This window comes from Impatiens glandulifera, chromosome 5, assembly GCF_907164915.1.
Source record: "Impatiens glandulifera chromosome 5, dImpGla2.1, whole genome shotgun sequence".
Classification (NCBI taxonomy): domain Eukaryota; kingdom Viridiplantae; phylum Streptophyta; class Magnoliopsida; order Ericales; family Balsaminaceae; genus Impatiens; species Impatiens glandulifera.
Genome location: NC_061866.1, coordinates 52,909,006 through 53,033,258, shown reverse-complemented (window position 1 = coordinate 53,033,258; position 124,253 = coordinate 52,909,006). Strand labels below are relative to the sequence as shown.

Below are 124,253 nucleotides of genomic sequence, written 5' to 3'. Positions count from 1 at the left end.
AATTACACATGTCAATCATGCACATACATACCACACCGTTGTCCAATTCCAAAAGTTTAAATAAACAAATAAAAACAAGATTTCATTTAACTTGTAGTTTCGTTCAACAGTTTTTCCAAATTTGAAAACATGTGATTAGTCAAATCCATAATCTAAGGCTGGTTCAATGAATTTGATCAATTGAGAGTTTTCAAATAAATTAATTAAAAGCATGCAGCTTAATTAATTAATTAATTTGGTTGCAACATTAATTATTTCTCTTTCCAAAATGGATACTATTTTGCCTTCAGATATTTAGACTCCACTATATTTAGTAGACTGACACCTGTAATAAATAATATAAATGGTTTTTTCTCAATATATATATATATTTATTTATATATGCATACCTCCATATCTTTCCCATCTCCTTCCTTCCCTGCATGATCAACTGGCCCTACCATGCATTATTCGATCTTTTCATTCATTTGGTCCCAACTCATCCGCCCTACTAATTAGCACTGATTCAAAATTTTGGTTTTGATAACTTATTTTTATATTGATTGATTTTGTTTGACCAGAATCTTATTAAGTATGAATTTAGAAATTAGAATTAGGTGGACTTAAAACAATTTTGAATGAATTTAAAGAAAAAAGAATTGTCTTCTGTTTGCAGAATACACATCCATCTAGATATGCCTTAGAAGTAAGTCAATTTTGATCAACAAAAACAGATGGATGTTTAGGCGTAATAGATCCCTGGTCTACTTTAGACCTAAGTCAAATTTTCTCTGCTAGCAATTCATTAACAACGGAGCCAATGGTAGAAATAGGGGAGCGATGCAGAATTATTTCACGTAATCTCTCAAAGTCATTTCAAATGGCCATCAAGAATTGCAATAAGCGTTGCTTTTCTCGACGAACTATGTAGTGTTCAAATTTTCACAATTTTGCAGATTAATTGAGGGCCAATTGATCCTATAGATCGGCTCTTATCAATCTGCTGAAATGAACTAATGTTTGTCACTAGCTGATACTGCTTAGCAAAATTCGACTAGGCATATAGTTTTATAATGTAAATAAAGAGAGAAATTATGGTTTCTTATTAAGAATCATAAAATTGAAATGAATATTATGAAAGAGTCTATAATCTATATAGTTAATGATTATAATAAACTACAAATAGTCTTAATTAATTTAATTCTTAATAAAGATATTAAATCAAGGGTATTTGAGATTTTTTTCTTATATGCATCGGCTGCTGAAATAATGCTGCAAGATACAATAATGCATGGGCAACAAAAAAACGTTTTCATAAATTCTAAAAAATCCTGGCAATTAACTTTTAGTGACAGAAATTTAGCTTCTTCTTCAGATAATGCAATGGCTTGGCCAGCCGCCACCGGTCATTTATATTTAATTAATTAGCTTTATATATACTTACATTTATTATTGTCAGCAACACATGCATGATGCACTATTTGATGACATTGAACCCCATTCTTTCCCACAATCCAATAATCCATTGAGAATTGCATCATTTATTCTATTGAAATCAAGAGATGAACAAATCCAACCAATATACACCCACATTTCAATATCAATCATTAACATGCATGGCCAGGACGATGTTCTCCAATAAAGTCGAGATAATCACCCCTAGGGACAGATCTATGTAGGGCTTCACACCAGAAATAAACTCGGTTTAAAAAAAACGATACTCATATTTCACCAAAACAATAGCAATATTGTCTTGAGATCTGAAATTGCTTGTAACATCTCGAAACATTGAGGCTTCCTTCGTACCCAAGCCAACGCATGAGATCAAGTTGAGTGCATACTTGTCCAGCCAAAGGATTTAGTCCAGGTGGGAAATCTGTATATTTTATTATAAATAAAAATGTATAATTTTCTAATAAGATTTAATTAGATTAATTAATATTTATTTTGCTTAAAGTTCAATTAATTGGGTACACTAAATCAAGAAGGAACACGTAATGAAATTAGTTTATTTAATTACTAATTAATTCCACTAATAAACCATGTGGACAGGTTTAGAATGTTAATTATTTGTTTTAGTCATAAGATCTGACTACAGATTTTGTGAAAAAGTAGATATGATCTCCTTTCTCTATTCAATAAATATATGATATATATTTATCACTTGTCTGCTGATTATAAGAGAGTCATCCATGACATGAACACTTAGTTATTAATTAATCCTTAATTAAATGCTCAACAAAAATTAACTAATTATTAGAATCATAATATATATATATATATACATATATATATATATATACATATATATATAATCGATGAAGGATATTGTTGATAAAAAGAACTGCTAAAATAATAATACAGACAGGGGCGATCGGAGGAATCTATGTAGGGGCTCGGGTGTGATGAAGCCCACCACGATAAATAAATAAATAAATAATTTTTTTTTATTTTTACGGTAGAAATATAACAATACCCTTAATTTTTTTTTAAAATTTAATATAATTCATTGTTTTATTTATCTAATTATTAAAAAAAATGGTAAAATTTTACTTTTATATACTTGTTTTTTTCAAAAAAAATTCGTTATTATTTTAAGTTCATCCTAAATTTTTTTCAAACTCACCCCAGTTCAAAATCCTGGGTCCATCCCTAAATACAGAAATGATTGTTTCTATTTAAGTCTTACGAATCTATCAGTATTCAATCAACCAATAAGTAATAAAATATGGGATAATCCTCTGCTCCAACATTTTCCATATACCTTATCTCTCTCATATTAAGGGGTAGAAGAGTCCTTTAAAAACTAACAAGGAAAAAGTTAAGAGGAAACAATTCCAGGAAAATATAAAAGAAACACTGACTTTAGCATAAAAAGAAGAGTAAAAATCACGAAATTTTTAAATCACTTAAACTAATATAATTTTACATAATGTTCTTACCCATTGAAGTTTACAAATGGTCACTTAAACTAATATATTACATAAATCTTTGAAAACAACACCATAATTAAATATGATACAAGAATATAGGTGAAAATACATAAACATGTGTATTTAGGGAGAGAGAAAATAGTCGTTACCAAATCGAAGATGTTAGTTTCTTCTTAACGACTTTTTGCTGCATATTATATTATATAATATGTAATATATTAATAGTTCTAATCTAATAGACTTGACACGTACAAGAGATATGGTATTTGAATATGCGTGAATTAAAAATATGATAACTAATTATATTTAACATGAAAGTATATATGCATATTAAATTATCATGTCAGAAGTCATTACAATCAAATGTTGCCTCCAAAAATGAAACTTAAATTAAAAATAATAAATATAGTTATCAGGTGCCAATAATAATAATAATCAAGTAGTGCTTTATTTAACCTAATAATTAATAATCTGTTTCAACATTCTATGACAAATTAAAGCCCATGAAGAATTGGGCAACGGGACACGTGTACTAAATCAAGATGATGATCAAAAAAACAATTCCACCAACTTAACTTATAGGCCATAACGCGGGATACTAAAAAAACAACCTAACCAAACAAAACAACAATGGACCAATCAATCAAATGTAATAATCACTCCTTTTTCTTTCTCTCTAAACCAAACGAAACTTAACACGTGGATCTTCTCTCCCACCCCTATATATACCTCACTCATTCTTCATTCTTCTCCAAATTCAACACAATCACTTTGCTCACTTCTTAACACATTCCTTCACATTCAAACAAAACAAATCAACAGTTTTCAATCAAAAGCTTGAATTTCAATCCATCCATGGCCTTTTCTGCAACTTCTGCTTCATGGGTTCAACCCAAATTCTCTAAAGCTTCTCCCTTTTTATTAAAAGAATTGCCTTCTTCATCTTCTTCTTCTTCTTCTTCTCTGTTTCTCCATCCACAAAGAGTAAACTGCTCACTTCAATCACATCCCCTTGTTCAATACCCTAACCAGTCATCTTCTCCGGTAACAAATCACAACACCACCTCCGGCAGCCAAATCCAATGGAATTTCTTACAGAAAGCTGCGGCCTTTGTGCTTGATAGTGTAGAGGGTGCCTTGGTTTCTCGTGAAAGTGAGAACCCTTTGCCGAAAACAGCCGACCCAAGTGTACAGATTTCAGGAAATTTCTCTCCGGTACCGGAGCAACCCATCCGGCAGAATCTCCCCGTAGTGGGTAAAATACCTGATTGCATTCAAGGGGTCTATGTCAGAAATGGAGCAAACCCTTTGTTCGAACCGGTCGCAGGACATCACTTTTTCGACGGCGACGGCATGGTTCATGCTGTGAAATTTGAAAATGGTAACGCTAGCTACGCCTGTCGGTTCACTGAAACAGAGAGACTTGTTCAGGAGAGAACTCTTGGCCGACCAATTTTCCCAAAAGCCATTGGAGAACTCCACGGTCATTTTGGAATTGCCCGGTTGATGTTGTTTTACGCCAGGGGTCTAGTTGGTCTTGTCGATCATAGCGCTGGAATTGGAGTGGCGAACGCCGGTTTGGTCTACTTTAACAATCGGCTTCTGGCAATGTCAGAGGATGATTTACCTTACCATGTTAAAGTAACCGAAACAGGCGATTTGGAAACTGTCGGAAGGTATAATTTTGGTAATCAGCTTAAAACCACCATGATCGCACATCCGAAGATCGACCCAATTTCTGGCGAGATGTTTGCATTGAGTTACGACGTTATCAAGAAGCCTTACTTAAGATACTTCCGATTCTCTCCATCTGGGGAGAAATCACCGGACGTCGAAATCCCATTATCGGAGCCAACAATGATGCATGATTTCGCAATAACCGAGAATTTTGTTGTAATCCCAGACCAACAGGTGGTTTTCAAGTTGCCGGAGATGATACGTGGTGGATCTCCTGTAATTTACGATAAGAACAAGATGTCAAGATTCGGAATCATCAACAAATACTCAAAGGATTCGTCTGAGATCAAATGGGTAGATGTGCCGGATTGTTTCTGCTTTCATTTATGGAACGCATGGGAAGAACCGGAGAAAGACGAGATCGTGGTGATTGGATCATGCATGACACCACCGGACTCCATTTTCAATGAATGTGATGAAAGCTTAAAGAGTGTATTATCTGAAATTCGTCTCAATTTAAAAACAGGGGAATCAACCCGGAGGCCAATCATGAAGGAATCCGATCAGGTGAATCTAGAAGCAGGGATGGTGAATAAAAACAGGCTTGGGAGAAAAACCCAATTCGCATATTTGGCGATCGCTGAGCCATGGCCGAGAGTTTCTGGATTTGCTAAAGTTGATCTTTCTTCAGGGGAAGTGAAGAAGTACATTTATGGAGATGGGAAGTATGGTGGAGAGCCAATGTTTCTTCCTAGGGATCCAAATTCGGAGAAAGAAGACGATGGGTATATATTGACCTTTGTTCATAATGAGAATACATGGAAATCGGAGCTGCAAATTGTGAATGCTATGAATCTAGAACTGGAAGCGACTGTAAAGCTTCCTTCAAGAGTACCTTATGGATTCCATGGAACATTTATAAACGCCATGGATCTAGCAAAACAGGATTAGCATAATATGTCATTTCTCTATGGAGATTTACCAGAGGGACGGCCGAGAATACGTCCCCGGAGGTCTCTGTTTTGAATCAAAGAGTAAATAGATAGTTACTACTCTGTTTTGAGTCAAGAAACCAGCTTGAAGCTTTTGTTGTTTATGAAGCTCAGCTGGTTTTTAAATTTTCTCTTTGTGTATATATTTGTGCATGGAAATGGAATAATATGCTTAATGTTCTTGAATCTCTTTTGTTTTTTTATATGTTAATTGAGTTAACTTAAATGAAAATTAATAATTTGAAAAAGATTCGTGTATATTAAAAATAAAAAAAAATTGTTTAATCAAACGATATAACATGACATGAAAATAATAAATAAAAAATAAGAAAAAAGAGTATTTAATAAGAACTGATATCGGAAAGGTAATGACATTTGTCGATATGCCACAGCCGGTTCCAAGTTGTTTAAGAATAGTGGCGTTGAGTTTAAATCTTCAAGAAGAACGATTAACTTCCTAACATATTTCGGAACGAATCTTAGAAAGTATCCTAATAATAGTATTATGAATGATACGTATCGGACGACTACGATCATTGAAAGTTCGACGATTTCTCTCCAACCGGATAGTCCACCAAAGATTATTTGGGATGGTAACTCAACTATATAGGTCTATCATATTAGTCGTATCAATCCAAACTTTCCAGCAATCACTAAAAGACTTGGGCATCACCCAATGAATCCTAGTAATACTTCACAAAAGACTTAAAATATTAGTCACTCTTCGACAATTCAAAAGTAATTGACTCGACAATGCAAAAGTAAGTGAGTTACCGATTCAACATATTCTTGACACATACGACTAGTCATATTACAACTTTTTTTCATGCAGATATCATATGTTAAAATTCCACCATGAATAACGCTCAATCCAAAGAACGAGATTTTGGATAGTATCTTTAATTTCCAAAGTTTTCCAATAATAGAAAATCCTCCCCTTAATAGTGATAGAGATGATTTATCTAAAACCAATGTTATTAGTTTATGATTCATAATTTAAAAAGATTCATTAGTTAAATTGAACTATTTATTGAATTGAGATTTTGAGACTATTTATTGTTAAATTTATATAAAAACAATGTTATGTCTTAACTACTCAAAGCGAAGTGAACTTATTATTTACGTGATAATTATAAATAAATAAATAAATCTCATTAATTTAGCTACTAAATTTTAGCGAATTAAAAATTTTGACTATCAATTATTTGAATTTCGATAATTAAAACCTTCTATACACTTACATTCGGTAGTTAAATTAGATAATAAGTTAAAAGCCTTTAAATCTTTTAAAACAAAATCTTTCCAAATTCTATAATTCAATTAATGTAAGTCATTGTATCTAACGTGGGTGGTTTAACTAAATTAAAGTAAGTCATTAATGTCCACTTTAGGCGCCAACTGTCGGAAGCAAAAATTGGGCCGAATGAGCATTTCCTTATCTTCATCCATGAATGTCGTCTTCAAAAATAACATGAGAGATGTTATGAACTGAAAGGATGTGTAGAATATTGCCACTAATTTATTAATAAAAAAGAAATACTAAAATGTTACCCAAATAACCTAACTTTGTATAAAAATAAATAAATAAATAAAAGATTACAAAAACTCCAGAAGTGGACGATTCATTGAATGCCAAGGCCCCACCCAAAATGTCATTTTTTTTTAATTTGTAGTGATTTATTTATGTGTAAACCCTTATATAGTTGATGAACTCATGAACCTAAACTATACTGTACATTAGTTGGTGCCGCATATGTACCCGGAATAAGCAATTTGTGACCCATTTGTTGGTACAATGTTAATTCATTACTAAGTTGTAAGTCTTACCTTAGAAAATATTTATTTGTCGTATAGATGTTTACATTGGTATCTCATATCGTTTATTCAATTGGTGAGTTATTTAAAAAAAATTATTTGATAACATAAAGAAAATTCAAATTTCGGAACAATTTTACACTCTATTGTTTATACTAGCATTTCTTAACTTGAAGTCTTTAAAATAGTATTTGTTAATGAATTGTTAGGTTATCTTGTTTCTTAATTTCCTTTTCCCTATATTTGCTTTCATCATTTGTTTTTTTAAGTAATCTAAAGTTTAATTTGTATAACATGTCATTGATAGATTATATACTCTCTTTATAGCTTTGGAAAGACAACTAACTAGTATGAATGCATTTCAAATTAATAACCAAAAAAAAGGAAGAAAAAAAAGTAGCATAATAAGATCTTTTTGGATCTAATTAGTGGATCCGGATATCGTATTAGAAAGCAAAATTGGAAATTATATATATTAAATAATCTTAAAAGATATAATTAAAATAATAGTATAGGAAAAGTTCATATCATATGAAGATTATGCTCCTACGAAAAGTGAATTAAAAATGTTTTGAAATAGTGAAATTAACGGCTGAGAACAATGAGATGTCAATTTCGTTAGTGGCATGGTGATTGGTGCATAATTTTCAAGATAAAGTTAATGTGGCAAAATGTGATTGGTCACATGCCTAATCATTTAAAAGTTTCCAAATAAATCAATCCACATGTAACATTCCTTTTAGACTTATATTATTATACTCATTTTCTTTCTTTCCAATATCCCAATTTTGTAAGAAAGCACAAATTTAATTGCCATTTTTTAGTAGAGTTTTTTTTCATAAGAAAATAAAATTTTAAAAATATAATTCAATCACACTTTTAATATTAAATAAAAAAATAACATTATAATAATAATTATATATACTTAACACTAAATAATGAAATCCAAACATATATAGATGGTATAATAAGTAAATATAATACTACAAAATTGAAAACACTTCAGATTTGGGAAACATATAAATATATATTTTATTTATGTAATAAATAATGAAAACCAAGCATATAAAAGTTATAATAACCCAGCATAATACGACAAAATTGAAAACACATGATTAAGAGAATACATATATGAATCACTTTTTCATTCATGAATAATGAAATCCAAGCATATATAATCGTGTTAAATAACTAAACATAATACGACAAAATCAATAAAAAATTTCATCACGAGTAGAACATGTTTTCACTTATATTGTTAAATCTATGTCAAACCAATATTAATCAATGACTACTTAAATCTAATAAAAACGGGATAGAGACAAATTTAAATAGTTATAAACCTGTCAAATAATTAGACATGATAAGACAAAATAATTAAAAACTTTAAGAAGTCGAGAACATGTAATTTCAATGACTAAATTTAGGCAAAATCAAAATTAATTACTAGCTAAATAAATCTAACCAGATTGAGATAAATTGTTGTTATAAACGTATCAAATAACCGAACATAATATAGCAAAATAAAATAAAAAAGTCACATAAGCACAAGGATAACATGTTTTCACTTCAATTTACTAAATCTATAAAATTAATTACTAACTATTAAAATCTATAAAAGCGAGAAATAGACAAATCCAAGTAGTTATAAACATATCAACTAACCTGACATAATACGACAAAATTTACTCATACTAAATCGTTTATATCAAATAATCTGACATAAGGAGAAAACAATATGAGGAAAGGCTAATATCACTACTAATACAAATTATTTTGTTAGTACCTAATATTAGGAAAGACTCACGTGTTCAATTTCATCAGGAAAAGGTTTGAATTAAAGAGTAGAAAAAAATTAGGAAGGGCTTATTATTATGTTCTTTGAGAAAATGAATTTAAGAGGAATAAGAAATTAGAAATCATTCATAGAATGAGGGGGGTAAATATATCATTTATAAGAGGGAATAAGAAAGTAGAAACCAGGTTAATGATCAAGATTATTAAGATAGCAAGAGCCAGGGAGTCCAACAATTCAAAAAACATTGAAAATTTAAGGTTGAATATCAAAAAATAAAAACATGTTTTCATAGATTGTACAATAATAGTAAATAGTCAAACAAGAGTAAAACTTCATTTTCCTCTCCAGCCATCAAAATAACAAGTCTCTTCTTCTGTCTCATCTTGATACTTTGTAGCCCTGTACATAACAAATAAGTAATATGTTCAACACAATGATCTTTTAATTCTATATATGAAGATTAAACAGAGGCGGTTTGAAACACCATAATACCTTGACTCTTTTCAATAGCTCCTTTGCTTGGGGATCATTCTTGAAGTGATTTCGGACGGGCTAACAAAACGAAAAGAAATGAAATCTCAATCAACAAAACCAAAACCAAAACCAAAACCAAAACCAAAACCAAAACCAAAACCAAAACCAAAACCAAAACCAAAACCAAAACTAAAACCAAAAAAAACCAAAACCAAAACTTGTTAGCAGGACAATTAATTTACCTGCAGTATTGTATTAATTGCTTTTGATAATGCAGGTTTCAAATCAGCTGGATGCAAACTCCCACTTTCATACTCTGCTACTAATTCTTCAAAGCTCTTGTAGATCCTGCAAAAAAAATAATTTTCAAACTTATAAACACTCATGAAACCTGCATATACTACTCAAAAGAGAAATGACTCACTTTTCACCACCGTTATTGGCACTACGTTCAACCTTGAACTCATGAAACCAGGGGAAAACTATGTACTTGAGGTATTCCAAACATGGATTTCCTACAACTTCATTTGGAGGACAATATGCCTTCTTAATCTTTAAGTTTACTTCAGCCTGCAACAAATTATTCAAAAGTCCTACTTCATATTCCATCATCCATTTTAATATTACAACTTCAACAAAGACAAAGATATAACCTAATGTTGCAATACCTCCTCATCTTCCATGAAGATTGAAGATGATGGATCACTTTTTGACATCTTTTCCTGCCCTTGCTGCAAACCCGGAAGCATATCTGCAGAATCCATACACAATTGAACGTCACAAATCAAAAACATACAAAATACAAGTAGAGAGATATCAAATTAGGAACAGACGATGGGAGAGTATAATGGGCTTGTTCTTCCTCTTGATGTCATCACAGTACTCTCTTGCAAGAACGTTCACTTTCCGCTGATCCATACCCAACTGACAGATATCAGCCTGTTGAGATTCAGGATAATGTGTCAATGCAACTTTTAAATAAAATTTTGTGGTTGTTAGTTAAAACTACTATTTTCAAGGCCCTTCGAATGTATAGCAAGCAATATCTGATAGGAAAATCAACATGCTAGAATAAGCCAGATCAAGAATCTAAATTAGTTAAATTGCCAGAGTCAGTAACTCCTTTGTTGACTGATCAACAGATAAGACTTCCAGAAATTCTACCAAAGTGTAATATAATTGAGTGAGAAGAAGAAAATGAGAATCATGTCTAATGAGGAAACAATGGCAGGCACCTTAAGGAAAAATATATCAGCGCACTGCATGCAAGGATAAAATATCTGAGCTGCTGTCAACTCATCCTGCTCGCTGCGACCCATAATTTGAACACACCTGGGAATAGATGCCCGTTTTAGTTTTAGTTTTTCAAGTTTTGGAATATAAATTACTAAAAGGAGCAATTCCAATTTTACACTTGATACCTCAATATCCTAGGAAGCTTGTTTCTCCTGGCAATATCCATCACGAGAGGCCAGTATTCATGTGCCCTCCCATTGATTTCATCTGAAGACCACAAAAACTCCACTTTATCTCCTTGCATATCTAAACCTACAGCTTTCCATATTTCGATCATGTACTCCCCAATTGTCCTGATTTTCTTCAAATCACCTCCCATTTTGTTGTTCAACTGTGCAAACCAATCTGCAATCCATATCTTCACTTTGCAGCCAGCAGAGGTCAACTTGTTCACACTGATTATCTTCATTACCCCCTATATTCATCATTCAAACAAGAAAAATGGAATCTTCAAGCAAACGAGAGAATAATTGAACAAATCAAAAAAAGGACCTGGGCAATGTGCATCCGACCCGAAGGCTCAAACCCATCATAGCAAATGGGTTCCGGCTTCTTGGAAAGAAGATTCATCAGCTCATCCTCTTGAATACACTCCTCCCCAACACTCCTCACAATCCTGAATTTCTCCTCTACACTCATCCTATCACATAAAAATCCAGATTCTTTAGCTCCAAACTCAATCAATATCATATCATATCAAGTTGAAAAACGATATCAGCAAAAATGAATAATTTATTGGCAGGGAGTGGAGCAAATGAGTTAGAACATACCCGGAGGAAGAATCGGATGGATTGGAAGATGTGGATTCGCTTATTGACAGTGATGCCATTTTTTCAGTAGAAGTCGTCGTCTGATCAGCCGAAATATCCCTGCTATCCTCCATGGCTTGACCTATCTCTTTTTTTCGGCTCAACGGAGATAGGTTTTAGCTTGATTAGGGTTTAGTTCGATTCAGCTTATAATAAACTTATTCCATTCAGCTTGTTCAACTTATTTTAAAGTATATTTTATATATTCAACTTATTTTGATTATGTTTAAACACTCAAATTATTTAGGAGATTTGATTAAATGGCATTAAAGATTAGGCTATTTGACATTTTGACCCATCATACAAAAAAAAAAGAATACAAAAAAAAAATGGTGACATTTTATATTTTTTTACGAAATTGTCCCTGTCGCAAAATGTCCTCAATTGCGAGACGCAACAGGCATTCACGAGACGGTTTTTTTTTTCAATTTTTTTTTTCGTTTCGCGATTGTCGGGTGCGTCTCGCGAATGCCGGTTGCGTCTCGCGAATGTCGGGTGCGTCTCGCGAATGTCGGTTGCGTCTCGCAAATGTCGGTTGCGTCTCGCGAATACCGGTTACGTCCCGCGAATGCCAGTTACGTCTCGCAACGGGAGCATTTTCGTCAAAAAAAAAAAAATTAAAAGTACCACAAGCGCTTTATTTTTTAAGGTAGCTTCAGTGTCATCTCATCAAATTTCTTAATTATTTAATATAAATATATATATATATATATTAAATTTGTAATAATATTTTATATATTTAGATATATTATTTATTTTTAAATATTCACCATTTAAATTTTTTAATATTTTTTTTATAAATTATTAATAAATAATTATATTTGAAACTGTAATTGTTTTTATTCAAAACAATTTAAATTTTTTATTAATTTAATTTTAAATATTAACAAATTTCTTAAATTAAAATTTATTTTATTTTAAAGTTAATTTATTAAATATATTAATGTTTATAATTTTTTATTAATATATAATTTTAAATTTTAACTAAAAAAAACATCATTTATTATTAGTAAAAATATCTTATATATAAACTTATATCGTACATATGTGTATATTAAAATCTAAATTTATATTGTTATATAATTAATTAATAATTAAATCAATTATATGAAAAAAAGAAAATAGAGAAAAATAAAAAATATATATATAAAGAAAGAAGGAAAATTAATAATAACTTGTTTTTTAAAAAAAGTTTGAAGTTTAAACTAAGGAGAGAGAAAAATGGGTGTTAAATTTAAATATGTTTAATTATAAAAATAATACTGTTAATATTATTATAAAATTTATAATTAAGATTTTGTATTTTTTTTATGTAAGAATATGTGAATGGGAAGAACAACGGTGGTAGTTTCTCAAAATTATGACCAATAAAAATCTTACACGTCTAAAATTCCAACACATCACAAGCTGAACGGGCGGCTAATGCTAGATCTCCTCTTCCGGTCGATATTTACATCACTTTCATTTTTCATATATACATATATATTATTAATAAATTGTTCTCTCCTAATTATTTTTAACAAAATAAAATAATCTTAAATATTTTATTTTTTTTCAATTTGAAATATATATTTTTTTTAAATACTTCCAATAACAACAAATAAATACATGAATAAATTATCAAAAATAATTTAAAATATTATATAAGTCATGTATTCCAATCAATAAAACACAAACTAAAACATTACAAATCCCTAATTAATTCCTTAAAAAGTCATAATAAATTCCAACTAGATCTAATGTATGCCCTCAAAAGAAACTCAATCAAACTCAAAATAATTACAATATGAAATAACAAAAATGACAATATTAAAAGTTTTATAATGTTTTGCGATTTCATCCACATAATTCTTGGAATGTAAAAAATTATTAATTAATATATAAGATGGAAGTTATACACATTAACTTTTTTTTCAAATTTAGAGGGATGCTCTATACAATTCTTATTTTTTAGAGGTCTCTTAGAATATTTAATTAATTTATTTTTCATCCAAGTTATTGAGAATAACAGGAAAACCCACAATAATAATACTCTACCTAAATTTATAAGATTATCTTTTGGAGATAGTTCTACATCTGAATCCTAATTATAGTGTAATTTATTGTTTAATTTAATATAAAAGTGATTATCCAAATTATTTTTTAAAACATTGTATATTTAACCAATTTAGATATTTCTTAACATTAAACAATGCATGAGATTTTTTTTTAAATCCAAAATTCAAAATCAACAATAACACTTCTATTAATTATCCACTTCTTAACCTTTTCATTCTTCTTTGAGAAAATGACAAATGTAAAATCAAACCCAACAAAGAAGTAAAAAGAAAAATACTTGAACAACTTGTATAAATGAAATCTATAAAAGTTCGAAACTCAAATGAATTTCACAGTACTAAACAAGAGCATATCAATTGAAGTTTGACAATCTAAAGCAAATAGATACCAAATGAGAATTCTTTGTTTAGTCAATTGACACCTTTTAATAGAAGAAGTTGATGCAATAAAAGGGCATGTAACATATCATATTCATACCAATGGTTAATAGAGAAGTTAAAAGGAGTTAACCTATAAAAGTTACAAGATCTACTCAAGTGAGCAAGATCCGTTGTCGTGAGGGCGATGCCACTAATGAGAAGAAGTCCGATCTACAACTTTCCAAATGGACCATTAATGTTTGCAACTAAGCTGAAAATGGGCAGTACTTTCCCATAAGAGTAACACACTTAATGAAATTGATGGGCTATGTCTCTTAAGATGGTCCCAACCCTAAATAGTATATAGGAAGATACAGTTTGTTCTAAACCAAAAACAAAGGCTCTAGCCCTGCATGACCACCACATATTCATTTGGTATGGGCAAATTGGATTTTTAAATTTTAATAATTTTATATGGGTCAATGTATTAAATCTCTTTACTATACATATTTTTAACTTTGAATTGTGATCTCAATCATAACACCAACAACACTTCTATAATAAATAGTTATATATTTATTTCTCAAATAAATTAGCAGCTTTTTGGTATGACTATGATCTACAAAAAGATACACTAAAAAGGTGAACTTGTGAAAATGACTAGTATTGTGCAATGGCTTTCAAGTTTTCAACTCTTTTTTTTATAGACATATATTCAACTCTTTTTCTCTTTTCTAAATAAAAAAGTGATCGCAATTAACCCATACAATGCATAATGAGATTTGACAATTTGATAAATTGTTCTTAGTTTATGGGCTTTGAAACAATTTTCTAATGAACTCAATTACAAACTTAGCAAGTTGAACAGCTAAGATGGGTGGTGGATTGGACCAATTTCTAGGTTGGGATGTCCCTAAATGGGACAAGGCTAGGCAATGAAAGCAACTCCTCCTAGGACTAGTGAACTTCAATACTGAGGAGTTGAAACTATCTAAAGCATCCCTTCGGATTGAAGGGTCGGCATCAGGAAATGGGTTGTCCTAATACAGTCGAAAATACTCATTTTTTCCCTTAAAATAACAAGATTACAGCAACTTAAGAATTGAATTTTTCATTTCACCTTAAAATAAGAATTATAACAATAGACCTAATGTTAAGTCATAGTAAGAACATTTATGACACTTTAGACCCTCGTATTTTTGTAATATTTTTATCGTTATATACTTAAACGACTCTTATTTATATCATGTTACATTGACTTTAAAAAAATCATAATAAGAATAAAGTAAAACAAATATATAGTAAAAATTATAGAAATGAGAATTGAGTTCATTAGGATTAATCTAACCAGTCGGGTCTTGTTATCGAACAATCTTCAATTTATTTCATTTTAAATAGCACATCAAACAATAATTGAAATGAGTTATAACTAGCTCTTTATGAAATTTGTGTCTTTCTCTCAAAAAAAAAAAAAAAAAAAAAAAAAAAAATCAAAAATCAAAAACAAAATACATTCCAAATAAGAAGGGCAATGCATCAAGAGAAAAGGGAATTGTTATCAATTGTAGCACCTACTAATGTTAAAAATTAAAATATCCCAACAAACAAAGGTACAACTTTTTATTTTTATTTTTCTTTAACTTAGGCCCAACCTCTCAAGTCCAAACCATTTCCTTTGTTAAAAATGTCATTAATTTTGATGAATGGAAGTTACATAGATTCAAGTAAGTAAGACATAGCTAGGAAAGAAGAAAGAAAATCTCAATGCATGTATAGAGATTTTCATAATAAAAGTTGAAACATGTGTAATTAAAATGAACCCCTTTTCCCATTTAGGGTTTTCTTATAATATAGTTCTTATTAATAATAACGGATATATAGAAACTGATCATAAGGCTGCTGCAGCAATATTATTATTATTCTCAAAAAGACATAGCCTGTCATCTCCAAGTGTTAAGGTATATGCAGATTTTTTGTACTCAAACCATGTAAACTCCTTGTACAAACTGATCATGTCTTCTCCTTTAATCAAACAAGGCAATGGAGCTATCTTCTCACTCAATGGAGGACCTCCAAAGTATATCATCGATACCCTTGATTCCATTTTGTCTTCAATCACCACCCTATGCTTCACACTTTTGAATCTCCCGTTTGTCATCACCTAATTTCATTTCAAGTTACAATTTTTATCATCACCAATCAAGCATTTTATACATAGTTTCATCAAAGTGATCAATCACCTGCAGGGAATCGCCGACGTTGACAAAAAATGAACTCTGATCAGGGGGAATGGAAACCCAATGCCCATCTCTAAGAGAAATCTCAAGGCCTGAAGTATTGTTTGATCTCAAAACAGATATAATCTGTGGATCTGTGTGTTCCCCGAATCCAATCAAGCTTCCTCCGTTTCCATCCTGTCGTGGAGGATAATGGTTTAGCCGGAAAATTGAATCACTCTGTTCATCCATTAGAAGTTTACTGAATACATCCTTCTCTTGAATCAATAACCCATCAGCCATTACTTCAAGAATCAAACACGCCATTCCCTTAACTGCTTCTACATAATCTCTCAATGCAAACCGGAATGTTTCGATGTTTTCTTGAAAAGTAGTGAACTGGTCGGGGTTGGTGGTCAGCAGGACGTATTCTAGCCAACCGACGTCCCCGTTTGGACCGATGGTTTTGTAACCGTATCCAAATGGGTTTGGGGGTCCGGATTTCATTTTTTCAGACAAGGGAAGTGAGAAGAATTGAGTGGCGTGTGATTCAAGTGTGGTGATGAATTGAATTGGGATTCCATGGTTGATTACTTTAAAGAAACCGTATTCTTCACAGGCGTTAATGAGAAGGGTTTTGGCATCTGGTTTGGAGAAATCGATTAAGGGAATCCCGGATGAGAAAAATGGAGTCTTGTAAGTGGACATTGGTGGATGGAGATTTTGAGTTTTATTGAAATTTGAATGTGAATGATCAATTAAAGATGGGACCTTTAACTTTAAAGAATGAGAATTATTTATAAAGTTTGGACTTGCAGAAATGGAAGAGATCTATGAGAAATATGGGTTTGGTTTTGGAGGTCTTTAGGAAAGACATTGTTATGGTATTTATAGATGGAAAGAGAAGATTATTCTTTTTTTTTTCTTACCAAAAATTAAATTATATACTTTTTTATGAAGAAATTGGGGCTGGCGGTGGGCCTAGAGTCTATACACTCTAGATTCTATATATTTGGGCGTTTTTTCTAAGCCAAATTCTAACGAAATTTAAATTAAAAAAAGATGACATATACTCGTGACTATCAAATATCATATATTATATTTCATTTCATATGCTACAACTCAAATTGAAATAATAATAATAATTTATTATTAACAGTAGAAAACCACATAAAAATAAACTTTTTTAAACCATTATAATATTTATACATTTTCACGGATTATATGCACAATGAATATTATATTATATGTTTTTAGATGGATGGATTCCTCGGATCATATCACACAATGAATATTATATTATATATTTTTTAGAATGATGAATTTCACGACTCCCTAAGAGTGCCATTATTTATGGGTTAACCCATAACCCGTAAATAGAGCAAATCTATGTTAGGGTTCACGTGAGCTTCAGTCCAACCTGAAAAAAAATGTTTTTTTATTATAGAAATGTGATATTATCCATATTTATTTATTTTTAATTAATTTAATTCACTATTTGTTTCTCTAATTCTAAAAAAATCTAAAACTTGTGTTCATCACTCGTTTTATTAATAATTTCCGTTTTATTTTTTAAAGTCCATCACAATTTTAATTTTGAAATTAACACCAACTCTAATTTTTGAATTCATCCATGCCCGTAAACACACTAAAATAAATTAATTAGACATGTCACCTAACATGCTCAAACTTAAGATATCAAGAAGGCTGAAAATATCTACATCTTCTTTTGTTAGACTATAGGAGGGATAAATATTATTTTTTAGAATTTTGGGTTTCGTTTCTCCTTACAAGTACGACTAATCTTTGTGGGTTAATTATGTATGTAGCCCATAAACACACTTAACAGTTTAACCAGACGCAGAACTTGACGTCTAACAGGCTCGAACCCCTCAGGAAAGAAATGATAAGATGATAAATATTATATTAGTTAATTTGTAATAAATAGTAATTTTACCTCACTATATGCATGCATAAAATAGTAAAAATTTAAAATATAGGATCCACTCAAACAAATATAAATTCTTAATAATTAACATTTTTTATTTTTAATAAAAAAATATTAAAATGAAACAAAATAACAAAGTAGAAAAGAATAAAGATTAGTTATATAAATATTAGAATTGGGGTCCATTCCCACGTACCTTGCTTACATCCATTAAATGAGTTAGGAGGGGCACCTTATTGCAATATCATCTTACATAGCATGCTGTTCTGACTCTTAAAACAAATTGATTTGCCATTGACTATAAGGGCGTTATATTATCTTATCTAGCTAGCTGTCCTTTAATCAAGTGAAATGTGTAGAAAAGTAAATGGCCCGTCTACACTTTCAATTGCGTGTCGACATGTGTAACTAATCGAGAAAGATGTCGCGAGATAGTGCGCGTTTACTAGCCTTTTAATTACTTTATAATTTGAAAAATTAAAACAAGCCCCAAGTTTAATGTCTTTTATGATTATTTGAAGGGATTACTTACTCTTGTTGATTGAACAAAATAAATTAAACAACTTTTGATTCAAGATATTTTGTTCAAATTAAGTTAATATCAAAATACATATTATTCTTTATTTCATGTAATATATGGTTGTGACTATAAGGGAACAATTAATTATTATTAGGTCGCATATTATATGTCCCATTAATATTAAATTGAGGTGCATATTTCTTCCACTTTTAGCTTAAGTGGGCATGCAATAACGATTTGTGGGTCTAACTTAATAAAAATAGTCAAACTTGGAGAGCTGTCGTTAAGCATATATATTAAGTCAATAATATTTATGTCTATAATAGATGATAAAGTGTCACATGCATTATATATTAATTTAATCATACTTAACATGTAACATGATCGTTTTAAATATTAATTGGCGGGGTACACATGCATATAAATGAGTTATGAAGAAAAGTGAAGGAATTTATTGAAGCAGCATATATATAAGCAGAGTGAAATTAGGTTTAAATATGTTTGGTTAATTGAGTCCATTTTTTTTATTGGAAAATTGGTTTCAGATGTTCCCATTAACTTTTATAAATCTTAATAAACTGCTGTCCATTGATTTTGTTGATTAAAATATTAGTTTTGAACGATAGGGAGGGAAATATTTTATATATATATATATATATATATTTAATACAACCACGTTACCCAATAAATTAGAAAACTCGTATGTATTCAAAAAATACGATTAACTCGAACCGACTAAACAGACTTTCCAAAACAAATATAAAAATTTATTTATAACATTATAAATGATAAGCATACATCCAACAATTACTTGTCAAGGTGAAATATTATATGTAATACAAGCTAAAAAAAACTATTAAACATAATTTTTGAGAATGACTTTCTTTTTTTATTACATTTGATAGTATTTTATTTTTATCCTGTTCAATTATCATCAAATTATATATATATATGAGGAGTGATAGAGAGAGGAAATTTGGTGAGGGAATTACTTGTCATCACCTTCATTGGTTAGAAAATGTAAAAGTGAGAGGAAAGAGAGAAAATAGAGAAATTATTTGATTTTTTCAGGGAATAAAATTATGCAAAGTCATTTCCTCACTAAATTCTCTAACCTAATCATTTATTTATATATATATATATATATAAGTCCTAAATAAATATACTCAATATCAAGAGTAAAAAAACCATTTCCACTGGAGACAATATAATTTTTTTCTATTTTTTCATTTTAGTGATGATAAATTATTATTTTAAAGAATATTGATGATACTTTTTTATTTGTTCTCCCTAACATTATTAATTAATATTTTAAACCTTAATGTGATGAGAGAAGTTAAATAAAATTATGTTAGAGTATCACATTTCAATGATGTAATACAAATATTATATATTTGGTTTATATTAATTAAACTATGATTTTTTTGATTTAAAAATTTTACTCGAAAATCACTAAATTTATTTGTTCGGTATGTTTTTTTTAATCACTCGTTATTATAAAACTCAAAACAATTTGCCTTTAGAGTCACTTTAAAGAAATTACATGATTGTGGGATGATTTCCATTATAATTTTAATAATTTACAAATTTGTATTATTTAGGGTTATTTTTTATTATTTACAAATTATTGTTTTATTTGCAGAAATAATTCTTATTAAAAAATTGGTTTTAAAATAAAAACAATTACAGGCTTTTGAATTGGGCTTTTCTGGCACATAAATTCTATTCCAAAAGCCCTGTAAACAAAATGGGCTGATGCTGGTCTGGACCTATTTTTTATACAAACATATCTATTTACTTTTTATTTTTCAACATCAAATATGTAAAAAGGTGATGTGGGTATTGAGTTTTTTTCAAACAAATTAAAATTTAGAAGGTTAACCTAATTTTTCATAGTCATGCCCCAACTTTAACTAATATTTGATATTTTAGACAATGTTTTTCTAACAATCATTTAAATGGGAAATATATAATTTATGAATAGATATGGTGTATTTAGGTAGGGTAGAGGGAAAAATTGTGGTAATATTTGAAATGGCTTTCTGCAATAGAGAATAGTCACATTGATATTGAATCCATATGATTTTTTATTTTATTTTTGTAAGATTGGTTACATTATTTGGTTGTACCTTCTTCTTCTTCTCATCATTTCTTTTCCTTTCATTTACTTCATAGTACAAAATATTTATTGGTTTCTTCTATTGTCCTTCTCACAAGCTTGTTTTTGGAATTTTTTTCTCACCGTCCAACTGCTTTCTTCATTTCCCTAAATGTTTTCCATCTCTCTCTTTTATATTTTATTTCCTTTTTTGTTTTATTAAATTAATATCAAGTACCAACCCAACTAGAATAGTATTTCTATTTTTTATGTGTACAATTATTTTTTTATATATGTTAATGTTACTCATAGATTGCTTGTGAGCTTATACAAGCAACTTAGAGAAAAAAAAAATGCATATTATGGGTTGTTATTAAAGCCTAATATCAAAACAATCTAATGTTAATGAATTGAGGTCTTTTGAAGATATGATCATCTAATTTAATTTGTTTCAACTAGAGGTTAATGTATTGGTTCATTATGTGGCATTTTCGTTAAACATCCTTGAAAAAGCTAAGATCGATCCTACTAAGGGACAGTGAGTTTACTATAACCTTCTTTATGCATGAAGAATTTTTTTTTCTTTTAAAAGTTAAACTTTTTATTTGGATCGTGACATGTCGTTTTCATAAATTGAATCCAAATGAGCTACATTATATAAAACATTTGTAAAGCTACAAAAACATTTGAAATATATGTAAATGAATATCTTTATCCTATTCAAAATAAGTGATGTTGGAGTTTTCTTTAAATTGAATGTTGTATTATATATTTTTAAATGAATATTGTATAATTGTATGGTCATGTTAGATTTAATTAGATTACTCTTAAAAAAATATTATTTATCACGAAATTAACCCACTTTTTCTCTCTCTTTTTTTTTTTTTTTTTTTTTTTTTTTTTTTTTTTTTTACGTTTTAAATTCATGGATAACGATATTGTTTTCTATCATTTCAATTAATGTTTCCTCGTAAATTAAGGGAATAGTATCATCAATTAAATTGAAAGAAGTATTGCCTTTAGATATATATTTGCATAAAGTGTATAAGGATATGTTAAGCAATAAGAAAACCCCTAGCTAGATTGATCAAATTAAGGCATTTGCCCAAAGATTAATTAATTATGTGCTGCAATTACATATACGAGCATTTAGTCTATGCATTTGCACAAGTAATAATATAAAAACCGTGGAAAAAAATTACGGATAACATTTTTTATTTTATTTTTAACCGTTTTAAGTTTATGGGTGGGTCAACCCACAATCCGACCCAAGTATCAATTTACTCAACATCATCATTATATATTAGTTAGTTAAAAAGTTGAACTTATATTAATATTAAAACGTTCTGCATTTATCAAATTTGGTGTTAAATTTAAAATATAAAGTCTTTGTAGTCTAGTTGGTTAAAGAGCTGTACTTGTTTTTGTTAGGTTGCAAGTTCGAAACATACCTCTAGCTTTTTTAATTTTATTTTTAACCGTTTTAAATTTAAAAACGGGTCAACCCACAATCCGACCCAAGTATCTAAATTAACCACAGCTCTCGACCCGGCAATCCGGACACTTTAAAAATTAAGCATCATTATATATATAAATTAGTTAGTTAAAAAGTTGAACTTATATTAATATTAAAACGTCCCGCATTTATCAAATTTGGTGTTGAATTTAAAATATAAAGTCTTTATAGCCTGGTTGTTTAAAGAGTTGTATTTGTTTTTGTTAGGTTGCAAGTTCGAAACATAACTCTAGCATTTTTAATTTTATTTTTAACCGTTTTAAATTTAAAAACGGGTCAACCCACAATCCGACCCAAATATCCAAATTAACCACAGCTCTCGACCCGGCAATCCGGACACTTTAAAAATTAAGCATCATTATATATATATATATATATATATATATATATATATATATTAGTTAGTTAAAAAGTTGAACTTATATTAATATTAAAACGTCCCGCGTTTATCAAATTTGGTGTTGAATTTAAAACATAAAGTCTTTGTAGCCTAGTTGGTTAAAGAGTTCTACTTGTTCTGTTAGGTTGCAAGTTTGAAACATACCTCTAGCATTTTTAATTTCATTTTTGACCGTTTTAAATTTAAAAACGGGTCAACCCACAATCCGACCCAAATATCCAAATTAACCACAGCTCTCGACCCGGCAATCCGGACACTTTAAAAATTAAGCATAATTATATATATATATATATATATATATATATATATATATATATATATATATATATATATATATATATATATATATATATATATATATATATATATATATATATATATATATATATATATATATATATATATCAGTCGCTCGAGTTTAATAATATATTGATATATCCATGATATTGATACATCATGTGATATTATATTTTATAGAAAATTAAATCAAAGAAATAATTAATTAATGTTCATTACAACCTAAACCCATATAAAGTACTTTCAAGAATTACTATTTTTGGTAATGTGTTGATGTACATAAATGAACATGCATTATGATATGTATTATATAAAGACCAACTTGCTTGCTTTGATATTTACATGGAGCCCATCTGTCCATGTTAAGATTCAAAAGCAAGATCAGCTAGTTCACTATTTTTTTAATTACTAATAATTAATCATGACAATATTATAAATAAATAAATAAATAATTGCATCTCTTAAAGTGCATGAAAAGGTACTGCCCATGTCTTCAAACTACATCCTTTCACATATATGGAAAGTTAGGATCAATGTGAATAAATCTATGATAAATGAAATATTTCTATAATTTGTTAGGTGATTAATTCAATGGATTCACACTAAAACTCAAACTAATATTCATGCTAATTAAAGAGTCAATCAATGAATCAATCATCTCTTATATAATTATCAGACCTAATTATAGTTAGAGTTACTTTTGTTTAATGTTTCAGTAACGACAAAAAATGATATGAGAAAAAAATATATAGAAAAGAAAAAAGAAGAAAAATATAATAGAACTACGTTACCCAATATATTATCGATTTCGTTGATATTCAAGAGGAATAATTAACTCCCTAGTTGATTCCGTTGATATTCAAGAGGAATAATTAACTCCCTAGTTGATTCCATCGACTTTCTATAATGAATCTTATAAAACGTCATAATAATTACATTGTTAATTATACGCATCGGATGACTACGATAATTGAAGATTCGACAGTTTCTCTCAAACTATATAGTTTATCAGAAAATAATTATGATATAACCCAAATATATAGGTTTGTCATATTAACCGCATCCATACAAACTTCCTAAGACTCGAGCATCACCCAATAAAACCTCTAAATACTAAACATCACTCCACAATGAAAAATTAAGTAAGTTTCGATTAACATTCTTGTAATGTAATAGTTACCATGCGTGTATTATCCATAATATAGTTAACATTAATTACAAATATTTTAAAATCTAACTAATTAGTAACAAAATAAATTACCTTTTTTTAAAGCAAGTACTTGTAATTGTGATATATATATATATTATGTTAAATTAATAAGTTCAAACAATATTTTGTTCAATACTTGATATATATTACATAATATTATTATAGTAGTAATATTTCATTTTAAATGTCTTTTTATTAAGATAGTTAATTTATAACCAAATAACCAATGTTATAAAAAACACAACCTACATATACCTATAACCTACTAAGTTACCAATTTCATTCATTAAAAAAATAACCAAAAACAGATTGAAGGGATAAATAAGCATTATAATAATATAAATTTGGACAGTCAAATGACATTTTTCTTTTGTTCTTGATCCATTCCACAAAGGTTGACCAAACGACACCTTAATTAGGGCAGAATATTCTTCCAAGACTGCTTCATATATATCACATGCAAATTGTACGGTTTCATTGAAGCCAACAATATATATATATATATAGAGTTATTTATACTCAAACTTATTTAAAACTTTGCTTCATTCAAATTTCTAAATATATACCAATTTATATTTAATACCCATCACATGTACTAATTAATTAAATTATTTCTAAAACATACTATTATTTTTAATAAAAAATAAATAAATAAATTGTGGAAATGGGTAATATATATTATAATTTAAATTTCAAGAAACCATGGTTGCACAGTGTCTGTTCCAATCACGTTGTTCAAATTCTTGGTCAACGGTCAAAACAGTAAAAAAGGTGTATTCACTATCGATTCCCAAAAATGAAAATAAAAATAAAAAATAAAAATAATTAATTTATCCCCTTATGTTGTGACACTTCTAAGCATCATCACATCTGTACACGTGTCATCACATTCAAAAGTACCATACTGGGTCCTACTTTATTAAAACATTAATTAGGGCTTGTTTGTTTTTACTTTTTATGTATTGTTTGAAGTTATTTCTAGATAATTTTATTTTGTTTTAAATTTATTTTTATCAAAGTGATAATTATAAAATAAATACTCATTTTACAAAGTCTTATAAAAAAAACTTTTTCTTTAACATAATCTATAAATTTAATATTTTTCATTTACTTTTTCCCTAAACAGATTTCATCAATTTAAAATATACTTTTTTTAATATTAAATTCAAACTACTGTAAATCTCTTTCATCTTTTCAAGGTAATAAAATATTATTTTGAAAAAAAGTGAAATTAAAGTCAATTATTTATTTAAAAAATATTAAAGTTATATATAAAAAATTAATAAAAAACATTTTAGTATTTAATATAATTTAAACGTAGGTTTTGATGATGTAACATTAACCTAATAGAAGCCAAGCGTTTAATTTTTTATCTGTTTTTTGACTCTTTTTTTTTTCATATAAATAAATTATTTAATATTATAAGAATAGAGAGATGACGATTTAACAATCTCCAAGATTACACATTTACTTTGTTTGATATGTGATTATTTGAACATGTAATAAATAATCTTATTAAACTTAAGAAATAGATTATTAAAGGGATAAAATGACTTTAACATTATAAAATAAAACAAATATAGTTTAATTAATATTTAAATGATGTATAATAAAATTAAATAATAAATTATTAAAAAACATTCCTAAATACCCAAAATCATCAATCAATCAATATTAATAGCTTCATTTGTAAGTTACAACTTTTCTCAAAACAATGTAAAGAATAAAAAAAAATATTTTTTTATTCTCAAAAGTTTTAAGTAAAACAGAAACATGGTTTTGATATTTATGAACTGATTATGTTGTTTTATTTTAGAATTAATTAATTAATATAATATAATGATTGATTAAACAATAATTTTGACGAATTAGAACAATGATGATCTTCCCATAGATGGATCTGATTATTCAATCATGTTTAAATAAAACATTTCAACTAGGAAATGAAATAAAAAAAAAATAAAAAAAAGACAGTAGGCCCACCGACTGTTTGTGGCTGTTAACCAATGAGGTAGTGCCATTTGGCGAAAATGAAACGGGGATATATACGAGTGAGTCGCATTTGGACAGAAGTTTTGACGAATCCAAAACGGTAGAGAGCGAGCGAGACTAGTGTGAAGAGAGAGAGAAAGAGGCAAATGTAGTATAGAGTGTGAAGGGATATTGGGGTCTGGGTTCGTTCTTATAGTTCTTACAATCGCCAGGAATCAAAGAATCTGTTGGGCATATAGGGTTTTTTTTGGAAGGAGGAGACGAAATCGTTCAGACTTTCTTTCCCCCCGTTTCGTTTGGTGGAGAAAAGAAGGTAGGATTGATAAGCTGTATATTTGTTTAGGAAATCAATGATTTTTCCATTTTAATGCCCTTGTTTTCATATATCTGTTCTTCAATAGGAATCTCATGCCTTTTCAATTGCAGAATGTTTAAATAACCTTCGATGCGATGTATCTTCCCTATTCAATTGTGGGTTATTCGCTGTTTTTGAGGTGGAATCTCTGCAATGGAGAACTTTTTCTCATTAGGGTCTCTCATGAACTGACGTTTCCTGATGGATTCATTATTTATCTGGCTTCTGTTTTCTCTCCATTTTTATTACTCTTGCTTGTTGGATTGATGTGAGAATTTATAACATTCCGAAATGGTATGTTTGTTTTGATGATGATGCCTCAGGGCTCAGATAGAAAGAAACTTATTCTTCTATCTGAATTATTCCATATAAGAATGGGGGAAGGGAAGGTAACATTTAGAAATGTTTGTGGAAGCTGTTATTATTTTAACCCTAGAAGTGCTGGTTAAGGGGCACTAGATGAAAATCCAGTTGTTAATGCTGTTTTGGAATCAACATGATCTGTTGTGCAGTTATTATCCCCTAGGGTTGTAAAACTGTATCGAAACGACAAAACAGCATTAACATGATCTGTTGTGTAGTTATTATCCCCTAGGGTTGTAAAAAGTTTTGATGCTTGCTGATGGTTACTACCGACAAATTCTGTCTGCGAATATTCCAGATTTAGTTAATGCTGTTTTGTCGTTTCGATACAGTTGTTGTCGATAGCGTGTTCTTTGCTTTCTTTTTATTATCTTTTACATGTAAAGTTCCTTTTAAGCATTGGATTGCCTTTCATAAATGCTACTTTAAGACCTAACTGCTAGAATAGGAAAACATCAATTATTTGTGATGATCATTGTTATAAATTGATGTTTTTTCCTTGTTGATATGCAGGGAAATGATTTAACCTATTTTTGAGGAGTTCTGGTCATGAGTATGTTGGTGGGAACATGCTTGAGCCAAGGGAATCTGATATACCTGTTCTGTTACTGGTTTTAGTTGTGTTTCCTCTAATTGCATACATCTTACTTGGGAAATGGAACGAGACTTCAAAGAAAAAGGACAGGATAAATCAGCTAGCCTTTTTGGCTGCGGAAGAAGCCTTTAAACAAGAAGCAATGACTGCTGTTTCTACCAGCGTCATTTCTGATACGCCATCTCCAATAAATATTGGTCATGTTTGTGCTAGGTGCACTGCTCCAGCTACAACCCGCTGTTCACAGTGCAAATCTGTCCGCTACTGGTATTGCCATTTAAAAAAAATTGCTACTGTATCTGTAGAAAATAGATTGAGTTATCTTTGACTTGATTCAAAATTGGTTTGATTTGTAGCTCTGGGAAGTGCCAGATAATCCATTGGCGACAAGTACACAAGCACGAGTGTCTGCAAATAGGCAGGAAAGTTTTGAGCCCATCACCTGTGCTGACCTCTAGTGAATTCCTCCAAAATGGAAATGGAAATCAACAGTTATTTCTAGATGCGAATATGAACCAAATGAATGTAACTCCTTTTTCTGATGATAGAGTACATCAATCTAGTGGTTCAGTTACATCAACTGAGGCAGGGTATTCTGATACCTCGGAAATCCCTACGATGGAAAGAAGGTCAAAAGATAAACGGGGTTCTCGAAGATCAAAGTTGAGAGATGACGGAGCCACATTAGACTCTTCTGAAGAAACAACCAGCAACAGGGCCTTTACTTCTTACAACTTTTCTGGTGTTATGGCATCAGATGAGGTAAAAAATAATATCTCAGCGTTAATTTATAAAATATTAGACTTTTAATTAATTGTTGCCTTTTTACGTTATAGTTGAATAATGCTGATTGTATGCACCAACAAGAAGGAAGTCTTGGGGAGCCGGGTGTTGATATATATGGCACTTCTGATCATGGACCTAGCGCTTTTAGAACCACTCACCAAGAAATACATCTTGAAAGTAATTCGAGCACTAATGTAAACATCAACGGAGACTTTTCACCAGAAGGAGGATGCTTGTTCAGGAATGGATTTGATTCCAATCGAGAATCTGCAGGATATAACTGTTCTGAAACAACCTTAACAAAGAGGAGCAACAAAGGAAAAAGTTCAGGAACAAAGTCACATGTATCTGTTAAAGAACAATTGCACCCGGAAACCCATGTAAAAAGACATGATGCAAATGAGACAAGTATGAAAGTCTTACTTGTTTATTAGGAAAAGTTTTGATTGGTTATATCCTTATTATACAAGTCTCTTGTATTTGCAGAAGCCAGACAGAAGGACAATGTTATTGGGCAGGGGAACAATAAGGCTTCAAGCATGGGAATCATGAAGATGATTGGTATGAGGAAATCATCCAAGCTAGGCAGACAAGAAACACATGATGTTTCATTTGAGAAGGACAAGAAACTAATGGTGAGTTATTTAAATAGGTCTGATACCCTTGTCTGTTCATAAGAATACCTAGTTTCCTGATGTATTTTATTCTGCAATTGTATTTCCAGATGCTATTCCCTTATGAAGAGTTTATGAAGTTTTTTCAGTATGAGATCATTGACTTATCTCCTAGAGGGCTCATAAATTGTGGGAACAGGTATCATTAACAATTCACTCTCATTACTTTTATACAGAATGCGGAGATCTAATCATAATGCATTTATCATTGAATTTAAGATCCCAGTTTAAATGCTTTTAAAAATGTTAACATCATAACCCCAACTTCTTATATGGAATGTGACATACGTATTAATGGAGGAATAAATAGAATTTTCTACTGAAATTGAATTGGAATTTACAACAGATACAAATAGAAATAGAATTTTGTCACTTAAACAAACTTAGTATGTTAGGGGATTCTATTTCGTATAGAATATCAACACAAAAATCATTGAATAAATCCTGAATCCGATTGATTATTCCTTTTTCCAGTATATAACTCTGAGATTTCACTAAGTCGATTTGAATCAGATTATTGTTCTTATTTCGACAAAGGAAACACTGGATTATTCTATGGAAGAACATTTTTTTCTTGTCTCTATCCCAGTTTAATACTAAACAAGTCCAAACTAATTAAACCTTGCGAAGGAACCCTTAGGTTTTTGGGGCATTGGATTCTCACCAATGTTGTTAGACATTTTAGATTGAACCATTTCTTTTAACTGTTTTTCAAATTCGATAAATGATCTTTCCATGTCTTGTCGTAAGATTTCCATTTTGGATACACATGTTCTGCCCTTAACCATCCCAATGTCAACTAATTGTAATGTTGTTTTAGTTGTTATGCCAATGCTGTATTGCAATGTCTGACGAGCACGAAGCCTCTGACTGTCTATTTACTTCAGAGACAACATTCCAGATTTTGTAAGACCATAAATACAATATATTTTTCTCACAATCCTTGATATAAATAAATAAAAGCAAGCTTATGCAGTATGTTCTCACTTCAATCACAGGCTGTGTGAGAAAATGGTGCCTTATGTGTGAACTTGAAGAGCATGTAACAAAGTCAAGAGAAAGTAGGGGCCCTTTATCTCCCAGCAGAATTCTTTCCAAAATGCAAAGTAGTAATTGTCATATTGGCAATGGAAGTCAAGAAGATGCTCATGAATTTTTAAGGTACATTTAAACGTTTTCTAGGTCAGACCACTACTACCACAAAATGAGTATTTATCTATTAATTTTTGAATATCCAGGCTTCTTGTTACCTCCATGCAATCCATCTGTTTGGAGGGTTTGGGAGGCGAGGATGCGGTTGAGCCTAGGCTGCAAGAGACAACCTTCATACAATATGCTTTTGGGGGTCGTCTTAAATCAAAGGTTAAATGCTTGAGATGTTTTCACGAGTCAGAACGATACGAGAATATCATGGATCTCACATTGGAAATTTATGGTTGGGTCGAGTCATTAGAGGATGCCCTGACCCAGTTCACGACTCCCGAGGAACTGGATGGAGATAACATGTATAGATGTGGAAAGTATGTTTACATTACAAACTATATAGTACTATTATTCTCCACTTATTGTTAACGTATTTATGTGTTATATTTTTTTTGCTGAAAGGTGTTCTGCGTATGTTCGGGCAAGGAAGCAGTTGAAGATACATGAAGCCCCCAACATTCTGACAATTGTGCTAAAGAGATTTCAGGTAGTTGCTTGAGTATCATTCCCATTTGGAAACAGTTTCTTGATCCGGATCTAGATTAAAAACAGTCAATAACTTTTCAGAAACACATTTTTTTTTGTCTATGTGGTTAGACACAGTTTCAGAAATTTATTGTCATGGATTAGATCCTGACTTGAACCCAGTTCGAGGAAGTGTTGTTTTCTTGACTTATTTTCAAATCGGGCAGTCATTTTTATTGTTTTTTTCTTTGACAGGAGGGAAGCTATGGAAAAATAAGCAAGTGCATAACCTTTCCAGATATGTTGGACATGATCCCATATATGACTGGTGAAGACACTCCTCCTCTCTACATGCTTTACGGAGTAATAGTCCACGTGGACACACTGAATGCATCGTTTTCTGGGCATTACGTCTCTTATGTGAAGGATCTCCTTGGCAATTGGTACAGAGTCGACGATACTGAGGTTTACAATTATACCCTTCAATTCCTTTTGTGTAGTAACAATTGTACTTGATCTAATTTTGTATTTGTTTCTCGTGATTGAACGAAACAGGTCCAATCAGTACAATCGAGTCAAGTGATGTCGGAAGGAGCGTATATCTTATTCTACAAAAGGTAAAACATTAATTACGCAAAATGTTGATCTTCTCTAGTAAATATAAAAGTTGCCCAATTCTTTAATATATATATTTATTTTCCATTCCAGGTCCTGTCCTCGGCCAGCAAGGAAACTCAACCGTCACTCAACATCAAAAAGCGAAAAGCAGTCGCGAAGCAAAGCCAACGTTGAGCAGTTTGTGAACAACTATGAAGATCTTCTTCAGTCAGAAACGAAATTCAGTCACCACACCTCGTCCTCCATTGAAGCTGCTAGTGCAGAGCCATTAAGCATGGAGTTTTCAGAGGCGACATTATCTAGCGATTGGTCCATGTTCACAAGCTCAGACGAATCATCATTCACTACGGAGAGCACCAGAGATTCTTTCAGCAACGATTCATTCTCTTCAATATTTGACAACTTGTACGGGCAGACTGAATATAATAATAATCCGGCGTCCCAAAGAACAGTTAAATGTAGCATGTCTTCTGGTAGCAAGCCCCTGACGAGATTTGACCCAGACAGAAACGGTTTTGTTGCGAGCTCATATTTACTATAGAATCGACCCATCTGACGTATTCGAAGGAGGAGAAAACGCGATGAAGGCAGTTGACTTTTTACCTTCATCCTATCACTTCCCTTATGACAGTAAGTAACTATCGTCGTCGTCCCAACTGTATATTATCATTATTATTATTATATATCGAAACTAAATAGGCGCTGCTTATTCGTCGTAAAAACGAACCATCTAGTAGATATTTTCAGAACAAAAAATTATTTACCCAGTTAGGAAGAGCATTTTGCTTAACTTCCTGTTTTGGTTTTCATATACAATTGAATTGGGGGGTGTAAGGTGGTGCTTTAATTGCTCATTTTGTAACCTGAGGAAATTTAAATTGCGGATTTACAATATCTTTATTACTCTCTCCCTTTCTCTTTATTTTACAATTATTGTCACCATTTTAAATGTTATATATTATGTGTTTTTATAACAAGATGGGAGAAATGTATTATTCTTATATTAGTGCATGTGTTGTAAATTTGAGATGCTAATGCTAAGAAATCAACTTTTTTTCAATTTTAATTTCTCCCTTTTATTTTTTTCTAGGTGATATTTTGATCAAGGTTTAAGTTTTTTTTTTATTACAAATATATATATATATATATATATATATATATATATATATATATATATATATTTATTTTTTTCACAATTGAATTTTAAAAAAGCTTGCCCATTATTTAATACTGTAGGCCCGCACTATTAAAGCGGACGCTTACAGTTGCATAAAAGTCTTGGTATAGTTGACCAATTTGACTTATTTCTACAGAAATCTTAAATGGGTAAAATATTTATTTTTTTAACATTAAATTTAGTTTAACTTCTATAATAATACTTAAACGTGTAGAAAACATTTGGGTTACAAGAAATTAAAGTTTTGTTTTTTTTTTCTTTCTAAAAGTAGTGAACTTATGACAATTATAGTTGGATCTTTAGAAAAATAATTTTCATACAAAGAAAAATCTTTCCACGGGGTCTGTCATCAATGTATTTAAAAACTGTATATGGGTAGTGATAATTTCCACGCAATTCTTGATATTTTTGCTTAGAAGTTGTATATATTTTTGAATAATCTTAAACTGGTTGGTAAAAGTAAGAAGTATTAAAAAAAATGAAAAATATACGTTTTAGTATATAATCTTAGTATAAAGAAGATAAGAATAAATAAAATAGATATTTTTGTTAGGGTAATATAATTAGAAAAATATTATGACAATTTGGACATTTTGAAGAGTCTTGGACAATATATTATTATTAAGGGGGTTTATTTAAATGTGAGATGTGATCTCCTCTTTTAGTTTAGTGACAATAAGAGCAGAATATACTGAGGTTCTAAGTTCGAGCTCTTTAGGCGACAAGTTATGCGCATGGTTAAGTGTTTGCGGGATATGTGCTTAACCCGGGGTTAGTCATATTTCAAAATATAAGTGAAACTCACCGTTCTCAAAAAATAAATAAAATGTGACAATTTAGAAAATGAAGTTTTTGATCGTTTTTTTGTCCAATTATGTATCTGTTAATGTTTCGAGGATTGAATGTTAAATAAATTTGTGTCATAACATTTGTTATGATGTAATCTTTGGTCTGATCTACTCAATAATATTTTATCTTTTGAGTGGATTTAACCAAATTTTATCCTTATAAATCACGTTAAATTCTTGCATTTTCTTATTATTTTTGCCATCTTTCACCATTCATTTTCGTTTAACAAACAGTATCAAAGTTTTAGGTATTTTGATTATTTGTTTTTAATATGCGGGACTCTATCGAAACAATATGACTTATGAGGTGGTTGAAGGCCTAGAGTTACAGTGAAATATGTTGTTTGCGTGAACTTTGGTCAAATATTAAGACTTAATAGTATTGAAATAGATAAAAAAAAAAAAAAAAATCCTCCACTGTTGCTCCTTTAATTGGTCAAACCGCTCGGACAAACAAATGGTGAGCAATCAGTTTGGTTGGGAAGATGGAGTCTACAATACGTTCAAGAAAATATTTTTTATATCAAAAATCAAAAGTTTTTTTTACCTATCCGTTCGCTTATCGTCTCCATCTCGCCTATCGTTCAGAAACCTAAACCGTAACATTCTTCCGGACACCATCAATGGTGATTTATTTTTAATTTGTTAAGGTAATTAGGTAAATGAGACTTAAGAATCCTATAAGGAAAATGTTTTCTTAAAAAACAAAAAAGTTGACTTGAAAGTCAAAATTACATGGCAGCTTCACATGCCAACTTGCTAAGCGGGCCTTCCATATTTATACATATTGACTAGTTCCATTAAATTTATATTATATATCACTAGATAGATTGGCCAAGAAGATCGGATATATATTTGTATTTGTTCTTGTTTAAATTAATCAAAGTTTACAAGCATGTGGCTGCCTACTCCTGCTATTATCATTCTCGCCGTCTTTGCTTTCCTAATGCTTGTAGGTATCATCAGCTCCCTATGTTGTGGTGGCAGTGTCGATGTCGTGTCGGTGATGGTGGCGGCGGTGATGGTGGTGGCGGTTGTGGCGGTTAAGGGTCTGGATCTGTGTGGTGGATATTTTTTGAGAAGTTAAAGATATTCATTATTACTCTTAGTTGTCAATTCTAAGTATGTCACTATATTTTATGGGTCATTTTAAATGTTATTGTCCATTTCTTTCCCTCTATTATGTAGATGTCACTAGATATTTGTAATATTAGAGAATGACAATATTAAAACTCATAATTTTGCATCTTACTCAAGTATTAAGAAGGAATAAGTCAACTCGAGATTTCTTCTAACTTATATTCTAAATATTATAAAAATAAAGTATTCTAAATTAAAAAAATACTCAAGTAAAATGAAGGCTAGAGGTTGAAAAAAAATTATTTTTTTTAGAGAAATAAGACATTCTTTAATTAAATTGTTAATAGCAATACTACTAAATTTTGTCTCAATTCAGTTTTGACTATCAATCCATGTTTAGTAGTACAAGAATTGGCTTGTATATATAAGTGATATATTATTATTATTATTATTCAATATATATAATATACCAAATCTCAGTAGAATTTGTATTTTTATTAATTACTAGCATTTAGCCCGTGCATTTGCACGATTAATAATATAAAAAACCGTGAAAAAAAATTATGGATAATATTTTTAATTTTATTTTTAACCGTTTTAAGTTTATGGGTGGGTCAACCCACAATCCGACTCAAGTATATCCATTTACTCAACATCATTATATATATAGATTAGTTAGTTAAAAAGTTGAACTTATATTAATATTAAAACGTCCCGCGTTTATCAAATTTGGTGTTAAATTTAAAATATAAAGTCTTTGTAGCCTAGTTGGTTAAAGAATTGTACTTGTTTTGTTAGGTTGCAAGTTCGAAACATACCTCTAGCATTTTTAATTTTATTTTTAACCGTTTTAAATTTAAAGGCGAGTCAACCCACAATCCGACTCAAGTATCCAAATTAACCACAGCTCTCGACCCGGCAATCCGGACATTTTAAAAATTAAGCATCATTATATATATATATATATATATATATATAGATTAGTTAGTTAAAAAGTTGAACTTATATTAATATTAAAACGTCCCGCGTTTATCAAATTTGGTGTTAAATTTAAAATATAAAGTCTTTGTAGCCTAGTTGGTTAAAAGGTTGTACTTGTTTTGTTAGGTTGCAAATTCGAAACATACCTCTAACATTTTTAATTTTATTTTAACCGTTTTAAATTTAAAGGCGGGTCAACCGACAATCCGACTCAAGTATCCAAATTAACCACAGCTCTCGACCCGGCAATCCGAACACTTTAAAAATTAAGCATCATTATATATATATAGATTAACAAGTTAAAAAGTTGAACTTATATTAATATTAAAACGTCCCGCGTTTATCAAATTTGGTGTTTAATTTAAAATATAAAGTCTTTGTAGCCTAGTTGATTAAAGAGTTGTACTTGTTTTGTTAGGTTGCAAGTTCGAAATATACCTCTAGCATTTTTAATTTTATTTTTAACCGTTTTAAATTTAAAGGCGGGTCAACCCACAATCCGACTCAAGTATCCAAATTAACCACAGCTCTCGACCCGGCAATCAGGACACTTTACAAATTAAGCATCATTATATATATATAGATTAGTTAGTTAAAAAGTTGAACTTATATTAATATTAAAACGTCCCGCGTTTATCAAATTTGGTGTTAAATTTAAAATATAAAGTCTTTGTAGCCTAGTTGGTTAAAAAGTTATATTTGTTTTGTTAGGTTGCAAGTTCGAAACATACCTCTAGCATTTTTAATTTTATTTTCAACCGTTTTAAATTTAAAGGCGGGTCAACCCACAATCCGACCCAAGTATCTAAATTAACGACCCAAGTATCCAAATTAACCACAGCTCTCGACCCGGCAATCCGGACACTTTAAAAATTAAACATCATTATATATATATAGATTAACAAGTTAAAAAGTTGAACTTATATTAATATTAAAACGTCCCGCGTTTATCAAATTTGGTGTTTAATTTAAAATATAAAGTCTTTGTAGCCTAGTTGGTTAAAGAGTTGTACTTGTTTTGTTAGGTTGCAAGTTCGAAACATACCTCTAGCATTTTTAATTTTATTTTTAACCGTTTTAAATTTAAAGGCGAGTCAATCCATAATCCGACTCAAGTATCCAAATTAACCACAGCTCTTGACCCGGCAATCCGGACACTTTAAAAATTAAGCATCATTATATATATATATAGATTAGTTAGTTAAAAAGTTAAACTTATATTAATATTAAAACGTCCCGCGTTTATCAACTTTAGTGTTGAATTTAAAATATAAAGTCTTCGTAGCCTAGTTGGTTAAAGAGTTGTATTTGTTTTGTTAGGTTACAAGTTCGAAACATACCTCTAGGATTTTTAATTTTATTTTTAACCGTTTTAAATTTAAAGGCGGGTCAACCCACAATCCGACTCAAGTATCCAAATTAACCACAACTCTCGACCCGGCAATCCGGACATTTTAAAAATTAAGCATCATTATATATATATATATAGAGAACTTATATTAATATTAAAACGTCCCGCGTTTATCAAATTTGGTGTTTAATTTAAAATATAAAGTCTTTGTAGCCTAGTTGGTTAAAAAGTTGTACTTGTTTTGTTAGGTTGCAAGTTCGAAACATACCTCTAGCATTTTTAATTTTATTTTTAACCGTTTTAAATTTAAAAGCGGGTCAACCCACAATCCGACTCAAGTATCCAAATTAACCACAGCTCTCGACCCGGCAATCCGGACACTTTAAAAATTAAGCATCATTATATATATATATATATATATATATATAGATTAGTTAGTTAAAAAGTTGAACTTATATTAATATTAAAACGTCCCACGTTTATCAAATTTAGTGTTGAATATAAAATATGAAGTCTTTGTAGCCTAGTTGGTTAAAGAGTTGTACTTGTTTTGTTAGGTTACAAGTTCGAAACATACCTCTAGCATTTTTAATTTTATTTTAACCGTTTTAAATTTAAAAGCGGGTCAACCCACAATCCGACTCAAGTATCAAATTAACCACAGTTCTCGACCCGACAATCCGAACAATTTAAAAATTAAGCATCATTATATATATATAGATTAACAAGTTAAAAAGTTGAACTTATATTAATATTAAAACGTCCCGCGTTTATCAAATTTGGTGTTTAATTTAAAATATAAAGTCTTTGTAGCCTAGTTGGTTAAAGAGTTGTACTTGTTTTGTTAGGTTGCAAGTTCGAAACATACCTCTAGCATTTTTAATTTTATTTTTAACCGTTTTAAATTTAAAGGGGGGTCAACCCACAATCTGACTCAAGTATCCAAATTAACCACAGCTCTCGACCCGGCAATCCGGACGCTTTACAAATTAAGCATCATTATATATATATAGATTAGTTAGTTAAAAAGTTGAACTTATATTAATATTAAAACGTCCCGCGTTTATCAAATTTGGTATTGAATTTAAAATATAAAGTCTTTGTAGCCTAGTTGGTTAAAGAGTTGTACTTGTTTTGTTAGGTTGCAATTTCAAAACATAGCTCTAGCATTTTTAATTTTATTTTCAACCGTTTTAAATTTAAAGGCGGGTCAACCCACAATCCGACCCAAATATCCAAATTAACGACCCAAGTATTCAAATTAACCACAACTCTCGACCCGGCAATCCGGACACTTAAAAAATTAAGCATCATTATATATATATAGATTAACAAGTTAAAAAGTTGAACTTATATTATTAAAACGTCCCGCGTTTATCAAATTTGGTGTTGAATTTAAAATATAAAGTCTTTGTAGCCTTGTTGGTTAAAGAGTTATACTTGTTTTGTTAGGTTGCAAGTTCGAAACATACCTCTAGCATTTTTAATTTTATTTTTAACCGTTTTAAATTTAAAGACGGGTCAACCCACAATCCGACTCAAGTATCCAAATTAACCACAACTCTCGACCCGGCAATCCGAACACTTTAAAAATTAAGCATCATTATATATATATATATAGATTAGTTAGTTAAAAAGTTGAACTTATATTAATATTAAAACGTCCCGCGTTTATCAAATTTGGTGTTAAATTTAAAATATAAAGTCTTTGTAGCCTAGTTGGATCAAAAGTTATATTTGTTTTGTTAGGTTGCAAGTTCGAAACATACCTCTAGCATTTTTAATTTTATTTTCAACCGTTTTAAATTTAAAGGCGGGTCAACCCACAATCCGACCCAAGTATCTAAATTAACGACCCAAGTATCCAAATTAACCACAGCTCTCGACCCGGCAATCCGGACACTTTAAAAATTAAACATCATTATATATATATAGATTAACAAGTTAAAAAGTTGAACTTATATTAATATTAAAACGTTCCGCGTTTATCAAATTTGGTGTTTAATTTAAAATATAAAGTCTTTGTAGCCTAGTTGGTTAAAGAGTCGTACTTGTTTTGTTAGGTTGCAAGTTCGAAACATACCTCTAGCATTTTTAATTTTATTTTTAACCGTTTTAAATTTAAAAGGGGTCAACCCACAATCCGACTCAAGTATCCAAATTAACCACAGTTCTCGACCCGGCAATCCGAACAATTTACAAATTAAGCATCATTATATATATATATATATATAGATTAACAAGTTAAAAAGTTGAACTTATATTAATATTAAAACGTCCCGCGTTTATCAAATTTGGTGTTTAATTTAAAATATAAAGTCTTTGTAGCCTAGTTGGTTAAAGATTTGTACTTGTTTTGTTAGGTTGCAAGTTCGAAACATACCTCTAGCATTTTTAATTTTATTTTTAACCGTTTTAAATTTAAAGGCGGGTCAATCCATAATCCGACTCAAGTATCCAAATTAACCACAGCTCTTGACCCGGCAATCCGGACACTTTAAAAATTAAGCATCATTATATATATATATATAGATTAGTTAGTTAAAAAGTTGAACTTATATTAATATTAAAACGTCCCGCGTTTATCAACTTTAGTGTTGAATTTAAAATATAAAGTCTTTGTAGCCTAGTTGGTTAAAGAGTTGTATTTGTTTTGTTAGGTTACAAGTTCGAAACATACCTCTAGCATTTTTAATTTTATTTTTAACCGTTTTAAATTTAAAGGCGGGTCAACCCACAATCCGACTCAAGTATCCAAATTAACCACAACTCTCGACCCGGCAATCCGGACATTTTAAAAATTAAGCATCATTATATATATATAGATTAGAATATAGTCAGATGAAAATAATTTTGTTCATTTAATTATGTTGATTAAACTTATTTGAACTATAAGAAAATACTGTTAAAACATAATTGAATAATTACCTTTTTTTTCAAATATATTAATTTATAAATATTTTACCAATCAAAATAATATGTTAAATTAGAATCATGTAAAGAATATATAGTTTTCACATTCTTTTTCCATATGATGTCTCAGCTATAGCCTACCAAATAAGTAATTCTGAAAATGGCCAAATAAAACTTTTAATTTGCTTAAACTCTTAAGAACGAAGAAAACCCATTAGAGGAAAGTTAGTGTTACATTTATTTATTTTTAATTTTGTATGCATGCATGATCAATAGTATTTAATATTTATGATATCTTTTGACATGCACATGGTAGTGCAATTTTATTGTATTATAAAACTAAGTAAAAAGCTGATCTAATCAAAACCCCACTTAAAAGAAAATCTTACCTTTACACGTCTATCTCTCTATCTTATTTTCAAACAATTCAATAATATACTACAAGGAAATTTGACAAATGAATTAGGCCTGGATAAAGTTTGATTTTTTTTGGAACGAAAATACCACTTCTCATCGTGACGCGAGGAGATGACCTGATAATATTAGTAAAAAATAAATTTTCGGCATGAACAAAGTCCAAAATATCATATCCTTTCGCGTCGTGACGCGAGGAGATGACCTGATAATATTAGTAAAAAATAAATTTTCGACATGAAGAAAGTCCAAAATATCCTTTCGCGTCATGACGCGAAGAGATGACCTGATAATGTTTGCAAAAAATGACATTTTCGACATGTACAAAGTCCAAAATACCCCTTTGCGTCACGCAAAACACCTTTCGTGTCACGCAAAACACCTCTCGCGTAACACGAGATCAGTTTTGCAAACATTATTAGGTCATTTCTTCGCGTCACGAACATCATGCGTCGCGTCACGCGAAAGAGTATTTTCGGTTTAGACAGGCCAAAAAAATCTTTTTTTCAAACTTTATCCGACTTTTGTCGTTTCCTTCAAAAAGTCGTTACTAGGGTCATTTTGTCAAATTTCCGCCAAAATACTTTGAATAAAAAATTTACAATTTTATCATATAAGATTGAAAATATTTTATCAATTATTTAAAAAATATTCATAGTTGTAATCATTTCTAGGGTCATATTTGTATTTAATATAAAAAGAAAATAAAACTTTTGAATGCTTTTCATTTCTTCCGCCAATTACAGTTTTCTTCTTCCTTCTTCTCCAAGTCGATCTGAGAAAATAACCACCCGCCATGAAAAGCAAAAGTGAAAAAGCTCCACCGCCTCCCCTCTTTCTCTTTCCATCTCACCACAAAAAGCGTCTTCATAAAGCAGAAAAGGAAAAAAGAATGCAAGTTTCGTTAACATTTCAAACAATGGAGTTCTATATGATCCGTAAATCCCCCAATATATACTCCCGACTCATCGCACGTCGTTACTTTTCGAGCTCACTACAATGGCTTCCGGTGAAATTGTTCTTGCGGAGCCTAGTGGTGAAGGTACAAGTAGAAGATCATACATTAATACAAACCAGAAACCCTACACTAGAGCAATCACTTACGGAGAAGAACGTGATCAGGTTCCGGAGCCATTCGATAGTGAGAAGTTGCCTGTCACTTTGGCTCCGGAAATACAAAAGTTTCTTCGAGTTGCTAATTTGATTCATGTTGAAGAGCCTCGTGTTGCATATATATGTAAGTTCTTACGAATTTATTGTCATCTATGAAGAATTTCCACTCAAACTTGGATTTACCGTATATTTCCAGGCCGATTTCATGCTTTTGAAGTGGCTCATAACTTGGATCCGAGTTCAAGTGGTAGAGGAGTACGTCAGTTCAAAACTTCTCTTCTTCAGCGACTTGAACAGGTACTTCCTTCCTCTAGATTTTCAGTATTTTATTGTATAAATTTGGTTCCAAATTCCAAATTCCAAATTCATTCATGTTTGATTTCTGCATATAACAGGATGAAGTATTTACTATTGGAAGAAGGAAGGAAAGGACTGATATACGTGAACTTAAGCGCGTTTATTGTGAGTACAAGGAGTTCATCAACACTCATGGAAGAGAATATAACCTCGTAAATAGGTAGGTATATATATATATATCTATGGATTCTGAGTTTTGCTTTGAGGAAGATAAAACCTGAAATTATCTTCACAGAGAGAATTTAAACAAAGCACATGCGGTTGTCTCCGTTTTATTCCAAGTATTGGCTACTGTAAGCAAAGCAGCTGGTTCAAAGGTTCGATTCACCTTTAATTCCTTCATTTCTTTTCATTCTGAGAATATATGTAATCATACAATAGTTTTGACTTCTGTTTACTGATGACAGGCCATTGCTGATAGGGACGACATCAATTCAAAATCACCTTTTAATGTGCCTTATAACATACTTCCACTTGAACAAGGGAGTATTCAGCAAGCGATTATGCAATTTCCTGAGGTGTGAATACGAGATGAGATAGATTTTCAATAGAATAAATGGTTGTTGACAAACTCATGAAACAACTGTACTACTACAGATTAAAGCTTCGGTTGCTGCTGTTCGAAATGTTCGTGGTTTACCTTTCCTTGAAGATTTTCAGAAACGTTTGCCAAACTTGGATTTGTTTGATTGGCTTCAATTATGCTTTGGTTTCCAGGTTATTTTAGGCTTGTTTTGATATATTATGCAAATTTTTCTGGTATTGATGATTTGTTGTTGGCACAACTCCTTTCAGAGAGGAAATGTGACCAATCAAAAGGAACATCTAGTATTACTCCTCGCGAATGCCCACATCCGACGATGTCCCAAGACAGCTAATTTGTACAAGGTACAAATTTCTGTTACATTTATCCACCTTTTACTTTGGTTCCTCTATTCATTGTTATTAAATTCACAATTTTGTCTTGGTATTAGTTAGAAGATGCAGCTCTAGATGAATTGATGAAGAAATTTTTTAAGAACTATACATATTGGTGCAAGTTTTTGGGAAGAAGCCGCAACATCAGGTAAGATTCATAATCTAGATTATATTTGTTACTCTTTTTTTTTTATAAATTTTATTAGCTCAAGAATACAAAGTTCTTTTGCAGATTGCCATTTATAAAAGAGGACGCTCAACAATATAAAATTCTATATATAGGTCTTTATCTTCTCATATGGGGAGAGGCTGCTAATTTGCGTTTTATGCCAGAGTGTCTATGCTATATTTTTCACCATGTAAGTAATGAAAGAAATTTAATTAAATGTATCTCTTTCTGTCAGTTATCATCCAATTAAGAACATTGTAACTATTTTCCGTCCCTGTTGTCTGTTTTTATTGTTCAGATGGTATATGAATTGCACAGTATGTTAATTGGTGCTGTAGACATGACCACGGGGCAAAAGGCTGTGCCATCTTGTGGAGGAGAGCCAGAGGCTTTTCTTAACAATGTTGTATCTCCAATATACAAGGTCATTCGTAAGGTAACACGAAGCTCGCAATTTTTCTTTTCTTCCATCATTATATAATATCCTTTCCCTCATCACTGAAGGAGGCAAAGAAAAACAATAATGGAACAGCTGATCATTCAACATGGAGGAATTATGATGACCTGAATGAGTATTTCTGGTTGAGTTCACTTTCTAATCATTATTTTCATTTCATTAAATAAGTTTTATTTTTTTGGTTGCTAAGGCCTTCATAAATCTTTTATCCTTATGTCCATAGGTCTCCTGATTGTTTCGGAATAGGTTGGCCCATGCAGTTGAACCACAACTTCTTCTGTGTTCCATATTCGTCGACTGATGGGAAAAAACCCAATTCTCAGGGTGCCAGCAATACAGTCAGGGCGGAGAATAGAGAAGGAAGCAATGATGAAGAAATTGGGGTAGAATATTATTTGTTTCCTTTTTAAACGTCTTTTCCCAGCAATTTCAGATATACTTGTGAACCAATCCGTATATACTTGGCTGTTTTGTTACCGGAATTTGTCAATATTCGTCGATTGATAGGAAAACCAATTCTCAGGGTGCCAGCAATACGGTCAAGCAGGAGAATAGAGAAGGAAGCAATGATGAAGAAATTCAGGTAGAATATTTCTTCATTTCCTTGTTAAAGTCTGTTCCCAGCAATTTCAGATATGCCTGTTTTGTTATGGGAGTTTGTCAATGTGATATAAAAAAAAATCTACATTTAGGCTTTAAATTGTAATCACTAAAACAATTTGGACCACATTCTAAAACATTGGGACAAATTTTTAGACCCACTCTTCCTAATGTTCCTAAGTCCAAAAAAAAGCAAGGAAAATGTGATTTGTCTTAATTAAGCTCTTGTCATTACTCCAAAACCCCAAATCCTCTTATTAGTCTTAAGTAAGGGTAAAATGGCAAGAATGCAAATACGAAAAGTAGATAAAAAAGATGACAAAAAAATTATACTTAGTAAAGTTTCATCGAATTAAACTCGTACCAAATGCAAAAAAATCACTTTACACTTTTACTTTCACAATTTTTTAATTTCATCGTGACAAAATACGAGTTTCCAAATAGTGTACATTCCATAGTTAACTACTTTATGTCAACTGCTTAAAAATACAGAGATCAGAGTTTCGAATCTAGCTTTCTCTGTGAATGTTTTCTTCTTCTGTAAAGAACTTTTCACAATATCTCTTCCGCCCCTTTTGTGTATTCAGGTTACTACTACTGGTGAGAAGCTGGAGCCTACATGGTTGGGGAAGACAAATTTTGTAGAGCATCGGTCGTTCTGGCAGATTTTCAGGAATTTTGACAGAATGTGGTGTTTCTTTATCTTAGCACTCCAGGTATTTTTGGAAGTTGCCAAGTGGTTCTGAATATTGATAGTATATCTTTCTCTTTCTTATAATTTAAGACTAATTATTTTCCAGGCTATGATTATTTTGGCGTGTCATGAAGTAGAATCTCCATTGCAAATATTTGACTCAGAAATACTAGAGGATGTTATGAGCATCTTCATCACTTCTGCTGTCCTCAAGCTTATACAAGGTAATAAACACTTCTCCCCTTCCAATGTCAATAAGGTAACTTAATGCCTTTAGATTGTATTTGAAGATTACTGTCAAAATATTCAAACTAGGTTTATATTTATTTTATTTTATTCTCTAATTTATTTTTAAATATATTGGAATAAATTAATTGAGATCATTTAAGAATTCTAATTTACCCTAATTAAGAAAAATCATCCCTAAACTTGTATAAATAGGTATAACATATTATGAGAATAATGATCAAAATATATCTTCTCTCCAATTTGAAAATCCAGTCACATTTTTCGGTGCCATTGGTGGAAGCCTTCTAGTTCTATTATCTTAATATGTTCAGATTTTTTAATCCCTATTTATTCCTCCAAACAAAGCTAATCCACAATCAAGCTTTGTAGCATCTTATTTTAATTCTGTTTGTACCCCCTCCACCCCCATCATGCTTTGGTTAAATGTCTATTGATTCAAATTACATTGAACTTTTTCCAAAAAAGAACTAGTCAAACTAGAATTACAAATTATCTGAAAGGCAACAACAGTTTGTGCTAAAATGCACTAGGCTATATTATTTTCCTTTTGTGACTGTCTCAGCAATTCTGGATATAGCATTTACATGGAGAGCAAGAACAAGTATGGACTCGTCTCAGAAGCTAAAGCATGTCATGAAGGTGGTTATTGCCATTTTATGGAATATCATTCTTCCGGTGTACTATTCTAGATCGAGAGGGAAATATACTTGTTACTCAAAATCAGGGAGCTGGTTTGAAGAATGGTGTTATTCTTCCTACATGGTGGCCGTTTTATTTTACTTGATGACCAATGGAGTGGAAATGGTTCTGTTTTTTGTACCTGCAATTGGCAGATATGTTGAAACTTCAAATTGCCGAATGTTCACTATACTGTCTTGGTGGACACAAGTAAGACTGGTATTTATTGCGTATTGCTTCTTCTTCCGCAATTCTTTAGTACTCGGATTGTACTCATTTATTTTTCCCTCGCGGTTTAAGAATTACTTCCTTTTCATGCAGCCTAAGTTGTACATTGGACGTGGAATGCAAGAAAGTCATGTCTCTCTTGTGAAGTACTTTCCTTATTTTCCATAATTTATTATACCTTTTGTATTGGTGTATAATTGTTTACACCATAGATATGATACCCTTTTCTCCTGTAGGTATACATTTTTTTGGGTGCTGCTATTATTGAGCAAACTTTCATTCAGCTATAATTTTGAGGTAAGTAGGTTGTGGTACATTTCTTTTCAATGATTCCTCGTATAATTGTAAATTATTTGAAGCATTTTTTCATGTATTTGAAGATGAGAATTGTGGATTTTTTTGTGGACAAAAGGCTGGCTTAGATTGGTTAATAATTTAAGGTTTGCATGACATGCAGATAAAACCACTCATCAAGCCAACACGGCAAATTATGACAATTGGGGTCAAGAATTATGATTGGCACGAGCTCTTCCCAAGAGGTGATATCAGTATCTTAGATTGCTAATAGTTTCACTTCATATGTCTAACATGAATCTTTTACTGATTCAGTCAAGAGTAATGCTGGGGCAATTGTCGCTATTTGGGCTCCCGTAATTATAGTAAGTTTAAAAAAAATAATAATGACCATTTTTATTTATGTTATCATATTTAATAATTCTTGAATCTGAAATGGACTATTCAACAACTTCTGAGTGTGTGGTTCAAAATTTTCATTGTTTTTGTGTCCATTTCTTTCAGGTTTATTTTATGGACACACAAATTTGGTATTCAGTTTTTTGTTCCATATATGGTGGAGTATATGGAATCTTACATCATCTTGGTGAAGTAAGTTTTAATTTTTCTCTTGTTAATAATTGATAACACGATTTCAATAATACTTTATCACTATATCATTCCGCGGCAACAACTTATCAATAAATCTAAATAATTAATTTCTTATCTGAATTAAGTGTATTAGATAATTGTTATCTAAAATCACTTTAAGTAATTTCTGATATTAGTTACACATTTTATCAAATCAACCTACATATCAAATACTTTTTTATTTTTTTATAAGTGAGACGTTTTTTGTATCAAATACTTAATATTCAAATATTTTCATTTGGTTTATTCACTCCTAATTTTTGAGACAGATTCGGACACTGGGAATGTTAAGAAGCAGATTTCAGTCCTTGCCTCATGCCTTCAACAAGCATCTTATCCCATCTTCCACTAGTGGTGAAAAAGGTAAACTGAGAAAACACTTCTTTCAGAAACAGCTTGGAAAGGTATGACTAACATCATTAACATGCTAGGTTATGACTTTGTCTATGTGCTTGCACTATTGATTGACGTCATTGCATGACAGGAAGAGGAAGTCGAAAGAAATAATATTCAAGGTATTGTTAAATTCGTACTTGTTTGGAATCAAATAATTGGTAGCTTTCGAGAGGAAGACTTCATAAGCAACAGGTATTCATCATCGTTTTAATACTCGGCTACATTTTTCATCCAAGCTATGTCTCCACATTAAAAGAAAAATGTCAAATGGAACAGGGAGATGGATTTGATGAGAATGCCCATGTCGTCAGAGCTATTCTCTGGCCAGATCAGATGGCCTGTTTTCCTTCTAGCAAATAAGGTATGTTTTCTTACATTTATTTCCTTGTTATTGTGTTCAACTTTGGCTGGATCAAGCTTCATCTTTGATTTTCTCCTCGTTTCAGTTCTCAATTGCTATAAACATTGCAAGAGACTTTGTGGGGAAGGATACGGTACTCTATAAAAAAATTGCAAAAGATAGGAACATGTTTAGTGCGGTGAAGGAGTCCTATGATTCTCTTAAATATGTCCTTGAAAAACTTTTGGTGGGTGAACTAGAAATAAGGTAGTCATAACAAGAATATTCTTCAGTTGTTAATATGGTGACTGTTATATATGCCTTTTTAATTTTGAAATTGCTTCATGTATTGCTTTTCAGTATTATTTTTGGCATTTTTTTTGAACTTGAAGAGAGCATTAAGACATCGACACTTCTCGAAAATTTCAACATGAGAGAGCTTCCAACTTTACAAGCTAAATGCATTCATTTAGTTAAACTCCTGGTTAGTTTTCTACCTCTTATGTGATAGTTGCATGGTGAAGTGTTTTTTGCTGATGTTAGTCTCATTTAAGCTTGAGGGAAATAAAGATCATCATGGCAAAGTTGTCAGAGTGCTTCAGGATATGTTTGAGGTTGTGGCAAAAGATATGATGTTAAAGGGTTCCAGGTCAGCTGTGATTCAACATCTATTCTTTCCAAAACAACTCCATTATTCTTTCACTTCATGCAAAATTGTGTTTCCATATTCAGAACCCTTAATGCAGTTAGCTCCAATCAAATACCAGAGGAAGCTGAATTCTTCAGTATCGACATTGAACCACTATTATTTGCATCGAGGGATTCAATTCATTTTCCATTAGCAAACGAGGACTCTTTGACTGAGCAGGTATTTATTTATAATCAGCATGACTTCTCTTTCTTACTTGAGAATAGTAGTAACACAATAATTTATTAGAAACTAGAAAACATATCAACAATACTTTTAATAAAGATGGATGGTGGAGGTATTATAATTTTTTTGAATCTTAAAATTTCAGTTAAAGCGGTTCCTTTTATTGCTCACTATCAAAGATGAAGCAATGGACGTACCCTCAAACATAGATGCTCGAAGACGCATGTCATTCTTTGCTACCTCTCTTTTTATGGATATTCCCCGTGCTCCTAAAGTGCGTAGCATGTTATCGTTCAGGTGATGTGAATATTACTCCCCTTATTTTAGGCCTTATTCGATCTTGGATTATTTGAATATTGATCTAAGATATACCTACTTAATACAGTATTCTGACACCACATTACATGGAAGAAGTTAAATTTTCAAACAAGGAACTCCATTCAAGCCAAGGAGAAGATGTTTCCATCTGCTTCTACATGAAGAAGATATATCCAGGTTGTTGTGGGTTCACATTTCTCAGTTGTGTAGTTTGTAATCAAATAAACTCTTATTCTTCAAATTATTTCATTAGATGAGTGGAAGAACTTCTTGGAACGGTTTGGAATAAACAATTTGGATTATTCAAATGAGGAAGATGAAGATCTTAGAAATTGGGCTTCTTTCAGGGGCCAGACCCTTAGCAGAACAGGTAGTAGACATATATATATTTCCTTACTTCAAACCGTGCTATCAGGCATTGTATATATCATGCTATGTAAACCAGTTACCAGTATACCATTTATTCATCTCCATTGATATGTAGAACAGTTCGAGGAATGATGTACTACAGGGAAGCCTTAAAGTTACAAGCTTTCCTGGACATGGCTTCAGATGAAGGTGTGTAATGCATGTGTTTTTCAATGACTGATTACTTTAAAATATGAGATTTAAGAAGAAAAGAAAAAATGAAATCTTGAGATAGCCTAGTTATTTTTCTTCAGATTTTTGCCGAGGTTATGATGGCCTTGAAAAGGGAAATGATGCTCTATTGGCTCAACTAGATGCTATAGCAGACATGAAATTCTCTCACATAGTTTCTTGCCAAATTTATGGAAAACAGAAGGCTTGTGGAGATCCCCAAGCCCAGGACATTCTTGATTTAATGATAAGGTAAACCTTCTTTCACTACTGTTCTTCATTTTCTTTTGGTATTATTATGTTTAGCTATTAATTGACCATAGTTTTAAATTGCCTGTATAAAGGTACCCGTCTTTGCGTATTGCTTATGTTGAGGAGAAGGAGGAATTTATTGCATATAATAAAAGACCACGAAAGGTCTACTCATCTGTTTTAGTTAAAGCTGTGAATGGTCTCGACCAGGTAATCTCCTATTTATATGATAGCTACCATTAGGTGATAAGAATAATAATATCCTAATCGATTCAAATCACATAGGATTATCGTATCAGTATTATATAATGAGATACTGAACTATGATGTGGATTGCTTATTTGTCATTGTTACAACTTTACAGGAAATTTATCGAATAAAACTTCCTGGTTCACCAAACATTGGAGAGGGGAAACCTGAAAATCAGAATCATTCCATTATCTTCACACGTGGTGAAGCTCTCCAAGCAATTGACATGAACCAGGTATTTCTTTATTAATAGATAACATGAACCAGCAATTATCTCATATCGCCACCATTGTTACAACAGGATAACTATATGGAAGAGGCTTTCAAGATTCGAAATCTTTTACAAGAGTTCTTAAAGCCACGTGCTCCAACCATCATTGGTCTAAGAGAGCACATTTTCACTGGAAGGTATCAAATCCTTTTCATACGAGATTTAGAAAGAAAAGAAGAAGATAATAAAGTGTTTGGTTTTCTGTTGCAGTGTGTCATCTTTAGCATGGTTTATGTCATATCAGGAAGCCAGCTTCGCCACAATTGGCCAGAGACTTCTGGCTAATCCTCTTCGGTAATTAAGTCTGACTATTTTGAACCGAAACCCATGTTTACATATGAAATAGAAAATCTGAGAATCAAACATTTTATGTTAACAAACAGGGTCCGTTTTCATTATGGACATCCAGATTTATTCGACCGAATCTTCCACTTGACAAGAGGTGGTATAAGCAAAGCCTCAAAGACAATTAACTTGAGTGAGGATGTTTATGCAGGTGCACATTGGCTCTCTCCTCTTAATTATAGCTTCTTATTGCATTAAAGAATAATAATTAATCATATCTTTTTTCAGGATTTAATTCTACTTTGAGAAGGGGATGTATTACATTCCAGGAGTATATGCAAGTGGGCAAAGGTCGAGACGTGGGCTTAAATCAGATCTCGAAGTTCGAAGCCAAGGTGGCAAACGGTAACAGTGAACAAACTCTAAGTCGCGACATTTACAGGTTGGGACGTCGGTTTGATTTTTTCAGGATGCTTTCATGTTACTTCACAACCATCGGGTTTTACTTCAATAGCCTGGTAATTTTATTTTTTATTTATAACTTTTTTTCCTCAATCGATTGCAATTATAACTTTATATGATCCTCTGCAGTTATCCGTAATTGGAATATACGTATTTCTTTACGGTCAGCTATACCTTGTCCTGAGTGGATTAGAGAAAGCCTTCCTTCTGGAGGCTAGAGTGAAGAACATAAGATCCCTAGAAACAGCATTAGCTTCTCAGTCATTTATCCAGCTGGGACTCTTGACAGGTTTACCAATGGTGGTGGAAATTGGACTCGAAAGAGGATTTCTGACAGCCATTAAGGATTTCGTTCTTATGCAATTCCAACTGGCTGCTGTTTTCTTCACATTCTCACTCGGTACAAAAGCTCACTATTACGGACGAACAATTCTCCATGGAGGAGCTAAGTACAGGCCAACCGGACGTAAGGTTGTGGTATTTCACGCCAGCTTCACTGAGAACTACAGGTTATATTCAAGAAGCCACTTTGTGAAAGGATTCGAACTGCTTCTCCTATTAATAGTTTACGACCTGTTTAGGAGATCTTACCAGAACACAATGGCATATGTTTTAGTTACTTATGCGATTTGGTTCACTTCGTTGACGTGGCTGTTTGCTCCTTTTCTTTTTAACCCGTCTGGTTTTGACTGGAGCAAGATAGTTGATGACTGGAAGGATTGGAATAAATGGATTAAACAGCAGGGAGGAATCGGTATTCAAGAGGATAAGAGCTGGCAGTCTTGGTGGAATGTCGAGCAATCTCATCTTCGTTACTGTGGAATTGGTTCTCGGTTGATTGAACTACTTCTGTCTTTACGCTTTTTCATTTATCAGTATGGTTTGGTCTATCATCTCGATATTTCTGGGAAGAGCAAGAATTTTGTAGTGTACGTCCTCTCCTGGATAGTCATCATCGCGATTTTCCTATTGGTAAAGGTAAGATTTTTTTATACCCCCTTCATTTCTTTTTGGAATTCCTTTCCTTTAACGTGTTTGGAAACACGAAACCAGGTGGTCAATATAGGGAGAAATAGGCTGAGCGCTAATCATCAGCTCGCATTCAGGCTCTTCAAAGCGTTCATATTTATAGGCGTATTGACAACAATAATCACACTCTCGTTCATCTGCAAACTGTCAATGAAAGACCTGGTTGTCTGCTGTTTGGCATTTTTGCCAACTGCTTGGGGCATGATATTGGTAAAAAGCTAATTAAAAAGACTTTAGCTTCAATTAGTTGGGTTGTTCTTTTCTAACTCATTCTTTTTTTAATAATTTTTCAGGTAGCACAAGTTTTGAGACCATGGATAGAAGACACTGGATTATGGAAATTTACCAGTGTTTTTGCAAGGGCTTATGACTACGGAATGGGGGTTGTTCTTTTTGCACCAGTGGCTTGCTTGGCATGGCTTCCCACCGTTTCTGCCTTCCAGACTCGTTTTCTTTTCAACGAAGCTTTCAGCCGTAGGTTGCAGATTCAGCCCATTCTCGCCGGTAAAAAGAAGAAATAAACTGCCTAGGGTAGGATTGGGATATGTAAAGAAATAGGGAAATCTATTTGTATATTTATTAGGTACAAAGAAATACTCAAAATCTCCATCTATATATATTTGACAAATCATTTTGCATTTCCACATTTTCCAAAATCTAAGCAATACAAAGACACCAATTCAGCAGCATTTACAGAAATCATACTAGAAGACATAAAAGAAAGGAAAACACACAAGAGCAGGAAAAGTAGCGACGAGAATCATACCTTCAGTTGTTTGAATGAATCTGGAAACCTCAGAGATCGTCTTTGAATGTTTGTTGGCCCTTCCCAGAAAAGTCTTCAACTTGTCTCGGTAATTTCTTTAGATTTAAAAGAACTATTAGCAGGAGTAGGAGTAGGATTAGACACAACATGAAGAATCACCCCTTCATCTATTGGCATTAGAGTTTCTTCGACTGAAGAGTCTGAATCACCACCATCAACAGAGACCTCCCCCACTGCCTCACCATTGAGTTTCGAGCCTTTACGGGAAAGCACGTGTTTCAAACTGCGAGCAGCAGATTTTCCCGCATGTTTGATGATACCCTTCATGTTCTTCTCACGTTCCCCCTCTGGACTTGCTTTATCATCGGAGGAAGACACGGAAGGAGGAAGATCACTCTTGTCCACCACCAGCTTTAAATTAACATTCTTCCTGTTGACTGGTTTCAGATTCACATGTGGGGATGGAGGCACTACTTCATCGATGACACTAGAAGAATAATCTTTCTTAGTGTTACTCCTGTTAAATACTCCGCCTATTTTCTGAAGACCTCTCATAATTTTGTTCTTTGATTGTTCTTTGTTTCCTTCCATACTTTCATCTGTGCTGCTACCCTCACGTGGGGAACCCGACTGGAAACTTCCCATTTCATTACCTTCCACATTGGTTTGTGGGTCCAGATGACCACTCCTCCTTCCTTTCCGAGGCTCCCAAATTTGTGGAATTTCACTTCCTGGCTGATGCACCCATATGCCTGTCTCATCTTGTCCATCAATGTCAATCGGCTCAAATTTATCAGCCACTCTTGGTGACTTCTCAAATTTGTCAGCCACTCTTGGTGACTTCTCCGATGCTTTAGATGAGAATGAACTTTGTCGAGTTGTCTGATTTGGATCATTCGAGGAATTACCTTCATAATCCTCATTTAAGGTTTCATCCTCAAACAACTCCTCTTTCATCTGCACCAATATTGGATATTAACATGCTGTTACAGTGGTTAATCTTAATTTCAAACAATCTGTTATAGAAGATTAATTTCTTTTTGGAGAGAGGGGAAGAAAGGTGCATCATCTTGGTGGATCTAAGCAATGCATTACAGAATTTTACCTTGTTCTGGCTTTCGATAACAGTAATAGCAAGATGCAATCTCCCCATTTTGATGTTCTGAAGAGGTAACCACATGTCATTTCTCTGCCCACCCCTAAATTCCGTAATGTTCACAGAGCAGTCACTGTGAGGAAGAATTGATGTTAGGAAAAAAACAGCAGAAGAATGGCATTCCAAGAATGAGACATGTACTTGTGAATCTGCAAGGAAATTGTCTTTCTTTCTTTCTTTCTTTGCAAAGAGGGTCAACATTGTTTTAAAAAGTTTGTGAATCTGCAGGGCAATTGTCTCATTAAACTTGGAGTTGTATTAAATGGGAGAGATATATTTCCAAATAAAAAATAAAAGCACTAAGTCCTAGGTGGGATGGAATGTTTCATTTTCTTTGAGAGAAATCTTCAATATGTGGTTCTCACTTGCCACCACAAATATGAAAGAAAAATTAGAGACATTTTGTGGCATTTTGGCTTTAAATAAATGATATATCAATTTGAAGGAGGGAAAAAGAGATATGCTGTCTAGAAACTTTAGTATTGAAGCATTTTTTTTATAGTTTTACTCCTACATTAAGCATGTTGGTTTGGAACTATGAAGTGATTCTCATTCCCCCTTTCCATTTTATGTTTTAATTTTGTTTCTTTTTCTAGCTTGTATTATTGAAATTGCAATTCACTAATTTTTATTTAAAATAAGCATTATTTAAAAAATAAAAAATAAAAGGCAGAGATCATATGGGTTATGAATCGTTACCCAAGGATATCATCAACAAAATGGTCTTTATCACGGACTTCAATGGATAAGGTATTTGGAGACTCCCATGTAAATATGGGGATCTTAAATTCCTCATGCCACTTTGGAGACAGTGTTTTCTTGTGTGTCTTAGTCCTGAATCTGTATGGACCAAGTTGCCCTTTCACATAAGGATCAGCCAATCCTGAAAGGCGGATCCATTTGGTACTCAGCTATTTAGAATGTTTAGCTGTGGTAGGTAACTATGAAATAATGAAGTGCAGTCTTACCATTTAAATCTGAAGGCTTCATATCTGCTGCTTCAATAACTTCTACCAAGGCATAAGCCAGAGGCTCCTTCTCATTCACAGAGAACCAAGGTTCTGTGAAAATCAAATAAGAAAATCACATTTTTTCGTTATTAGGAACCTTTCGGGTTTAGAAGTTTTTTATACAAACATCAAAACATCAGAACCACAGAAAAAGTGCAAACAGTCCATTCAGTACATCACACACATCCACTTTGAAGTAAATCAATGACATGAGAGTCAGTTTCATTTAGAGAAAGAAATACAATCAATTGCATTATGAGAGGACTGATGTTCAATAGACACATAGCTTGAAGCCAAAAAGAAACAAGTAGCTGATAGTATGACACCCTCTGTTTCTCAAACTAATGTACATCATTAACCAAAAGGGAAGATGCAACATAAAATAATCATCACATTATACATGTCTAACTACCTTCTCCCCCAGTAGAGTGTAAAGTCAATTATCTTATTTCTTTTGTTGAACTTAAGTCTTAGGTACTATGTGGACTATGTCTACTAGAAGCACAACCAAAGAGAAAGCAATGTAAACATATAAAGAAACATAAACTCAAGGTTAATAGATCCCCTAATTGAACAAGGTTCTGTAAGAAGAATGTTTTTAGGAAAAATTTCATAATAAGCAGAGATTGTAGTTGTATACGGGCAGAGGTTTTTTCCTCTATAAATAATTACCTTCTTGTGGGGAAACGAATTTCTCCATGTCAACTACCAGCATATTAGGCTGCAAAATTATAACTACTAATAATCAGAAAATAATGATATATGAGTACTTCTTTGAGTGGATAAAGTACAATAGAAGTGTCTGTAGGCAAAAAGGTCACCTCCACTAGTGTCTGTTCGAATGCAAGGGCCAGAAGATTGTCCTAATCAATGAAAGGAAAACAGTTAATATATTTTCTGTCAGAATGAGATGTTAGTAAATATTGCCCCTGCAGTATAAGACAAACTACCAGCCATCCAGCAATGCCTGGAACTTCAGTAACATCAAGTCCGTGAGAGAAAAGTGGCTTCACCGTCATTTGAAAATATGGAGGTTCAACGAAGCACAGCCGCAAACGGCCCAGAAATGGCCAATGGCGGAGGAACTTAACCCCTAACATTACCTGGAGAATATTCACAACTAGAGTATTTCAATATTAATGTTTTGGGATGTACAGTGAACTGGCAGTTCAGTATATCATGAAAGAGATTAGGAAGGGATAATATAGTCACCAAAATGGTAACAATGCAATGTCCCACACAGTAAAAAGGATACAATTTTCAAATCATAGTTTCTTCTCAACGATAGCATCTGATTCCATATAAGATGCTTCAACCTTTGTCTATAAACAATGATTGCTTCAGTTGTTATTGGAATTCCCGATAAGACAGATATGGTTGCGTTACAATATGTTACATGAGAGTGTAATATAAGAAGGGAAGGAAGACAGATATGGTTGTGTTGTGTTCTTTTTAATAAAAAGTTGTCCCTTTTAAAAGAAAAATAAGGGAAAGAACAGGTTAATTTTTTCCTGATTTTTGGCATTTTTTCTTGTGAAAGTAGAGTAAAAGAAGTGTATTGTCTTTATATAGCATATAATCCTGAGCAGTTTTTAGCATAATGGTGTGTTGAACCAACTATAGCAAGATGTAAAAGTTCTCTTAAAATTGAATGTAAAAAGCATAATAAACAACTGTCGTACATAATGTTACCTACTTTGCCTTCAATATGCATCCCTGTCAGATGCAACTTTGCCACCATTCCGAAGCCCAGTCTTTTCCTCAATTTCACAGCGAGGATTCCACTCATATCATCAGCAGTCAAAAAATTCATCCCCAACTCCAAGACCTACAAATGTTCAATGACCCATATAGCATAAAGGAATTTGGATTGTTTCTATAACAATGCATGGCGGTTCCATGATATTATATCCATACCAAGTGGTCATCACCAGTTGATTGACGAAGAACCCTCATTTCAGTGAATACTGGTGGTGATCTTCCCATATAGAGAGATTGGACTGCAGCTTCCTTCTGCATGTTTGTAGAAACAACATAACACAGTATCTGTCATTAGTTTTATTCAACACTTTATGTATATGAGAGGCAAAGGTTGCCTTCAACAATTATCAGATCCATAAGTCGCATAAGTGTACAATGAAAAACATATACAAAATAATGCCCCAGTATCCAATACTGTTTCCTTAGTTAAATTAAAATTGGAAGGCAAATATTGAGCAATGAGATCACATAGGGAACTGTAGAAAGCCGTTTGCTGTGTGAAAAGATAAAAAGGTGGATCCCTACCGCAGTCCATGGTTTATATTTCTGCAGGAACCAAGGTACTATGGGTAAAAGAATTTTCTGTGAAACAATCTGCTCCATACAAACTGTCCACATCTTTTCAACTGCATAATTCAACCACCGCACAGTTTCAGAATCACAAAGTACCTACAAAAGAATCACTCAGTCCAACTTCTGCATTTTCCCATTCTATCAATAATTATGAAACACCAAGAGAAACTAATGGATCAAGCATCCATAGTCATCAATAACAAAACCAATTCAATAATTCAGTTTTTGCATACAATAGAAAAAAGAAACTCAGAAAGATTACAACACCAGCTTAAATTATCCATTCAATATATACAGTAGACTACAATTGTAGAGAATAAATCAGGGCTCATTAATGGCCCACTGATTGCTTTTTAGTCTCTATCTTTCTGTACCTTTTTGGTTTTCCTTTGAATCTTTGCCATTTTGAGTTAGGGGTATGTCCTATCCTTTTTGTAGTGAAAAGTATATGTCTAGGGAGTCAGCTCTGATGCATGTTTTCGTTTATTTTGGGTGACATAAGTATTGGCTTATTCACTATGTGAAATCAAAATCGGGGCTATTCAGGACTCATTTGATTGAATCTACTTGTTCAAAAACAATAGAGGATAATGTAACACAAATAAATAGCAGTATTTCATCTTCGATGAAGAGTTAAAATGTCGGTTTACACAACACCTCAAACTCTCCAAAATGCAGACCATGGTAGCAGTAATTATATCTGGAGAACCTCTTATATCTTGAAGGCAAAATAAAACTAACAAATAATATGATAAATTAACTAAAACAAAGAAACCATCACAGTTTACCCGTCTTTGATTATTTTGTCTCCGTTCATCGAACTGCAGCTTCTTCTTCAATCTCATTAAGTACCTATCATGAACCTTAAGAACAAAAAGGAAAAGCGTCAGCAAACGTAAGTTAAACTGTAAGGATCCCGATAATAAGATCTCAGTTCCGAAACTCTCACCAGATAGAGATAGATGAAGGATAGAAGATAAGCAATTGAGTTGCAGCGGTCGAACAGAGTTAGCCACCAGAGTAGAAGAAGTACAAGCGCAACATGATGCAAAATCGTAACCTCAGTAATATCCATACTCATTATCCGTTAACTTTTTTCTAATCTCTTTTCCTCTATTGAACGACGACCTAGGTATCATTCAACTAACATGAATACGTGCAGAACCTCGTAATCACTACCGATCCAAACGAACAAACAGCAGAAAATGAATTTAATATACAGAAGATCAAATCTACCTTCCACAGTTCCACCTGGTTGATTTAGAAGCTTACGAGTACACAAGTAGATGATAATACCTAATTCACCAGTGCAAATTGTATCCAAGAATCATCATACTACAGTTTCCTGATGAGCAATACAATCGAGAAATCTGATATATACATATACATTCACTTGATTCCTTCTCTTTTTCTCTATCTACGATTGAAAATTGAAAAAGTTCTTGAGAATTGAAGCGGTTATTTGCAGAAATGAAATTATCAAAACGCGGGCAAACCGTATGTCTTACCGGCGAAATCAAAAGGGAGGAGAGAGAAAGAAGAAGGCTGACTTGTAGCTGAGAATTATTATTATTCAAAACTTGAAAGTGGTTCAGTTGGGAATATTAAGTCTTGTTTGATTTAAATAAATTTTATTTTGATTTCGTAAACTAAATAACTGATCTTAAGTTGGAAAAAAACAAAAAAAAAAAATATTATCGCTACTTTCTTCAATAATTGGATTTGGTAAATTTCCTACTATATAACCAATCCATGATCTAGACGTTATAATAATTGATTTAAAATCATTTATAATTTTAAGTGAAGATTATTTAAGATATATTCGATTATTTCTAAAAATGTTATAACTTAAACTAATGTAAATAATAAATTTAGATAAAAAAAAAAAAAAAGTTAGATGAGTGTGATAAAGTGAAATAGAAGCATTAAATTCGAACTATCAACCAAACATTAAAATTAAATTTCTTTAAGTTTAAATTAAATACATATCGGTCATTATTTCTATCTTTTCTTATACACGTGTACTCAATCTTGGGCTATCTCCTTATAATAAAAAATTAGATTTGTCATTCCCGCAAAATCTTTATTAATGTATTATTTGTCAATTTAATTTTAAAATTTTATATAGAATGAGTTATATAATTTAATTTAATAAGACACTAAGTCGTTAAGAATTTGTTTTTTTTTTTTTAATTTGGAGAGAAAAAAATAATAATGATGGATGATAAAATAAAGAGGTCAAGATTATTTTGATAAATTTTTTTATAAAGTATCATTATATAATAAAAAAATAATATTATAATTAATAAATTGAGTGTTGAGATAAACTAGAGAAAGTTAAAAGATGTTGAATGATATATCATTTTAAAGATTTTTAAAATTATATTTTTACTAGTTTTAAGAAAGGATGATAGATGATTTATTATATAAGATTTAATTAAAAAAATATAAAAAATAATAAAAAAATAATAACAATTTGGGATTTTGCTGTTAAAATAAATAGATTGGTTAAAGATAAATAATATTTCACTTTTTATCTCTCGATAAACCCTAGCTTTATTGTAATTTAATAAGTAGATAATAAGAAAATGACTTTAATTATGATTTTGTTATCAAAAGGCATGGGAAAAAGATAATACAATAAAAAAGCATTAATGATTAGTTATCATTCTGACCGACAGTTGGTGTGGCTGTGGGCCTATGGATATCATCCTTATCTGTAGTCAGCTTGTTTGATATTGGGCTTTAAGATATTCATGGATTTTTTTTAAATAAATTATTAAAATATTTTTTATATTTTAAATTTAAATTTAACAAAGTATTAATATTTAATGAATTATGTAATTTGAAGGTTATATGATAAAAAATTATTTTTAGAAAAAATTTAAAATAATTTAGAAAACACAAAATCAACCAATTCTTTGAGACTGTGTGATGTAGGATTATTTGAAAATAATTTGTTTGTGTTATTATATATATATATATATATATATATATAATAAAAAAAGGATTACATTTGATTATTTATGTTAAACTATTAATATATTTATTTTATTTTATATTTTAAAATACTACAAATAATATAATAAAAATAAAGCTCTTATGCAACTTTGTTAAAATATATAGACATAATTTGCACAGTAATTTATTTTAAATGGTAAAAAAAATTAAATCCAAAAAAATCCGGATCAAACAAGCTCAGGTGTCTTGTGTTTGAAGTTATAAACGTTTCTTTTGATTTTTTTAATGTTTTGATTTATGATGAAATAAGTTTGATTTAAACTGGTGACAATCATTTTTACAATTTGGTTCAAATTAGTTTTTTTTTGGACCAAATGTGGTTAGGAATAATAAAAACTTAACATAAAAAAACTAACAAAATGAATCAATAAATACAAGAGAAAATGTAGTTAATTAATCAGCATTTTTTATTTTTTATATTTTGTGTGGTTGAGGTTGTTATTTGTCAAATATGATATATATTAAAGATAATAAAATTAAAATAATAGTTCATAGTTGATAAAAGATATTAACAAAATGTATCAAAATTCTTAAAAAAAAAACAAACCTAAAAAGAATAGATCGGGTAAGTGAGAAATAAAATAATTTAATAAGAATTCTCAAATATTTTAGTTGTATAAATGTCGTGTCTCAATTTTTTTTTATTTCTCTTACATTCTATCCCTCGAGTTATCTTAATTCAGTTCGATTGTCGAAAAAAAAAAATGTGGTTAGTGAGAGAAGTAGACTTTAAATTTGTTGAAAGTTAAACTTATTCAAAGTTATCGGTGAATCAATTTCTTTCCATTTCATTGTAATCCAATGTGACGTGTACAGAGGAAATCAGAGCATTGCCGATGAGAAGTATTTCTCTCGTCTTTCAATAATTTCCCAAATATTTTTGATAAAATCACAATCGAGAATAGCGAGAATAGCGTGTTTAGTTGTTTAATGTGATTTTTTACATTGATTGCACATAATGTGAGTGGTAACATTTTGTTTGAAATATTCATTTTTATGTCACTACTTCATTTAAGGATTCTCCACCTAACATTTTTTATTTTTGGTGAACACTTAAGGTTCCAAATATCAAAATCATTTTACAAATTATTCTCATGGTTGATCTGAGTTTGAGTTAGATAATTAAAATTAACATTATATTTTCCATCATTAGACCAAGACTAAACTTAAATGTCATCGTCCTCTACACCCGCTAAAGGGATCGACAAAATTTCAGACATTTGAGGAAAATTACATGAAAGGTTTAATTTGATACATGATGGATCCATTTATGTTTCAAAATTTTAATTATCTTACCCGATAAAATTTGTCATCTCATATTATCATCAAGGAGGTGTCCAAGATAATACTTTTTCAAGTCCATGATAAATTATCCTTCTCTTTAAAATTTCAAAATAATGAGTTTGAAAAGTATATAGCCATATAGGTTTTTGTCACAAAAAAAAGTCTTGTACTAATCTCCAAATTTAGTATGAGTTTGAAAAGTATATAGCTGTAAGGTTTTTGTCCAAAAAGTCTTAATTGTGTACTAATCTCCAAGTTTATTATAAGTTTGAAAAGTATATAACTTTATAGGTTTTTGTCCAAAAAGAGTCTTAATTATGTGCTAATCTTCAAGTTTATTATGAGTTTGAAAAGTATATAGCTTTAGAAGGCTTTTGTCCAAAAAAAGTCTTAATTGTGTGTTAATCTTCAAGTTTATTATGAGTTTGAAAAGTATATAGCCTTACAGGTTTTTTTTTTAAAAAAAAGTCTTAATTGTGTACTAATCTTCAAGCTAATTTGATAAAAAAAAATAACTCGAAATATTGTATTGAATAGTTATTTATGGTTATATAGATTATGTCTATTATATATATATTATAATTGACATATAAAGAAGCTAAATAATATCATATTGATATTATCATAATTTATAATATTATGATAATATTTTACAAATATATTATATTATATACTTTAACATCCTCACTCAAACTCATGATGCAACAACATAAACATAGAGAGTTTGATAGTCAGAAAACGAAAGTGCGAATAATAAGAAGTTACATGTCATTCTTAATCTTCCTCTCTTCCTTCTCTTCTCTCTTCTGTCAATCCATTGATCATTCACCAAAAAAAAAGCTCTTCTTCAATTCAGACCGGCCAAAATTAACAACCAAACCAAAATCAATCAAACCAAATTTCACAAACTCCTCCAAAAACCAAACTAAAATCAACAACCCACAACAACCAAACTAAACAAAAACTAATCATATCAAAGTTTACAAACTTAGGGAAAACCCAAACCAAATTCAACTCCCTATTCTCAACAACAACCAAAACCAATCAAATCAAGTTTCACAAATATAGGGAAACACCAAACCAAATTCAACTCCCTATACTCAACAAAACAAATAAAACCAATCAAACCAAGCTTCAAAAACTCACTTCCGATTTCCTCTCCTCCAAAACTAATAATAAAATCAACAATCTTCTAAACCAGCTAATTCAATCAAATCAACTTTCGATCCGTCCAAGTTACCCTCCTCACTTAAGAACAAAACAACTAAACTCATTTCTACAAAGCTACCAAAATCCCCAATCCAACTAGACGAAAACAAATCCACTCAAATTAAATCCAAAACCCCAGATAAGCTTCTTAGGACCACCGACAAAAAATAATATTAAGAATAAATGATTAGAGCGTTTCATCAATAGCTTGGTAACCATTGATGGAGGCAACGGAAGACTATCATTTGATTGACTCAAGACCGATAACAAAGCTCTGATACCATATTAGAATAAAGTGAGAAATATTGTATTGAATTGTTATTTATGGTTACATAGATTATATCTATTATATAGACATTATAATTGACATATAAAGAAACTAAATAATATAATATTGATATTATCACAATTTATAATATTGTGATAATATCTTACAAATATATTATATTATTCATGATTTTAAAATTCGTATTTTTTTTTTATTTTCATAATCTAAAATTTATGGTGTAAATAAAAGGTCATTATGAAATATTGATTTCACTTAGCTTGTGAAAGCTTTAATAGATTTCTTCAAAGTTAATCATTATCTCAAATTATTCAATTAAAGAAATTAATGGTGTTGTGTCCTTCCACTTAATTAACCAATAGTTCGGATGATTAGTGCATAATCATGTTTTATTTTTAAAAAATTTGAAACTTTTAAAAATGGAATAATTTACTTTTTACTTGTAATTATTTTATTTAGTTTTTTAAATATCAATCAATTAACTAATTTCTGAAAAAGCTAGTAAAAGAACACATTCTCATTTTAGACCGATCTTTTCATTCAACTATTTAAAGAGTGCATGAACTTTTAAATTTTTATTATCTATTTTGCAGACATATTCAACTTTAAGTCCTTTAACACTATATAGAGTATTTATGTATAGAGATCAAATATCTTAAATTCGAATTTATTAAAAACGTTTTAAATATGTAATTTGCACTAACTTTCTAAATTACAAAATAAAAAACGTTTTAGAACTATTTAATTTTTAAAGTTGGAAATTGGGAGAAGTTTTCTCATTGATATAAATAAAACTGTACAATTGGAATGTTTAAAAAGTTGAAGGGCAAACATATTAATTTTATTATAATTTGGCTTATATTAGGATGGTCCCCATCATACATTTGATAGAGTTAACATGGTGCTTAGTGTAAAACCAAGTAATTAAATGTAGGGAATCTCTAAAATTAAGAAAACTATTTTATATAATTGCATTTAGGTGTAAGATGATAAGGTAGACTTTCTTATTAAAATGATAGTGGAAGTTTTTAATGATGTAATAATAGAAAGACAAACTAAGACACCTAGCCTTGGTTCTAGTAACTTGGAGATTGGAATCAAATTCAACCTGTCATAATATTTTATTTTTCTTTAACATTTTACTTGTGAAAAAACAAAAACCTAGAAAATTGATATAGATCATTACAAATTAAGTTATAACATCCATTGTTATAAGTTTATTGAAATAAACACACACAAAAATTAAAGCATTTATAATTTATGTAATGGTTCATTGTTTTTAATTAGAATCAAAGTGAATGTGATATCCCTAACTCTCAATGATTTTGGTTGGAGTTTGTTATCGTTCACCTATTTAAATTAGTTGAGTGTTTGCCGAGTATATGTTTAACCCGCGGAGATTAGTCGAATTTCGAAAAAATATCAAAACTAACATTGTAAAAAAAAAAAAAATATTCTTTATAGCCATTGAGCCAAACAATTTTTTTGTAAAAATAGTTTTATTAATATTGAAACTTTTAGAAAAAGAAGAAAAATGGGCATTACTTCCCGATGATTTGATGAAGAGTCAAAGTGACAAAATTTCTTATTTTTAATTCACATTAAGAACTTAATAAATTGATACAAACTTCATAGTGGGGTTGTACTATCCTCCTAAATTAAAGAAAAAAACATGATTTTGGGCATATACATAATTTATCTTTTTTTGTTGGAGGGCATTTTGCACCAAATTTTTTACTTCAAGGACTTGTTTATATTTTAAATAAATGCCTCCAAATTTCGGACCAAAAAAATGTACATGGATTATAAATTAATCTTTCTCTCAAACCACAGATAGATCTAGATTAAAGAAAAACATCAATAATTCTCAATATAAAACAAAATATATACAAATATTAACAGGCTTAACAAAATGTCAAATTAGAGAGTCCCCAATCATACGTGTGAATCAACCTTATTGCAAAGATTATTTTTATTATTATTATATATATAGACTGATTGAAAGTAATATGATCATAACTTAATTTTTACAATTATTAATTTGACTTTTGATGTATGAATAAACTTTTGTTTCAAACAAAATAATCAGTAACTTTTTTTTTTCATTTTTGTGTAATTGATATTTTTTTATATAACCAAATAACTCTAAATAATTATATTTTCTAAAAGGAATAACTACAAAATTATATATAAAATGGCTTTTCCTGCTCAACTTAAACAGAGATCCTATAACAATTTGAAATTGTCCTACGAAAATCGAATCGAACTGAATTGGTTTGTCTGAGACGGTTTTTCCCCAAAACTGAACGGGGATAGGACTGGGATGAGATTTGTGTCCCCCGCCCCGACCCGTCCCGATATCATCCTATTTCTGTCCCGAACACTATAAACGAAATAAAATATACAAAATCACTAATATATTTATTTATTTATTTATTATATTTTATAAGTATGGTAAGTTTATAGCTTTATAATAATATAAAATTTTAATATATTACAATATATATTATATTAAAAATTCTTTTATATATATATATATATATATATATATATATATATATATTTAAATATTTTTTAACGGTGTCACGCGGGGATTCCCCGAAACCGAATTAAACCGAACGGGACGGGGATGGTAAATGCATTCTCCGCTCTGAACTGTCCCATTGTCATCCCTAGTCCCACTATATATATGAATCTATGTAGGGGTTCGGATAAACCGAAGCCCACCCCAAAAAAAAATTATTATTATTATTTTACGGTTCAAATTTCACGACACCTGTAATTTCTTAAAAAATTTCAATAAAACTCACTTTTGTTTATATAATTATTAAAAAAATAGTAAAACTTAATTTTATCTACTTGTTTTATTTAAAATTTTCTTGTTACTTTTTAAGTCTATCAAAAAAAAATTTCAAGCCCACCCAACTTTAATTTTTAGATCCGTCCAATTGTTTTTCTTTTATTATTATATAAAATATTGGCAATTATTATGTTACAAGTTGTTTATAATAAATTAAACATCAATTATGTCATTTCTAAACAAGATACATGTTTAGTTAAAAACTAGCTTGTAATAACATTACAAAAAGAATCAATCAACCAAAATATTTAAATAGCTATAAGCTTATTATATATCTTCTAAGTAATCTAGTGGTCCATTAGGCAAAACCAAAACCACTAATTAAAATATAACTAATAGCATAATGTGATGCCTATAATTAATTTTATATATCTTGTTGAGCATTATTATTATTATGTCAAATAAATTAAAACCAAATTAATTAAGCTATAAATTGAGCTTTCTGATCTGCATTTCAAGCCATCAACACATCTTAATTTGTCTCAAGAAATGGAAATCTTGACATTGGAAGCAACATCTTTGGTCCTTTTGTTAGCAGTTGTTATAACATTGATATGGAAAGTGATTAATTGGGTTTGGATCAGACCGAAGAGACTAGAAAAACTGCTAAGACAACAAGGTCTTAAAGGAAACCCTTATAGAATATTCCATGGAGACCTCAAGGAGCTCAAAGCTATGGTGGAGGCTACTAATTCTCGTCCCATAGACTTGTCCAATGACATCACCTCTCGGGTTCTTCCATTTCATCGTCATATTATTGATAACTACGGTTTGTTTCTCATTTGTTTTTTTTAAGTGGGGTTATGTTAATCTTCGTTAATAATAAGTTCAATTGTGCGAAAACTGTTTTTTACCGTCGTTAATAGCAACAACAATGGTAATTAACATCCTTTAGCTACAATTTTGAATTTGGAATGTGAAAAATTAAGTGAATTGCAGGAAAAAACTCGTATATGTGGGTAGGACCAATTGTAAGAGTGAACGTTATGGAACCGAAACTTATAAAAGAAATCTTGACGAACAACAAATCTTTCAAAAAGCCACCACCAATTCATCCTCTGGCCAATCTTCTAGTTGCAGGCCTTGCAAGTTACAACGATCACAAATGGGCCAAGCACAGAAGAATTATCAATCCAGCTTTCCACATGCAAAAGCTAAAGGTAATAGCGACGAATTTTCATTACCGTCGCTAATAATCGTGGTTAAAAACAGTTTTTTACTGGTTTATTACAATTACATGCATGCATGCAGAATATGTTCCCATTGATGTATATGAGTTGCAATGAAGCAATGAAGAAACTGGAAATTTTATTCGAGAATGAAAAAGGATCGGTTGAAGTTGATGTGCAGCCTTATCTTGAAGATCTTTCGACTGCTGTGATATCTCGGACTCTGTTTGGAAGCAGTTTATATGAAGAAGGGATAAAGATATTCAGGCTTCAAAAGGATCAAGCTAAACTTACTCGCCAAGTACTCAATTCTTCCTATATCCCTGGTTGGCGGTATGTAAAGAATGAATAACTAATTCTCTAAGAAATTTTCAAATAATTTATCAGATTTTTGCTTGGGGCCTCTGCAGGTTTCTACCAACAAAGAAAAACAGGGGAATAAAAGCAATCAATAGTGAGCTTATAAATCAATTTAAGGATATAATAGCCAGAAGAAGAATAATAATACGAGACACGAAGGGAGGAGAAGATGACAACGACGATCTACTGTCGTTACTACTGAAATCAAACTCGACAGAGAATCGAGAAAATGGAGATGCAGAAATCATGAGCATAGATGATGTGATCCAAGAATGCAAGCTTTTCTACTTTGCAGGACAAGAAAGCACAGCCAATCTTTTAATTTGGACAATGGTTCTATTAAGCATTCACCAAGAATGGCAAACTCGAGCCAGAGAAGAAGTTAACCAACTGTTTGGGAATTCTAAACCAAACATAGAAGGGATAGGACACCTAAAAGTTGTAAGTTACAAAAATCCTATTAAACATTGTATGATAATTGAAATCATATTATTTTTCCTTATTACAGATATCCATGATCTTGTACGAGGTCTTGAGATTGTACCCGCCTTCACTGATGTTTTATCGGTCTATTGATGAGGAAACGAGACTCGGGGAAATGACATTACCAGCAGGGTTGCAATTTTTGTTGCCCATAATTTTGGTTCATCACGACGAAGAGATATGGGGAAAAGATGCGAAAATGTTCAAACCCGAGAGATTTTCCAATGGTGTGGCGAAGGCAACAAAGAACCAAATAATGTATTTTCCATTCAGTTGGGGACCAAGAATATGTGTAGGAAATAACTTCACATTACTTGAAGCAAAACTAGCATTAGTTATGATTCTTCAAAGGTTTTCTTTTAAGCTTTCTCCTTCTTATTCTCATGCACCAACCTATGTTGTAACCCTTCAACCGCAGAACGGTGTTCATTTGATTTTGGAGAAACTGTAATCTCGGTTGGATTCGTGTTAACTTCTTAAATTTGAAATAAATAAAAAATTAATCAAATTTAAAGTATTGTTATTATTATTATTAGATTAAAGGAAAAGAAGAATCCATCAACTCAAATAATTCATTCATGAACCCTAATTTATCTTCTATGAGAGACGGAGCAGGGGCGGGCCCTCCTGCTATGGAGATCTTATCTTCTCTGATGGAGCTTTGAGCCTATCCATTCAATCGGAGAAGACGACGCGGAGGTTGGAAGCTAGTTTCTAAGCAATGCTGGGAATGGGAGCTAAGGCAGTTCCTTTGCAAATTCCAATTTCCCCCAATTTCGCCGGAATCCCTCCGATTCCATCTTTCGGCAAGCCCCGCCGGTCTTTTCATCGCTTATCCTCCTTCAGATCATCCCGCAATTCCTCTATGAAGGTTGTTCGTTCATCTTCCGGTAACAACTTTCTTCTCGTCTCCCCCAACTATGCTGATTGATTGAAGAAGGTGTTTTCAATTTGATGGAATTTCTGTTTTTCTGTAATGGCGGCTAGTTGGATTTGGAAATGCAGAATACACTGAAGAAGAAGAAGAACCTGCAACCAAGGTTAAGTTTCAGACAACATTAACCATTCCAGGTTGCTCAACTTCACTGTCTCTACTAGGAACAGGTCTGTAATTTGACAAATGAGATTATATAGAAAACAAAGAAGATGAAGAATATGGAATTATTTCTTTGATATAATGATGATTTTCAGGATACAGGGAGAAAGTTTTTGCAATAATCGGTGTTAAGGTATATGCTGCTGGATTATACATCGATGAATCTATTGTAAGCAACTTAAATGCATGGAGAGGACGATCACTGGAAGATATTAAAGGCGATACATCTCTTTTCAACACTATATTCCAGGACCCAATTGAGAAATCACTGCAGATTGTTCTTGTGAGGGATGTTGATGGAAAAACCTTTTGGGATGCTTTAAACGATGCAATTTCCCCGAGATTAGTTTCGCCTATTCCTATAGATGAATCTGCTCTCTCCACTTTCCGCAGCTTTTTTCAAGGACGATCTCTCAACAAAGGGACTGTCATCTTCCTCACTTGGCTCAATCCAACCAAAATGCTAGTAAGTATACGCAAACAAACCCAACTAACTATCTCCGATAATCCTTCATTGTTTCTAAAAAAATCCAATGTTTTTTCAGGTTGGCTTGTCTGATGGTGGGACGACGACAATTGAGTCTAGTAATGTAGCATGGGCACTTTTCGATGTTTTCTTTGGTAAAGATCCAGTTTCTCCTTCATTGAAGGATTCAGTTGCCAGAGGTCTAGTTAAGTTGGTTTGATTTGATCATCTTCTTTTGTTCTAGCATTTTAACAACTTCAGCCATTGAAGGTCTCTTTGAAGGTTCATGCTCTAAGCACATTAATGCAATCGAGAATACATTTTTAACTTCTTCCTCCTCCTCCATTGAACAACATTCTAATCTACTGTCAATCACCATTTCTTCTTTCTTCTCTTCCACTACAGATTTTACCTGTTCAATCAAGTCAAACCACCCCCATAACCAAACAAGGTCACAAATGGAAAAAGGATCATGGAAATTGATTAAAAGATAGAAACTTTACTTTACTTTTACTTTACTTTACTTACCCAGGTCACAAGCTTGGTCCCTTCCTCAATAAATGCTTCATCTGTTGGCTTTTTACCTGTTAACAGCTCCAGCAAGACAACACCATAACTGTAAACATCTCCCTTTCTTGTAGCTTTACCGGTATCAAAGTATTCTACACCAATTAACAAATATCATCAAATATTACAACTCCAAATAATATTATTATAATAACCCAGAAACTAATGATTCAAACATACCAGGAGCCAAATAACCAAAAGTCCCTGCAACCAAAGTCGAAACATGGGTCTTGTCTGCTTCCATCAATGTCGCCAACCCAAAATCCGAAACTCGAGCCTCCATATTCTCATCCAGCAATATATTGCTCGATTTGATGTCTCTATGGATTATATGAGGGATGCAATCAAAGTGAAGGTACGACAAACCTTTTGCAATCCCCACAGCTATTTTGTACCTCGAAGCCCAATCAAGAACCGGGGTTGTTGTCTCCGTCGATCTATCTGCAAAATTATGAGAATTTTAAATATTGTGATCAAAGTTAGTTTAGTTTATAATTAGTGAATGGATAGTTAATTACCATGGAGGAATGATGATAAATTCCCATTAGGCATTAGCTCATAGATGAGAAGATTATATGAAGGAGTTGAATAATAACCATGAAGGGTAACAATGTTCTTGTGTTTAATATCTCCCATTGCTTCCAATTCTCTTTGGAAACCCTCGTCTCTCTCAACACTTCCTTTGTTCAATCTCTTTACCGCAAAAGACAATGACGAATCCATGTTTAAACGATAAACTGTGCCGTAACCTCCAGTTCCAATTATGTCCTTATTGCTTAACTTCATAGCTTTCTCCGTGAATACATCTGAGTTTAATGACTTCATCTTAGATGATCTAAACATTATCAGCTTCCCTCCTTCTGATTAAACACACCATATTATATAAGAGAAACAAAAGATCCATGAAGTAATTAGACAAATAAACAGGTAAATTTCTATTACCTGATAAATCTCGAACAATCATTTGCTTTCGTTTCCATCTGAAGTATAGGAGGACTGCTATAGTGATCTTGGAAATGATAAAAGCAACCACACATATGGTGATGTACAAAGCCAAAACCCTAGAATTTCCCATTTTGTTCGTCTCCAGAAGGAGCACTCTCTAAACTTATGTACAGATGTATGTTAGTGTGATCGGCCAAACCAAAAAAAGGGAACGTGATAAAATTGCATATGTGAAAGCGACCAAGGGTTATCCGTCCTCTGTGTGTGCGTTCCTCTCTCTTCTCAAGAGAGAAGAAGAAGAGATAAAGGGTGGGCGCCTAAGAAGAAAGAGACACTTTTTAATGATGTTGCTTCAACTGCATATCTTTGAGAATGCAACTGTTGAGATGAAATGTACTGACTGGAGCCCACATTCTTCAATTCTTTCTTCTTCATTATTGGAGCCCACTTCATTTCGGTCTAATACGCGTCATACCCATTTCTTTGATTCCTTATTTGTTACATCCAACCAAGGTAGGTGAAGGGGTAAAGTTCGTTTAAAAGGTTAAAATGTCACTAATTCATTTCCATTTGAAAATCATGGTGGTTGGATGCATGTTAGTTTAACGTCGGTTCAATTAACTTGTTGTTTCAATCTAATTTTGCTGTTTATAAGTTGACTTTAACTTTCTTATTGAGAGTCAATACTTTTCAAACTTGTATAACTTTTGTGGATGTCATTTTCAACTCATTTTGTAAGCATCTTATGACCATATCCAAAACTAATGTATGTGTAATCGACTTAATTAAATGGTCAACAATTACAGGAGAAATGGGTAAATGAAAGATAAAGATTTTTACAATTACAACCAAACAATGTACCTCTATTATGACTGTTCATTTCATTCCATCTGGAGCCAAGAAGAAAACTTTGTATTCTCATAATGTCATCTCTCCAAAATGAAGATATTGCCTTTATCATCCCTTCCTATCCTCAATGTATCGTCAACGTATCTTAGAAATTTGTTAAGAATCGATGATCATTCAATAAACTATGCATCACCCAATACTTAAAAAGCCAAAACAAACAAACCCGATCAAGAATTGACTCGAAAAAATAAAAGAAAATCAGAAGGATACGTGATCTCCAGCCACCCCTCTGGATTGAATATGCTCAGCAAGATATCATAATTCTTCTTAAACACATTCATTAACTACGCCAATAAAAACAGAATGTTAGGATCATATGATGCATCCAATGCTTGATTCCATGGAAATCCAAAAACAAGGTTTAACCTGCTCTGGAGTTATGGAAGAATCAACATACTCGATATCAACTCTCTGTTTCAGATGGAAAAAAAAAACAATAATAGCTTCATAAAAGGGAGGTGGTTTAAGAATGACGAGAAAGAGAAAGAATGAGATGATTCATATATTACAGATTTGGATGCAGTCTTGAAGGACGACTCAATCTTTAGCTGTCCATTTAGAAAATTCAATGCCCTCACATTGAACATTACTATATTAACTGCTTTTCCCTCCATTAACAAAAACAAGAAGAATGCAAAATAAAAATGAAAATCAGATCAATGAGAGAATATATAGAAGATTAAATGAAAAAAGTTGTCTAAGATGAATTGTTTTACTTGTTAGTGTACCCAATTGGAAATTACCTTAGAAACATCAATGGTCTGAAAAAAATCACCCAAGCTGATGAAATCCCTCAATCCAAGCTTTGTTCTTCTGGAGCCAAGAATTGTTATTGTGCTATAAACAAGCTTCCAGCATCCACTCACCTTTCCATTTATCAAAGAAAAAAAGGGTGATTTCTCATCTCAGTCAATCAACAATCCCAAGTTTCAAACATAGTTATATCGGAAAATTGAAGTTACCTTTTCGAGAGTAAAGGCTGGCTCAGGAGTTGGATTCATGGATTCCAACAGCTTGACCAGACTCTCAATCTCAGATTTCTTTGTTGATGGGATTCCAAAAATACCCCTGTTAATGCCTTACTTGGCAATGCAGGAACCAATCCGTCTCAATTTCGATACTAGTATACATTAGGGTTTACTAAAGGGACAAAAGAAAAAGAATGAATTTTTTTTTTGTTCTAGATTGGGTTGGGGGTACCTTGAACTGCTTCATAGAGGTCAGCTTTGATCTGGGTAGGAGTTCTTGAATCCTCATCATGTTCTCCATTTTCGTTTTCTTGATCAGTTCTTAATAAGCCTGAAGAGCTCTCTTCTGCTCCTGCTGCTGCAGCCCTAATGGGCTTATTATAGCCGGATGCAATGCTGCTCTTCTTCTTCTTGCTCCAAGATGACCTCTGACAGTGAGCTCTGGTCATTTTGATAAGAGAAGGAATTGGTGATGCCATGTGCAGAGCTGGGATTGGTGTCATTTGGAGTACAATCACTAGAGAAGATGGAACGGACTCCTATTATAATCTTGCTTGCTCAAAGAAATTGGGAATATGATAATCAAATCCAAACAATTTGTTGACAATACTAGAGCATAGAAGTTCTAAAAGCTTAGATTAAATGCATTTTGATGGAACAATTGCTTCAAATTGCAGAAAAGAGCTTACTTGTGAGAGGAGACAGATTTGGTGAAAAGGCAAATTGAAGCTTGTCTACTAAAGGAGAAGTATTGGGCATCGGTTATTCCTGTTTCCAATGAGAGTAAGCTGGCTGTCTCAAAACGAAGACTCGGGAAGAAGAATCCCCAGCTTCATCTGGCTTGGCATCGGAGAAGACCGAAGCCCCGTCGGAAGGAAGGAAGTGAGGACCGCACAAATGTAGAAGATATAAGCAAGAAGAAGAAGAAGAAGAATCAATAACAGAGGAGTCAGTCAGGATTCGACCCGACCCGACCCAACTCATGACCCGTATTCTACCTAATAAATATGGGATTTTGCAGGGTCGGTCGGGTCATTTTTCAACTAAATCTATAAGAAAATAATTATCATACAAATTTTGAATTAGACCAATTTAAATTAATCGGTTATATAAAATAAAGAATAAAGTCAATAAAAGTTCAAATAATCTTTATATATAAATTTCTGGAAAGATTAAAGTCAATAAAATATTTTTAGATTTTTTTAATTTAATTGTTTTTTAAAAGATTTCAACATCTTTGTCATTTAGTCAAAAATCTGATAAAATAAGTAAAAAGTATATCAAAACAAATAATAAAAAATAGGAACTAACAACCATTGAAAACATTAAATTAATTAAATTATATAATATTAAGTCCACTGATGATAAGTCGATATGCAACTAAAGTTTTTTTTAATATATTTTTAACATTTTAATTTAATTATTTTAAATTATAATTTTTTTTAATAAGATTAATAATTTTAATTTTTTATATATATATTATCAAATCAAATCATTTTAAATAATTTATTTTATAATATAATAGTTAAATTTTTAAAAAGATGGACTATTATCTTTTAATATATATATATATATATATATATATATATATATATATATATATATAATTATAATGATAGTTATAATATATTATTATTTTAAAAAAATAGTTATTAGAATAAATTTTTAATAAAAAATAATTATTATATATTTTATATGAATAATATATCATGACCTCACTTCAAATTAAATGTTTAATAATTAATGTCTAGAAATATTTTATTTTAAATTTTATATTATAATAGTTATTTCAAATGAAATATAGAATAAATTGAATTTTATATAAATTAAATTTTTTTAATCTTATTAAAAAGTTAAAAGAATATATCATTTTACAGTTTCATATTTATTTTTCGTTGACCCGTTCAGTATGGTTTAGACTACCTACATAAAATTTAAACATTTTCGATATATTGTATAGTTATTCGGTGCATGTTAGGATCTAGGTCGCCGCTGGTGGACCGGGGGTTGGACCGGTTAGCGGTTCTCACTCGTAGGGTGGTGGTTAATCCGGTTAGAGATTAACACCGGGGTTTCAATACTACACAACCTGTCACAAACCCTTGAACTAGGTTCAAGCGCGGAAGAGGTTTGCTTTCAAGTTGAAGCGGTACACGAGTATGATAGGCGGAGTCGGTTTCGGATGATGGAGATTTGAGGAATGGTGGGTCGGTTTCGGTTATCTGGATATTCGGTATGGTGAGTATAGAGTTGGTTTGGAGCGGTATGGTTAAGTTAGTCGGTTATATAAAGAAGCCAACAGAAAGTAAATAACACAACAGATTTTATGGATGTTCGGAGATAAAACTCCTACGTCACCCCTTCCTCTCGAAACCGCGAGAAGGATATTCACTAAGGAATACACGTACAATTCGATCGAGACTTATTTCCTGCTCGATAACACTCTTACAATTCTCACTGAAATTGTAACACACACTTAGAATTTAGCACTTAGGCTTTCTTAGAATACCACACTGTTATCACTTGTAGTAAATGCACTTAGCTCTTGTTATCCCAATGTTTGTCCCGCATTTACTCTTCTGCAACTGCCTCCTTTTATAAGTGAAATATGCCAACGGTCATATTTCGAAGCCTTGAATCTGATTGGCTGATCAGAGATGCAGTGATTCAGTGTCTCAGACCTGCGGTCTTCTCCTCAGACCTGACGGTCAATCTCAGACCTGGCATCCTGTTTCAGACCTGCCGGTCTGTAAAGCAAACCTGCTGGGTTTGTCTTTTACTCAATGTAGGCACTGTCTGCTTGGACAGTTGTCTGTACTTTGAAGATTTCCTTTCTGGCTTATCCCGAAGTAGAAAGATCCGGTAGTACTGTTTTCTGCAGCCTACAGTCTTTCCTCAGACTTGCATGGATATGGAAGTATTCAGTCTGTTCCTTTGGTATCATTCTCAACAGATACCCAAAGTGTCTTCTTGTACTAGTCGGCCTCTTGACTTGGCCGAATGTCTTTTGGTAGTGAAGTAACCGGACTTCTTCCGGTTATTCTTGTCTTGTAGATTAATCGGCTATTTGATGGATCTGGCTTTTAGGCTTTGGCCGATCCTTCCTCTGTGCGGTCACGTACCGAATACTCTTGATCGGTTTGGTAGCTTGACCGGTTCGGTTTCTTCAGTTGGTTTTCTTTTGTTCATCCGGTCCGGTTCCTTGTTCCTGCGTAGGAAGTTTGTTTAAGTTAGGTTTATTTGAACCGGTATGAATTTATCTAACAATTTCTCCCTTTTTGATTATTTTATTTAAAATTATCAAAATTATGTAAGTTTGCAACCGTAGGCCGGTTGTTTTGTTTGGCCGGTTTTTGAAAAAGACTTAGAGAATTTTTCGAAAAATTTTGAGAGAGGAGTTTTTGAAGGATTTTGGAAGAATCTCTATCATTTATCTAACAATTTCTCCCTTTTTGATTATTTTATTTAAAATTATCAAAACCAAGTAGAAATGCAAAATAAGGCCGATATTCAAAAATAACTTTTATATATATTTATAGATAACCGAAGGACAAAGCATAAATACTGAGACAAGTAAAAGGAAAGATAGTCCCTATTCCGAGTCCGTGAATTCGTAGGCACTCTTCTTTCTCTTCGGTTGCGGTTGCGGTTGCGGTTGCGTGGAGTGTCGTGGTCGTTTAGATCGGGACCGCAGCTGTTCTTCGAATTCATCCTCGACTTGGTCGTCTTGCTGCGAGGTACCCGTCTCGACCGGGTCAGAAATTGTATTGAGCATCTCCACAATCCGAACTTTCTTAGGAGCCGGCTTCTTTCTTTTCTTCGGTTCTGAAGCCGAGGCGACCGGTGCTGAAGCGGAGGCGGCCGCTTTCTTCTTTTTCTCGTGTTCCTTCGCAAATCCCGCCAGCCGTCGCTGCTCCGTTTCCAATCGTTCGGCATCCTCCGCAGCCTGTCTTGCTATTTGCTCAGCATACCCTGGATACATGATCTCAGCCCTTCTTATTCTCTCGGCCTCTACTTCTTCCTCGGTCAGCGGAGTCGCTCGCGGCGCCTCTTTGTCTCTGCTAACTTCGGCGTCCAGCCTTTCCTGGACTCTCTTAGCAACCAGAGCATCGGCCTCTATAGCCGCGGCATCCGCGTTTTCCTTAGCTTTCAGGATTTCGGCCATCTGTGCAGTAAGTGCCTTTACTTCGGCCACGAGATCTTCGTTTTTCTTTTCCAGTACCGAGACTCGTTCAATTGTCGGATCAACCCGTTCGAAATCCTTCTTTAATTCCGAAGTGAGATCCTCCAGAGCTAAAATATGATGAGCACAGTTTTCTCGCTCACCGGCCTCTTCCCATAGTCCGGTGCTGAGTTGCTCTAGGCGCGCTTGATGGTGATCCACAACCTTCTTTGTCACATCGGCGAACTGCATGGCCGAATCGAAAACGTTCTCGCATCTATCCTTGAGCGGTTGAAGCTTAGAGACGTTGTGTTCAAGTATGCGGTCATCAATCTGCTCTGATATTGATGCTTCAAATTTCTGAAGCCGGTCTTCAACCTGCCCCGATGTGGACGCTTCAAATTTCTTAAGTTGCTCACCAATCCGTCCCGAAACGGATGCTTCAAACTCTTGGAGCCGGTCTTCAATCCATTCCTTAGGAGGAACTGAAACGGTAGCTTCCGGTGGTGGAGTGGGAGAGGACTGCTCGGTCGGATTAGGATCGGCTCTTTCATCAAGATTTATCGGTGCCTCCTCTTCATTTGGAGGTTCTAATTGAGCCGAATCCTCTAAGTTTATTACCTCAATTTCTGAGTTTGGAACCTCGACATTGTCTAAACTTTGTACCTCAACAGTCTTTGAAGTCGGTATTTCAGCATTGTCCTGTATCGGTGTCTCAATGTCCCTCGGTGTCTCGGTGTCTTCTCTTGAGGTTGTTGTCCAGTCAATTGGAAATTCTTCGATGACTGGAGCGGTATATACCGGTACTTCTTTTAGATTGCATATGGCTTCCAGCCGCTCTATTTCCTGCCGAATTTCCAGTTTGCCCTTTTCAAGCTTTCCCAAAACTAGCGGTGCTACTGTAGACACCGATCCCCCTTCGGCATATTCCTCCTTAATCTTTCTGATACGCCTTCTTATCTGTCGAAGATGACTTCTTGGTATTAGTAGGCAGGTTCGGCATTGTACCTCATGAATGGTATTGGATTTTGTGAGGCTTAAGATCATGGCCTCCACCTCCTCCAACCTGGCGAAGCAATCCTCTTGGTTCAAGTCCGTCATGATGTTCTTATAGTTCGTGTTGAAGCGGTGCTCATGCCACTCCAAGTATAAGCTTATAACGTCCTCATCCCGCCTGATGATGCCCTGAAAGATATTCTGGGCTAATCTCTCGGCCTCGGCCTCATCGGCTTCCTCCCTGCTGAGGCCTTCATCATTGGCACCTGTGTCAATCCCGTCCTCACCCTCGGTGGTTTCAGGATTTATGCTATGTTCGGCATTGTTTGGACTTTGAGCCGAAAGATCATCGTCATGGTCCGTTCTATTTTCGGTTCCCTCTGTGTCGGCTTCCTCATCGTCCCACTCCTCATCCTCTGTTTCTTGAGGTGGTTCTTCGAAAATTACCTTTTCTTTTCTCTTCCCTCCGGTGTTTTCTTTTGCCGGGGTATTTTTCTTTGCGGCTTTCTTCTTTCGGCCACCTGTGGAACTGGAGGCCGATTGCTTTCTTGGAAGAAAATGCCTTGATCGGATGATGCTGCGTTTTAGTATTCCAACACCGGGACCGACTTTGATCTTCAGATGTAAGAAGATCTTGCCGAGTTGTACGGCATACCCCCAAGACCTGTCTGAGTCCGGTCTCACCATTTCCATAAGGTTGCTGAAGACCGATCTTGCCCAGTTGATCTCTGTGCCTTCCATTAGACGAAAAATCATTCTGATTTTGTCTTTGGTCAGATTGCTGAAATTTCCTCCCCTTGCCAGTATCGCCCTGGCAAAAACGTCACACGCCGGGATGAGTTCCGGTTTCAGCAGTTGTTTCTTTCCGGATGTGGGGACCGGCTTGTTTGTTGCTGATAAACGGCGGCAAGCCATCTTAAAAACGTCATCGTCCATCTCTGCTGTTGCGTCCATACCGGTAGTTGGGAGACGTAGACTCTCGGCCACTACAGCTTCGGTGATCTCTATTTGGGAGCCGCAAACCGTTGCGAGGATCCTGTCGTAGGAGGTGGTTGCGGTTTTGAAGAATTCTTCGACCGCGTCCTTGTATATTACGTGGGGACCGTCTAGTAGATATTCCAAACCAGTTTTAATCAGTCGGTCAATTACTTCTTTTGCTTCGGCCGTTCCGTTCTGCCGAATCTCCTCGAAGTCCACTTGAGAGTATAGTTTGAACAACGCCGAATCACGACCCATGTTTGAAGAGTTTGAAAATGAAAGAATTCGGCTTCAAAGGATTTTAGAAGTTTAGAGAGAGAAAGTGAATTTGTGTGAGAAGGAAAAATATGACGAAGGCCCCCTTTTATAGGCACGGTTTGGAAGCCAAACCGTCCCATCATGAATGGGCGGGAGTTTTCCCTCCAAAATGAAAGGACATGGTTTCGTGCGAAACGGTGTGCGGTGTCTTTGAGCGGGAGTTTTTCCCTCCAAAATTTTGCCTATGTCATGGATGACATATTTTTTTTTTACGAGACCGAATGGTAGATTATGTCCAAGCTTATTCAGATATTTTGATTTATCGGCGTTTAACAGTTCTAAGCATATTTTATAACACCGGACAAGTAGGAGGTTATAGGTGTTACTTAGATAATTGTTCAAGGAAAAGGACTCGGTTATTTAAACTGAAATGATAATGAGATTCAAGAAATGTTGGAAGAAGAAAACCGATTATATGATTCGGTACATGAATAAGCATATAGAGACAACGAAAGATATAGCCTTATTCAACAGGCATTCTCCAGAGTCGTTCTCTTGCCGAAGCAACGTTGAGAATGTTCGAAGAGGAAGCCGGTGTGCCTGGTCCGAACTCCGGTCGATACCCAAGAATCAGCTTGCTGATATGCGGTGCATACCCGAGACCCTTCTTGGTCAGCACCATGTTCTTTAGGTTTTCCCAGATGACCGATGACCAGTTAATGGCCGATTTGCGAAGGATGTTGGTCATGATATTGTAGGTATTCCTGGAATACCGTTGATTGGGAGATTGACATAGGATTGACCTGGTCACGATTTCGAGCAAGAGCTGACCGTGACTAGCAAGTTGGGTTTTTGGCCCAAACTGTGCCACCGGAAGAGGAGTGGCCGACAGGTAGAGTGCGGTTTCAGTTCCCGCAGGGTCCTGAACATCTGGGAAGTCAGAGAAACCTTCAGCGGGTAGATCGAAGAGTGAAGAAAAGTCATCCTCGTCGATCCAAAATGTGTGGTCTCGGACAGTCGAGACGATGTACTTGCCCCTGATGCAGGCGCTTCGAAAGAAGGCCTTGACATCATCGATAAGGATAGGTCCGGCCTCTTCAAGAAATGGTTGAAGGCCGGATTGAACAAGAGAGTCATACATGATTCTTGTCTTGGTATCACAATTTCTTATTTCCGTGCATGAGTCGAAGTCGATGCACAGAAAGTTTCCCAGAGTTCTGCTAGGCATGATTTCGGTATAGAGAGAGAGAAACGGGATTTAAGATGAGAGAGTGATTTTGTACTTTCAGGTGTGATGAAATGAGAAGGGAATGGCTCCTTATATAGGGTCGGTTTTGGAGGGAAAATCTGTGCATTGATGGTCAGTTTTGTTTTATTAAGGAAAAGAATCTTTTCCTTGTCAAATCACATGGGGAAGCGGCGGTTTGCAAGGCCCGAGGTAAATGGTAGTTGAAAAGTGACCAGATTAGTTGGGAATTAAATATGCGGGTGATTGGGAGTTATCTCATTAAATTGGATTATCTCATTAAATGCATTTAACACATAATGATATAGATTAGATGGAGACCGAAAACTGTAGAGACAACACCGAAAATGACATACATAAATGATGAAGTTAAAGAAAAGCACAAATAAGACCGAAGAGGACATGGATGAGGCCGATATGGTTAATGATGCATCCGGTACGTGAAGCAAAATGACCGGATGCAAGAAGGAGTGATCTAACGGTTCTTCCTCTCTTCAACCCGATCGTAGAACGAGTCGATGATTTCCTTGGTGAACACTTGGCTGCGGTCCAAGCCTTCGCCTGGACAGGTTGGGACCCCGAGCTCCTCAAACAGCCGGCTGATCTGGGGAATGAACGCCACCGACCTGGTGCCGATTATCCAGATCAGGGCATCGAACAGCACCCTGGACCAGTTGACCGGCGTCCTCGTTATGATGGCCGCCATCATATTGAACGTTACCGTGCAATATGTGTGGGTTACATCTTTCCCGAGGATGCTCCTCCCTATTATGTCATTGAGGAGCTGGTATTCAGCCCTCAAGGGATATTTGGAGCCATGATCATCGATTGGCTCATCTGACCGAGAGAGGGAGAGAGAGACCTCAGCCTTGGTGTCGGCTGGAGGATTAAGGTCCGTGAGCCCTTGTTTGGGCAGATTGAAGCACCGAGCAAAGTCTTGCTCGGTGAAGTCAAAGATGGCACCCCTAACTTTTGATTGGATGTGGGTGTTGAAGTAGGGTGTCCCCCGGTACACCCTGGCATTGTTGAAAAACTCAATGACGGACTGAGGATAGATGAGTTGATTATCATCCAGGAAGTACTGGAGACCGGTATCCTCCAGTTGTTTGATCATTCGGTATAGATCATAGTGATCTGTACTGGAGCATGATTCGAAGTTCACTTGTAGGATGTTTGTGAAGGTAGACATTGTTAGGATGCCTTAGAGAGAGATGATGTTCTTGTGAGTTTCTTTGCTTTAGTGAGGGAAAGAGTGTATTGCGTTGTGAGTGATTAAGTGAAATAGCGCTTCCTTTAAATACTGTTTTTGGGGCTAACCTATTGTCCAGGCATTAAATGGAATGACATATATTAACTGCAGGATAAAATGTTTTTCACCAAAATGGGTATGTTCGCAGTCTAGGTGTCGGTCATAGGCCTGAACCATGAAAGATATCAAAAGATCTTCACGTCTTTTTAGGCGCGACCAGTTTTCTTTGAAAAGGCAACATTTCAGAACAGATATCTACAAACATTGGTAGTTGTTCCACATCTGTGAAATTCAAATAATCTGGGATGACCTGCTTCCGAACCGGTCAGTCATCAGTTGTTCATCCCGATGCGGTTAGTTGGTGTTTCCACCAAGTAGCCGGTCGGTTTACTTTATCTGATGAGCTGGGCGGTTCTTCCATAGGCATCTTGAGAATTCAAAAGTCAACAGCTTAAGAAGAACTACCTGTTTTATCTGTCGAAGCCGGTTTTCCTTTTAAGTATCCTTAGGAAGGATCTGACTGATGTCAGTTAAACCGAGAGTAAGTCTAAATTGAGAGAACTTAGCTTCCTGTAGAGGCTTTGTGAAGATATCGGCTACTTGTTGGTCGGTCAGTACGTACTCCAGCCGGATATGCTTCAGCGTGACATGCTCTCGAATGAAATGATGCCTTATGTCGATGTGCTTGGTTCTGGAATGGAGAACCGGGTTGTATGTAATCGCAATGGCACTTGTGTTGTCACAGAAGATTGGGGACTCTTCGGCAAAGATACCGAAGTCCTTCAGCTGTTGTTGGATCCAAAGAAGTTGAGAACAGCAACTTCCGGCCGCCAAGTATTCAGCCTCCGCGGTTGATGTAGCCACCGATGTCTGTTTCTTGCTATGCCATGACACCAGTCGGTCACCTAGGAACTGACATGTTCCGCTGGTGCTCTTTCTGTCAATCTTGCAGCCTGCATAGTCTGCGTCTGAGTAGCTTGTTAGATTAAAGGATGAGTCCTTTGGATACCACAGACCGACATCAGGAGTGCCTTTTAGATACTTCAGTATCCTCTTTGCGGCTGTGTAGTGAGATTGCTTTGGATTTGCTTGAAATCTCCCACACACACCAACTGCAAACAGGATGTCTGGTCTGCTCGCTGTCAGATACAGTAGGGAACCGATCATGCCTCGGTATGCAATCTGATCTACTGATTGGCCTTCATCGTCCCTGTCCAGTTTGATTGATGAGCTCATTGGAGTGGCCGCCGAGGAGCAGGTATCCATACCGAATTTCTTCAGGAGCTCCTTGGTATATTTAGGTTGACTGATGAATGTTCCTTCCTTGAGTTGCTTAACCTGAAGACCTAGGAAGAAACTTAATTCTCCCATCATACTCATTTCAAATTTGTCAGTCATCATTTTTGAAAATTTATCACAGAGCTTTGGATCGGTGGAACCAAAAATAATATCATCTACATAGATTTGAACAAGTAGAATATGTTCCTTCTTTTCAAATTTGAACAAGGTCTTATCCACTGAACCGATGGTGAAATCATGTTCTAGTAAAAATGCGGTTAGCGTATCATACCAGGCTCTAGGTGCTTGCTTTAGACCGTATAAAGCTTTGTTTAGCCGGTATACATGGTTTGGAAGTGCAGCATTTTTGAAGCCGGGTGGCTGTTCAACGTACACTTCTTCACGTATATCACCGTTCAGAAATGCACTCTTAACATCCATTTGAAAAACTTTAAAGTTTTTGAAAGCCGCAAAAGCTAGAAAAATTCTAATGGCTTCTATCCTGGCTACAGGAGCAAATGACTCTTCAAAGTCAATGCCTTCTTCCTGTTTGTAGCCTTGAGCCACTAATCTGGCTTTGTTCCTCGTGACCAAACCGTCCTCATTGAGTTTGTTTCTGAATACCCATCTTGTTCCTATGACCGATTTATCTTTCGGTCTGGGAACTAAGTACCAGACTTTACTACTCTCGAACTGGTTTAGCTCTTCTTGCATTCCCAAGATCCAATCCGGATCTGACAATGCTTCATCTATTCTTTTCGGTTCAATCTGGGATATAAAAGCAGAGTTAAAATATCCTTCCAGAAGTTGACTCCTAGTTCGAACAGGTTCTGAAGGGTCACCTATAATTTGCTCAGGAGGATGTTTACTGTTTCTTCTGAGATTCAGCTCAAGGGTGTCTACCAAGTTACCGTTTGATTGATCAAGGCTAGACATGTCGGTAGGCTGACCAAGATTGTCAGACCGACCGGCTTCCTCGGGTTGGACCGAAGTGTCAGCTTCCTGCTGTGAAACAGCTTGATCCGGCTGGGTATCAATATTACCCATTAGGTCATGGACAAATCCCCTGAAGACCGGGGTCTCATCTTCGCTATCAGAATGAATATCGTTATTTTCCAGTCTGTTGTGTAGATCAAAGCATGAAGCAGTGTTGCTTTCAACCGATTCATCGAAAACAACGTGAATTGTTTCCTCCATGGTTGCAGTTCTATTGTTATATACTCTATATGCTTTACTTACCGACGAGTATCCTAGCATAATGCCGGTGTCGGTCTTTGCATCAAAAGCAGTGAGTTGAGTTTTACCATTATTATGAATATAACATTTACAACCGAAAATCCTGAGGTATTTAAGTTTAGGAACTCTGTTAAAATAAACCTCATATGGTGTTTTGTTGTGAAATCTGTTAATCAAGGACCGGTTTTGTGTATGGCATGCAGTGTTGATAGCTTCAGCCCAATATTTCTGAGCAATGCCGGAGTCGGCTATCATGGACCGTGCGGCTTCCTTGAGAGTCCGGTTTCTTCTCTCGGCCAGGCCGTTTTGTTGAGGAGTCCTGGCACTAGACAACTCGTGTCTAATGCCGGATTCATCAAGATATGCAGTTAATGTGCTATTAGTAAATTCGGTACCTCTATCGCTTCGAATGCAGTTAATACGAGTTGATTTTTCATTTTGCAAACGCTTAAGGAGGTTAATTAGGTTTGATACCGTTTCACGTTTAGATGGTAAGAATATTACACATGTATATCTAGAATAATCATCAATAACTACCATGGTGTAGAGCATACCGCCTAGACTAATGACCTGAATCGGTCCAAATAAATCCATGTGAAGAAGATCTAGGCATCGGCTAGATTGTAGATTTCCTTTGCTTTTAAATGATGACCTAGTTTGTTTACCCATTTGGCATGCTGAACAAACCTTATCCTGGTTAAATACTATATTCGGGATGCCCTCAACTAGTTTCTTACCGCGAATGTAGTTTAAGGTTTTCATGTTTAGGTGGTTTAGTCTCTTATGCCATAGCCAGGTTTGATCAGTTTTAGCTATCATGCATATAGGATGTTCTACTCTAGTTTTCCAGTCTACCTTGTAGATGTTACCTATCCTATTTCCGGTTAGTAGTACTATCCCTTGAGAGTTCTTAACTAAGCATGCATGTTTAAGGAATTCTACTGTGTATCCGGCATCACACATCTGACTAATGCTAAGTAGATTAAAACGTAGGTTTTCAACTAGAAGTACATTATCAATAGTTAGGTTACCATGGACAATCTTACCCTTGCCCACGGTTTTACCTTTAGAGTTGTCACCGAAAGTGATAGGAGCACCGGTTACTGATCTAATGTCGGTTAGCAGATTGCTATTTCCGGTCATGTGTCTGGAGCAACCGCTGTCCAAGAACCATTTGGAGTTTCCTAGCCGTTTCTTTGGATCCTGCAAAAATTACATATTTACAACTATTTGGTACCCACATTTACTTGGGTCCACATGCGATTAGTCCCTTAGGTACCCAAACCTTAATAAATCGAACGGTCTTCTTTGCTAAAGTTTCCACTGTTCTCCTCACACTTGGTCTGGTGTATTTCGGTTTCCCTACAGATGACCTAAATGATGATGGTCTTTGGTTTGATGATCTATAGTTTGACCTACGCGGTTCAGGGAAGTCTTTCTTATATTTGAGGATTTCTGCTTTCCTTTTCTCAAGGTCAAGCCATGAATCAGTTGGCCCAACATAGTCATACTTTGTCTTTTCTTCCCTATAATACGCGGTCTCCTCTTCTTCAGCTGTACAGGTGCTCTTAAGGAATTTTATAAAGGGAAGGTTTCCTTTTGTAAGCTTTGCTTTCCATATGGATTTTCGGTTTTTAGATCTGTTCTCTATGTATCCTAGGCCATTCTTACAACGTGGATGCCTGTATTCTTTATTCAGGTTCTTTACTATATCGCTAGATCTCCTATAGGCGGCCATCGTATACTGAAATCTGGCATTCTCTTTCTCGGTTAGTTCTCTAGTCGACTCACTAGGTTGTTCGATCTTAAGGTCTAATTCGGTTTCTAGGGTATGAGTATCATCAGATTGTATGACTTCCGGTTCGGTTATGATAGGTACCTCTGGTTCTACTGGGATGGGTATTATGGGATCGGTTTTGATGTTGAGGTGCTTAGGTAACATGGTCAATAGGTTCTTATATTCTTCTACCATGTCATTCAATGCATTATATAACTCATCTTTAGTAAATTCTTCACAGGGAGAGTCAAATACCTGTTCCTCATTTGCCATGAGACATGTGAGGTCATCGTCACTGTCACTGTGAGCCCATAGGCTTCCTCCATCATCGGCTATCAGTGCCTTCGGTACCTCACTTCCTTCACCGGTTTGTTGATAGTTGTTTCGGTTATTTTGGTAGTCTGGTTTCTGTGTATCTCTCCTTGGTTTCCTGCATTCCCACTTAAAGTGTCCCATACAGTTACAGTTATAGCATCTTATATTGGATTTGTCACCATAGTAGTTGTTTGTCGGTTGGCTCCTTTTCATGAACCTCCCAAACTTCTGTGCAAGCATTGCCATGGCGTCCTCAGTAAACTGTTCGGCGGTTCTGATCGGTGTAGGTGCAGGAGTCGGTACCGGTACAGATGTAGATATAGGAGCAGGAACAGGTGCAGCCGGTTCCGTAGATGTGAACAGAGCTCTGGTTGACGTTGAGGCCGAGACTTCCTCTTCAGTTCTGGAATTCATCTCGAACTCATATGCCTTAAGATCTTCGAATACATCGTATAATTTCATCTTACGTAGGCTCTTTGATTCTCTCATGACCATCGTCTTTATATCCCAAGCACTTGGAAGAGATCTCAAGACCTTCATAATGACCTCTTTGTTGTCGTACTTCTTGCCCAGATTTGCTAACTCATCTAATACACCAGTGAACCGGTCACTGTATTCCTTCATAGTTTCCCCTGGTTTCATTTTGATGCTTTCAAACCTCTGTGTGGCCACCATTATTTTGTTCTCCTTTGTTCTTTCATTTCCCTCAAAGATCTGGATGACCGTGTTCCAAGTCTCCTTCGCGGTTTTGCAGTCTCTGATCTTGCAGTATGTATTTCTGTCCACGCTGTTGGAGATCCGGTTTCTTGCATGGTTGTCCAGATTGTTCCTTCTCCTATCTTCAGCCGTCCATTCTTTTCTTTCTTTATCAATGATTATCGGTCCTTCGGTCAGAATGGATTCCATTTCATCATCCAAGGTGACTAGATGTAGATGCATGCGTGCCTTCCAGTTGGCAAAATCATCACCTTCTAGCATTGGAGGCCTATCCTGATACATGTTTGCTTGAGTATTGAAACTAACTGCTCTGATACCAATTGTTAGGATCTAGGTCGCCGCTGGTGGACCGGGGGTTGGACCGGTTAGCGGTTCTCACTCGTAGGGTGGTGGTTAATCCGGTTAGAGATTAACACCGGGATTTCAATACTACACAACCTGTCACAAACCCTTGAACTAGGTTCAAGCGCGGAAGAGGTTTGCTTTCAAGTTGAAGCGGTACACGAGTATGATAGGCGGAGTCGGTTTCGGATGATGGAGATTTGAGGAATGGTGGGTCGGTTTCGGTTATCTGGATATTCGGTATGGTGAGTATGGAGTTGGTTTGGAGCGGTATGGTTAAGTTAGTCGGTTATATAAAGAAGCCAACAGAAAGTAAATAACACAACAGATTTTATGGATGTTCGGAGATAAAACTCCTACGTCACCCCTTCCTCTCGAAACCGCGAGAAGGATATTCACTAAGGAATACACGTACAATTCGATCGAGACTTATTTCCTGCTCGATAACACTCTTACAATTCTCACTGAAATTGTAACACACACTTAGAATTTAGCACTTAGGCTTTCTTAGAATACCACACTGTTATCACTTGTAGTAAATGCACTTAGCTCTTGTTATCCCAATGTTTGTCCCGCATTTACTCTTCTGCAACTGCCTCCTTTTATAGGTGAAATATGCCAACGGTCATATTTCGAAGCCTTGAATCTGATTGGCTGATCAGAGATGCAGTGATTCAGTGTCTCAGACCTGCGGTCTTCTCCTCAGACCTGACGGTCAATCTCAGACCTGGCATCCTGTTTCAGACCTGCCGGTCTGTAAAGCAAACCTGCTGGGTTTGTCTTTTACTCAATGTAGGCACTGTCTGCTTGGACAGTTGTCTGTACTTTGAAGATTTCCTTTCTGGCTTATCCCGAAGTAGAAAGATCCGGTAGTACTGTTTTCTGCAGCCTACAGTCTTTCCTCAGACTTGCATGGATATGGAAGTATTCAGTCTGTTCCTTTGGTATCATTCTCAACAGATACCCAAAGTGTCTTCTTGTACTAGTCGGCCTCTTGACTTGGCCGAATGTCTTTTGGTAGTGAAGTAACCGGACTTCTTCCGGTTATTCTTGTCTTGTAGATTAATCGGCTATTTGATGGATCTGGCTTTTAGGCTTTGGCCGATCCTTCCTCTGTGCGGTCACGTACCGAATACTCTTGATCGGTTTGGTAGCTTGACCGGTTCGGTTTCTTCAGTTGGTTTTCTTTTGTTCATCCGGTCCGGTTCCTTGTTCCTGCGTAGGAAGTTTGTTTAAGTTAGGTTTATTTGAACCGGTATGAATTTATCTAACAGTGCATATTTTGATTTTTGAGTTAATCTTAATAAGTCATACTTATTTTTCTCGTATTCTGTTTCGAATAAAAGAAATATGAAGTTTTCAAATGTGTTAAGGTTCAGAATTAGTGGTCTTCCATCAATATATCTTGGTATGTCATTCAGTGTTAAATTACAATACAATGTCTTTTGGGATTCGATTATCATTAAAATAAATTGCAATTGTCTAGATGAAAAAGTAAAATAATCTTTAAATGAGGTCGGTTAATCTTCATTAAGAGTGTGGTGTCATCTATAGATTCTATACCCACATATACAATGTATTTATTCATTCTCTCCAAGAGTGTGCGGTGAAAATAAAGAGAATAATGTGTAAATTTTTATGAGGATTTTTAACTAATTATTTTGTTATTTAGTTAGTTGAGATAATGTTAAATATTTTAAAGATTCAGTGTGTCTAGATATTCGAGATCTTGTTTCTTTTAATAAAACTCTTCTATCAAAATTGTGCAGTAAATTTGCTACGAAGCCGAATAATTTTTGGGCATTAGTGATCTGATCTAAATATGGTCACGATTAGTTTGGTTGGTTCATCAAAATATTTAATTATCTAGGAGAGTGTAGCATTTGAAAATGAATTTATTCTATGTGGAAAATAATTCGTGAGTAGTTTAAATTCATTATGGGGATGATTCTCGATCAGTTTTGGGGACGACATTTGATATGTGTCAAAAATCTAGCTACGACGTATCTTGAAATTATTTTCATTGATATAGGTAAAAATATCACAGTTAATTAAGGACATGTTTAATCATCACTCTAGTGGTTTCGCTACCCGAATCAGTAATAAAAGGAGATTAAACATTAGGGAGAATTCGTCCCATTATAGAGTTTTACTTTTGGTATAACGTAAACAAGTGTCCCCGTCTGAATAATACGTTAAACATTGATAGTTTTCATTTGGGCATTGTTACAAGTTGTTCACTAAGATGATTTCATATAATTTTTTGTTGGGATAAAATTTATGGATCAAATATTTTATCTAAAATCTTGTTTTTTGAATATAGTATTATTTACCCTAAAATTCTTAGGGATAATATGTGAATGAAAATTTTCATATAATTTCCTGGATCCGGAAGGCCTTAATACCTTTATATTTGACATAAGTCATTAAGTCTTGTATTATCACAAGTCAGAGTGTCTAACAGCTTGTTTTGAGTTGTGACAGTCTTAAATAATATTATCTTTAATTAATTATAGCCAATATTGACTTTTTAGCCAATTGTAATATTGATTAAATAGTTTTTTTTTTCTAATTAGCTTGCCCACCCAATAAAGCATATAAGATAACTGAAGATACGACCATATGAAAATGTCATGTGATTTACTTCAACTCTATAAGAAAGCTATGTAAGGCCGGTTTGTAGTTCACAAAATTGACAAATATTAATTGACCTTAATTATCAATACTTTTTTGAAATGAGATACTTTTTCTTTCATTGACTTAGATACACCTCCACAACTATATAAATTTTGTTACAGGGTTAGGAGGACCCAAACAAAATGTGGAGATTCGTAAATTAATGATAGGACCCAAACAAAATGTGGAGACTCGTAACTCAGTAGGAGAACACAATAATTAATGTCTTCATGGTCATCGATTTGAGTCTTTACTCACTGAGTCACTCACTGAAAGTCCTTGAATGAAGCATCTTGTTGGCCCGAGTTGTCTCATTTCATTTTACTATCTATCTTATGATCCTGCACAGAATTGTAATGTAATGAATTGTAACCAACCCTTGTATCCAAGATGACTTCCATAACCCATTAATTTGCATAATCTCTTCCTTGTAGGATCTAGGATAAAGATAACCACAATGAGAAGATGATTTTGATCATTTACCTGTGGTGTGACCATTCCAAGTACAGGGAAACCTGATGGGCGAAGTCCATTAATTGGTTTTGATCATAAGTACTGCCCTCTCATTAGGGCCTTCTAAGCAGTATTTGTAAATGGCCAAATCTGAAATTGCACTGCTACTAGCTAGTTGACATTCTTCAAATCATTAGAATTTCATATCGTTAAAACAAAACTTTGAGTCCCAAATTGTGAATTTCGAAAAATACTGTTCGAAATCGAAATCTCCCAATAAAAATGCCAATTTGACAATTCAGCCATAATAATATATTATGAAAAGTTTGTTTTTAATTCTCACAAATCTTATTAGAACTACACATTATGTTAGCTTAGGCAAAACTCAACTAATACTAATTTATTATAGCTTAAATGTCACATTTAATGAAATAACTACAATGTCACAAATTTATTTAAGCTATAGTTATATAATATCCAATCTATACTTTAATTTTTACTAAAATTTAAAAGATCTTTGATGGCCACATAAAAATTGTCTACTTTCAATATTTGTTCCAAGTGATTTACATAGTGATAAAAATGAAATAATGAAGATTTTTTTAAACAAATTAAAATTTGTTTAAATAACCAGGAACAAGCTTTTTTTTTAGAAGTATAATTAATTTATTTGTTTATGAATAATAATTTATTTATTTTTAATGTAAAATTCTAGCCTACACCCAAATAATTATAATTTTTATTTTCGTTTAAGACTTTGAAAAAATAATAATTCAAACATTAATTACAACAGTTAGATTTATTATTAATATATATTATTATTGTTTAATAATATAAAAAACTATCATAATCTTGTAAATATGACATTAACTTTAACTTAACGTATTTTAACGGACAATTGAATATTTGATCTATGTAACATTAATTTTGACACTTAAATTATGAGGTAACTTGCAGTTAAAATAAATAAATTATAAAATACACTGAAGAGTAGTTTAAATGAAAAAATCTTTATTTCACGCGCATAAAGAAGCTTGTTCATGTTTATCTATTTGGGACAAGGAACATACATTTTACGAATATAATTCATACTTAAAAATGACTTAAATTAAAATGAATGTAATTAATAAACTGTTTATACTAATTTTCTACTTCCAAAAAAAAAAAAGTAAATAAATAATACACGATTTTAGTACTTTTCATGAATTTTTACATGTCATGAATTTTGATTTAACGTTCAGATGTAGGAATAAAAAAAAACATTATTATTGTTATACTAATTTACTGTCTCCAAAGAAAAATAAATAAATAAATAATGCACGATTTTCATACTTTTCTTGAATTTTTACATGTCATGAATTTTGAGTTAACGTCAAAAGGTAGGAATAAAAAGAATATTATTATTGTTATACTAATTTCCTGCCTCCAAACAAAAATAAATAAATAAATAATGCACGATTTTCATACTTTTGTTGAATTTTTACATGTCATGAATTTTGAGTTAACGTCAGAGATAGGAATAATAAAAATATTATTATTATTGTCGGTCCAGTTTTCATATAATTTATGTTTAGCGACAGAAAAGAAACGTGGGGCCCCCAACGAAAGATAATTGGGCACCTACCTATCCTAATTATCAATTCTACCCTAACCGACTGCATTTTTAAATATACCCTTCAAATATTTTGTTTATAAATATGCCCGAAATTTAATTATATACTTTTTATTACTACTATTTAAGTTGTAATTGTGATTATGTAATCAAACTTTCACAAATAGTACACACATATGTTACTAAATGTGATAAATCATTAATATATTTTGTTTAAGCAGAATTAGGTTTGAATTTGATCGAAAAGTTCAAGTAAATAGTTACCAAACAAAATTTTGTTAGATAAGATAATATTTTTGAATTATTTTTTTCAGAAAATATTAAAAATAATTTTGAGTTAATAATAAGTGGAGACGCTTTAAAGTCACATTATGAGTGATATAGGGTAGAGGCCCCCTCCACGAGTCTTCCATGGGTTGTCATTGAGCTTTCCCATTATATAAGGTCATTTTCCTGTCAATTATCATGTCTTTTTCAAGCTCCAATTTTATATTTCAACTAATATATTTTATTTTATTTTAATATATATATATATACCGACAATCTATAATATTGACATACTCAATACTAATATTTATATTAAATTTAGTTTCATTCCAAAATAAAAAACTGTTAGTAACAGTAACCTCTCTAATAATACAAATAGTATGGTGAATTTCTAATTTATAAGGATTTAATTTAGATTTTCTAAAAGGAATGGCACATTGAACCGTAAATATAAAATTATTGCCCAATTGTGATAAAAAAAAAATATTAGAATGTTAAACTACTTTCACATATTGTATATTAGAGCTTTTTATTTTTGAATTTTTTATTATTCATTTATCACATCATCTTGTTTATTTTTCAATTATTCAATCTATTAATTAAAATATTATTATTTTATTTTTATAAAATTAAAATATATAAAAAAACAATATAACAATTCAATAAATTAAAAGTTTAAATAATATATTATTTTATTAAATAATAATAAAAACTTAAATAACCCACCCAACATCAAACAAGGTCTTAATGATTGGTGAACTGTCAACAACCAGAAAATAATATAAAAATATTTTAGATTAATTATTAATAAGATTAGTAATAAAGTAGCACGTGGATTACAAAGATGTAAGGATTGTAAGCTTTTTAGAATGTGCTTTTTGGAAATGTTTATAAAATATTTCCTTTTTTTTTATAAGTTTGTATGAAGTAAATATTTGCTATTATATATTGACCAGTATAATTAGATAAAGGAGGGAAGGAATGATGTGATATCCATGAGAAAATAGAGTTAATTAGATGATACCAATATTATATATCTCACTCGTGAAGAATGACATATATATATATATATATACACACAAATATCACCTCACATTTATTAATTTTTTTTCATTGTACATGTTACGCTTTCTTAGTAGATATCGGGACTACATGTACCGATACATGTACTTACAGTATCGAACTAATCAGAAAAGAGATAAGAGAGCAATTGTTTTATATTTTTAGCCAATTTGTCCATGTCATTCTCTCTTAATTTTTTTTTCCCAAATTCCCTCTCACAATAATTATATATATTTTGTAAAAATAAAACATTATTAATTTTTTTTCATTGTACATATTACGCTTTCTTAGTAGATATCGGGACTACATGTACTGTACTGATACATGTACTGATAGTATCGAACTAATCAGAAAAGAGATAAGAGAGCAATTGTTTTATATTTTTAGCCAATTTGTCCATGTCATTCTCTCTTAATTTTTTTTTTCCAAATTCCCTCTCACAATAATTATATATATATTTTGTAAAAATAAAACATTACTATATCATATCTCTTTTTTTTTCTTCTTTTTCTTTTTTTATTATTTTAAATATAAAAAATATCTATTTGAATTATTCCTATTGGTTTTGATGATACTAGTTGTTTGTATCCACTAAAGCAATGGCATTTGTAAAAATAATAAATAATAAATGTGATAATTCACTTTTATGTATAGGTATCACTTTATAAGTGAGATAATGTAATGTCTATTTTGATAGCATTGAAATAACATTAGATTAATATACGAAATATAATATTATAATATTTATAATAAGCTGAGTAGATCTCAAATCCTTATTATTATTATTATTATTATTATTATTATTATTATTATTATTATTATTATTATTATTATTATTATTATGAGAACTCGTTCTCCTCCGTTCCCCTCAATGGGAGGGCAAAATCGTCAAACTTATTATTTGTTTTTTTATAAATATAACTGTTTTTGTCTCTCCCAATAAGAGGGAACTGGACAGAAATTCTTTTTTTTTTTTCTTATCATGTTACTTTCATCGAAAGTAAAAACTTTATAATTTCAAAACACTCAAAGGCTATCAATAGATAGAAAATTGGAAGACATAAATCTCACAATAGCATAATCGCTTAATCAAATATTTAGATTAAGCGAAGATCCAAAAAAAATGAAAAAATCGTCAAACTTATTATTTGTTTTTTTATAAATATAACTGTTTTTGTCTCTCCCAATAAGAGGGAACTGGACAGAAATTCTTTTTTTTTTCTTATCATGTTACTTTCATCGAACACAGAAAGTAAAAGCTTTCTAATTTCAAAACACTCAAAGGCTATCAATAGATAGAAAATTGGAAGACATAAATCTCACAATAGCATAATCGCTTAATCAAATATTTAGATTAAGCGAAGATCCAAAAAAATGAGATTTAACGATCGAGTCTTCTTTATCGATCATGCATATTTTCGCAACTACCATTTATTTGAAGAGACCAAAGGATGAAATGAAAGCTTAAAATTAAGAATATTTGGAGTATATAAAAAAGAGAAAGATTTGGACTCTTTCAAGTGTTTTTATTGAAAAGAGATGAACGGCTAGAAAAGATTAAATTTTGATTTTAGAGAGAAAGCCAAATTATAGAAAAGAAATGACACGGAATAGCACAGCTGCCACACCCTTTACCTTCTATATAAAGAATCTCTCTACCCTCCGTAGTTATTCTCTCTGTCTCTCCCGATCTCTCTCCTCTTCCTCAAAGCGATCAGATCTGCCAAGCGCTAGGGTTTCGTTGCTCCGATCCTGTTGTCCGTTCAATGCCGATCCATTTCTTGTAAGTTACTAAGGAGGGATAAGCTTCGAAGTTAGCATTGGTTGGATCTGATTCGAATTAGAAGCGGCCGGCGATTCTACTTCTGTCGGCGGGAGACTGTAAGAAGGAGAGACGGCGGAATCGTGATCCCAACTCAACTGTAGATAATTAACTACTCCGGCAATTGCTTTATTTATTAATTTAGTCTGTCTCTAGAGTAAATTTTTTGGATTCTTCTCAATTGATCTGATTTGATCGAAGAACAAGAAGAAGAAAGCGGTGCGGTGCGGTGCGGTAGAGTGATTTGTTTTCTTTTCGAAATATGCAGCAAGATCAGAGAAAAAAGGTTTCTTTCTATCGATATCTTCTTATGCTTGTTAAATCTGCTTGTTTGGTTTTGTTTTGAGATCTTTGTTTGAAACCAAGATGAGATCTTGTTCTTCATTTCTTTTTTCAAGATTCCCCACTAAAACTAGAGCATGCTTATGGGTTTTGACTTGTAAACACAGGGTCTAAAAGAGGGGGATTTCTTCACAGAATATGGTGAAGCGAATCGATATAAAATTCTGGAAGTGATAGGGAAAGGAAGCTATGGAGTTGTATGTGCAGCTATTGACACACACACAGGAGAAAAAGTTGCAATTAAGAAAATAAATGACATTTTCGAGCACATCTCTGATGCACTCAGAATCTTGCGTGAGATAAAGTTGCTTAGGCTATTGAGACATCCTGATATTGTTGAAATCAAGTGTATAATGCTTCCACCGTCTAGAAGAGAATTCAAGGACATTTATGTTGTTTTTGAACTTATGGAATCTGACCTTCATCAGGTCATCAAAGCTAATGACGATTTGACTCTTGATCACCATCGATTCTTCTTGTACCAGATGTTAAGAGCACTTAAATTTATGCATACAGCAAATGTATATCATCGAGATCTCAAACCCAAAAATATATTGGCAAATGCAAATTGTAAACTCAAAATCTGTGATTTTGGGTTGGCGAGAGTTGCATTTAACGATGCACCAACGACAACATGTTGGACGGTATGATTCTTGAATTATACAACTCAACTGTATTGGTTTCTTCTGAAAATATCTTATGAAGTTTTTTTTTATGGTTCTTGCAGGATTATGTAGCTACAAGATGGTATAGAGCTCCTGAGCTATGCGGGTCATTCTTCGCAAAGGTATAGATGTTTCGTTTCTCCTTGTAGTTTCAGATTAGGTGCTAGAAGAACATATAGTTTCATTTTTCCATTTTTTCTCTTTGATATTTACGATAAGCTAGCTAGTTATCTACTTGGGAGAAAGAGTGAGGATGTCTGCTTTTTAGTTTCTGTTTACAACTTGAACTTGAAATGGAGAGCAAAACAGGCTTTGTCTCCAACACAATAAACGTGATCTGGTTCTTGATGGGTCCTTTATCTGTCATCTGAGACTCCAATTGTTGTATTGCATATTAACTTGTTTCTTGTTGTCTTCTTGGTTGATTGCAGTATACGCCCGCCATTGATATCTGGAGTATCGGTTGCATATTTGCTGAATTACTAACAGGGAAACCATTATTTCCTGGAAAAAGTGTTGTTCATCAGTTGGACTTAATGACCGATCTTCTTGGGACACCATCTGCAGACACAATAAACGGAGTAAGTAGTATATGCTTATTCACTACGTTTTTTTATTATTAAACAAATTTCTAAAATTGATGTTCTCTTGTGCAGGTTCGAAATGAGAAGGCGAGAAAATACTTGATAGGTATGAGGAAGAAGCAACCTGTTGCATTCACAGAGAAATTTCAAAATGCAGACCCATTAGCACTTAAGTTATTGCAAAGATTATTAGGATTTGACCCAAAAGATAGGCCTACTGCAGAGGAGGCACTGCGTGATCCATATTTCAAGGGTCTAGCGAAAGTAGAGAGGGAACCTTGTTGTCACCCAATCTCCAAGTTAGAGTTTGAGTTTGAGAGACGACGCTTGACAAAGGATGATATAAGAGAGTTAATATTCAAAGAGATACTAGAATATCATCCTCAAATGCTCAAGGATTACATGGCAGGCAATGATGGCCCCAATTTCCTCTATCCTAGGTTGGATATTTATTCATACACTATCAACTTTTTTTCTTTAATTTTAATTACTTACTCTTAAATTTGTCTCCTTGCAGTGCTGTAGGGCAATTCAGAAAGCAGTTTGCCTATCTGGAGGAAAACAATGGTAAAAACGGGCCTGTCATCCCGCCAGAAAGGAAGCATGTCTCACTCCCTCGGTAAAATACTAAAAACATATACTCGTTTCCATATGAGAGACCTAATCTAGTCTTCTGACAACAAACATCTTCCGATTTTTCAGGTCCACAGTTAACTTGAGTGCTAATATGGCACCATTAACTTATAGTAATAATAGGCAAGGTTCAGAAGAAATGTACAATGTCGGCATTAGAGTTAACGACACAACAATTCCAGAGAACATTATCAGACCATCGCGCCCACCACCTAGGGTCCCTGCAGGTGTGTGATTTTAGACCTAATAAAACCTTCTTTGGAGTAAGTTTTGGGCTATTTGAGTATAACACTTTCGTTTTGCAGCGAAACCCGGGAGAGTTGTCGGGCCAGTTGTACCTTACACAAATGATCATCCAGCAGAGACTCGGATATTTATTTACAATGGAGGAGTAAATCCATCATCTCAGCCAATAGTTAATAAAGAAAAACCCAGATCAGAAGTTAATAATAACATTAAGATGATGATGATGCCTGTTGTTAAAGAGAAAGAGCAACTACAACCTCGAACAACATCATATGGCTTGGTCTCGAAACCAGCAGTAGTTTTGCATACCAACAACATTGGAATGAACAAAGATCCATACTATCACCAGCAGCAAGCTTCGAAAGTAAGCCTACTAAACGATCAAATCGCACTGAACGCCAGATTATTGCACGAGCAGTCTCAGTTCAGTGCGTCGGCTGTTGCTGTGACAGCAGCTCACCACAGGGAGTTTGGATTGTCTTAGTTAGTGATGAGTGTGAATGTATTTGTGTTTGTACAGTACAGTCTCAACAGGTCAACAAAAAGGTAGTTTTTATTGTTCATCACAAAGACCAACCCCAAGTATATACATATCATGAGCAGGAGTTAGCCAGCTTATTCAACAACCCTTCCCTTTATTTTGGTCCAGATCCTATCATGTTGTAGACATAATCATTCAAAGTTCATAATTCAATTCATATTCAGTTCTCATTATTTTTTTAAGCAATTCTTGACCAATGTATGTATAAGAATCTTTTTAAATCATACTAATTAGGCTACTCTATTTTAACATCTGATACAGTTCATATAAATATAATAAAACCAAATTGAAATTTATTAGAAAAAATGATCAAATCCAATCAGATATAATAATAATAATACATGCAATTCTTGATTCAGTTTGTATAAATCATTAAATTGAGCCATTTCTAAACTAAACAATCAATCACAACACTGTATTAAAACTAAACTGATCTTAACTCTACTACAAGTACAAAAGAGGCTAAAACCCATCTAATAAAATTGCAAATCAGATTTAACTAAGAAGATGTTGATTCATTTCTCTCTAGCAACAATCTTGAACTTTCCAGTCTTCTGTTGCTGTAATCACAGAATGAAACCCATAAATTAGAAGATTCAAACAAAGAAAAAACTCAAAACCCATTAACAGACATTATTATTACCTCTTCCCAAAGCTTAGTATGATCTTTACAGAAGGCCCCAACAACACCTCCATTGTTTATCCCTTCTTTGTATTCAATACAAAGTTCTTCATTCAATCCACATGTCACATGAAAAGCCAACTCACATCTTGGTTCTGAACATTCTATAGCACACCCACTTGAAGATCCACACAAATAACATCGACAGTTCTTTTCCCATCTCCTTTTCGGAACCTTAGAACAATCAATTCCCTCTCTGCCCACTGGATCTGTGAAGAACACTTCGGGAACAAAGAGAGAACATACCTGATATTATGATGCAGACAGATAATTATCAAATATGAAGTATTATCTATGGTTTTGATTAAAGATATAAGTTATGCATACCAAGTGAGCCCACTTTCCATCGACCGTTGTTGGCTTCATGGCCCCTCCTTTGATGGGACAAAGACAGCAAGAAACAGGTGACATTTGTTTATTACAGCATTGGGCGCAAAACCAATCTCCATCTGGAATGCCGTTGATCAATGGAGATCCATAGCAAGTAGTATGAACCATTAGATTACATCCATCACAGAAGACGATTGGATCCGTTGGATCTCCGTCTGTGCTCTTGCAGACAGCACATTCAATACCATCATCTTCTTCTTCCTCAGATTCTCCAATAATTTTGGAGATTTGAATTGAACTGTCTACAGGTTTATATGGGTAAGGCAGTTTTTCTTCATTTGGGGGTGGAGCGTTGAGATCGAGATTGAGAAAGGGTTCATCTGGGTTAACCAAATCGGGTTGAAAAGCCCAAACCCTTTTCTTACCGGGTAAAGAGAGAGTGGTAATGGGAGCAGGGTTTAAATCTCTGGATTCTTTTCTCTTTTTGGCTGGAAGAGAAAAGGAAGAAGAAATGATGGGGTTTGATTCATTGTGGTGTTGGTTTTGTAGCATGAATCTGAATCTTTTGAGAGGGGGTAAAGCTTGGATCTTGTTTTCCATGGCGAAAGACATAGAGAGAGAGAGAGAGAGAAATGGAAATTCAAGAATTTGAAGAAATTGAGAAGAGTGGGGACTTTCAGAGAACGAGGGAGGTGGAATTAAATAGGGAATCGGTTAAAATGAAAAACACCCGCGAAGAAGATGAAGAAATGAAATGAAATGAAATTTGATGATTTTAATGTTTTGAATTTGGCGGGTAGCTTCAAACTAAAACTATTTTGTCTTCTTTTTCTCCCTCCTAATCTAATCTAATCTAAATCTTTTACTACAAATTTGAAGTCAAATCAATCAAATTCATCCCTCCCTCCCAAATCAAATCTAAAAAGTTATTAAATTTACATCTTTCACTTTTATTGTTTACTGATTTTTTTAATTAAATAAATAAATATTAAAATTTAATTAGAAGGGTTAATAACCACAGATTTATATTTAAAGAGATATTTGAAGAAACATTTGTTTTTTATTATTTATTTAATAATCAATTCATTCTCATTTAATTTAATTTAATTTAATTTAAATATATATATATATATATATATATATATATATATATATATATATATAACAATCCACAAGGACCCTAACTTTCACTCTCCGCACTCTCACTTTCTTTTTAAGCATTTCAATTAAGGATCAAACTTATTTAATTTAAATATTGTTAATAATTATCAAATTTATTTAAAGAAATATTTGAAAAAACATTTGTTTTTTTATTATTTAATAATTAATTAATTCTCACTTATTTACATATATATTTTTAATGTAAAAATACTAAGATTACTCTCACCTATTTTTAAGACGTTTTAAGTGAAAATCAAACTAACTTAATTTAAATATATATATAGGATTAATAAAACAAAAAATTATATTTAAATATATATTTGAAGAAACGTTTATTTTTATTATTATTTAATAATCAATTAATTCTCACTTAATTTAAATATATATATATATATATATATATAATTGTAAGAAACACCCACGAACTTTTTTTTTTTAAGTCGTTTTAAGGAGATCATTTAAGCCTTCATGAGTTTGAATTTTTAAATAATTCAAACAAAATTAAATATCACTTTGTTTCTTTTTTTTACATCAAATCACTCAAATTATTAACTAAAATACCGTATATTTTAAATTATTAACTTTTATTTTATTTATATACATCAATACTTTTAAGTTTTTTTATAAGAAATAATCATCAACAATCATTATTTTTTCTCCCTTTAAGCTTTTCAAATAATCCGATCCGAACTCGTTCTTAAAGGAAAATCAAACTCACTTAATATACGGTGAATCCCAAATACAAATTTATTTGAGTTTTATAACAATAAAAAGTTAATTAATCAAGTTGTATCAAAAAAATCTTTACAAAAATTAGCTATGAGCTTCCACTTTGGGAATCAAACCTCCTACTAAATATTTTGAGTAAGCAACTGCTTAAAATAATTTTGTTAAGTGATAGCTAAGTATGAGGATACATGTAAGCTAATTTACAAAATTGTTTATTGACTTTATTTGAGAAATAAAATATAACTTAGAATCATACAATTTCCTCTTACTTTTGCTAAAAAGAGATGAATTAACATTTAAAAATTATGACCAACCAATGGAAAATTATTAATAAAGAAGATACTTATTATTTGAAATGAGAGTGTATAAGAAACAAATTTATTTTACCCATCCATGATTGAAAATGTAACATACATACATACATACATAGTAGATGCATTTTTCAAAAGTTGGTCAATAATTGGAAATATACAAAAGTGAAAGGAACACCCTCCTCCTGTTCTTTGAGATATCTTCTAATAAACAAGGTTTGTTTTATCCGACATACATATATCATATGCTTTTAAGTCACACTTAATACACATTCATCGTTCATAGCTAGCTGATGTCTTTGTGTTTGTTTACATATACCAAATTAACCAACATTTAAACAACAACAATAATAATAATAACACAATACTTGTAGTATGTTAGAGATGACGATGATGATGATACAGTCAGTCAGCTTATTCTTTCTTCTTCTTCTTCTCCTTGGCAATCTAATAGTACGACGATGATGACCCAACAGCTCTGGCCAGTTCCTCTAGAAACGAAACAACATCATCCGATGTACCCAGTAGATAACGAGCATTCGTTCGATTCCTCCCCACTGCACACGAGAAATAATTCTCCCCTTTCAGATCCAGCACGTTCCAAGATATCTTTTCTGGTGAAGCCCTGTTATTTGTTTTCTTCTCCCCTATCGAATTTGATGACGACGACGACCTATTATTATTCTTCCCATGAGATGATCCTCCTCTATTGTTGTTGTTACTACTTCTGCTAGCTGCAAGTTTTGTTGCCGGTGGCCTTTTCTCTCCACCTCCACCACCACCACCCTTGGACCCATCACCACCACCACCACTTGCCTTATTTCTTGTCATGCCAATACTATCCGATGGAAGTTCGGGCTCAAAAAATGTGTACACATCCTCATCCTGACAACCATAAATGGTAAGATATTCCCTAGGGCCTTGTTGACATTGTCAACGTATTTTTGTTGATAATTTGAACGAAATTAATCATATTAAACAAGGCCCAGTTCAATTTGAAATAGTATTTAAGGAATGCTGAAGAAGTGTACCTTCCCCAGGAAATGTCCGATGGAAAGGACATAGTCAATAGGAGTTGAAATAGCTTTACTATGAACTATTTCGCCTAATATACGATCTATTGCTGCTCCCTGAATGAATAAAACAATATCAACTGAAGATAATCTTCATACATAAACGTAAGACTTATATACCCTCCAAAAAAAAAGAGAGACAAAACTGACCTTTGTGACTCCAACCGCCCGCACCTCAACAGATCGGCTACCTTGAACAACATCAACCGATGCATTAGAAATTGGACCAGTCCAGAGATGTTGCAGCATATCTTTTGCTTGGAGTCTCCCGAATTCAACATCTATGGGGAACCGGCAATCAGAACTAAAAATGTATTTCTTATAATGAAATAAGAAAAAGTATCTAAAAAAAAGTCAATTCTAACCTGCATACTTGTAGTTCCACACAAGAGAAGTTTGGCGGAGTTCGAAATGCGATCGAGGTGTTCTTTCAGTGAAATACTCAAAAACATGCTGAAATATTACAATCATCAGGATTCAAATAGATAGAAAAAAATACTACAGTATGTGAAATACCTTAACACTGTCAACCCATTCCATATTCAAGTGTTCTGGCATTGTGGTCATCCAGTCCCCCTTTGTGTGGCGTAGAAACATCCCATGTTCCGCTGCTAGCCACATGTTATACTCGCTGAAGTTCTGTAGAATTGGGAAGTAGTACTTGTTTAGTATGGGGAATAAGATAAAGTTTAGACTAAAGAATGAAATACCTCATCCATGACATTTCTGTCACTTCCACTGAGGATGACAATGGTTGTCTTTGTATCACTACACAAAGCTGTCAGAGATTCTCTTAGCTCTGGATGCAGTTTCAGTTCCATTTCTCGAATTTGATCACCCCCTCTTCTACCAGGAATGTCAACTGGTTCTGTTAACGTCGCATTGAATCCCTGCAGTTTTGCATCAAACCCAAATTAAGACAACAAATTACTTTTTAGCTAATTGTGAACAAGGACAACAAACAAAGCATACCAGTATTAGTAGTCTGTTATTTGATTGTAAGTAATGTTCAATTGCATCTCTAACAGGAAGCTGAGGAGGCACTTGTCTTATCCTTAACTGTGCTTCAACAACCGTATCATTTAACTCGCTGCAAGTGACAAAAATTGAAAATTAAGATACAAATTGATATGTAATTAATAATAAGAAGAAGCTTTTGGTTCTAGAAAGCATGTCAAGTGTTCAACTAATTGTGACTAAATGCCAAGTTGCACAATAAACTGAAAATAACACTTTTGTCTTACTATGGAAGACTTATTATTTCTGTTTCTGAAACGTTCAAAGATAAATGATATTTTGAATCTGTGTGATGCTGGAATTGGGAAGCCTCTAGAAGTCAAGAAGATAAGATCAAATTAATGAAGTGTGGTAGAATTCAAATAGTCACTTTTGGAGATCGACCGTCATAATATTTAATTATATAGTAATAAAGTTTATTTACTTCTTTTTGGAGAGTTTTCCAACTTCTTAGTTTTGCCTATTTGTAGGCCTTTTTGTAATCGTGAAAGACAGCTCACTTTTGATATAATAATTACTTTAAGCTTGTTTAGAAGTTTATCTTCTATTTATCTTGCTCTAAACTCTTTTGGTGGATTCCTAGAGTGAAGAGTGTCGATTGATTTCTTGTGTTACTTCATATCTCTCTAATTTCTCGGTGTCAAAGTGGTATCAGAGCTTTGGTTTACAATGGTTGGTCGGAGAAGAAGAGGACCAAACGATGATGAACCTAAACCTCGTCAAAGAGACCTTCGTGATATTGAGTTAGAAGATTTAAGGAGACAAGTGCAGCAACTCGAACAACGCCTTGCGCGTGGCGAATATCGTGAACATGATGTTGATGGTCATGGTTCAGATGATGATTCAAGAATAAATGATGAGGATTTCAATCCATTTCATGATGATAATGACGCAAGTGACCGTGCATCTCGTGGTCAACGGTTCCAAAGAAACAATGTCCGCCAAAGGTTTTTGGATTTTAAAATTGATATTCCATATTTTGAAGGAAAAAATAATCCTGATGAATTCATTGACTGGCTCAATACCGTTGAGAGAATTTTTGAGTTCAAAGATGTTCAAGAAGATAACAAGGTGAAGTTAGTGGTTATCAAATTAAAAAAATATGCGTCCATTTGGTGGGAACACCTTAAGAAGCAACGTGTGCGTGATGGCAAGAAAAAAATCAAAACATGGGACAAAATGAAGAAGGAGTTAAGAAGGAAATTTTTGCCGAATAATTATCGCCAAGATGCTTTTCTCAAATATCACAACTTCAGGCAGAAGGATCTATCTGTGGAAGACTACGTGGCTGAATTTGAAAATCTTATGATGCGATGCGATGTTTTGGAGCCGGAAGAACAAACTATTGCTCGTTTTCTTGGAGGGCTACGATATGAAATTGGAAATGTGGTCCAATTGCAGCAATATTTGACATATAATGATGTATGTCAGTTGGCTCTCAAAGTTGAAAAACAACAAAAAAAATCGAGTCATTTTGGGGGACGTTTCTCATCGGGTGGTGGTGCCTATAACCGAGGAAGTGCTTCTACTTCCAAGAACAGTCCAGCTATAAAAGACGTAAAACATAAATCTTTTACAAGTAAGGATGGTGGTGCTGCTAGTTTTGAAAAATCAAGTGGTCCAACTAATCAAAAAACTTGTTTCAAGTGCAAAGGGTTCGGACATTTTGCCGCTGATTGCCCAAGAAGAATCATTACTCTCGTTGAGGAAGAGTATGAAGAAGAGAATGAAGAGACAACACCAATTTACGATGAATGTAACGAGGAGGGAGATATCACTTATGAAGATTATGGGGAAGCTTTAGTAATACGGCGTATCCTCAACACCACTTATGTTCCAGATGATTCATGGCTTCGTAATAATATTTTTCACACTAGATGCACGTCAAATGGCAAGGTGTGTGACATCATTGTCGATGGAGGAAGCTGCGAAAATGTTGTGGCTACAGCTATGGTGGAGAAGCTGCAATTGAAAACCGAAAATCATCCTCGACCTTACAAATTATCATGGCTTCGGAAAGGTAATGAAGTAAAGGTAAATAATCGATGTCTCGTTCAATTTTCTATTGGAGAAAAGTACAAAGATGAAGTTTGGTGTGATGTTATCCCTATGGATGTTTGTCATTTGCTTCTTGGAAGACCTTTGCAATTTGATAGGAAAACGCAACATGATGGATTCAAAAATACCTATACTTTTATAAAAGATGGCGAGAAAATAATTTTGGGACTTTCAAGAATGAAGGACATTGTTAAACCATCAAAGGAAGAAGGAAATAATTTGCTCGCCAAATCACAATTTGAGGATGTAATGAATGAATCATTAGGGGCGTTTGCATTGGTGGTTTTAGAAGAAAACAAGGAAGATAATATTATTCCTCTACAAGTGCGATCTCTTTTACAAGAATTTGTTGATGTCGTACATGAAGAGATTCCTACGGGTCTCCCTCCCATGCGAAATATTCAACATTGTGTTGATCTAATCCTTGGTGCGTCAATCCCAAATAAAGCTGCTTATAGAATGAATCCTAAGGAATATGAAGAGTTGCAGCGACAAGTTGAAGACTTGCTGGCAAGAGGTCTTATACAAGAAAGTAAGAGTCCTTGTGCTGTGCCAGCACTTCTTGTGCCAAAAAAAGATGGTTCGTGGCGTATGTGTGTTGATAGTAGGGAGGTGAATAAAATCACGATCAAATACCGTTTTCCTATTCCTCGCCTCGATGATCTCTTTGATCAACTTCAAAGCTTCAAAATTGGTTCTAAGATTGATTTACGGAGTGGCTATCATCAAATTCGAATGCGGCCTGGAGATGAGTGGAAAACCGCTTTCAAGACCAGAGATGGTCTTTACGAGTGGCTGGTTATGCCATTTGGACTTTCTAATGCACCCTCTACATTTATGCGACTTATGAATCACATGTTTAAACCATTTATTGAGAAATTTGTTGTTGTCTATTTTGACGATATTCTTGTGTACAGTTCTAGTCCAGAAGAGCATTTAAATCATCTTCGACAAGTTTTTAGGGTGCTAAGAGAACAGAAGTTATATGCCAATTTGAAGAAATGTCACTTCTTCACTGACAGCCTCGTCTTTTTGGGCTACAATATTTCTTCCGACGGTATCAAGATGGATCGAGACAAGATTGAAGCTATCTTAAGTTGGCCAATCCCTAAGACTATTCATGATATTCGGAGTTTTCATGGCTTGGCTTCATTTTACCGCAGATTTATCAAAAATTTTAGCACTATCATTGCTCCTATAACTGAATGTTTGAAAGGTGGTAGTTTCAAGTGGACGGAGGAAGCATTAAAAAGCTTTGAACTTCTCAAGAAAAAAATTACGGAAGCTCCACTTTTGCAACTTCCAGATTTCGGAAGGGTATTTGAAGTAGATTGTGATGCTTCTAATGTGGGGATCGGAGGAGTTCTTAGCCAAGAAGGCAGACCCATTGCTTTCTTTAGTGAGATGATGAATAACTCCCGACGCAATTATTCAACATACGACAAGGAGTTATTTGCCCTTGTTCGTACCTTGGATCATTGGCAACATTATCTACTACACAAGGAGTTTGTTCTCTTCTCGGATCATGAAGCATTGAAGTACTTGAACTCACAACAAAAGTTGAACCCGCGACATGGAAAATGGGTCGAGTTTCTGCAAACATTCAATTTTGTGATCAAGCACAAGTCTGGCGTGCTAAATCGAGTGGCAGATGCTCTTAGTCGAAGACATTCTTTGTTGTCTACGTTGCAGTTACAAGTGCTTGGATTTGAGGTGATAAAAGATCTCTACAAAGATGATTTGTACTTCGGCAGAATTTGGGAGGAATCTTCAAAAGCTCCATTCAAGTTTTTCTTGATTGATGATGATTATCTCTTTAAAGGTACATTATTATGTATTCCAGATTGTTCATTAAGGCTAACAATTAACGATGAGGCACACAACGGAGGTCTTGCGGGACACTTTGGAAGAGAAAAGACTCTTACACTCGTACAAGAAAATTTTTATTGGCCACGTATGGATCGAGATGTCAAGAAGTACATAGAGAGGTGCAGAGTGTGTCATATTGCTAAAAGTCATGGGCAAAATACGGGTTTGTACACACCTTTACCGGTACCATTATGTCCATGGGAAGATGTGAGTATGGACTTTGTTGTTGGGCTGCCACGCACTCAAAGGAATAAAGATTCGATTATGGTGGTCGTTGATCGGTTTTCAAAAATGGCGCACTTTATTCCTTGCATCAAAACAATGGATGCCACTCACGTAGCTATTCTTTATTTTAAAGAGATTGTGAGGCTTCATGGCATTCCAAAGACAATAACCTCTGATCGGGATTCGAAATTTATGAGTCATTTCTGGCGAACGCTTTGGAAGAAACTTGGAACTAAACTTCAATTTAGTTCTTCTCACCATCCACAAACTGATGGACAGACAGAGGTTGTAAATCGGAGCTTGGGAAACCTTTTGAGAAGTTTGATTGGAAAGAATCCTCGCCAATGGGATGAGGTTTTGGCTCAAGCAGAGTTTGCTTACAATCGATCATCGAGTCAAACTACCGGGTCGAGTCCGTTCGAGGTTGTTTATGGTAAGAATCCTATCACCCCATAGATCTAGCTCCAATACCTATTACTCATCATATAAGCAAGGATGGAGAAGATCGTGCTAAGGATATTAAGCAATTGCATGAGAAAGTTCGTCAAGAAATTATCAAGCACAATGAGAAATATTAAAGGGTGGCGAACAAGCATAGAAAGCGTTATGTTTTCAATGAAGGAGACTTGGTTTGGATTCACTTAAGAAAGGAGCGTTTTCCTCGAGGTCGACATGGAAAATTACAGCCTAGAGTTGATGGTCCTTTTAGAATTTTGAAGAAGATTGGTGATAATGCTTACAAGGTGGAGTTACCAGGAAACTATGATGTCTCAACCACGTTCAATGTTTCTGATCTTTCACCATACATTGATGACGAACAAGTTCCAGATTCGATGTCGAATCTTCTCCAACCGGGGAAGAATGATGCTGGAATTGGGAAGCCTCTAGAAGTCAAGAAGATAAGATCAAATTAATGAAGTGTGGTAGAATTCAAATAGTCACTTTTGGAGATCGACCGTCATAATATTTAATTATCTAGTAATAAAGTTTATTTACTTCTTTTTGGAGAGTTGTTCCAACTTCTTAGTTTTGCCTATTTGTAGTCCTTTTTGTAATCGTGAAAGACAACTCACTTTTGATATAATAATTACTTTAAGCTTGTTTAGAAGTTTATCTTCTATTTATCTTGCTCTAAACTCTTTTGGTGGATTCCTAGAGTGAAGAGTGTCGATTGATTTCTTGTGTTACTTCATATCTCTCTAATTTTTCGGTGTCACTGTGTCTCACTAAATTTAGTTTCCAAGCGTTTTTGTATCTCCAAATACGAAAACAAAAACAATAAGTGTTTTAAAATTGGGCCATTATTAATAACATATTCCCCCAGATAAATTGGTTAATTTTGGAAACCAATAACTAGTGGTAGAAGATCATTACGAAACATTTTATATATTACCTTACAAAAGTTTCTGCCCATTCTTGAGCAGTGTGAGTTGTCACATGTGCATAGTTATGCCTATGCCGCTTTTCCCTTTCCTCAGCTGGCATATTTAAAGCTTGGCCAATTGAAGCAGCAACTTCAGTAATGTTCCATGGATTTACAAGAATAGCTCCAGCACCTAAAGACTGGGCAGCCCCTGCAAACTGTGTACCAATAACATTAATCTTTTGGAACTTAATAAGCAAAGGAAAAGCATTATTTCTTTTATTAGAATACAAAACTACACAAAAGACTGAACCCCAGTTTAACAAGCCAAACTGGATAGATAATCTTCTGAAGTATTTTGAAAAATGTCAACTTTTCATTAAAAAGAAGACGCAAGACGCGTTTAATGAATTAAAGATGGAAGGGAGAAGAGAAACAAAAACAAAAGAACAGAAGGAGAAAAAGAAGGCTAAATGCCAATAAGATCAAAGTACGTATATACCAGTTATGTGGTAATTTTAACTTCATTATAGTAAATAAACTAATGCACTTCATGATTCCTTGCAAGAACAATATAAAGATATTGAAATCTGATTTCATTTGTCGTGGCAATAATTTGGTAATGGGATTTTTTTTTGGTGACCGGGGTTTATTCACCGAGGGTGGCTAGCACGACTCCTCACAGCCATGACCCGACAATGAGATTTTTTAATAACAACAAACAAGAAAATAAAGCAAGATTAAAGATTGTCGTAGTTACTTCACTAAGAATGAGAACTCCTTTCTTTGCATCTTGGCATGCCACAAACTCGTAGCTGACGAGATTCATTCCATCTCTCAATGATGTGACAAGAGCTACATCTGAGCAGAGATAAGCAATTTCAGTAACTTTTCTAGTTGTTTTGAGAAAACATGCTTAATAATAAAGAAACATTTAGGAAATGAAGGATCTTGAGAATCTAAAACTCAATACAGTTATTTAAGAATATATTCTTCATAACACTATCATCTTTCTATGAATCAGAAACATAGAGTATGACTTATCAAAAACATAAATTATACATCATATCATTGTCTTGTTGTATATGGAAACTCATGCTGAAATATGTTAATAAATTGAAATTATTCATGATAAGCTATTCTCTGTTTCAGTATATAGATCAACGGGAAATAATTAATTTCCTATAGTAGAACTTCAAATTTATCAGCATATGGAAAAACTAATCAGTTTTGACAAGAAAATGATGACCCACTGACATCCCTCAGGGAGTCGGTGATACAGTTTGAATTGCTTTCTGTCCAAATTACATTATTCACAAGATTCTTGAAAAAGTAAGATGTTAAATTTCTGATAATATAAGAGCTAGTACCAGTAACAGCATACAGTGCGCATAATGCAAGAAAATCGAGTGAGCGGTCCTGAAAATTATACATAAAAATAGGATGAGACATTCCCTGCAGCAGCAAATGCTATAAATTCTTTTAGCAAAAAAGAAGAATATCATAAATTATTCATATTATGAATAGTCAAATAAACAGGACTAAAAGATCATCAGCCTTGATACTGATAGCTGATCAAATATTGATGTAAAACAGGATGATGAATTGTAGTGGGTCCGGGTGAAAACAATAAGTACAGCATGAGGGCTTTTATTCTTACTGTTGGAAACCATTATATTCAAGCTTCCAATGTGAAAAAGCACTAAAATGGCTACATCTAATGACCCCTCCACATTTCAATGAAAACTAGAGGGGAGAAGAAAGAGAACAAGTAATCTGCTCTAAAATTTAATATAGGATGAAGAAACCTAAACAATAAAAATAAAGTAAAATTTTGAAGAAAAAAAGTAAGACACCTTTAGAAAAACATCCCATTAATTTTGGCTACCTATTATCATGCACAATAAATATATCAGGCATCACAGTTTAAGAAACTAAATGAAAATTTCTAACCAGATGGTGTATCGGAACTGCAGTCAATGTCCCAAACCTTCCATTTATGCGTCCTACAATTTCATGGACCTGGCTTGTAAGCTTCTGATCTGTTCAATCACATAAGAACATTTAATCACTCCTTAGCATTTTATGTGATACTGGAAGAATATAGTTTACTGGATTCTTTGAACAAAAGAAAATGGCATTTCTGTGTAACTGAAAATGTTACTATGCATCTAGTCCAAATAATATGACCCAAGTCATAGAAAAGGGTAGTATAGGAGAAAAATGAATTTGAATATGCATGACTAACATATTAGCGTCAACTCTCAAGTTCAATCAGAGTTTAATATGCAATGCAAAAATCAGTATTTCATCAACCTGGTGTACACATTCAACATATTGTCACGAAATAATAACATTGATTCACTCATATCTAACAAGAGAGCATAGACATTTTCCAGTTAATATACTTATCTTTACAGATATAAAACCAGGATCATGTTACAACAGTACGTCAACTATTTGTTTTTGTTTTATGAAAATGTCAACTTTTATTAAAAAGAGCGCATGATAGGCAAAAACATAGTACGTCAACTATTTGTGGTGTTGAATAACCCAAATTTTCAAACTCAGATATGCCACTGGAAAAGCTACAAGAGACACTTCTATTTCTATGAAATTCAAACCACTCAAGTAAATCACAGTTATTATCCTATATCAATGTGACTCAAATTATAAGTGACTTTAATGCTTTTTAAGGAGCATCTCTAGTTACTTATGCTATTTATTTTAAAGAAAGAAAATTTGATACATGTCAAAGATCTTAGAAAGGAGAACAAACATTTTCACCAGTTTGTCATGTCATTGCACCTGCCTATTTTTGAGCTCCTAAACCATTTCCACAAGCAAGATGGCTGAACCAAGCCCAAGAAGCACAGCATAGGATGCAAAGACTAAATGCACAAATTATAGAGCATAGGAATATACTACATATTTATGTTTTTGATTTTCCCCAGCCCCTTGTATTCTTCGTTTTTAAATGAAAAGTTGACCTCTTTAAGAAAAAAATAAGAAAGACTACATAAAATTAGAAGCATACATTCTGGAACATCAGTTCTAGTTGGAACCGCAATTTGCAGCAAAACCACTTTTTCACTCCAACTAGGATTTTCCTCCAGAAACTTTTCAAATGCCAATATCTTTTGAGGAATTCCTTTAATCATGTCTAGACGATCAACGCCTAACATTACCTGGATGATAACAATAAGAAGTAAAGGGGGTGAAACATTTATGAATGGCTACAACACATTTAAAGAAATTGTCATATGGACATCTTATTTTCTGTGAGTTTGGGACTATGACCACATTTTCAATACCAGAATAATATTAAATTCGGTAAACTCTCCCAAAACCCTATGCCAAATCATATTTCATAGAATGCAATACATGAAAAAAGAAATCTAAGTGCTGGAGATACAATTTGAGAATAGGAATAAATACCCACCTTTCTCCCAGCAAATCTTTCCTTTAAATCTTTGATATGCTCTTGAACTTTGGGATTATCAAGAGCTCGGATGAATCGATCTGAATCGATCCCAATAGGGAACTGAAGTTCACAATATAAGAAAGTAAATAAATAGAAATGATGAAATAAATGCATTCAAGTACAAAAGCTTATAATTGTGGTAATACATGATGTTTGAAAGGTGTTCCCTAGGGAGCAGGCATGGAATGTATTAATAATAAAACTGAAAAGCATAGAAAAAACATACAGCTGCCACCCGAGTTAGCCTGCCTTGATCCTCAACCCCTTCAGGAGTACCTTCAAGCCCGAGAATACGAGTACATGCACTCACAAAGTGCCTTGCATAATCATAAGTATGAAAACTACAATAAAGAGACAATTTTCATCATCTGTAAGTTATATATGGATCAATAATATTAATTAAACCCAACTAAACATGGCATAAATGAAATTACTTGGTGCATTATTCATTATTCATGAATAAATGAAGGCAATTTAAGCAATACATGCATTAAACACATACCCAACAAGATCAGCAGCTAGAACTGCCCGGAGCAGCTCAGAACGAGATGGCAACGTCCTGTGAATCTCAGAAGAGGGGAATGGTGTGTGGAGAAACCAACCAACTTTCATTTTGATATTATATTCCTTGAGACATTTTGGGAGAAACATGAGATGATAATCATGGCACCAAACAACATCCCCTTCTTGATAATGTTGGTTTACAACGTCAGCAAACATCTGATTTGCTTTTTTATATGCTGCAAACTGAGACTGAAAACTTCTGGTTGTGGCAAGCCGGTCTTCTTGTGGAAGTCCAATGTAATGAAAAAGTGGCCACAATATGTTGTTGCAATAGCCATTGTAATATTGGTGGACTATATCTTCATCAAGAAATACAGGAATACACCTCTGCATTAATGAAGAAACTTAAGTAATTTCGTGACCATCGGAGTGACTCCTTCTGAAATAAAATTTTAAAAAGCATCAATCCTGCAGGGCGATAAAATGAACGAGTCTGGGTCCAAGAACCTTTTCAGCCAAAGCCTTGGTAAGAGCTCTCTGACCAGCCTCATCTGGCACATTGACACCGGCCCATCCAATCCATCTTGCCTCAAATTCCTTGACACCTTCCACAGTTTAAGAGAATGCCATAAGGTTATAAGACTATTTAAACTAGCCATCAACAGATAATAATAATAATAATAAAATAATGATTAATTACTTACCAAGAAGAGCGGTAACTAGGCCACCAGCACTTATCTCAAGTGACCATGATTCCTCACCTCTCCTAACTGCTGACACAGGCAGCCTATTGGCCACCACCAACAATCTCTGTCTATATGGCCTTTCGTATCCCTCACCATTTGGTCTGGAAGAATAATTCCCATCCAAATATGGTTCCTCATTATCATTCTCATAAGGCTCAGGATCATTTGGCTGATAACTCCGGTTGTTCTTCCTTATTTTTCTATCCCTTAAGAGCCTTTCAAGACGACTTGAAGGGATGGATGAGTTGCCATTGAACTTGTTTCCAGGCATGCGGTCGATCCTCAACCGAACTAAGATGAGCAAGTTTAGTTCGACTCTCGTTCCTCTAAATAAGTTCCTACAGTTTCATTAACAGAAAAAAGTTCATGTCAATACACTGTAGATACACAGAAGAACCATGTTATACAAATAATCAGAGTAAATACTGGACACAGCCACACAATAACGACAACTTAATAACATAAACAGGGAAAATGGCATAATCCTCAATTCACCATTTACATAAATCAAAAAAGCAGAGAAGATGTACCAAAAAGGGATAACGAGGATAATGGGATCCACAATTGCAGTAAGCGGAAAAAAAATGTGTCAACCTATAGATCTAGATTGACTAACACAGTTTCCGACAAGTAAAGTAAACGGATTCTCAACATAAAACTAGGTTTTTTCCGCTCTTACATGAGAACCCAGACAACATATTGCGGAGAAAACCCAAATCATCTAATAAAAATTAAAACTTTAACTCGTGTCGGATTAGAAGCCACTTAAAACCTGCAAAGAGAGAGATATAAGAAAAGGGCCTGACCTAACTAAGATGAAAGTGCATACATCTGAGAGGTTTAACAGTTAAAAACCTCCGGAATATCCAAATTGATGTGGGTTTATGAAAGAAAGTGAGTTAGAAAATGAAATCTGCTCATCCCGGCGGTCGTGAAGCCTCATGGTGAGAGAAAAGGGAGATGAAATAGGCACGAATCCTCGAGCAAGCTTTAGAAGGAAAATAAAGTGATGCATCCATGCAATTGAGAAGAAAAGTTTGCTGAAAATGAAGTAATAGCTTTAATTTTTCTGAAAGGTAAGAGTAGTTTGGAAGCTGAAGGCGATCTTTTCATGGATGGCATGAGATTCCCTCGTGCATCATGCATCATCTTCTACTGATATGAATGATAGAGACTCAAACTTAACTTACTGTTGTTAGCACTCGCCTAATCATGATTTATTTTAAATAATCATATTATTACCTCATTTTTTCTCTTTCATATTCAAGAATTCTTTCAAAAATTATCTAAATTTAGGTAGTTTGGTGAGGATATTCAAGAGATAAATTTAGACTACTCTACTATAAAAGGCTAAAAATTAAGGTTCTTACTTAGATAATTAAAATACTTTAAAAATCATTATTTAACTAATTATATGATTATATATTTTGTATTTGTCTTAATTACATCTTAAATTACCTAATAGTAAGATGAACACAAAGCATTAATCCACCAAATCAAAAATCAATATCACTTCTCCTCTTTAGATATAGATCGAAATATAGATCAAAATATGATGAATATATTAGTAAATGATGATGCAACTGTAGGTATAGAGTAACCGATCCAGAGCAGTTACCATTTGCAGAAGGTTTGTTATCGATACAAACTAGAAATGATGAATTCAGTTTCTGAAGATGAACAAATTGAATGCAAATAGCAGAAACAGAAGGAAACGAAGATCGAACAAGAAGAAGATGATGATGATCACCTTTAGGTTGTAGCTAGCTTGCACAGATGAACTAGTAACGAAGTTATCGATGATCGATCGTCTTCGCCGAAGTTCTTCAACAATATTCGCAGCGAAATTACGCACTCTCTGAACTTCACCGATAGAGAGAGGATTTGATGCTGAGTTCTTCAGATGAATGACAGAATAAAGCGGTCCTCAAGATCATACGTGCGCTCGTTTTATATATATAAATATTAATAAACTTTATTGAATGTCACGTATTTTAAATAAAATAAAAATACATTTTATTGTTTTTGGTGTGACTATATTTTAATAGAAATGCATGTTAAGAGTTGTTTAAATATAATTTGGAATCTATACGAAAAGAAATAATAAGGAAAATGGAAATTATAGGAAGACAGGTAAGAATTGAGTGTCAAATAGGAATCAAAGGATTGTGACTTCATTTGATTTAGTATATTTAAGTTTGTGAATAAATTAAACTAAACAAACTTATATAAATAGATTAAAATCTGTTATCTATATCTATCTATATATATCTTCATGTAAAACTTTCATTACTATACAAATATATTATAATTAAAAAAACTAATTTAATATTAACATTTATTTTAATTGTGTCAAAACATAGCATATGCTCTAAAATGGCATGTTAGGTGTACATACATACAAAAAACGAGTTAACTGTTTTAAAGATGAATAAGATAATTCAATTGACAATAGTCATTTTTAAAAATCAAAATTTATGAATTTAATTTTCATTCTCGAAGTTTTAAATAAAAGCGGAAGTCATGCATAGATATGGAATCAAACTAGTTTTCAATATTAAAAAATATATAAACAAAAATAACGTTGATGATATTTTAGATAAATATGACAGAAACCTCATTTTTCAAAATCTATAAAACATAATTTTGTAATCACCGTACTTGAGTAGAAAATTAACACGATGTGCCTTCGAATCCTATAACATTTAAATTTTATTTGTGTGATCAGTGTGACTACTATAATTACTGTTCTCAAATAAGATAATATTATTAATATGAATAATAATTTACTTAATAAGAAGGATAAAAAAAATATTTTAATTTATTTATTATACTCAAATAATTTGTTATATATATATATATTAATTAGAAAGCATACAAATTTGATATAAGAACATGTATATATATTTGTTCAAATATTTACATTGTATACTAATAGTTATATAAAAATCATATTTTTTATTATAAAAATAAGTCACATATATATTTTATATATAAAGTGACACATACATGTAATATTAATTATTAAATATTAACAAGAAAAAAAATTATAAGATAAATTGATCAATTAGATGTATTAACGGGGAATTTGAGCAAATGATCCTAAAAAGAGGTCTAATAGCGGAAAGTGAGGGTCACTAATTTAAATAGCGCTGGTGACCCCCATTTTTTTTAATGACATTTATACCCCTGCGTCACGCATCCTCCAGTTGCGTGACGCACCCTAAACCCTATAAAGTCATATTTTTTTTCTCATTTTCGATTCATTTTCTCTCTCATCCATGTTTTCCCTGTCTTCTCCGCCGTGAACCCTAATGGTGGCGGAGAAGACTTTCTCTTCTTTTTCATCGCCGAAGAACCAATCGAAGAGGCACCGTCGACCATTCCACCATATTCAATGGCCTATAGCTGCGAAGAACTTCCAACGGCGAACTGCGGCTCCAACGGCGAACGACGACGGCCGAAGCAAAAATTTTCACTATATTCGTTTATATTTTGTGTTTATTTCGTTTATATATGATTGTTTGTATTAATTTTCTATATATATGATTGTTTGTGCTGATTTCCTTTACAGAACGTCATTGATTCGCCCTAATTAATGCAGGTTGATTGGTTGGTTGATTGGATGCGTCACGCAAGATTCAGCTCAAATCCTTTCCAGCAATTCAGGTAACAAACAAATGTGTTTCTTGTAGAGTTAGTTAATCCATCCAGTTCGATTTGATATCTTTAGTTATCTGGAAATCATCCAAGAAAGGAAATTTATTTATTTGTTTGTTTGTTTTTAGGATCCAAATAATAATAATAATTTGTTTCTAATGTTTAATCAATTGGTTTGTTTGTTTGTTTTTATGAACAATATTACAGTCCTATCTTGTTATAGAGAAAACAATGATATGATTATCCCATCTCCAAGATCAGAGAGTGAAATTCTTTCATCAACTCATGCCAAGGCATTCTCATATAACGAGCTAAGGAACGCCACCTGAAGGCTTCCAAGGTCACAAGGAGTGGTTGGTATGTTTTTTTTTTCTTTTTTTTTCTGGTTGTAATTATTTTGCTTTGTTTTTGACTTCTTCCAAGTATTATTATATACAGACGGAAGCTATAGTACAAACCTTGCTTATACACCTCCAGAGTATCTAAGAAATGGTATTTGTAACCATATTTCTGCTCTTTTCCCCATATTTTATAATGGTTGCCTTTGTTTGGGTACATACTAGATTGTTGGGAGATCAATCAACAATGTTATTGAACCCTAGGCATTTCTAGTAGATTTCTACATGTTTCCTTCATTATCTTTCAAGTAATCATTTAGATGCATTATTAAGAATAATAAGAGAATATTATCATGATCTCTTATTTGGATTGCCTGGAGAAATGGTAAGTTGATAAAATTCAGAAAACGAGCTTTGAGAAATTCACTGCACTTCCATGCACTTCCATTGAGGAGGGTTTGTAGAAAAATTATAAGTTAAAGTGTTTTAAAAGCATATTGCAGTTAATCAACTTCTAGATTAGTGGTGGTTATTAGTAGAAGTTATATTTTGGTTAGAAGGGCTATATAGCAGATTGAAATAGTTAACAATCTAATCAATGCAGAAATATATTTACAGTTTTTCCTCTTCTTCTCAAATATTAACATGAAGTATGGACCTTTATGCTTTTTCAAAATAAAATTAAAATTAAAATTGCATTCTTTATTAACAAACTTTGTCCTAATGCAGGCGCTTGATATGATGCGTGGGAAGAACATTCTTCTTTTGATTGATTCACACTTGGAAGGAAACTTTTCAACTGAAGAGGCTACTGTTGTTATTAATTTAGCTTCAAAATGTTTGCAGTATGAACCAAGAGAACGACCAAACACAAGAGACCTGGTTGTTACCCTTGCTCCATTGCAGAATAAACCTGATGTGAGTCCATTGTCTTTCTTTCACTCTACTTTATAATTTGTAGCAATTAATACAATTATATCAATTCCTCCTCCATTCCATTAATACAATTATATCGATTCCAATTTTACAGTAGTTGGAACTAAGGTCTTCAAAGAATAATTCTTGACTGTAATGCAAATTCATTTATTTAATTAATTTTGCAGTTGAAAGTGTCATATTCACACTAATTATAAGTTCATTTTGAAACACTTTATGATCTGTATCCAGATCGGGATGAGAAGTCTTTTATATATTGATGATATGTTATTTCATCAGATTCAATCTTATGTGATGCTTGGTATCCCTAAACATGAAGAGGCATCAGCCACCCCTCAACATCCTCTTTCACCAATGGGCGATGCCTGGAACTAATGAGGTATTCTTTTTTGCTAATGCCATTTTGGTGCAAACACAAGCGCTTATTTGTTTATTTGATTTGTTCCAGCTTTCTTTTCAAGAATGGACACAACAGATGAAAGACATGTTGGATGCAAGGAAGCGTGGTGACTTGGCATTCCGTGATAAGATTTTAGAACTGCTATAGATTGTTATTCTCAGGTATATAAAAATAAAACATTTTGGTATGTAATATATGTATGTTTGGTTGTTTATAATTTGATTATGGTTATAAAAATGCTGCAGTTCATAGATGTGGGAACGATGATTTCCCCAACTGTATATGGAAGACGAAGTCTATGTTATCTTATGTGCGAGCAACCTGATGCAGCTCTCCGAGATGCCATGCAAGTCCAGTGTGTCCTCCCTGATTGGTCGACTGCTTTTTACATGCAGGCGGTTGCCCTTGCGAAGCTGGACATGCACAAAGATGCAACCGATATGCTTAACGAATCTGCTGCCCTAGAAGATAAGAAGCACAAAGGAGGAGAAACTGGCAGATGACATTTTTTCTATTTTATTTGATTCTTCTTCTTGTTAATGTTATTGTTGTTGTTGGCTTTGACAGAATAATTGTTGTGTTTATATATATATATATATGCAAATGTATTGTTTTGGGGTGACATGCAATTCTTACAGAAAAATCATAGAAAGGGGAATTAAGAAACATAAAGTTCAGCTTTGCCATCAATAAAGAGGCTCATGAACTCTTCACCATCAACAGTTTCTTTCTCTATGAGAAGTTGAGCAAGCTTATGGAGAATGTCAATTTGGCTTGTGATTATTTTTGTTGCTCTCGAGAATGCTTTATCCACCAGCTCCCTCACTTCTGCATCTACAACATCTGTTGTCGCCATCGAGTAATCTTTCTGTGAAGACATCTGCAATCACAAACACAACACAGACTAACTCTGTTACTACACATAACATTTTCATAAAATCAATGGATTTTGAATTTTCGATCAACACCTGTTGACCCAAGAAGGGATTTCCATCGCCTCCACCAATGGCAATCTGGCCGATCTTCTTACTGAACCCAAACCGCTCCACCATCTGTCTAGCCACTCGCGATACTTGCATAAAGTCATTTGATGCTCTTGTTGTTACGTTGTCTGGGGTGCGTTACGCAGATGCGTGACGCAACTGCGTTACGCAACTACATGACGTACCCGGATTCCGCCGCAACGGTAGCATTCACCTACTCAATCCCTAATCATTAAACTCTAACAAACAATTCGTTGAAAGAGAGAAATAAAGGAGGAGAAGAATACAATTTACAGATTATGAATATATAATGAATCTGAAATGCAAAAAGCTACAAAAGGATCCATTTGTGGTAAACTGTAATCTGTAATCTGAAGAATAGCAGTGGACATCTCCTTCGTTGGGATTCCACCGTCTTCGTCGGGGATCGTCGTCGGGGGTGGTCTTTTTAGAGAGAAGGAGGAGAATGAGAAGTGAAGAAAGAGAACAAGAAATAAAGAAATGAAAAGAAATGGGAAGAACTGGAATTTTTTTAATTATATAGTAAGGGCATTGTGGACTTTTCACAATACCCTCGGGTGCGTCACGCAACTGGAGGATGCGTGACGCAATAGGGCATTTTCGTCAGAAAAAGAAAATAGGATCACCAACGCTATTTAAATTAGTCACCCTCACCAAACGCATTTAGGCCTCTTTTTAGGGTCATTTACTCAAATTTCCCTATTAATGTCAAAATATAAATTGTATGTTAAGATAAAAAAAAAAAAAAAAGTTGAATTAAGCTTCTTCTTCTTTTTAATATTTCTTTTAGTGAAAGAATCTTTAATTTTTTTTATGAGAGAGAGATAAAGGTACTTTTTTTTGTTTTTATTTTCTTAATTGACATTACAAAACTTAGTTGTCCCAACATTTTATAGAGAATTTATTCCCTTTAATATTTAAATCATTTATACTGTCTCCTCTAACTATATGCACAATGGTCACTAGCATCATCTTAGAATGAGTGGGTTTATCTTTTTTCTTTTTCATTTTTTTAATAAACAATGTTCTTGTAATAAAGTCGTACATAAATAAATAAAATGCACCTAAATTCAATTTTTATTAAAAATGCACTAGAAGTATAAATACGGGTTCGTGTTAATTTTTTAAATAAGTTTTTTTATTAGGAGGTGGGGAGGAACATATAACACAATAATTGAAACATAAAGTTTAAGATTTTATTCTATCGACTTGTCTCTGATGAGGATCTCTCCTTTTCTACTGTAGAGGACCATTTCTCCATTATCACATTCATCTCCCAACATAATATGTATCATTACGTCATATAAATATAATACTTACTTTATTTCAATTCTTTAATAATTTTTACTCATTTGCTTATCACGTGACACCAACTATATATATTTACATGTCATGTTATATATTAAGTTTTCTTCCATTACTAACTAGAATCCAAACTGTCAACAAGTTAATTATTACTAACTTTTTAAATTAAAAATAAATTATATATATTAATATAACTAATTAAACCTCTTTAATATATCAAAACAATGTGTATTAGGTATTTTAAATTTAAATATAAGTTGTTAAATAAAATAGTAATTAGAAGCAAGAAAGCAGAAAGTTACTTTAATGCATTTCGAGAAAGAAAACTTTATTTTATATTTTATTTTGTTGGGAGGCACTATCAAGGCCCTGTTTGATCTTGGGTTATTTGAGTAGTAATTGATGTATTTCAAAACAATAATTATTTAATGTAAATGTGAGTTAATTATTTGGATGAAATTATCACAATGTTTTTATTATTTAATATTGTTATGAAAATTAAAGTAAAAAAGTATTTTAATGTTAATTTAAATGATGTTATAAAAATGATAGGAGTGTCTTGTCTATAAATAATCAATTCAAACAAGTTGCAATGTTCCAACTTGCAGAATCCAAAGATTCGAAATCCTTGAGAGATATTCCTCAATGTCTTTTCAAATTTGTATGACCCATTTTCTCCTTTCCAAAATAGACTATACCTATTGCTTTTGCCAGGTATTTTCATGAATGATTGTTCCTTTACATACTTTATTATATATACCAAATATATTTTTGTATATCTCATACATATTGCGTTAAATATATATTTGAATAGATAACAAGTAAATTGATGGAATCAAATTGAAATTGTTTAAATTAAACTGAATTGACTAAACCAAAATTATTACGATTTCATTTTTACAAAATTGATCTTAACGATTCAGTTTGACAATTAAACGTTACTGTGAAATCGTTCAAACAAACCAAATATTTAAAAAAAATATTTAAAAAAATATTTTTCAAAAAAAATATTTAAATAAGATGATAAAAAAATTCAAACCTTAAACTGACAATATTAGGTCTAAACACACAATTAAATTAATAATAATAAGAAAATATAATTAACTTAAAAGATTTGCTAGTATAATTATAAAAAAATATTAATTATTAGTAGTAGACATATTTAATTTTAAAATTGTTGACTATTTTTAGTTTGAATATTTAGTATAATGTATTTGTATTTTAGAAATTAGGTTGTTATTTGATCTTATTCATAATATTTGTATTTATTTATATACACAAAATTGAGTATTTATTTTTATTGATATATATATATAATTTATTTTAACAAATTTATTACTTGCCAAACCGATTAAACCGATCTTCTAACCGATTAAATCGATAAATGGTTTGAAATTTAGTAAACTGACAATTTAAAGTTTGGATTTACATTTCGGATAATAAACCGATCAAACTGAAACGTTTTCACTCTTAATTTGAATTAATGATATTTTTAAATAAAAAATATATTTATTAGTTTAAATTATTTTTTATGATTAATCGTTATGAATAAGTCACAATTATGAATACATTTGTTAATTTTTCTTAGAGTAGTTAAAAACAATCAAGATCATGTTACGATTAAATTAATAAATATAGTTAGTAAGAAATAAATCAAAACTAATAAGTTGCGAATAAGAACTAGCCCTAGAGTGATAACATTAACTTTAAAAAAAATATTATTTCAAAATTTTAAATAAATAAAGAATAAGTAAAAGCACTCCACTAATCTAATTAACGGGTTGATTTCAGACGGCCACCGCTTTAATCAATTTGCTTTTCCCGTGGCATAATTGTACAATGATACGTGTCAATTTATTGTCCTATATTAATAATATTATTTTATTTATTTATTTATTTGTTACAAATTAATTTATTTTATATGTAAATAATTTAATTGATATTTAAAACAACCACTATATTTAATATTATATAAGGATTTTAACTATATAAAAAATATATATATATATATTAACACATTAAACAATAATATATTTGAATGAGTTTTTTCTTTTTTACTTAAATTTATACATGGAGTTGAATAACATCACCTTTATATCTGATTTATAACTATATGAAACACTAGAGTGAAATATTGAAATCTCTTATCTATAATATATTGGTATATGTGCCATATCAAAACACTTTTAATTCAAGTTATATAAATTTTAAAATATTTGTTAAATATAAACTTTTTTTTTCATAAATTACATTAAACAAGACTTGAATACTATTTTTTTTTTTCAAATATCCTTGGATCACACAAAGTCTATTTAACTATTATCAACATATTAATCTAAAACAATAAAGCAAAAACATTTTTCTTTATTATACAAAACAATTTGAGTGGGCTGAAACTTGAATATTTGATCCACGTTACTCGTGATTAATATATCAAACACGTCACGAGCACAACACAATCATAATCAATGCGATGCTCATTTCTAACCTAGAGATGGATTATTACAGACGAACGCGGATAAGTCTTATTTGTTTAGTATATATCTCATTTTGAACCACTTCTAAAATTAAAATTTGGCTTAACCAATTAAGTAAGTCTTAAGTTTGGTGAAAAAAGTTACTTTATATAATTGTTAGAATAAGATTCTATTCTTAATATAAACAGTTATCTGATCTCAAGTTAATGGGACAAAGTAATTATTATTGTCGGACTTCAAAGAGAAAAAAATCTCATGCATGAGTTAGCGTATATAATTTGATTCCCCGATAACATTGATCATGTTCCTTGTTTGGTGTCCTTTTGTCATTTCATATAATTTAGTGCCTTATCTTTATACTTAATGGGCTAGCTACTACATATATAACCTTTTTCAAAAGAAACCCTACATAATCTTTAGGGTTAATAATATCTATTTATATAAATATATTGTCTTTTGTATTTCTCCGCCAACTTGCTTATTTGGTCAAAAAGGAAAACACACTTTATTTTCTTATTTTTCCCTTACTTTGTATTATAAAATGGTGGAACAAACAAATAAAAAAAGAGAGATCAAACTAAGA

The 124,253-nt window shown here is 33.0% G+C and overlaps 14 protein-coding genes and 1 pseudogene across 19 annotated transcripts; 7 read left to right on the top strand and 8 right to left on the bottom strand.

The window, feature by feature from the left end:
* Positions 1-3,670: 3,670 nt before the first annotated feature.
* LOC124940542 (9-cis-epoxycarotenoid dioxygenase NCED1, chloroplastic-like) lies at positions 3,671-5,764 on the top strand. The gene has a single exon (XM_047481067.1). The coding sequence runs from the start codon at positions 3,768-3,770 to the stop codon at positions 5,538-5,540; it is 1,773 nt and encodes a 590-aa protein (XP_047337023.1). The 5' UTR covers positions 3,671-3,767; the 3' UTR covers positions 5,541-5,764.
* A 3,605-nt stretch (positions 5,765-9,369) lies between these two features.
* LOC124938292 (tyrosine--tRNA ligase 1, cytoplasmic-like) lies at positions 9,370-11,893 on the bottom strand. The gene is made up of 10 exons (XM_047478712.1): positions 11,735-11,893; positions 11,457-11,604; positions 11,090-11,379; positions 10,904-11,000; positions 10,502-10,607; positions 10,337-10,419; positions 10,093-10,238; positions 9,911-10,016; positions 9,687-9,746; positions 9,370-9,593 (listed from the first exon to the last, which is right to left on the bottom strand). Exons 1-10 carry the CDS (start codon positions 11,845-11,847, stop codon positions 9,573-9,575), a joined length of 1,170 nt encoding a protein of 389 aa, XP_047334668.1. The 5' UTR covers positions 11,848-11,893; the 3' UTR covers positions 9,370-9,572.
* A 4,060-nt stretch (positions 11,894-15,953) lies between these two features.
* LOC124940361 (gibberellin 2-beta-dioxygenase 1-like) lies at positions 15,954-17,321 on the bottom strand. The gene is made up of 2 exons (XM_047480870.1): positions 16,431-17,321; positions 15,954-16,351 (listed from the first exon to the last, which is right to left on the bottom strand). The coding sequence occupies exons 1-2, from the start codon at positions 17,112-17,114 to the stop codon at positions 16,079-16,081; spliced, it is 957 nt and encodes a 318-aa protein (XP_047336826.1). The 5' UTR covers positions 17,115-17,321; the 3' UTR covers positions 15,954-16,078.
* A 9,148-nt stretch (positions 17,322-26,469) lies between these two features.
* On the top strand, positions 26,470-32,280 carry LOC124937789 (ubiquitin carboxyl-terminal hydrolase 15-like). The gene is made up of 13 exons (XM_047478114.1): positions 26,470-26,700; positions 27,619-27,967; positions 28,057-28,462; positions 28,537-28,894; positions 28,973-29,121; positions 29,211-29,299; positions 29,981-30,066; positions 30,159-30,321; positions 30,399-30,680; positions 30,766-30,850; positions 31,084-31,293; positions 31,384-31,445; positions 31,537-32,280. Exons 2-13 carry the CDS (start codon positions 27,675-27,677, stop codon positions 31,985-31,987), a joined length of 2,634 nt encoding a protein of 877 aa, XP_047334070.1. The 5' UTR covers positions 26,470-26,700; positions 27,619-27,674; the 3' UTR covers positions 31,988-32,280.
* An 8,781-nt stretch (positions 32,281-41,061) lies between these two features.
* On the top strand, positions 41,062-52,182 carry LOC124937637 (putative callose synthase 8). Its single transcript, XM_047477932.1, is given in 42 exon segments — positions 41,062-41,447; positions 41,520-41,620; positions 41,719-41,840; positions 41,916-41,997; positions 42,088-42,198; positions 42,278-42,397; positions 42,476-42,568; positions 42,655-42,746; positions 42,831-42,957; positions 43,066-43,203; positions 43,272-43,348; positions 43,448-43,607; positions 43,748-43,807; positions 44,412-44,540; positions 44,625-44,742; positions 45,330-45,655; positions 45,767-45,819; positions 45,910-45,970; positions 46,131-46,212; positions 46,283-46,332; positions 46,472-46,558; positions 46,867-47,001; positions 47,082-47,185; positions 47,270-47,354; positions 47,440-47,600; positions 47,694-47,817; positions 47,888-47,982; positions 48,066-48,201; positions 48,353-48,504; positions 48,593-48,702; positions 48,779-48,895; positions 49,015-49,083; positions 49,188-49,356; positions 49,449-49,566; positions 49,721-49,840; positions 49,907-50,013; positions 50,087-50,170; positions 50,260-50,372; positions 50,450-50,679; positions 50,753-51,601; positions 51,677-51,862; positions 51,946-52,182. Coding segments are annotated over 42 exon segments (5,928 nt in total). The 5' UTR covers positions 41,062-41,209.
* A 23-nt stretch (positions 52,183-52,205) lies between these two features.
* LOC124937636 (C2 domain-containing protein At1g53590-like) lies at positions 52,206-58,419 on the bottom strand. Of its 3 annotated transcripts, none has more exons than XM_047477930.1 (13): positions 58,155-58,419; positions 57,868-58,061; positions 57,707-57,781; positions 56,871-57,014; positions 56,502-56,597; positions 56,281-56,412; positions 55,535-55,687; positions 55,406-55,447; positions 55,257-55,305; positions 54,543-54,635; positions 54,274-54,457; positions 53,524-53,647; positions 52,206-53,375 (listed from the first exon to the last, which is right to left on the bottom strand). In XM_047477930.1, the coding sequence occupies exons 2-13, from the start codon at positions 57,997-57,999 to the stop codon at positions 52,494-52,496; spliced, it is 2,106 nt and encodes a 701-aa protein (XP_047333886.1). In that variant the 5' UTR covers positions 58,000-58,061; positions 58,155-58,419; the 3' UTR covers positions 52,206-52,493. The 3 variants fall into 3 exon arrangements, with proteins under 3 accessions (XP_047333886.1, XP_047333884.1, XP_047333887.1); XM_047477928.1 differs by having other exon boundaries at positions 57,868-58,046; XM_047477931.1 differs by lacking the exon at positions 58,155-58,419 and having other exon boundaries at positions 57,868-58,104.
* A 7,648-nt stretch (positions 58,420-66,067) lies between these two features.
* Positions 66,068-67,202, top strand: LOC124939703 (cytochrome P450 CYP72A219-like). Its single transcript, XM_047480149.1, has 4 exons — positions 66,068-66,347; positions 66,518-66,738; positions 66,830-67,048; positions 67,158-67,202. The coding sequence occupies exons 1-4, from the start codon at positions 66,068-66,070 to the stop codon at positions 67,200-67,202; spliced, it is 765 nt and encodes a 254-aa protein (XP_047336105.1).
* A 98-nt stretch (positions 67,203-67,300) lies between these two features.
* On the top strand, positions 67,301-68,306 carry LOC124937884 (cytochrome P450 72A397-like). Its single transcript, XM_047478216.1, has 2 exons — positions 67,301-67,548; positions 67,616-68,306. Exons 1-2 carry the CDS (start codon positions 67,354-67,356, stop codon positions 68,039-68,041), a joined length of 621 nt encoding a protein of 206 aa, XP_047334172.1. The 5' UTR covers positions 67,301-67,353; the 3' UTR covers positions 68,042-68,306.
* A 616-nt stretch (positions 68,307-68,922) lies between these two features.
* LOC124937882 (receptor-like serine/threonine-protein kinase At1g78530) lies at positions 68,923-70,937 on the bottom strand. The gene is given in 6 exon segments (XM_047478213.1): positions 68,923-69,377; positions 69,379-69,564; positions 69,681-69,814; positions 69,900-70,160; positions 70,238-70,579; positions 70,662-70,937. Coding segments are annotated over 6 exon segments (1,206 nt in total). The 5' UTR covers positions 70,795-70,937; the 3' UTR covers positions 68,923-69,227.
* A 481-nt stretch (positions 70,938-71,418) lies between these two features.
* LOC124937883 (fibrillin-5, chloroplastic) lies at positions 71,419-73,440 on the bottom strand. Of its 2 annotated transcripts, none has more exons than XM_047478214.1 (8): positions 73,231-73,440; positions 72,774-73,058; positions 72,536-72,651; positions 72,317-72,439; positions 72,083-72,181; positions 71,940-71,984; positions 71,784-71,857; positions 71,419-71,657 (listed from the first exon to the last, which is right to left on the bottom strand). In XM_047478214.1, the coding sequence occupies exons 1-8, from the start codon at positions 73,298-73,300 to the stop codon at positions 71,591-71,593; spliced, it is 879 nt and encodes a 292-aa protein (XP_047334170.1). In that variant the 5' UTR covers positions 73,301-73,440; the 3' UTR covers positions 71,419-71,590. The 2 variants fall into 2 exon arrangements, with proteins under 2 accessions (XP_047334170.1, XP_047334171.1); XM_047478215.1 differs by having other exon boundaries at positions 72,774-73,080; positions 73,231-73,371.
* A 2,634-nt stretch (positions 73,441-76,074) lies between these two features.
* Positions 76,075-78,653, bottom strand: LOC124939702. Its single transcript, XM_047480148.1, has 5 exons — positions 78,501-78,653; positions 77,712-78,158; positions 76,728-77,549; positions 76,231-76,625; positions 76,075-76,105 (listed from the first exon to the last, which is right to left on the bottom strand). Exons 1-5 carry the CDS (start codon positions 78,651-78,653, stop codon positions 76,075-76,077), a joined length of 1,848 nt encoding a protein of 615 aa, XP_047336104.1.
* A 16,164-nt stretch (positions 78,654-94,817) lies between these two features.
* Positions 94,818-98,159, top strand: LOC124937937 (mitogen-activated protein kinase 15-like). Its single transcript, XM_047478274.1, has 8 exons — positions 94,818-95,273; positions 95,437-95,973; positions 96,057-96,116; positions 96,426-96,575; positions 96,651-97,018; positions 97,096-97,197; positions 97,281-97,438; positions 97,517-98,159. The coding sequence occupies exons 1-8, from the start codon at positions 95,250-95,252 to the stop codon at positions 97,939-97,941; spliced, it is 1,824 nt and encodes a 607-aa protein (XP_047334230.1). The 5' UTR covers positions 94,818-95,249; the 3' UTR covers positions 97,942-98,159.
* Positions 98,160-98,304: 145 nt separating this feature from the next.
* LOC124940240 (protein Jade-1) lies at positions 98,305-99,664 on the bottom strand. 2 transcript variants are annotated; one of them, XM_047480733.1, is made up of 3 exons: positions 99,008-99,664; positions 98,642-98,926; positions 98,305-98,558 (listed from the first exon to the last, which is right to left on the bottom strand). In XM_047480733.1, the coding sequence occupies exons 1-3, from the start codon at positions 99,620-99,622 to the stop codon at positions 98,514-98,516; spliced, it is 945 nt and encodes a 314-aa protein (XP_047336689.1). In that variant the 5' UTR covers positions 99,623-99,664; the 3' UTR covers positions 98,305-98,513. The 2 variants fall into 2 exon arrangements, with proteins under 2 accessions (XP_047336689.1, XP_047336690.1); XM_047480734.1 differs by having other exon boundaries at positions 98,305-98,552.
* A 1,986-nt stretch (positions 99,665-101,650) lies between these two features.
* LOC124937398 (alpha,alpha-trehalose-phosphate synthase [UDP-forming] 1-like) lies at positions 101,651-115,458 on the bottom strand. 2 transcript variants are annotated; one of them, XM_047477660.1, is made up of 18 exons: positions 115,301-115,458; positions 113,509-113,888; positions 113,312-113,409; positions 112,803-113,191; positions 112,527-112,641; positions 112,259-112,360; positions 111,854-112,004; positions 110,770-110,858; positions 110,187-110,235; positions 109,577-109,677; positions 108,847-109,034; positions 103,257-103,374; positions 102,995-103,174; positions 102,801-102,923; positions 102,650-102,737; positions 102,435-102,565; positions 102,243-102,341; positions 101,651-102,096 (listed from the first exon to the last, which is right to left on the bottom strand). In XM_047477660.1, the coding sequence occupies exons 2-18, from the start codon at positions 113,819-113,821 to the stop codon at positions 101,659-101,661; spliced, it is 2,772 nt and encodes a 923-aa protein (XP_047333616.1). In that variant the 5' UTR covers positions 113,822-113,888; positions 115,301-115,458; the 3' UTR covers positions 101,651-101,658. The 2 variants fall into 2 exon arrangements, with proteins under 2 accessions (XP_047333616.1, XP_047333615.1); XM_047477659.1 differs by lacking the exon at positions 115,301-115,458 and adding an exon at positions 114,357-114,706.
* Positions 115,459-116,947: 1,489 nt separating this feature from the next.
* Positions 116,948-119,746, top strand: LOC124939701 (annotated as a pseudogene).
* Positions 119,747-124,253: the final 4,507 nt, after the last annotated feature.

What these genes read in the sequence shown, in the direction of transcription:
- LOC124940542 (XM_047481067.1), top strand. Translation starts at nt 3,768, where the DNA reads ATGGCCTTTTCTGCAACTTCTGCTTCATGGGTTCAACCCAAATTCTCT.
- LOC124937937 (XM_047478274.1), top strand. Translation starts at nt 95,250, where the DNA reads ATGCAGCAAGATCAGAGAAAAAAG. An exon ending in CAACGACAACATGTTGGACG is followed by an intron (nt 95,974 to 96,056) that starts GTATGATTCTTG and finishes TGGTTCTTGCAG; the next exon opens with GATTATGTAGCTACAAGATG. An exon ending in AAGCATGTCTCACTCCCTCG is followed by an intron (nt 97,198 to 97,280) that starts GTAAAATACTAA and finishes CCGATTTTTCAG; the next exon opens with GTCCACAGTTAACTTGAGTG.
- LOC124938292 (XM_047478712.1), bottom strand. Translation starts at nt 11,847, where the DNA reads ATGGAGGATAGCAGGGATATTTCGGCTGATCAGACGACGACTTCTACT. An exon ending in CCATCCGATTCTTCCTCCGG is followed by an intron (nt 11,605 to 11,734) that starts GTATGTTCTAAC and finishes TTTATGTGATAG; the next exon opens with GATGAGTGTAGAGGAGAAAT. An exon ending in CAATTAATACAATACTGCAG is followed by an intron (nt 9,747 to 9,910) that starts GTAAATTAATTG and finishes TCGTTTTGTTAG; the next exon opens with CCCGTCCGAAATCACTTCAA.
- LOC124937636 (XM_047477930.1), bottom strand. Translation starts at nt 57,999, where the DNA reads ATGAGTATGGATATTACTGAGGTTACGATTTTGCATCATGTTGCGCTT. An exon ending in CCTTCATCTATCTCTATCTG is followed by an intron (nt 57,782 to 57,867) that starts GTGAGAGTTTCG and finishes TTTGTTCTTAAG; the next exon opens with GTTCATGATAGGTACTTAAT. An exon ending in TTTGTTGATGATATCCTTGG is followed by an intron (nt 53,648 to 54,273) that starts GTAACGATTCAT and finishes TCTTCCTCACAG; the next exon opens with TGACTGCTCTGTGAACATTA.
- LOC124940361 (XM_047480870.1), bottom strand. Translation starts at nt 17,114, where the DNA reads ATGTCCACTTACAAGACTCCATTTTTCTCATCCGGGATTCCCTTAATC. An exon ending in ACGTCGGCGATTCCCTGCAG is followed by an intron (nt 16,352 to 16,430) that starts GTGATTGATCAC and finishes AAATGAAATTAG; the next exon opens with GTGATGACAAACGGGAGATT.
- LOC124937884 (XM_047478216.1), top strand. Translation starts at nt 67,354, where the DNA reads ATGAGCATAGATGATGTGATCCAAGAATGCAAGCTTTTCTACTTTGCA. An exon ending in GGATAGGACACCTAAAAGTT is followed by an intron (nt 67,549 to 67,615) that starts GTAAGTTACAAA and finishes TCCTTATTACAG; the next exon opens with ATATCCATGATCTTGTACGA.
- LOC124939702 (XM_047480148.1), bottom strand. Translation starts at nt 78,653, where the DNA reads ATGGACGCAACAGCAGAGATGGACGATGACGTTTTTAAGATGGCTTGC. An exon ending in TTTTTGCCAGGGCGATACTG is followed by an intron (nt 78,159 to 78,500) that starts GCAAGGGGAGGA and finishes ACCGGAGGGAAG; the next exon opens with AGAAAAGAAAAGGTAATTTT. An exon ending in ACGAAGATCTCGTGGCCGAA is followed by an intron (nt 76,626 to 76,727) that starts GTAAAGGCACTT and finishes AAGAGAGTCCAG; the next exon opens with GAAAGGCTGGACGCCGAAGT.
- LOC124940240 (XM_047480733.1), bottom strand. Translation starts at nt 99,622, where the DNA reads ATGTCTTTCGCCATGGAAAACAAGATCCAAGCTTTACCCCCTCTCAAA. An exon ending in ATGGAAAGTGGGCTCACTTG is followed by an intron (nt 98,927 to 99,007) that starts GTATGCATAACT and finishes TCATAATATCAG; the next exon opens with GTATGTTCTCTCTTTGTTCC. An exon ending in ATACTAAGCTTTGGGAAGAG is followed by an intron (nt 98,559 to 98,641) that starts GTAATAATAATG and finishes CTGTGATTACAG; the next exon opens with CAACAGAAGACTGGAAAGTT.
- LOC124937789 (XM_047478114.1), top strand. Translation starts at nt 27,675, where the DNA reads ATGCTTGAGCCAAGGGAATCTGATATACCTGTTCTGTTACTGGTTTTA. An exon ending in CTCATAAATTGTGGGAACAG is followed by an intron (nt 29,300 to 29,980) that starts GTATCATTAACA and finishes ATGTTGTTTTAG; the next exon opens with TTGTTATGCCAATGCTGTAT. An exon ending in AACATGTATAGATGTGGAAA is followed by an intron (nt 30,681 to 30,765) that starts GTATGTTTACAT and finishes TTTTGCTGAAAG; the next exon opens with GTGTTCTGCGTATGTTCGGG.
- LOC124937883 (XM_047478214.1), bottom strand. Translation starts at nt 73,300, where the DNA reads ATGCCCAATACTTCTCCTTTAGTAGACAAGCTTCAATTTGCCTTTTCA. An exon ending in CAGCCTTTACTCTCGAAAAG is followed by an intron (nt 72,440 to 72,535) that starts GTAACTTCAATT and finishes ATAAATGGAAAG; the next exon opens with GTGAGTGGATGCTGGAAGCT. An exon ending in GAGGGGTGGCTGGAGATCAC is followed by an intron (nt 71,658 to 71,783) that starts GTATCCTTCTGA and finishes CAAATTTCTAAG; the next exon opens with ATACGTTGACGATACATTGA.
- LOC124937398 (XM_047477660.1), bottom strand. Translation starts at nt 113,821, where the DNA reads ATGCCTGGAAACAAGTTCAATGGCAACTCATCCATCCCTTCAAGTCGT. An exon ending in GGCTAACTCGGGTGGCAGCT is followed by an intron (nt 112,361 to 112,526) that starts GTATGTTTTTTC and finishes TGTGAACTTCAG; the next exon opens with TTCCCTATTGGGATCGATTC. An exon ending in CAGTTCCGATACACCATCTG is followed by an intron (nt 110,236 to 110,769) that starts GTTAGAAATTTT and finishes TATAATTTTCAG; the next exon opens with GACCGCTCACTCGATTTTCT.
- LOC124939703 (XM_047480149.1), top strand. Translation starts at nt 66,068, where the DNA reads ATGGAAATCTTGACATTGGAAGCAACATCTTTGGTCCTTTTGTTAGCA. An exon ending in TCATATTATTGATAACTACG is followed by an intron (nt 66,348 to 66,517) that starts GTTTGTTTCTCA and finishes AGTGAATTGCAG; the next exon opens with GAAAAAACTCGTATATGTGG. An exon ending in AAGCTAAACTTACTCGCCAA is followed by an intron (nt 67,049 to 67,157) that starts GTACTCAATTCT and finishes GGGCCTCTGCAG; the next exon opens with GTTTCTACCAACAAAGAAAA.